At 30.9% G+C, this 131,200-nt stretch overlaps 12 protein-coding genes, 1 long non-coding RNA gene and 1 pseudogene across 18 annotated transcripts; 7 read left to right on the plus strand and 7 right to left on the minus strand.

Moving 5' to 3' along the window:
• Positions 1-346: 346 nt before the first annotated feature.
• LOC114181846 (serrate RNA effector molecule-like) lies at positions 347-9,854 on the plus strand. Its single transcript, XM_028068455.1, has 12 exons — positions 347-842; positions 1,600-1,724; positions 2,869-2,911; positions 6,787-6,861; positions 6,962-7,036; positions 7,151-7,198; positions 7,364-7,432; positions 7,527-8,327; positions 8,416-8,461; positions 8,741-8,982; positions 9,077-9,259; positions 9,552-9,854. The coding sequence occupies exons 1-12, from the start codon at positions 511-513 to the stop codon at positions 9,610-9,612; spliced, it is 2,100 nt and encodes a 699-aa protein (XP_027924256.1). The 5' UTR covers positions 347-510; the 3' UTR covers positions 9,613-9,854.
• A 2,982-nt stretch (positions 9,855-12,836) lies between these two features.
• On the minus strand, positions 12,837-14,117 carry LOC114181855 (50S ribosomal protein L7/L12-like). The gene is made up of 2 exons (XM_028068467.1): positions 13,908-14,117; positions 12,837-13,710 (listed from the first exon to the last, which is right to left on the minus strand). Exon 2 carries the CDS (start codon positions 13,616-13,618, stop codon positions 12,971-12,973), a length of 648 nt encoding a protein of 215 aa, XP_027924268.1. The 5' UTR covers positions 13,619-13,710; positions 13,908-14,117; the 3' UTR covers positions 12,837-12,970.
• Positions 14,118-15,152: 1,035 nt separating this feature from the next.
• Positions 15,153-20,848, minus strand: LOC114181680 (protein GAMETE EXPRESSED 3-like). The gene is made up of 9 exons (XM_028068203.1): positions 20,612-20,848; positions 19,756-20,085; positions 19,158-19,208; positions 18,824-19,070; positions 17,784-18,068; positions 17,593-17,679; positions 16,186-16,245; positions 15,957-16,099; positions 15,153-15,563 (listed from the first exon to the last, which is right to left on the minus strand). Exons 1-9 carry the CDS (start codon positions 20,846-20,848, stop codon positions 15,153-15,155), a joined length of 1,851 nt encoding a protein of 616 aa, XP_027924004.1.
• A 1,727-nt stretch (positions 20,849-22,575) lies between these two features.
• LOC114181750 (ribosomal RNA small subunit methyltransferase) lies at positions 22,576-24,407 on the minus strand. The gene is made up of 2 exons (XM_028068325.1): positions 23,924-24,407; positions 22,576-23,551 (listed from the first exon to the last, which is right to left on the minus strand). Exons 1-2 carry the CDS (start codon positions 24,230-24,232, stop codon positions 22,811-22,813), a joined length of 1,050 nt encoding a protein of 349 aa, XP_027924126.1. The 5' UTR covers positions 24,233-24,407; the 3' UTR covers positions 22,576-22,810.
• A 1,750-nt stretch (positions 24,408-26,157) lies between these two features.
• Positions 26,158-31,840, minus strand: LOC114162943 (histone acetyltransferase of the MYST family 1-like). 2 transcript variants are annotated; one of them, XM_028046965.1, is made up of 9 exons: positions 31,512-31,840; positions 30,354-30,442; positions 29,802-29,864; positions 28,631-28,840; positions 27,935-28,003; positions 27,268-27,429; positions 27,096-27,189; positions 26,655-26,997; positions 26,158-26,295 (listed from the first exon to the last, which is right to left on the minus strand). In XM_028046965.1, the coding sequence occupies exons 1-9, from the start codon at positions 31,780-31,782 to the stop codon at positions 26,292-26,294; spliced, it is 1,305 nt and encodes a 434-aa protein (XP_027902766.1). In that variant the 5' UTR covers positions 31,783-31,840; the 3' UTR covers positions 26,158-26,291. The 2 variants fall into 2 exon arrangements, with proteins under 2 accessions (XP_027902766.1, XP_027902763.1); XM_028046962.1 differs by lacking the exon at positions 26,158-26,295 and having other exon boundaries at positions 26,482-26,997.
• Positions 31,841-35,012: 3,172 nt separating this feature from the next.
• Positions 35,013-41,152, plus strand: LOC114181688 (annotated as a pseudogene).
• A 4,147-nt stretch (positions 41,153-45,299) lies between these two features.
• LOC114183092 (protein FAR-RED ELONGATED HYPOCOTYL 3) lies at positions 45,300-52,631 on the minus strand. Of its 3 annotated transcripts, XM_028069961.1 has the most exons (10): positions 52,390-52,626; positions 49,945-50,095; positions 46,733-48,938; positions 46,605-46,661; positions 46,302-46,373; positions 46,147-46,209; positions 45,997-46,065; positions 45,873-45,917; positions 45,710-45,791; positions 45,300-45,604 (listed from the first exon to the last, which is right to left on the minus strand). In XM_028069961.1, exons 2-9 carry the CDS (start codon positions 49,953-49,955, stop codon positions 45,735-45,737), a joined length of 2,580 nt encoding a protein of 859 aa, XP_027925762.1. In that variant the 5' UTR covers positions 49,956-50,095; positions 52,390-52,626; the 3' UTR covers positions 45,300-45,604; positions 45,710-45,734. The 3 variants fall into 3 exon arrangements, with proteins under 3 accessions (XP_027925762.1, XP_027925767.1, XP_027925777.1); XM_028069966.1 differs by lacking the exon at positions 49,945-50,095 and having other exon boundaries at positions 52,390-52,631; XM_028069976.1 differs by lacking the exons at positions 49,945-50,095; positions 52,390-52,626 and adding an exon at positions 49,211-49,339.
• Positions 52,632-53,253: 622 nt separating this feature from the next.
• On the plus strand, positions 53,254-55,109 carry LOC114164498. The gene is made up of 3 exons (XR_003599558.1): positions 53,254-53,405; positions 53,525-53,599; positions 54,877-55,109. It is a non-coding gene; the product is annotated as an uncharacterized LOC114164498 (long non-coding RNA).
• Positions 55,110-75,731: 20,622 nt separating this feature from the next.
• On the plus strand, positions 75,732-79,603 carry LOC114185662 (probable pectinesterase/pectinesterase inhibitor 47). The gene is made up of 3 exons (XM_028073528.1): positions 75,732-76,472; positions 78,130-78,484; positions 78,701-79,603. Exons 1-3 carry the CDS (start codon positions 75,747-75,749, stop codon positions 79,393-79,395), a joined length of 1,776 nt encoding a protein of 591 aa, XP_027929329.1. The 5' UTR covers positions 75,732-75,746; the 3' UTR covers positions 79,396-79,603.
• Positions 79,604-79,626: 23 nt separating this feature from the next.
• Positions 79,627-82,101, minus strand: LOC114185670 (putative pectinesterase/pectinesterase inhibitor 24). The gene is made up of 3 exons (XM_028073540.1): positions 81,349-82,101; positions 80,725-81,228; positions 79,627-80,602 (listed from the first exon to the last, which is right to left on the minus strand). The coding sequence occupies exons 1-3, from the start codon at positions 81,887-81,889 to the stop codon at positions 79,926-79,928; spliced, it is 1,722 nt and encodes a 573-aa protein (XP_027929341.1). The 5' UTR covers positions 81,890-82,101; the 3' UTR covers positions 79,627-79,925.
• A 3,559-nt stretch (positions 82,102-85,660) lies between these two features.
• LOC114181725 (protein ETHYLENE-INSENSITIVE 3-like 1a) lies at positions 85,661-88,001 on the plus strand. The gene is made up of 2 exons (XM_028068264.1): positions 85,661-86,094; positions 86,579-88,001. Exons 1-2 carry the CDS (start codon positions 85,661-85,663, stop codon positions 87,999-88,001), a joined length of 1,857 nt encoding a protein of 618 aa, XP_027924065.1.
• A 3,890-nt stretch (positions 88,002-91,891) lies between these two features.
• LOC114180237 lies at positions 91,892-93,872 on the minus strand. The gene has a single exon (XM_028066525.1). The coding sequence runs from the start codon at positions 93,226-93,228 to the stop codon at positions 92,272-92,274; it is 957 nt and encodes a 318-aa protein (XP_027922326.1). The 5' UTR covers positions 93,229-93,872; the 3' UTR covers positions 91,892-92,271.
• A 13,723-nt stretch (positions 93,873-107,595) lies between these two features.
• On the plus strand, positions 107,596-109,503 carry LOC114179530 (hexose carrier protein HEX6-like). Its single transcript, XM_028065903.1, has 2 exons — positions 107,596-108,100; positions 108,327-109,503. Exons 1-2 carry the CDS (start codon positions 107,651-107,653, stop codon positions 109,404-109,406), a joined length of 1,530 nt encoding a protein of 509 aa, XP_027921704.1. The 5' UTR covers positions 107,596-107,650; the 3' UTR covers positions 109,407-109,503.
• Positions 109,504-115,973: 6,470 nt separating this feature from the next.
• Positions 115,974-123,653, plus strand: LOC114175493 (protein ZINC INDUCED FACILITATOR 1-like). Of its 3 annotated transcripts, none has more exons than XM_028060256.1 (18): positions 115,974-116,084; positions 116,165-116,351; positions 116,743-116,783; positions 117,581-117,641; positions 117,727-117,829; positions 117,935-118,037; positions 118,113-118,166; positions 118,788-118,850; positions 118,996-119,045; positions 119,153-119,228; positions 120,033-120,209; positions 120,293-120,380; positions 120,483-120,568; positions 120,831-120,938; positions 121,086-121,130; positions 121,232-121,320; positions 123,075-123,118; positions 123,386-123,653. In XM_028060256.1, exons 2-18 carry the CDS (start codon positions 116,201-116,203, stop codon positions 123,493-123,495), a joined length of 1,449 nt encoding a protein of 482 aa, XP_027916057.1. In that variant the 5' UTR covers positions 115,974-116,084; positions 116,165-116,200; the 3' UTR covers positions 123,496-123,653. The 3 variants fall into 3 exon arrangements, with proteins under 3 accessions (XP_027916057.1, XP_027916052.1, XP_027916062.1); XM_028060251.1 differs by having other exon boundaries at positions 115,993-116,089; XM_028060261.1 differs by lacking the exon at positions 118,113-118,166 and having other exon boundaries at positions 115,993-116,089.
• Positions 123,654-131,200: the final 7,547 nt, after the last annotated feature.

Below are 131,200 nucleotides of genomic sequence, written 5' to 3' on the forward strand. Positions count from 1 at the left end.
AATTTTCATAAACTAATAACATATTTAACTATTATTATTATTATTATTATTATTATTATTATTATTATTATTATTATTATTATTATTATTATTATTCAAATAGTTGTGATAAAAAGTATTATCTCTCCTTTACTATCTAGTTTACATTAAACATTTGATATGATTAAAGTTTAAAGTTATTAATTTATCTCATTTTTGTTTAATCAAGCATTGCTATATTTTTAACTTTTGTAAATACAACCTAATATATATATATATATATATATATATATATATATATATATATATATATATATAAACCCTAATTAATTATCTCGTCCTAAATCCCTTTTGATATCCAATTTTTGATTTGTATGTGAACCACGAATTCACTTCATCTTTCACATTCTTTTCCCAACAACACACCACACTCGTCTTAATCTCTTTTGCAACCTAACCCAAAACAAAACATAAATCTTAAATTCAATTGGGATTAGGTTTTACCCTCCATCGATTCCTCTTCCCTCTGCAATGGCTGAAGTCATCAACATGCCCCCCGAATCTCTCGATCAATCTCCCTCTGCTTCCGCTCCTCCTCCACCCCCTCCACCAGCCACTTCCGCCGCCGAAGATGACCCCCCTCCCCCACGCCGCCGGGACCGCCGCGACGATCGGGAATTAGACCGTCACCCCAACCGTAGCCGCGATTACTACGACCGCGACAGGGACTTCAAGCGACGCCGTAGCCCCAGCCCCGGCTACCGCGACCGCCGCTACTCTCCACAGCCGCCATCGCGCCGCTCTCCTCCGCCGTATAAGCGGTCTCGGAGGGGCAGCCCCCGTGGTTATGGACCTGAGGACAGGTGATACCGGCTTTGCCCTAATTTTTGAAGTAGATGGAATTTTGGTTTGTTATATTTTGAATTAGGCCTTTCATTTACAAGCAAAAGATTTAATTAATAATGACGGAGTTTGGGTTGAGCACATGGTAAGTCCAACTCAAAACTGCCAACACTAAAATAACATTGGAATAAGGTCATGTATGTTAGTCTAGTTTATTTGAATTTTGGGGTTTTTGTGGTAAAATGTCGTATTTTTATTGTGGTGGAAACTGTTGGTTGAATTGATTGTTTATGTTGCTGTTAAAGTAGAAACCCTCATGGATGGAGTGTAGATGTTTTTTCTTCAATGACATTTAGTTGGATGGCAAATGAACTCTGTAATTCACAAGGGAGTTCAGGTTCCTTTGGCGGAACCCTGGACTTTATCTATTTCATGATTCTTTCAAATTTCACCCATTGTAGCATGACTACACAAAGATGAGTGGTTTTATGTTGACTGAATGATGTGATGATATATTCATGCTATCCTATTATTATTTAAATTGTTTATATTTATAGGACACACTATACTCAAATGAATTGTTATATGTTGACTGTGTGATGTGATTTCATGCTGTCATGAAATTTTTCAAATTGTTTATAGGTAATACATTAGAAATATTTTCTTTCACATTTGAATTTGTTGCTTTACATTCATTTCACCCTGGGCTACGTGTCACACCTTATGCTGATAATTTATTCATTAATTTACTTAATTTATTGAATGTGATTAAAGCAGATTTGGGTATGAGTATTTTGGTGGCTATGAACGGGGAGTGGGTGGAAGGACTGGTTATGCAGATGAGAAGTCTTACGGCAGGCTTGCCCATCGATCTGGCGCGGGATATCATAATGGGATGTCTGGTATGTTAATAATTTTTAATTTTTAATCCCCTTGGGTATTTTCTTTCATAGTGTAGATGACATTTATAATTTAAATTTAAATTTTATTTTCTAATTGAGCTATTTTAAACACATTTTCCCACTTTGCATACTGAAAAATAACTACACATAATATAATAGTTTTTTTTTCATGGTCTTCAATTTCATTTGTTTGTGTTGCTTATGATGGGAATTAAACTGATAATATCATGCTTTATGTAGACATTGTGTATGCTGTTTTGGAGACTATTCCATAGCTATAATATTGAATCAGCATGGTTAGTGCAGATAGAATGTTAAATATATATAATTCTTCCATTATAACAAAAATAAATATCTGTCCTATAAGTCATTACGTACCCTATGCTGCTCTGTTTATTCAGTGTCCTTTTTTGTGCTATTATCAAGTTTACATTTATAGAAGCTTACATTTATTTGTTTGTCAGACAACAAATTATCAGATTCTATGACTTCAATACATATTGTAGTTAACTGTTCTGTCTGCGAGTGAAAAATGCTGATATGAATTAATAACTTTTTTACCTGCATAATGACAGCACTCCTATTGACCTCAACATTTGAAGAAATATAATATCAGACATTTCAGTTTTATCCATGGGTATGAGTCAATATAAGTAATCAATCTCTTTCTCAATTACAACGTCCTTTGAAATTTTGTTCATTCATCATATTTAAAAAATTGTACTCAGAATTCCTTGTTCGCCTCAGTGGAAGGCTATTGTTTCTGTTAATTTCTTATATTAAATAAAAAGTTATTAATTGGGAATATCATGTTTGTATATTTCCCCTCATGCCATTCAAATTATTTTCATTTTTTTCTTTCTTATCAAGCATTTTCATTGTGCTTGTGATTGTGTTATTAAATGACTTCGAAATGACTGTTCAGATGTCAAGCAAAGAAACTTGGATTTTTCTTGTTATTTTGTTAGCTTAAAGGATACTCTTTCTCTTGTATGCCCTACTAACATTGGCGCATTTTTAACATGATAATTTTTGTTGTAGATCAACACTTTTATGCTATTAGGTACATACATTCCTTTGTTTTTTCCCCAGATGAAGTCAGCTTACTGTCAGTATGTTCCTGTATTGTGCATTTGTTTTGCAGATGTGGGTGGTTATGCAGATTTGTCAAGTGGAGGTGCACAAAGGTCAGTTTTTTTTCTTTAATTTAAACAATCCCGAATAAATGTATCTGCCTTGTTACATCTATTCCTTGTGCTAGATCTGCTAGAAATTCTATCAACATGATGGTAGTTGAGAAAGGAAATATGGTGAAGGAGCCAATATACTCTTTAAAACATTGCAGGATTGGAGCGTAAGCTTTATAGGTTATTGAGAGTTCATATCATCTGAGATGAAATGTTTACTTTACACCCTGAGTTGACACCACCAGTTCTCTGGTACTATTTGTTGAGCAATTTGGGAGATGTGATTATTAGAGGAATTTGAGATGTGTTACAAGGATGTGCATATTCTGCATCTCAGTTCTCCTTTATCCTTATATAGGCATCTGAAATACTGATTCAAATGCACTCTGCAATACTGATTCAAATGCACTCTGCAAAGACTGAAGTACTGCATTAAAATATCTGTGACTGAAATGGCATTCAAATGCAAAGATACCTTTTGACAAAGGAAAGTTTAGGAAGAAGCTATCCTGTCATGGCAAGTTAATTTCTGGAAAGTAACAGGGACAATTGTTGTCTGAGAACACTAAGGGTCTCTTTGGGAGAAGTGGTAAAGAGGGGAAATCATACAATAAGTATGGTTTCCCTCCCTTTTTCCTTTTCCACTTCTTTCAAACAGCCCCCGAGTCTTCTTCGATGGTTGGTGAAGATTGGTTTCTCCAGGACTGGTGCTTCTATATTCATCATGAACTTTATAAGCAAAACTATATTTAGACAAACAATCAGTCCAGACAGGATAATTGTTAAAAGAAAATCACTGAGTAAAAAAAATCAAAGAAAGTAGCCAAACCTTAACAAGAAAAAGAAATTCCTTCGTTGATTATATTTTCTGGATGTTTTGATCGCACTCACACATGGATATATATATATATATATGTATATATATATATATATATGTATGTATGTATGTATGAAGAGAGAGGGAGGAATGAAATTATACTACCATAAATTACTGTTTACATCAGCTTTCAAACCATCAATAAGTTTATATAGAATGTGATTTTTATTATTCCAACTACTGGGTATAACTATATATTGGCTTAATTATATCAATTTTTGTCAAAGTTGAATAATTATTAGAATATAGTCAAACAATTTTTGTTTTTATGTTTTAAAAGTATATATTACGTTTTGTTTGAAAGAGATATCAATAGAATATTAATTGTGGATTAATGTATAACATATTGTAGATATATTTATTTGATAAAACATTAATTCAATGATAAATTTTTGAGATAAAGTTATATTAGCTTTTATGGGAGTGCAGGAAGAAATGGCCCGTTTTTTAGCTCATCTCTTTCTATTTTTGATTTTCGGGCCTCACTTTAAGTCCAACATCTCTTTTACAAAAGTATATAAAATATGATCAACTGATAAAAATAATAAAATAAATTAAAGCATAGTATATTACTGGTAATTTAATAGAAACATTAAATTATTATATTATTCATAGGTATTTTCTATAGGAGGTCAGGGATTGTTGTATGTGGACAAAGGAAATACTCAAATTATATGCCCTTTTTATGAAATCTTGAAATGTGATTTTAATGTGAAGTTCTCTTTTAGAATACCTTTACTAAAATACATGTGTGTACCCTATCTAGTACAGTGGTACTCCTGCCTGATGTAATCTACAGAGCTTTAAAATTGAAGAATGTTTTAATCACTCCTTTGATTCCTGTATTACCTACACACTTGTTCCTTTAGTTTTTATACTTAAAATCATCTTTCTTTAGTTCATACATGTCATTTTTAATCCATTTTGGTGTAGTCTTTACTGTAGAAATTTAAATGATGTATAGGGACTAAAAGAGGAAAAATGGTATGTTCCTATACTAGATTAAAAAATGGTAGGGATTAAACTGATATTAGAGAATAAAAGATATGAAAAATGGTATGGTTAAGTACTAAAGTAGATAAACAATGTTTGTGTAGGGACTAAAAAGGGATGATTTTAAGTATAGTACCATGGTTATCAATATCACACAATTTGCCATATTATGAAACTAAGTATGATTTGATACAATTTAAGCAGTTGAGAATAGAAATTGGTGAATGAATGGTTTTGGTGATTGCTACGAATCAGGCTTAAATTTTGCATATATAGAGGCTGCAGTTGCATTCAACTAACCTAACTCTATTTCCTAACCTTAAATGACATTATGCTGTATGTTTTCACTCTAGTAACTTTTGTGTTGCAGTTGCAAGATGAAACATTTTTCAAATTTGGACCTTCAGCTTTAACTTTTAAGTTTGAGCCGATATTTAAGTATTTTCTGTTTAGTATCAACAGAAAACATTTACTTGATGATATATTTTTTTTTTAATTACTGTTTAATATCTTTTGATCATAAATAAAAACTATTATAAAACAGTAAAATCTGTTTTAGTTTTGCAAATAATAATTTTGGTTGCAGAATTTTTATTATGTTTAATAGATAATAATTTTAACAAATACTATTTATTAGAAATTTTAATATCATTCTATTATAATAAATTTGACCAAAACTTATGTATCTCATGCTCCAAGAGTATTATTTAGTTTTTAATCATGAATATATTCTTTAATATGCCTTTGTTAGTTGCATATACTTTGTTTATTATTGATCATGATTCTTAAAATTCAATTCATGATCTTGGCGTGTTTTGTATACCATGTACAAGAGTGCTGAAAGAGGGGGTGCTTTTCTAAATACAGCAGTTTGTCAAACAAGTTTGCAACAAAATCTTAATTTTTGAACCATTCATTTTACTTTAATTTCTTGTATTCAGTTCATATCCAACAATATTCTTTAAGATTTTGTAAATTACAAAATATTCTATTTCACGCCGTCATTACCTTTTGGTTTTATTTATACTCAATACTATTTCATTGATTTGGAGTTGTTTACTACCACCTATATTAGGGCATCTGTGTCCTTAGATAGGACATACTGAAACTGTCATAAATTATGTTCTTATTTGTGAGCTTATGTGCAATGATCAAATAAGAACATAATCCAAGTAAGTACAAACCTTACCTTAGAGGCCTATTTTGTGAGGTTGTATTAGGTTTAAATTTAATTTTCTAAAATGGTATCAAATGTTATCCTAACTAGGGTTATTGGGTTTAATATCCCATTCTATTTCCATGCTTGATATGTCTGGTTCTTAGTGTGAGGAGATGCGTTGGAGTGCAAATTTCATCTTACCAGCTAATTTTGTGAGAGAGAGTTAAAACTTAGTCTACTTTTTGAAATTGCAAAACAATTCAGTTTCATTTGATTGTTTGTCCTCATGTCATTGAGTTCTTACCCATTTATTTTGGTAGGAAAGGATGGCATTTTGTTATAATCAACAGAAGTTTCAGCATGCCACTATTTATTGATTCTGTGCTTATTACATTTTGACACAGAATGCAATAGAATTTCCTGATCTCTTTTATTCACCTTGTTTCCACCCTCTGTTGTGAAGTCAAATGTACTATTTTTAACCTCGTCTCCTGTTGTGCTATTATGCTACTAAATGGTAAAAAAAGGAAATTGTATGCTATACTTTATCTCATATTAGCACATGTACTGACCAGTATTATTTTCTCCGCTATGCCTTTGGCCCAACCTTGTGGGAAGTTGTGTTTTGTGCCTGTGCTTCGACTTTTTCAAAATTTATATACCTAATTGTATCTCCCAACTTTGAGTTTTTATCAGTAAATAGAGAAAGTAAAATTAAATTTATTATTTATTGAAATTCTATTTTTTTTTCTAGCTGTATTTATACCAGTTTCTATTTGAATTGTTGATTATGTTACTATTCATGGGAAAGTCTGTTTACAGTTTAGATGTTTTCAATTATTTCAGAGAGGGGTTGATGTCCTATAAACAATTCATTCAGGAGCTTGAAGATGATGTACTGCCAGCTGAAGCTGAGCGTAGGTAAGTGTTGGAATATGATATCCTTTTCATTGCACATAAGCTCACAAAATAACTTATTGGATTCTTGTTGACTAATTATATACTTAATTTATTTTCCTAGGTATCAAGAATACAAATCAGAGTATATTTCTACTCAAAAAAGAGCTTATTTTAATGCTCATAAGGATGAGGAGTGGTATGGATTTTCTTGGTCCACTTCTAAGATTTTTATTTTGATTCCTGGGTTATCATCCTGCTTCAATTACGTGCAATCATCTGATCTTTCCTTTTTTGATTCTTTTTTGTGTAGGTTAAAAGATAAATATCATCCAACAAATTTACTGACAGTAATTGAAAGGTGAGTTTTGCAGATATTCCTAATGCAAAACTGAGTGAAGCACCCTCTTTACGTTGATGGAACATATAACAGAATTTTGAGTTGGGTGGTTACTAGATAGGATGATGGTAAATTAATATTTTGAAATACTTTTTTACTAATCCTCTCTGCCACATCATCTTTTAGGAGGAACGAAAATGCTCGAAGACTTGCCAAAGATTTTTTGCTGGACTTGCAGAGTGGAACATTAGACCTGTATGTTCTTGCTCTTTCGCACGATCTGCTTTTGACTGCTCTTACTCATGTGATCAATATGTTTTCGTTTCATGATAATTTTCAATCAATGCAGAAATCCTGGTTTGAATTCCTCTTCGTCCAATAAGTCAGGGCATGTCAGTGAACCTAATTCAGAGGAAGAAACAGATGGTGGCATTAAGCGAAGAAGACATGGTAGGGGACCTAATAAAGACAATGATTTCTCAGCTGCACCAAAGGCTCACCCTATCAGTTCCGAACCTAGACGGATACAAGCAGATATTTTAAAAGCTCAGGCTGTTGTTCGTAAGCTTGACATGGAGAAGGGTATTGAAGATAACATCTTATGTACTAGTGACCACAACAGAAATGATGACAAGTCTCACAGTGGGTCTGTGGGCCCCATAATAATAATCCGAGGCTTAACATCTGTGAAGGGATTAGAGGGTGTTGAGCTTTTGGACACACTTATTACATATCTTTGGCGCATTCATGGTATTGATTATTATGGAATGGTTGAGATTAACGAGGCCAAGGGATTTAGACACGTGAGACCAGAAGGAACAGGGCATGAAGAAACAAGTAAATCAGGTTCCGAATGGGAGAACAAACTTGATTCATTTTGGCAGGACAGGTTGAATGGTCAGGATCCATTGGAGTTGATGACTGCCAAGGAGAAGATAGATGCTGCCGCAGCTGATGTGTTGGATCCATATGTTAGAAAAATTAGGGACGAGAAATATGGGTGGAAGTATGGTTGTGGAGCTAAGGGCTGCACAAAGCTTTTTCATGCGGCTGAATTTGTATACAAACATTTGAAACTAAAACATCCTGAGCTTGTAATGGAACTGACATCAAAATTACGTGAGGATCTTTATTTTCAAAATTACATGAAGTAAGTATTAATTAAGGCTTCTTTTATTTAGTGGTTAGCATTGCTGGTGTCGGCGGACACACTTACTGTGCTCTTTCTCCCATTGTAGTGATCCTGATGCTCCTGGTGGAACACCTGTCATGCAGCAACCTCAGGTAGTCTAGTTATTTTGTTTACCATGCACTTGTATACCTTGAAGAATAATATTACTCTATCTTTATTGTCCATTAAAGAATGTTATAGAAACGTTTTGAGGTCCCGGTTTTGGTGGTTGTTTTTCTGTATCGAAGCATTTTAGCATCATTACAGATGTGGTCTGTACTGTTTTCTGCATTTCTCTCTAAATATTTGCTGCTATGTGGGAAATTAGACTTATATATTTTTGTATTAGCAATGATTTTCAAATGCTGAGTCCCCTTTTGTTCTGCTTGTAGAAGGATAGGTCTATAAAGCGAAGATTAGGGGGTTTGGAGGGCCGATTAAAGGATGACCGTGGTAATCGGCGAGACCAGGACAGGAATGACAAAATGAATGGAGACAACAGTTCCCCATCAAATGAAAGGCAAATGGGCAACCATGATGAAGCAATGTATGAATACGGAGGGCCTGGTGTACCTCCATTTACCTCAGATATGCCCCCTCCTCCACCAGTTTTGATGCCTGTACCTGGTGCTGGGTTGGTTTCCCTTCCCAATTTTGTGATTCCAATCCACTCTATTTTTTTTTAATTGAGGATTTGTTGGTGCTTAAATAATTTTTCAATTCTACAGGCCTTTGGGACCCTTTGTTCCTGCTCCACCAGAAGTTGCAATGCAGATGTTAAGGGAGCAAGGAGGACCGTCGTACGATGGCTCAGGAAGGAAGATGCGATCTGGTCCTCATATGGGTGGACCAGCAGGGCCTATAATTGCTGTCCCTCCATCCTTTAGACCAGATCCTCGACGGATGCGAAGGTAATTATTATGCTGTCTTTTTACTCAGATATTCCCTTGCAGGTCTTAGAAATGGTTCACTATCTTAGAATGGTTACATATTTATTTTATTTATTTATCCCATTGTAAGAAAAGCTCATTACTCAAGATATTTCTTTATTAGCTACTATGTTCTGGGAAAAATTGATGGGAGTTCAAGCAAGGATTTCCATGTCACAATATAATATAACTCTGTGCACTTGACAGATATGGGCATTTACTTGTTTGTTGTTCTGGAAAAACATTTACTGATTCTCTATAAATGGTGGTGCAGCTATCAAGATCTGGATGCCCCTGAGGACGAAGTAACTGTGATAGACTATCGGAGCTTGTAGGAGTTGGTGGGATTCATCTAATTTAAGGGATCTTACACTTTCTTGATGAAAACTGCATTAGGGTTCATTTATTTCGTGCATTTGTCTGAGAATCTTATTTTCTGATGTGAAGAGCCGACGGATGTGACTTTGATGATGTTGTACTAGAGATAAGATATTTGTAGAATTCATTCACAAAATGTCATATCATGTGAAAGGATAATTTATAAATAATATTAGCTGATTTGTTATTTACTGGATAATGGTATGCTTAGCATCATGTGAGGGAAAAGTTACTTGGTAAATGAGAAGTTTCACTCTAATTTATTTCCAAGTATATTCTGAATTCTTTTGAGGGATTAACACTAAAGTTTACATCTTTTAAGAGAGATTGATTATTTATTTCGTTGGGTTGAGTTAAAGGGTAATCTGATGGATGGGTGTGGTTAACTGATGTTTAGGAATGGGGTTTTTCTTCTGTGGGTTGCGTATTTTAGAACAATTTTTTTCTTTTTGTCTTGTCCATTTGTTTTATGAACTGTCTCATCCAAAATATAAAATTTGAAAATGTATACCTCATACATTGACAGCGTGCCACTTCATATCTCATCACCAGGGGATGCTTCAGATCGCCTTTCCTCTGCATGAAGTGAAAATGGTGCTTAAGTGATCTGCATTGGGTATACAAAACTAGCAGATGATTTTTATAGACCATTTCATGTAATACTATTTTATCATTTTTCAAGTGGAAAAGAAACTAAACATTCATTTCAATCAAAAAAAGGTTTATTTTCAAATAAGTGGAAAGAAAGAAATTTCAAAGATGACTAAATGTTTGTAATCCCATAGAAAGCTTCAACACTAAAATCTATGCCATTTTTGCACAATCGTTGTAAAGTTGGTAATAGGAATTATTTTGGAGAACAAACTTTCCCCATAGTTTCAGTGCCTTAGTTTGTTTATAGAGCTATCTGCTAGTATTTATTCTTCGTTCAAAACACCAAAAGGATGGAAAATACAAAACAGAAATATAAAGTGAAAGGACTTTTCAGTCACAGCTCACGATAAGCCTCTGAAGCTGTTCTTTGTGCTTCATGAAATTGAGGCAAAACTCACAAAAGAACAGCTTCAAACAGTCATTGTATTCTGGAGAGAAGGGGGAGAGGTACCATGTCTCAATCTCATATCTTCCAAGCTCAATAGTAGCTATATTTTTCACTTTTGTAAATTCCACATGTCCCCATAATTTAATATATATACAAATTTGAAATACAATCACGACTATGACATAAGAAAGCAATGATCACTACTATGACATGATAGCTTCTTCCTAAACTTTCCTTTGGCAAAAGGTATCTTTGCATTTGAATGCCATTTCGGTCACAAATATTTTAATGCAGTACTTCAGTCTTTGCAGAGTGCATTTGAATCGGTATTTCAGATGCCTATTTAAGCATAAAGGAGAACTGAGGTGCAGAATATACACGTCCTTGTAACACACCTCAAATTCCTCTAATAATCACATCTCCCAAATGGCTCAACAAATAGTAGCAGAGAACTGGTGGTGTCAATGCAGGGTGTAAAGTAAACATTTCATCTCAGATGATATGAAAAACTCTCAATAACCTATAAAGCTTACGCTCCAATCCTGCAATGTTTTAAAGAGTATATTGGCTCCTTCACCATATTTCCTTTCTCAACTACCATCATGTTGATAGAATTTCTAGCAGATGTAGCACAAGGAATAGATGAAACAAGGCAGATACATTTATTCGTGCATTGTTTAAATTAAAGAAGAAAAAAAAGAAAAAACTGACCTTTGTGCACCTCCATTTGACAAATCTGCATAACCACAGTTAATATCCACATCTGCAAAATGAATACACAATATAGGAACATACTGACAGTAAACTGACTTCATCTGGGGAAAAGATTACCCTTTAAGCTAACAAAATAACAAGAAAAACTTCTTAAAAAATCTAAGTTTCTTTGCTTGACTTCTGAACCGTCATTTCGAAGTCATTGAATAACACAATCACAAGCTGAAGGAAACTGGTTAATAAGAAAGAAAAAATTGAAAATAATTTGAATGGCATGAGGGGGAAAATATACAAACAAGATAATCCCAATTAATAACTTTTTAACATAAGAAATTAACAGAAACAATAGCCTTCCACTGAGGCGAACAAGGAATTCTAAGTACAATTTTTTAAATATGATGGATGAACAAAATTTCAAAGGACGTTGTAATTGTGAAAGATACTGATTACTTATATTAACTCATACCCATGAATAAAACTGAAATGTCTGATTTTATATTTCCTCAAATATTGAGGTCAATAGGAGTGCTGTCATAAATTCTCACCAAGAACAAAGCATAATTAAACTTATGCAGGTAAAAACATTATTAATTTATTAATCCTTGGAATAAGTTTTGAAAATACCACCAATAATTTGTCAAATTGTAACGAAAGGACTGTAAATGTTACAACTTTACCACACACCAAAATAAAAAAATCTAGTTAGTTGACAAACAGTAAATTTACTAATGAAACCGGTTCATCAAAATAACCCATTCATACTAGTGACAGTATATTATCCAGACAATGATTAATGAATATGAAATAATCAAATCACAAACACATCTAATGGACCTTTTCAGTTGAATGAATTTTACGGACAAAACATTTTTACCTTTTAAAAAGGTTTACAAAATTTAGTTTCCTGGAGAAAAGTAAGAACTGCACAAAAAGGCGTTCTGATGCCTTTTTTAGAAGCCAAATGAGTTGCTTCTAAAAAAGTATTTTAAAAAAGGTTATATCAGAGAAGTTTTTTTCCTCAAAATTCATTGAATTCAAACACATCCTAAGTATTAAATATTCAACACTAGAAGTTGAAACTGATGGAAGAACTAAAATCAGAATAAAGGTTACTCATATATCCTACCTGGGATTGAACAACAAAAGTTGGTACTGAGATCATATTAGAGATATTGATGTAAAAGCATTCAGTTATTCAACTGGATGTTAGTTTTCTATTTCTGTTGCTTGAACAGAAGTCTTGAAAGCCTATATGTACTACCAACAAAGTAGAATGTGTTCTATTTGTCCTTAACTTTTCTTCATATGCAACAATATTCAATTGATACAAGAAAAGGTCTAGAGAACACTAATTTATTTGTAAGATGTTAATGAGTATCGTAAGTAGGAACACAATTATTCCATTAAGAGGGAACAGAAGAATAATGTTGCAAAGCTGCATAAAATTAAATTCCTGTTCATGCTAAAAAATTAGCACAGCACCAGCAAAATTTAGCTGGTGTCCTCGGTCCATTATGAAATTTTCTAAATTTCAGACAAGTAAAATGAAACAACATACATCATTCCATAACAACTTTTGCACCAAGAGCTTTGAGTTTCTCCATTATCTTCTCCCCTTCTTCTTTTGAAACACCTTTCTTTATAACAGAAGGTGTTTTCTCCACCAAATCCTTCGCCTCCTTCAAACCTAAATCGGTAAAGCCCCGGACCTCCTTGATGATTTTAATTTTGGAAGCCGCTTCGTAGGACTCCAGTTTCAATTCAAACACAGTTTTTTCCGGCTTTTGCTCCTCCTTGACCGCAGCTGGTGCTTTTGCTGCCATTCCAGCCAAATTTCCCGCTCCTGCTTTCATAAATCCCACATTAGGCATCTCCTTCACTCCCATTTTCTTCATCAGAACAAGACCCAATTCTGTGGCTTCAGCTACTGTAAGAGATGCTATTTCATCAACAAGCCTGAAAATCCTTTCTGATGGAGGAGCTGGATGATCATTGGGATCAAATGTAGCAGGATCAAAATCAGCAGGAAGAGTTCTTTGGTCAATTTCCACTTCCTCTACATCCTCCTCCTCTTTCCTTGCAGGCTGACCAAAATTTCTTGAAAACGCATTTATGTTACTATAGTTAAACCGCACTACTGTTGGCTGAAAAGTTTGTCTATACAAACCATGGGGTAAATAATGCCTTACTCTTGAAAGCAAGCTCATTCTCAAATGATTGTGATACAGTCTCTCAGAATGCAAAATCAATCTAGTCTAAACACCCATCGTGTTCGCCTAATCCCATACATAAATTGACCCTGAAAGCGGAGAAAAGATAGCTGAAACTTAAAGTTTGTAGAGATTTTTGAAACATTGTTCGACTCATTGGTCCTGTAACGTTACCACATCTTCAACCCTAGTTCACTCGCATTGTTGGACGATAGAAAAAAAAAAGCAACAAAAAAAACGACACTGGAATTGTTTGTGTCTAGATCAAGATGGAAGTAGAACGTACCTGGGAAACAATTCCGTGGGTTGTTGAGCGTTTCGAAGTTCTGCTTTTGATCAATCTCACTGCTCTCCCTTTTCCTTTCGCTGTTCTGTCTGTTTCATACAGAACTACAAATTAGTGGGTTTTGAGGGATTGGTTTGAAGAGAGAATTTGAAGGTCACTCTGGCGGTAAAGAATGGTGAAGAATCATTTAGGGGTAAATCATGTTTAGGAATAGGCTTTTTCTTATGTGACGTTCTAAGTTTAAAAAATTAGAATTAAATATGTTTTTTTTCTTAATTTATGGTTAATTTTAGAATTAGTCTGATGCAAAATTTTGGATTAATTTAGTTTTTTAATTTTGAGAATACGTGAATCTAGTCTTTTTAATCAAATTTTGTTAGATTGATTTGATGTTTTAAACGCATTTCAGAATTGAGGATTGTATTTGAGTTGTTTATACTTTTTGATACATTCTTGTTTTACTGTTGAATCAAATACTATTATGAAATGGACTTCAAATATCAAATAAATTTAACAAAATTTGATTAAAATGATCAAATCCATGTCTTTAAAAAAATGAATGACTAAATTGATTCAAAATTAAAAAAAAAAATTAATTTTAAACTTCTCTAAAAGTAAAGGGAACAAAAACTTAACCCTAAAAATTATAATTCTCCTTTGTTTTCCAAAGTTTCATTCTGGTTGCGTATTTTAGAACAATTTTTTTCTTTTGTCTTGTGTGGACATTTCAAAATGTATAATCTGAATAATAAGGCTTTTACTAAAATATAATGTGAAGAATCAAGATGAAAATTTAATCGAAAAAAAAAGGTTGTAGCTGAAATTTCATCTTATACGGTTGAACTCTTAGTTTTGGGCTTTTAAATACAATTTTGAAAATGTATCTGGCCAAAATGGAATTTAAGTGGATTTTTACTCAATTCTAACATTTTATTTTTATTTTCATTCAAGAATTTAAATGACTTTAGGTATTGAAAATAGTACTCATTATTTTTGGGATACATAATCAGTTGAATATAAAAAGTATTGACATAATTAAACTGATGTTTAGTATATCATGTATATTTTTTGAAGAGAAAATTAACATACAATCTTGAAAGAAACTTTTTATCTTCTTTTGTTTACACACTAGGTTTGATTGTTTAAATAATTGTTTTCTTTGTTTACACACTAGTTTTGATCATGGTTTAACAATCACAAATATTACTACAACACAAGACAACTAGTTTTCCTTTTCTGATGAAACTATTCACTGCTTGAAGTATCCAAATGCACCACAGGTGTTTGTGCTTTGGCCTCAGTTGATGACACCATGTCTTCAAGCATGGAAGTCTCTTCTTCAGTGCTGCTTTCACCAGAAGATGTATCAGTTAAAGTGTGCAACATTGTCACCTTTTTTTGCTTTGCATCTTCAAATGAGTAGCTTTTCCTTCTTCCCATTTGATGTACTGGAAGCATAGGTTTTGGTTGTGAACCAGTCCTGTCCCTTCCCAAACTGTAACTGGTTGAGAGCTTCCTCTCTATACACTCCCTTTCTCTTACTGTGTCACCCAACTTTTCAAAAACTTCACTGTTCATTGCTGTTTCTTCTACAGCTTTTTGCTCAAGCTCTGTGATTGTTTTGTCCAAAGCTTTCTTTTTCAGCTGAAGGGAGCACTAAAAGATACACAAACAATAACAATAAGTGAATTATGGTAGAAGGTACCATTCTTCTTTATTATAAGAAAAAGTACTGGTTCACTGTTTACTGGTTTAAGTTTAACAGTAGTTAAACCATGATTCAATAAGAAGCATTTAAGCTTATTATTTCTTAAGTAATAAAATGATATAAACTATAAAAAGTTCAATGTATATTAAATTCATGCCTAAATTGTATGTTTTATTAGCAAAAATGATAATACTAGTTCAAACTGTTTTCTACATGGGTGTTGAACTAGTTAGACCAATCAAACCAGGCTATTTGTTTAAGAAAAATAGCTGTTGTAAGAGACAAAAGAACAAAGGGAAAAGGAAGAAAAACAAGAACAAACAACACAATTTCAGACTAACTCTCTTGTCAAGGAAGCTTCCAAGGCCTTGGTCTTTGAGCTTCTTTTTTGCCCAAAATGTGCAGCAGAATCTTACAAGTCCAATTAGTACCAACATGAGAGCAGACTCAAAGAACAGAAACAATAATATGGCTCTTTCGTTGCCTGCAAAAAAAAAAAAAAAAACTTAAAACTAAGCTTAATTCCGGAAATGATGCCACATTCTCTTAATTTACAAAGTTGCACATTACCTGTGTATATGCTGACAAGCTTGGTTCTTTCTTGAGAGCAGCTTGATGCAAGCTTCTGACCTGTGAAGTTATGAGAGACATTACATGAACAGAAATTGTTATCACCTTTTACTGAAAGAAATCTGAAGTTGTACTTTGTTACACACTAAACTAAAAACAAGATACTGTAGTTTTGCCTTTTTAGAAACACTCAACCAAAACACTTTTTGTGTAACAACTTAAAAAAGTTGATACTATGGCCCTATTTATATGCAAAAAGAGAACCTACTTGTTCTATTAAATTTCCTTGATGTGTTGTCTTCCTGATATATTAGAAAAGCTCATGTTTTACATTTATATTAGAAAAGCTCATGTTTTACATTAAATCAGCATTTGAGGATTCATGTCTGATTTTTCCAAAAAATTCAACTAGGGCAAAATCCTCAATTTTTCACATACAGAAGCAATGTTGAGAAAACAGCAACAACATTCAGCTTTGTATGCTGTTTTTATTTTATTTTTAATGAACATTGAGAAAAGAAATTGATTTTCTTTTTTTTATCAAAATCAATGTTGTGGTTTATTACTAGCACTCCAACATTTACTTTATAAAAACAATTGTGTGGCACTCAAATGATACAGCCAGGGAATACTTACATACAGAAAAAAGAAACTGCCTAACATTATTTTCATGAGTAATAAGTAATAGATGTCATTTAAATGATTGATAATGTGATGAAACAATTGTATGGAAGATTCACAAGCATTGCAATGGATAAAGTGGCATATGAACAATTTAGTTTCTGAAATTGTGATTTATTGTTACTTTAGTCCTCTGAAATACAAAAAATGCAGTCTGTTACTCACTTTAATCCAAAGTTATATGTGTCAATGAGATTTAAATGATAATATTAACATGTTTAACGACTTTTTTTTGTATTTTGTTCAATCTAAAGAATAAAGTGATAATTAAATTGACCACTCATGAAGAAAATTGGATATTTATCTGAAGGTAGGTGAAGAACAGATAAGGAAGATCTGTACCTATAGTTCGGCATTGCAATGGGGTGCCAATCTCTGCTGTGAACATTAGGATACATCCATTAGTAGTTCATTCAAACAAGCTACTTCATATAAAAAATAAAATTCCCTAAGGTAAATACTCCATGGAAATTTTAGCTATCCAATTTGTACTATGATCAACATTCTGTAGAAAGTGTTCAATTTCTCATCTGTTGCTTTTATAGCAGCAACCTTAATGAAGTGGAAAAATTTATTTAGTACCCTTATTCAATCTCATCCAGCATTAACAAATTTTTCATGATTGATCCATGTTCACCATATTGATGAGTTTTAAGTTGGCTATCATTTCATTATTCAATACAATCAAAGAAAAAAAAATGATTATATAAGAGAGAGCACTCTTACTTGAGGCAGCAAGGAAGGCAAGAACAGTCTCCTCATTCATGACAAAATGACTTAGATCACTCTCAGAAAATAAGGGAGAAACATGACCTGATTGAATCAACCGCACAGAAAAATAGTTAATTTTTTGCTGCTATGGAAACTTAATTTTTAATGCCAAGTGTTATGAAGAATGAGAAGTGAAAAATATGTACCAGGATATCTTTCAGACCAATAGATTGATCCTGTGGCAGGAACCAACATAGTGAATAATGCCCCTTTTGGTCGAATTGCTGAAACAAGAGTGTATTCACCACTTGTGTGGCTAGCTTTTCCTTCCATCTCTATCTGTGAACTGTACACTGCAAATCCAGAGCAATCAAGAAAAGGTCCAACTTGAATCATAGAGTTCTCTGCATTCATTCTTGAGAATTTCTTGAGAACCCCATTTGGAGAAAATGAGTACAGAAATCCATCCAATGAACCAATAGATATCCATCCTGTTACATCAAGTCAGAAAAGACTATGTTTCTGAATCTGTTGATAGCATTTCTCTTGGTTGTACTGATTTTTCAGATTAATGCAGAAGTTTAAACACTTTAAATAATGGGGGCAAGTATGAGACAGTATGCATATATATAAAATTCTAACTTAGATATACATTTTTTGCATGTAAAGGTGATAAAGGTAGATCCCTCATGCAGTTCCATTGCACATAGTTCCTCACAGAAGAATTATTGTGAAAGGAGTGAGAACTAGGAAAGAAAAGGTAACTGGGAAAAAAGAAAAAGCATGAGGCAGTATGAATATATAAAAAATTCCAAGTTAGATATCAATTTTTGCATGTAAAGGTGATAAGGGTAGATCTTTCATGCAGTTCCATTGCACGTATTGCCTCACAAGGAGGGTTATTGTAAAAAGAGAACTAGGAAAGAAAAGGTTACTCGGAAAGAAGAAAATTAATCATAAGAAACATTATAGCTTCATACAAAGAAAGAGTTTAATGGTTATTCAGTGACACCATAAAACGGTTTTATAATGTCATGCAATATCAAAACCACTACATATTTGTTAACTTTAAATCCTAAACTGTTTTACACTTTCAATGCATAACCATAAACAGTTTAATTGCAACACATATATTATTACATTGATCATGCATTTACTAATCGGGAGACCCCATATAAAGGTTTAAATTAATGAAGTTTTATTTTCTAGGGTAAGGCTTCAAATAATCCAACAGCAAAAGACTTACCATTAGAGTCCACTATAGGAGCAGAGTCAACTTTGCTTAATGGCCCTATACTTCTCTGCCACAAAACATTACCTGAAAAGACATCTAGAGCCAGAACAAGAGTCTTGGTTGGAACTGTTACATACAGATGACCATTGTTTCCAGGAGTCGTAGTGAAATTTTTGTCTAGTGAACTGAAATCCTGAATCCATCTAAAGTAACGACTTCGAATCGACAAACAATAGAGTTCACCTTCTGTGTTTGAGATCTGCAAGTGCAAGAAACAAATATACTTTCAAAGAAGTCATATCAATCCTGGGAAATGAACATTTCTCAGCATGATAAAAGTACACACCTCACACACTATGACAGCACTAAAGGGCTCTTTTGTTTCAACTTTTGGAAACTGATTTAAGTTTTTAGAAATGAACCAAAGGTAGTTTGATATATGTACTTTTCAAAAACATTTGTCAAAAGTAGTACCTGTTTTTCAATTTTTAAAAGAAAATGAAAGATAGTCATCTTTTAAATTGTTTTGGTTTTCTACTTCCAATTTTCTGTTGTTCATATTCTTCCTTTTCAATCTTCTTCTCTCACTCTGACTGTCTAAAATTTAGTTTATGAAAACGGTTTAATACAACAGTTTTCAATAACTATTAATAAATAAGGAACAATAACTTCCACCCTTTCATCATTCCCCGAGACTACATATAACCAATACATACAAAAGTTTCGAGAGTCATCAACATCATAACTGTGGCAAAAACTATTGTTTTGGTTTGACTGTTGCAGTCTTAGATTCAAAGCTCATATGTAAAAGCAGCAGCTAGTCAAATTAGCTTCAGTTTCAATGTAAAAAATGGATCCAGATTTGACTGAATCCAATGTCACTGCTAAACTCAAAGTAGAGAATAAGTATGCATTACAATAAACCAAGGATGAGTAAAGCTTACATATATACTATCCTCACATTGATCAAGCACAGGAGGTGAATCAAAGTAACAATCTGTAATATTTTTCCTGCATCCTTGACGGTAGCCAAATTGGTAAAGCACAGGTCCAACACTCCAAAGCAAACTTCCATGTGAGTGATATGCAAAGAGTCCTCTATTCTTGACATTGATGTAAACAGTTGAACCTGATGTGCTCACTGAGAGACCAATAATCTCAGCCTCGGCTGGTTCACCTGGTCTTGGACCAAAGAAAACTTCTGCTTCTGCCTCAAAAGCTACAATGCTTCCATATTTAATCACCAATATTCTGTTATCAGCTATCAAATATACCTGCATTTGCCTTGCAAAAATCAACAATCAATCACCATCACCCCACCACAAACAAAAGCTTTCCCTTTCTCCCATCAAGCATGAAGGCTTACATTGATCAATAATGGCCTTTATATTGTTGTTATATATAGCAGTTACGTGTTTGTTTTTGTATCAGTTTTTTCTGTTTTACAGAGTTTTATATAAGTTCTGTTTTTTCTCTTTCTGTAATACTCTTTTCTCAGTTTCAATACAGTGAGAATTCTCACAAAACCTGAGAAAGAACTAAGATGGTGTCAGTTTTTCAATGATACTCATCAGTTTTTCATCATTTTATTTGAGTAAATAGTATATATACTAGCAAGTAAAAGATTGTATCACTTCACTTTTATTCACTCACAAAGTGTAATATATACCCTAGTAGTGCAGAAATCAAGAGAGTTCTCAATTTTCCAATAGACATTTATACGTGAAAAGAATGATAAATGTAAATTCAAAGCAATGCAACAACATGAAATAATTAATGAAACTGATGAATTTAGATGACCTTGCCATGACCTCCACGAACTGGGGCAGTACCAAGGTTGCATTTGTAGTCCAAATGCAAGGTCCATGCAATGGTTCCGTTGCTTTCAAATGCAAAAAAGTTGCTGTGAGAACAAGCATAGATCCTTCCATCATCATCTCCAAGAAGAGGTTTTGAAAGCCAGTGATATGAAGAGACAGAAAAAGAAGAGAATGTAGCAATCAAAACCAATACGAGAAAGAAAAGCAAAAGGGTCATTGCACATTGCAGAACCACGCAAGTTGTGGTTGTCACAATTATTTCTTCATGACAGTTACCATTTTAAACTCAGAATTCCAATCCTTCTTCCATGCAACCATATGAATGTAATGATGAATGAAAGTTGCAATGGCTACTGCTATTATCAAAACTTAAAACTGCAAGAAAACATTAGGCAGTGGTGAGAGAGATTTCCATGCACATGAATCAATGCCATCATGTTTGTGCACAAGTGATTTGCATGGGCAAGTTGTTTTAATCTGTCAAACATTCAGACTTAAAGATTCATTTCTTTAGATATTTATTTATATGCTCAGTGAATTTTCAGCCCATCTATTGATGGCCTACATTTTGTATTGCTGACTGAAAATACATTATTTTCTGTTATAATAAAAAATAAAAAATATAATTAAAAGATATCAGCATTTTGTAAGTATAATAAACTTTTAAAAATATATAATTTTGTAAGAATTAAAAAAAATAGTTTAAATATACATAATTTTGTAAACATACCATTAAAACAATATACGGTGGTTATTTTTAAGAAAAAGAAGTTATGTAGTTATTGTGTAGAAGAGGTAGGTTATTCAATGATTTACTTTATTGAATAGAAATGTTTTTTTTAATTATTAAAAGATAAATTGTTTAGTTAAAAAATGACAAAAAAAAATTATCAAAAGGTATATCCATTTTAGATAACAGTATAGATTTATAAGGGTGGAAATGACAAAAGACAGATATATGTATATATCGAGCTTCTAGTTATCGTCGTACCATGACGTAAACGTAGAACATTCACATCTAACGTAAGGTTGACTTATCAATTACTTTCAATATTATTGTAGTTTAGTGAACATTTTGTAAACCCAAGTTTAAATATGTTGCTTTTATATAAAATAAATCTTAAGAAGGAATGATTCATGTCTGTAAACTTTTCTCTCAAAAGAAAGCTTATGACTAGTATATAACTTTTGCCTGATGCAAAAAACAACAAATTTTTCCTTGTCAAAACATTTTTGACACATTAATACACCATTTTTGTGTAGATTAAGGTGAAAATATAAGGGGGTGGGGGGTAAGATGATAAGAAAAATTCATAAATAACAACACTATATATATATATATATATATATATATATATATATATATATAATCATGAAAAAAACAAAAAACTCCATTCGCATGACAAATGTAATAGTTGCTGTGGCTGAAATTCAAGTGGTAAGAAAGAGCTACAGAAAGGAATGGCTGGAGAGGATCCAAATCCTCTTTTCAAAAGCTGGAAAACTCCCCCAAACAGGCTAGTATAGTATAGTAGTTCTTGAGACTATCCTGGAATCATGCAATAAAAAAATACTCTTCAAATACCAAACTACTCATGATAAAGTCATCTAATAATGATGTGATTATACATGACTAATGAATATATTAAAAAGAGAGCTCCTACATTATACGTTGATCAAAATTAATTACATCCAAACATCTGCATTATTAAACACTATTCAACTAGAAGTTGATAAAATAGCTTGTCATTTTGTCATGACAGAGATGAACCACTACTCCAAAAAGAAATGTCATTGAATTGAACTGCTAAGGGCTTGTTTCTAATATAGTCATAATCAGTGATGATGCTATTCATCCTGAAAGAACCAAGAGCTAGCTATAGTCTTGCATAGCCATTGCAGCCATATATGCGGGTATCTTGAAAATTTAGCTTCCCAATCAGGTTGCATCAAAAAGAGAAAACGAGAATATTTGCCAAAAAAATAATCTGTATGACACAATAGATTATATGGAGTAGTACACATCCACGAAGGATCTCAACAAAATACAATGCTTAAGAAAAGTTTCTTCCATAGCACTGTTTCCTTGAAAAGTGTGAGCCTAATGATAAGACTAATAAGAAAAAAATATTGTAGATTTAAAACTGAAGAAGCTATCAAGAAAATTGACCATCTGAAATTAGGAGAAGTGTATGCCAGCTTTGTTAAAAAGAGAAAGCAGGTATAGGAATTCCTGCAACGTGAGCTTGGACGACCTCTTTTCTTCAAAATCTCCCTCTTTTAGAACCCCCAAAACCTTGTCCTTGAATTCGGATTGCACCTCATCAGGTTCCCCATCCTCAACTTCCATTTCATCATCATCTGCTCCCTCATCATCCATCTCCATACCTTGATCATCACCAAAACTAGCAAAGTCCATTTTGGTGTCTGTTTCCTTCAATGAATCTTCTTGCCCAATTTGCAGCGCCCGAACAGTTCTGTAGTTCTTTTCAAGCAAGGAGATCACACTCTTCTGCCTAAATATCGAACCAAGTGTTTTGTTCTTCCTGTTGAAACAAATTCGCAAAAACCCCTCCCATTCCTTCTGCTTTACTTCGATACGGGGTCTCCTTGGCTCAATTCGCACTACAGAGGAATCAACCTTGGGAGGGGGCCTGAAGTTGTTTCTTCCAACTTTGAGGAGGTGGAAGACTCGAGCATGGAGTTGAGTGTTCACCGTAAGACGACAATATAGTTTGTCACCAGGCTGAGCAACTAGTCTCATGGCAAATTCTCTCTGGAACATTATGATTGCAGCCCTAAATACAGGCTGGTGATTGAGTAACTTGAATGTGAGAGGAGAAGATATTTGGTAGGGAATGTTTGCAACACATATGTCAAAATAGGGAAGATCGGTTTTCAGCACATCACCTTGGATAACCTATAACCATGAAAAAAATAAATTAAAACATAGCACCCATGTTGTAAATTGTAAACAACCTTTTCCAAAGACTTACACAAGTATCCATGTTATAAAGATAAAATAAGTTGTAAATAAGTTCTTCCAAGCATAGTCTCTGTGGTCATCATGCACGATGCACTTAATTCATAACTCATTGAAATAAGGACATGAAATATAAGTTGAAAACCTAAGTTTCTGGTTATTTTCTATTTTTACAGAATCAAATATTTTGAATTGTTGACCATATTTGACTGAAAATTTGAGAATTCAGAGTGGAATTAATTTTCCTGAAAACAAGAGTGAGTAAAAACTGAAACAGAGAAAGTTAAATTTTGTATTTTGTTTTCATACCGTGAGGCGATTGGAGTGAGGAGTGCCCTGGAACCGTCGCTGGAGCTCGAGAACCATACGTGGATCGATCTCGACGGCGATGACTTTCTTCGCTACTTCTAGAAGCTTCTTGGTGAGGTTTCCGGTACCGGGACCGATCTCGAGGACGACGTCGGTGGGTTTGACGCCGGATTTTTGCACGATAGAGTCGACGAGCAAGGGGTTCTTGAGAATGTGCTGCCCCTTCGATTTGTGGAAGGAGATTCCTCCCTGGTACGGCATGTGCTGCTGCGCCTTCGCCTTCTCCTTCTTCGCTTTCCCTCCCGCCATTGAAACGCGCGTTTTCGCAAGGCGCTGTTTTTTATGTTCAAAATTGCTTTTAGAATGAAACAGTGTGCTGAATAAGGAAACCAGAGATTAAAAGAATGGTGTGGAATCCCGCGCAGAGAGTAGTGCTTTTGCAGCGGCAGAGTAAAGGAAATTAGACTAATATGCGAACGAATGGGAAGAAGGTGACTAGGGTTTTTCTTTCATGGACTCCATTGGGCCCGATCGCAGTGATGGCCCAAAGGCCCACAAGGGAATGCCGGATCTAGCACAATAAAGCCCATATAAATACCAGTGTTCTCTCTTTCTTTTTTTATCTTTCTCTCTTACTCGTGTGTGTCTTTATTATTGTAAAATGTCATTTTTAAAATTTTTAAATATTTTTAATATCAAGCAAAAATTACACTTATTTTTCTTCCGATCAGACAAACAGTTCTCTATAAATATAAAATAGATACTAATTTCTTTTATTTTAATAAAACACATTTTTGAATGAACACTCCTTGGCTTTATGTTTTAAATAATTGCATTGACCTTCTTCTATTTTAAATAATTTATTATATTTAAAATTGATGTCAACTAAAAAACATTTATAAAAAGTTGTGAAAATTAAAAATTAAATAAACCTTTATGATGATAATAATTTAAAATTTTTATATTAAAGAATATTTAATACATTTAATTTTAATTTTAATTCACATAAAAATAATCATATATTTTTCATATTTTTTAAGAAAATTATATACTTTTCAATATATATATATATATATATATATATATATATATATATATAAATGACGTGTCGTAATTTATTATTTTCAAAATTAACGTATCGGTGTATCAGATACGTTTATACACCAATCGTATTTATATATTATAGTTATGAGACGTTTTGTCTCTCAACTTTTAAATTATGTGTATTGAAATAATAGAAATCCAAGAGTGTTAGATTAGATAGAGTTTTATTTCTTTAATATTAATAAATAAAAATAAAAAAAAAAATTGAGTAAGATTTATTTATTTATTTATTTTTTCTCTCATGTTTAAGTTTTTTTTGTTGTTTGTATTCATCTTTCATTTACATCCATTTTTGTTTTTTAAGAAAATAAATTAAATACAAATTTATTATTTTTATTTCATTTTTTATTTTATTATTGAAGAAAAACATTTGTCCCATTTGATATAATATTTTTTTCTTAAAAATATAAGAAAAATGATTTTGTGTGTCTCTTCATAAAACGTGATTTAATTATGCTAGTTCCTCTTTTAGTAACTACTTCTCTTAATATTTAATTAGATTTTAATAATTTATTTTATAATCTTAAACTTTATTTTCTTAAAATAAGTATATAGATGAAGAAAAAAGAAATGAATTTACCTTTTTCAAAAAGATAAAAGAAAAATAACACAAACTTGATATTAAAAATTTAATGATAAGGGTGGCAATGCGGCCAACCCAGCCTGTTTAGGTTCGATCCTCACTTGACTCATAAAATGCAAACTGTGTTGGCTCTTTCTGCATTTTCAGCACGAGCTGAAAAAGTCTGGCCCATGTCATATAATTGTCAGCCCACCTATTTATTTATTTATTCATTTTTATAAAAGAAAATTCATAAAGTTTTCAATATTCAATAAATTAAAAAATTTTAACAACTTTGAAAAGTTGAATGATAAATTGATAATTTAAAATTTACATCATATTCATATTTGTACCTTGACAGATACAATGTATTCTTCAAATTTTAACACATTCAAAAATACATATAACATTTACTAAAGATAAAGCATAATATTCAATTTTCTCAATCATTGAAAATCAAACAAAATTAATAAATTTTGTTTTTTCTACTAAAAAAGAAATTTGTCATAATTCTTAAAAAGTTATATCAATAATTACTATTTATTTTGAATTTAATGTGTACACCTAGTATCTATGCAATCAGCAATCTCATTATAATTAAATAAATTTGTGGTTACATGCATGCATGTACCTACACTAGAGTTACAGTTACAACTATTCTGATTCTCACTATACACAAAGGTAGAATGTGTGATTGATGGATCAACTCTGTTTAAATAATTTATTTTTTCCAAAATGAAAAAGAGAAACAACACATATTCAACTTTGATATTAATAATTTAATTGTAAGAGGTATCCCTTGTGAGCAGATTTTATCTTTTAGATTACAGTGAACAAGAGTAAACTAATTTAAAATTTCAACTTCATTTTAAAGATTTTACTATCAGCAATCTCATTATAATAAAATAAAATTTTGCTTCTAGCATTGACGATTAGAAAGATAGGTGGAAAGAGATAGTAAAAGAGCAATAATACAAGCATGTACCTACACTAGAGTTACAGTTACAACTATTCTGATTGTGACTATACAGAATGTGATTGATGGATGAAATTGAAGTGAACTAACTCTGTTCTTTATAAGGAGTCCAGATCAATTTGGAAACATCAACATCGAGGCCACCCCTGCCAGCAGCTTTAAGATGGCGATCCAAGACTTTGGGATCAGCACAGATAACATGTTGACCTTTCCTGTATTGAATCAATTCAAGACTCTGAAGGGTGGTTAATATATCTTCAGCTTTAATGGCAGTCATATCACTGAGTTCCTTGATAGAAATGTTGCCCTTGTGCTTCTTCAGAATGTCCAACAGAACTCTCGTCCAATATCCTCTGTAGCTTAGCAGTCCAAGGTCTGATAGGGGTCTTTCAGGTGTCCCAACTTTCCCCTCCTTCTTCGACAGTTCATATGCTTTTCAATCATTCATTCAAATTTCAACCAATTTCAGTCACATTTACTCACTCTATGCACTGCTAAATTTTTTATACAAAAACAGATCTTACACTTACAGAAAGCAATTAGAAATTTTCCATAGCCTTTCCTTTGGTAAGGTGGAAGGGTCAGGATACATGCCAAATTGTAAGATTCCTCCGAATGTTTTTCCTTCACAAGTAAAAGGTTAACATCAAAAATATCAAACTCAACACATCAACAAATAATCACAGCATTGTAATATTTTACCTTGGAGAAATAGCCAACCATGTGACACCCTCGATCATCACATTCGCACAAAACATAGAACAGAAACAGATCTACATCATAATAGAGGGTCTTGTGATCAAGAAATAACTTCGCCAAATAGCAAAGATTCTGCCCATAAACCTTGTTCTTCTTTCCATCAACCTGTTTTCAGATATAAACTAATCAAAAATAATAATAATAAATTCAAACTTCCATAATAATCAAGGACTAATAATAAAAAATGTTCAGATAACTATTGCAACTTGCAACTGCCAGCAAAACAAAACAACTGTCATTTTCTAAATCGAAAGAATTTCCAATATTTGAGATTTTTTAACTTGCACTCATTTAACTATTTCAAAACAAAATCACCTATTTTCTTTTAATTAATTAAAAAAATATTGGAGAGCTGGTGCTCATCAGGTTAGGAAGCCGCAGAAACTTGGGCAACCATCAATGTTTTTGAAAAAGAACTCTACCCGAATCAAAGGAAGATAATGAATTTTTATAAACAAATTGTGAGTATTCATTGTAAAAAGATTTAAAGATAAGTGACAAAAAGAAAAAACTTAATTTTGAACTAAAAAAGTTGAAGATGATGGAATGGGTACTGATGAAAAAAAAAAAGGAGGAATTTGTGATATTGAAAACAGTGGCAAAAATGTACCTCAAACATTGACAGTGTGCCACTTCTGTATATCTCATCACCAGGGGGGTGCTTCAGATCGCACTTCCTCTGCATGAACAGGAAGCCAACGTTAGCAATGAAAATGGTGCTTAAGTGATCTGCATTGGGTATACAAAACTGGCATCTTTCTTCAAGTTTATGGGGGCCCAAGGGAGACCCAAGAATAATACTAGCAGATGAGTTTTATAGACTATTTCATGTAATACTATTTTATAAATTTTCAAGTGATAAAGAAACTAAAAACACTCATTTCAATCAAAAAGATTCATTTTCAAATAAGTGGAAAGAAGAAATTTTAAAGACGACTAAATGATTAAAAGTGCAATCATGAGTATGAGTAAATTTCAAATGGCAAACAATACAAAACCACAGAATGTTTGGAATCCCATAGAAAGCTACAACAAATAGAACTTTAATGAAGAATAAGCATAATAGATGCAGATTATGATCACCAAAAACTAAGCAATTTTTGTACCAATACTGCAATAAGGAGGATATGCGTAGGAAAATTGGTAACAGGAATTTTGCTTTTTGTATAACAAACTTTCCCCGTGGATAAGTTCAGTGCCTTAGTTTATTTATACATAGCTATCTGCTAGTATTTGTTCCTCGCTCAAAAAAAAATGATTGCATACACTAAACAAAGCTATCTGCTAGTATTTTCAGTCAGCTCACCATATGCCTCTGAAGCTGTTCTTTGCGCTTCATGAAATTGAGGCAAAACTCACAAAAGTACAGCCGCAAACAGTCATTGTATTCTGGTGGGAATGGGGAGAAGTACCATGTCTCGATCTCATATCTTCCAAGCTCAATAGTAGCTATATTTTTCACTTTTGTAAATTCCTCATGTTCTCGTAAACTGGCAGCATCAAGCTCCTCGTGTCCCTATAATTTAACAATACATGTATAAATTTAAAATGCAATGAACAAATTGATAGTTGAAGCAGGAACAAACTGATCAGCCAGTAGAATATACTTGATTCAACTTGAACACACAGGAAAACAATGATCAGCATCCAGCTCAAACATAATCATATCACAAATTCACAATTACATGTTTCATGCAACTTCAATCTTACCATTAAAGCTACTCATGCAAACAAAGATAGTGTTTTTGAAGCACCAACGCACGAGGTGTCTTAGTGTGTTTGCAACTTAGGGGGAGCTCTAAACTTTTTTGTCGAACAGCTTTTTTCATGAAGAAAAACTATTATAACTTACATCCATTATCCAATGCCCATATATCATATACATATTTGAAAATTGCTAGAAATTCAGCTTATGATGTTCAACATTTTTACAGAGGAAATTGCTTCTTCAAAATAAGAAAAAAAAAAAAAAAACTGGAGCTTATGATTAAAAACCTATATCAGCTTATTTTCTTGGCAGCAAATTTCTGTTTTCTCATTTTATCCCCAACATAGATAATCTCAAATACAACCGATTACAAATAATTCAATACCTTTTTTGTAATATTACTACAGAAAAAGTCATTCTTTTATACAATCAAAACAAAGTAGATTTTAAAATCATTGTTCACCTTACATATCCTCAAAAGAACTTATTCTATATAGTCAATCATAACAATAATTAATTCACGCTGCTGTACATCATTTTGAAGTAACACTCAAATATTGATAAGATATCAGGGCAGTATTAACAAAGAGTTGTGCCAGTGCAAAAATTAACAACTTATAGCATTCAATTTATTTAATGCCAAAATATCACCTAGACACTGTTGAAGTGTATGCATGAAAAGGAGTAAAAGTATAGCTTGCGTTTTGTAGTGTGTATTTGTGTCTAACAGCTTATGTTGAAGTTGTAACTGAAAATGTAATAACTCTACCTCTACATGTGTCTCATCAATCTTCCTCTTTTGGTGGCGTGTCATCTTCAAACCAGTCGCACCCTAAGAAACCATATTTGCAAGGTTTTAAATGAGTTCAGTCACAAGAGACCAAATTTTGAAATAAGAGGTAGACATAACCAAGAAAGTAAACAACATTCAAGATATTAAATTGAAGAATGGCCAGTACAAGTGACAACAAATTTGTATTAAATTCCAGACACCAAGATGAACACAGCAACAACTCGTTATGATACCAGATCTCTTCTGCTACCACCAGGTCCCACCAAAAGGAGATTCCATACAAAAGAAAATATGTCTGTTTTAAATATTATGAAACCATGGATTTAAATATAATCCAATGGCATCATCTGTTCCATGTAACCAATCCCATCTAATAGGAAAAGATGAAGTTGTGTTTGTATACAATAAACATATGTCTCCACTACATTATCACTTTTCCTCAGGAAATCCCCATAACCTTCTTCAAAAAAATAAACTGACGAAGTCTAACAAATGCTGCCTATACAATTTGGAGTAAATATTCATTACCTTCTCCTCCACTTTCTCATCGAGAACTGCCTCCACTGAATCAAGATCAAGCTGTTCAAGCTTAACCCACTCGTCAAGCCTTCTATTGACTGCCAAAGAAAAAAGCAAAAAACATTACAATAAGACTAACCAGTGAGCATCTTATCATCATCCCTGCCTAGCAGTGTTTTAAATTTCTGGAAGCAGCATATAGCAACCAGCCCCAAAAAACACTATAATAGGATAGCTGATATTTTGAAATTTTATATATAGCATGTATCTTTAATTAATAGAAATCAATCAAGTTAATGACATTCATAATTAACAATAAAAATCCATGTGTCCTAAACAAAAACAAACAAACAAATACCAACCAAAGTCAACTACAAGTTTCCTAGCTAGGAATCGTCAGTTATCAATCACTATCTAAATTCAAGGTTCCTTCTTTACCATTTTCACTACTATTACAGTAGTAGATTTCATTTGCATAATTGAAAACCCAAAATTATGATGCAAAATGTCTTAATGCCTCTCTTCATAGCATGTTTTAGGCATCAACACATCGTGCCACTTTTGCCACCATTCAGCCCGCAATTTTGTATGCTACATAAACCACACTAAACCGCTTCTTCGCTACGGAAAACCCTACAGTAGGTGTGGCCGCTCCACAACACTATGCTACTATGACAGAGCTATTAAGATCCTAATTTTTTTACACGTCTTCGTTTCCGAAAAACCAGTTATGGCTTCCTGCACACCCAAGATTGTGATAAAAACCACACGCGCACAAATGATTACTTTCTCTTCAACTCGCAACTTTTCGTTCTGTAAAACAAAACCTCAAATAACAAATAATCCTAACTCTGGCCACCAACAAATTCATAAATAATAATTTATAACAATCCAGGTTCTGTGAAAGCTTCACTAGTATTCACATCATATTCGCAACGAACCCTATAGGTAATAAAGATTTCAATTATAATCAAAGCCGCCAACACAATACTCACCGTTAAGTTAACCCAAAACAAAACGCGAAACCAAATCAAACTGCATCCAAACAAACCTTATATCAACACACGGCCCAACCAACCAATCAACCCTCGAAGCCGAAACCATAACAGTTCACTCTATTCATTCAAATGGAGAAAGAGAACAAGGTCGAAGGACGAAGGATCCTACACTCGGTGTAATGGACGTAATACTCGTAATCGCTGGGGATGGCGTGGTGAACCTTCCGGCGTTCGATGACCTTAACGGGATGGTACTTGCTGTCCCGCCACCGGCACATGACACGCGTGCCGACCTCCAGGGGGAGCACCGACGATCTCCGCCGCTTCGACATGTCGGGCTCCAGCGCCGCCTCCGCCCCAGCGACGTACATGGATTTGCCTTTGCCGGCGGAAGGAGCGGAACCGTTTTCCCCGCCGGTTGGGGTTTCAAGCGAACCCATGAAAGAGAGAGAGACGAGTCAAATTGCGTATCTGAACTTAACCAAAGGGCTTTGGACATCCATCATAACAAACTTTAGTACAGTCAAAATAGAGACTTAATTTTCAATTAGTTTTTTTTTTATAATACATTAATGTGCTAATTTTACTTACTCTTTTTTTCTATTTAATTTGGTCCTTCGATCTTTAAAAATATTTAATTTAATTTTTTATTATTTTTGATTAAATTTAGATTTTTTTTAAATGATCTAATCTTGTCTTTTATGTGATTTGTTGACATCAATTTAGTAATTATATTTTATTACAATTTATATATATATATTAAAATGATTTTTATAATTTATACATCAAATTACTTTAAATAAATACTAAAATTATTTTATTTTGTACATTTCACTTAACTACTCAAATTTTTTACATTTAAATCGAGTGATTTGACGTATAAATTTTATAAAAAAAAATTAATATATATATATGAGTTATAATCAAACTTAATTATTAATTTGATCTCAAGGTGAAAAGGACAAAATAAAATGATTTGTATAAAAAAAATGACTAAATTGAATAAAAAGATAATAAGAGGAGCTAATTGAACTTTTCTAAATAAATAAAAGAGTAAATTGAATCTAATAATAATAATAAAAGGATCAAAATGAATAGAGCAACAAATTAGAAGAATAAATCATCTATTTTTTTTTCTTTATTAGCCAAGTGATAGGAAGTTTTGAAGATTTTTAGAAGGATTTTAATTTCTAATAATACAAAAATAAAGAAACTTATATCTTTAAGTTATTTTAATTTTTTTTTTTAAAATATATAATGTAAAATATTGGAAATGAAAAACAAGAAGATAACTCCAAAAGTTTAATGGTTTGTTTGAATGAGGTAATTCAAGAGGGTAATTCATTTATTTGGAGAATTTGAAATTCTTTGTAATGAAATGTTTTGTTTGGATAGAAAAATTAAAAAGCATTTAAAATGCATGCATTTTTGTGAAGTATTTCAATTAGTTAAATTAGAAGAAATTCAAATATCCTAAAAAAAGGTGGGATTTGAAATTCTTCTCACTCAACCTCACACTTTGTACTCAACCCAAACGGACCCGGCAAACCCGACAACCATGACAAGTTGGGTTGGCCAGACGATCTAGACGAATCAGATCGACCTGACGACACAAACGGGTCGAGCAGGCCCGACGACCCAGACGGGTCGAGCGGGTCTGACGACCCAGATGGGTCAGGCGGGTCTGACGACCCAGAAAAGTCGGGTGGGTCCGGCGACCCAGACGAACATGGGTGACTTGATGACACATATGGGTCGGGCGGGCTTGACAACTCAAACAGGTCGGTCAAGCCCGACAACCCACACCACCCAGGTAGGCTCGACGACCAAGATGTGTCGGGCTAGCCCAACGGTCCAGACAGACCTCACTAGCCCTACGACATAAATGGGTCGGGTGGGCCTGACGACCCAATCGAGTCGGGTGGGCTTAAAGACAAAGACGGGATGAATCGACCAGACAACCAAGATGGGTCGGCGGGTCCGATGGCCCAAGCAGGACGGACGAGCCCGGCAACCCACACGGGTTTGGCGGGTTAGACAACCTAGAGGTGTCAGGCGGGCCTGACGACCCAGACATGTCGGGTAGGCCCAACGACCGACATGTTGACCCGACAAGTCTGACCGATCCGTTTCCAAATTTATCATGAACTCAAAGCATAATTAAGCCTAAAATAAATATTGGTAAAATGAAATTATTTCACAAGAAAATCAATTATTTTATCCAAACAAGAAATTGAAATGTAAAGTATTTTAATTTCTTTATCCAAACAAGAAATTGAAATGTAAAGTATTTTAATTTCTTTATCCAAACAAGTTATTTAGAAAATTAAGTGAATTTAATTGCAAGCAATTCAAATACAATGCATTTCAATTTCTCAGTATTGTTGAAATGCTTCATCCAAACATAAGGGATTTTCAGAATTAAATTAATGTTAAGTTTGAGGGAGACAAATTCAATAATATTGTTCTATTTTAATAATAATAATAATTTATTTGCAAGATATACGAGTATATTGAATATAGGTAATTTACTTTGTAACTGTAGGATTTAGTTGTATCACATCCCATTACAACTTTATCATTCAACTTGAAATTCATCCAGCGTAAAAACATTTTGTGACAATATCTATTATGTTGTCATTAGTTTTAATGTTAAAGACTCGAGCGAGAGATGTGTTAGCAATTAAAGATTTTATTTTTGCTGTAAAATATTGTATTAATTTCTTTATATAGATCGAAGGGAAGATGCATTACATTTTATTTTATTTTATTTTTTATTTAAAAATATATGATGTAAAATCTAGATAAGAAGGTAACTCCAAAAGTTAGCACTTGATTTTCAGAGTTTTCAAAGTTAACTTAAGGTTAACTTTGAGTCACACATGTTAGCAATTTGGGTAATTTGGGTCATGTATATATATAATAAATAATTAAATGTGTTGAGGTCCTTATATTTTATTAGTCAATTTAATAGAGTAATCTGGTTAATTATATCTATGGCTAAGAGTATATAATATTATCATGAGAATGTTAACTGTGTAGATACTCATGATATTCTAATTTGATGACAGAGACAAATTAAAATATTATCTTTAAAAAAGTAATTGTGAGGAGTTACATAAAAAGGTTATGATTTCTTCTGAGAACACGTTCAAAATATATATATATATATATATATATATATATAAATCAATACTTTTATTTCCAAATTAATATTAATTGGAATTGAAATTCCATTTATATAACCAACCAATCATGTAAATAATTGTTTATATATCAAAACCAAATTAAATTATAACTTTTTATTATAAATTAATTGGGATATATATCCAAAAACACGTAACAGGAACTTGACGTAGTAGATTGGCATGTGAATACCACTTTAATCCCAATTGAAACGTGAAACGTGAGACGTGTTTCTGTATCATCATCAAATCCTTCAATTTTCAATACCAGAACTCGTAATTTTGTTTGGTCGTGAGCCAATTTGGTACACCCTATCTTTGAGCCTGAAAAATTATCATTCTTTTTCTCCATACTTAGCCTTAGTTGAAAGAACCCAAAGATCAAATTTGTATAAAACAAATTCAGCAAAATCAGAAGAGAAAAGTAAACCCAAAAGCAACTGTGTGAAGGGGTCAAAACCACAAATGGCCCTGATGCAACCACCATGAAGTTGTCCCTGACCACACGCCATCACAACAGACCTGCAAGAACTAACGAAGGGGAAAACCCTCATTTGGAAGCAGATACATACTCAGGGGGTAAAATCAGGTTGGTCTTCTAACATGTTTGTAGGTATTGCTCTTATCGATTTGTACTACAAAATTTGTGGTGGGAGTGGTTGTAGAGTGGTGGTGGTGGTGATTGTAGGGTGGTAGTGGTGGTTTTAGTTTGGTGGTGGGGGTGGTGTTGGCAGCTATAGTGGTGGTGGTGGCAACGATAGTAGTGGTGGTGGTAGTGACATTGATGGTGGTGGTGGTGGTGGTGACGGCAGTGGTGAAGGGTCATGAAATGGAGGGTGTGACTAAATTGAACAAATTTAACTAAAATAGGGACTTATTTGAACAAAAAACAATCCGTCCTAATGTAAACAGTGCCACGTCATGCGAACAGTATCAACGAAAAGCACGAAATTGAACATAATTTAGCAAATCAAGGACCAAATTAAATGCAGAAAAAAAAAAGAATCAAATTGAACAAACTATACCAAAACAAGGACAAAAACAGTATTGAAACCTTTATTTTAAGAGTTAAATATTTTTAGTTCATAAACTTGGACACGCAATTGGAATTCGTGACTATCTCAAACTTTGATACATTTTGGTCGCAAACTTAAAAACAATGGATATAGTCATTTTAACCCAATGTCCTCAACTTTTTTTACGTGTCAAACGACATTTTAAGTTGATATTTGAGCGGTTTAAACATATTGATACATTCTAGCTCAAATGTCAATCTAGAACATTGTTTAACACGTAAAAAGAAGTTGGCATTAGGTTAAAATGACTATTTTAATTTATATTTTAAGTTTAGGACCAAATTTTTTCAAAATTTGAAATATGTACGAATTCCAATTTCGTATCCAAGTTTAGGAACTTAAAACATATTTAACCTTTATTTTAGTTTAGTTTGAAAATTCAATTTGGATATTTTCAATCAAGTTATAATTTAAAAAATATTTATAGATAATAAAGAAAAATATTAGAAAGATTTTCTCAATAAATACATATTTATAATTGAAAAGCTTTAATTGATCATGCAGTCTTATCTTATTTGTATAAGGAAATAAGAGCTTAAATCAAAAAATATTGTGTGCTCTTAATTTACTTGGTTCTTCTTAAATCCATATATTATTTCAATTGTTTCCTTTAATAAGACATGATAAAAAAATGCTCTATAAATTTGCCTTGAATATCACATCATATCTTTTCTTTTTGAGCATTTATCACGAAGAAGAAAATTCACATCTTAAAGATTATGCACAATTTATGCAAATCAAATGATGTCTATAATAGAACTTCAATAGCCATTTCCAATTGCTATAAAAGGAGCTTGTGTCGAAGATGAAGATACGAGTAAGAGAGAACAACAATAAAGAAAAACAAGTCTATTAGGTGCTTAATGAGTTTTAGTAGTTTAACATGTTTATTTCTAATCTTTTAGAGTGTTCTAGTTGAAAATGTGAAAGTCTTTGTAATATTCTTCATATTGTGAAAATTTCTCTTTGTGCTTGTTAACAATTGTTTGATATTTTTTGCATTTAGTAATAATTAAAATTTTATGCAAAAAAAAAAATATTCAAACTCATTAAATTTGAATAATTTGTAAATAGATCAAAAAATAAATTCAATATATTTAAATATTTTAAAAATTTAAATTGTCTAGTAGAAACAAACATTTGAAAAATGAAAAAAAAAATGTTTTCAAAAAATTATTAAAGTAGAGTGAACTTACTAGTGAAAGGAGTATGAGAGACAACTATAAAACTCATATTTTATAATTTCAATTCACTTTGATCAATAGAAGATATTATATTTAAAAGAGTAAAGTTATGGCTTTTTCTATATATTAATATCAATAAACCCAAAATTATGTAATATTTTTTATTAAGTAAAAATGAATTTGAATACAATAAATATATTTATTAAAGTAATCTTTAAGTTTTGTTTTCTTAATTTAAAATTACATGCGTATTTATTAGTATTAATAATACTATTAATTAGTACACGTATAATTTATATATATATATATAATTTATATATATATATATATATATATATATATATATATATTTTAACATATTTATTTGAAGACAGAAAATATGAGCTTGCGGTTTATCTATAACAATATATAAAGGGGATTCTCCTTTTTGTGTCCACTTTTCAAAATACCGATTTTACCCTTTAAATATAATAATTTATTAAATTTTTAAAAATTGATTGTTATTTTTACAAATTTTTTATAAAATCGGATGTCTATGCTTCTTTTCTTCTTCTTTATTTATCAATGGTTATTCTTTTATCTGTTCTGATATATTTCACTTTATTTTTATATGTTCTGATATATTTCTTCTTTATTTTTAACTTAATAACATTATAATATTATCACCTACTAATATAATATCACGCATATTTAAAAAGTACATACACACAGGCGCGATAGCGCCTGTGTTACGCTAGTTATAATATTAGATAATTATAATTTTAATAATTATTAGTGCAATTTGATTTTATTTAAAAGATAAAATTATTTACAAATATATATATATATATAATTGATAATTATTTAAAACATAAAAAAATTCTAAAATAATTAAAGAATAAAATAATTATATTTTAATATTATTAAAAATCAAAATACAATTAAACATAAAAGAAATTAATAAAAAATTAAAACATTGTATTTTTAATATAAACAATATTATGTTTATTAAAAAATAAATAATGTTTTATTTTTTGCTAATTAAATTATATTTTAATTTTTAATAATATTAAAATATATTTATTTTATTATTTAATTATTTTTTTATTTTTTTGTGTAGAATTAATAAATTATCAATTATAATTAAATAATATTTATGAATAATTTTATTTTTTAAATAAAATAAAATTACATTCATAATTATTAAAATTAAAATTTATACAATTTTACAATTAATTATAAATTTTTATTAAATTAAATAATCATTAATTATACCTTAAACTATATACTTTTCATTATTATAGTTCATAAAAGTTTATCAAACCTTATGAAGTTAAATAACTTTCCTTTTTCTTATTTCTTTTATATTGGAAATAGTAAGAAGTGTATTTCTGTTATTTTTTTATAATAACAAAATACATTATTGTTATAATAATTATCAGCAAAAATACTAGTTAGAAGAAGGTAGATGCATGAAATTTTGTGTCAGACAAAAAATATAAATAAAACCAGAAATTTTTTACGTGAAGTGTGCGAAAAGAAAAATTATTCTCTCTCTTCACTCACACCGAACTACTATTGTCGTTGTCCTTCTCCGACCACATTACAACATCAACAATGTTATATATAAATATAAGAATCCACTCACAACACACATTGTATTTCTCACCTTTGTGTTTTTGAGACACTCTCAAATCTCAATTTCATTCCTTTGTTCAGTCATCAGATCACTCTTATATACACAAGGTAAACTTTTCATTCCACCTTTGATTTTTCTTCCTTTTTTTGTCAAAACCAACACTAATATCTTTTCTCTTCTGACGTTAAAAATGAAGCTTATAACTAACAAATACCAAATTGGGTTGGGCTTGATCTTCTTTTGCCACTGAATTGGTTGCATGTAAATCATTCTTCTTTGTATGTTTTCATTTTTTTTTATTTTTTAACCCTTTCGTCTTTTGCTCGTTTGTTTTTTCTTTTTCAATCTTTCATTGTCTATATGTTCTTATTTGTTATCCATTTTTTTACTTTAAAATAAAATTGAGTGTATACTCTTAACTGAAGGGTTTTGGAGTGGAATTTCAATAGGACCTTTTATCGTTTTAATTGTGGGGTTTAGTGTTTGAATGAGAATTTGAGGTAAATGTATTTGATGCTTATAAAGAGAGATGCACAAAATTTTGTTTTTCATGCGAGAATTTTGATCAAGTTTCTAAGTGCTTATGTAAAATGCTAGTGTGATACAAAAGGAATAAGGTTTGAAAATGCATAATTTGTACTATATTAGAAAATGATGTCATCGTCCCAATTTTATTAGACTTTTTTAAGATAGTAATCGTTTTTATACCATATCAATGTTTTCATTTTTTAAATAAAATAATTGAAAATATTGTTAAATTATGGGTTTTGTTCTTCTTGGATTGGTCTGAATCCTTTAGATTTCAAAAACATTAGGATGAAACAACATTAGTGTTCAACATTTTCATGCTTATGGATTTCTTTCCTTTGGTCTCAATATAAAAATTAAGAGTTAAAACAATGAAAATTAAAGTCTTTTACCATTAGATGTATGATCTCATTATTTGTCAACATTTATTCTCAATAGGAATTTGTATATTTCTTAATACTTTTTACAGACGTCCATAAGAAATAGTCTTTTTGTAAACTTCGTAAAATTTCACAAAAAGAAGTCTCAAAATATACACAAATTTTAATTGTTAAGGAAATTTTTTGTATGATATGATGTGAAATTTTTAGTTGATCAATACAAAGATGTTGAATTCATATTTTTGTGTTTGTCAGGTTGAGTTATACGTGCTTATGATTGAAGATTTGTATTTGTTACTCCTACCCTTATAGTGGTAAAAGTTGTTAAATAAGGAGTGAATTATTAACTTAGACGATTGGCTTTTGGGATCCAAATTATGGGGCCTCAAGGTGGTGGTGATAACAATGAAAAACAATTACTACACCACCCTTTGGTGCAACAAAATTCCTTGTATGGTCTCACACTCAATGAAGTTCAGAATCAATTAGGTAACACAGGAAAACCTCTAAGTAGTATGAACCTTGATGAACTTCTAAAAAGTGTGTAAACTATTGAAGCAAACCATTCTACTATTGTAGATATAACTAAGGCTAGTTTATCCTTAACTAGTTCTCTATGTAAGAAAACTGTTGATGAGGTTTGGAGAGACGTACAAGAAAGCAAAGATAACAAGGAGAAGAAGTTTCAAGAGAGACAACTTACATTGGGAGATATAAAATTAGAGGATTTCTTGGTGAAAGCAGGAGTTGTTGTTGAACCATCTTCTACTGCAATTGTTGTTAATCCAAATGTAGCGACACCACAGTTTCCTCAACATAGTACCCTGATGAAATATCCACAAGCACAATACCAACTTCCACAACAAGGTTTAATGGGGATTTATATGACTAGTCAGAACATAACACAATCTTTAGGTAATGCTACATCAAACGGATATGGTAAAAAATGAGGAAAATCAGAATATATGGTAGATAAGACATTTGAGAGAAGACAAAAGAGGATGATTAAGAATAGAGAATCTGCTGCACGTTCTAGAGCAAGAAAACAAGTGAGCATTCTCTTTCTTTTAAATGCTAAGATATAGTATTTTAGTGAAATTCTTTAACATAAGTGATAATAATGAACAGGCTTACACAATTGAATTGGAGCACAAAGTCTCACGTTTGGAAGAAGAAAATGAAAAGTTGAGGAGACAAAAGGTTTGGTTCAAGTTATAGTTTTGTTTTCTTCACTTCTATTGATTCAAAATGATGAATATAACATGTAGTATATTGAGTATATTATCTCCTTTTAATTGAATTACAACATTTACCAAATAAATTTGGAGAATCTTAGTTGGAACAAAATTTTCTTTTGAAACATTGTTTACACTTACCTCTTCTAATTAAACTTCAATGGTTAATATCTTAAATATTGAATAAAACTTAATTGGGGTTGGATGCCATTATTATCTTAAAAATTGTTGTGTTAATGTTTTAATGGTGAAGATGAAGAAATCAAATATTGGATGTGTTTTGCCTTCACTTTGTTATTTTTAGTCTTGATCATGTTTAGGAAGAAACTATTTTGTGATGTTATGGATTTGGTCAAATTCTTTCTTTATTCATGAAGTAATTTTCTTTTCTTCTTTTAATTTTGAAGTTCCAGCAATTTCAAACACCATGTTACATATATTGTTTCAATGAATATTTAAATTTTTACTTAACCAAAAAGTTAGATTTTGTATTGGTTTAGTAATCTTTATCTTTGATTTGTAGGAGGTAGAAGACATATTGTCAACTGTGCCACCTCAAAAACCAAGATACCAAATTCGTCGAACTACATCAGCTTTATTTTGACATTTGTAGCTGTAAGGATAAATTTGTAGATATGCTCATCAATGGATGCTTCTCTAGGTTTTTGCGTCTTAGTAATATTAGTTATTTGATGCATTTGCATACAAGGAACCATTTTTTGTTATTAGAATTATCTAATTATAATACCTCAATGAAATATTTGTAGTAAAGACTTCTCCAGGAATATTATAGTTTTATGTTATTTGATGTACTTGCATACAAGGAACAAATTTTCTTGTTATTATGCTTCTCTATTATAATACCTCACTAAAATCTCTATAGTAAACCTTAAAATTATAGTTTTATGGCATTCATTATATATAACTTTTTCAATGTAGTTGAGTCTATTATGAAATCTTGATAAGGTGGCTTGAATCTTGGATGACATGCTTGTTGAGCATTTCAACTTTTCATGTTGTGAAAAAGGAAATGTTGCTACAAAGAGATAGCATCAATCATTATTAAAACTTTTTAAGCCTTTTTAGTTTTTTCTCCATTTATAGAAAAAATATGTTGTGGAGATTATACGAAAGAAGTCCTAAGAAGTTACGATGGAGTAGTTCAAAATTTAATGTATACTCATATATTATCAAGGGTGTGTTGGTTGAATTTCTCCATTATTACTTTTTCCATTGTTAGTTATGATATTTTATGAATTTGGAATGAAATAAGTTATAGTAGTTACTTTATAGAAGTATTAGAAAAATATCATTGCATACATCTTGCATAAAATGAATAACATAAAATAAATTATGACATGATTTTATTAAAGAAGATGAACTTTATTACATATTAAGTTAATAAAATAGTTTTAACAAATCTTAAAGATGTATCATACTCTTAGAGTAAATTTATTAAAATTTATCATTTCATCCTCCCTTTAAAAAAATTAACACAAAAGTATTCATATATAAAGTCATCATAAAAGAAAAAAAATGTATACAAAGATATTTCAAGAATGATTTTATATCATTTTTCTATGGAAGTATACTACAATCAAAATATGTGTTATGTGCATACAAGTAGAAGAAAGTACTAAATATTTAGTTTACAAGTGAAAACTTTCGGTACAAGTTTGGAATATGAGTAAGACTCTCGTTTTATTTCGATTCATCATAGGTTGAAATTATTATCCTAATTAAACATTTTAATCTTGGATGTGATACTCATATTCTTGCAAGAATTCATCACAAATGGATGAAGATTGAAATGAGATCTAATTTTAGTTATTTGTTCATTTAGTGTTGAAATGAGCCTAAAAACAATATGATATTGATTACTAATTTCACCACGAGATAAAATTGAATAATTCTCTCTTGTATTTTGTAATAAATGTTGTTGCATGCAAAGTTTTCAACATTCATGCAACAAGCACAATATACCTTTATATAGCACTACAAAGTGGTTATATGTTTGTTAAAAGTACATAACAATAACAACTAGAATGATAAAACATATATAAAAGATTATTGGTTCATCACATGACATAACATTTAATCATTAAATGAATACTATTTTACGACATCTACAAATGTTAAATGTCTTATCTAGTACACAATGTATACAACTATCAAACACTACATCATATAAATAATTCATTACTTCAAGATCTACAATAGTAAAATTAAGGACACTAATAAAAAATATGTTTTTTTTGTGTGTTAAGAATAAAGAAAATCATAACAACATTCAATGGACTATATAAGAATATGAAATTGATAAACTAAATCTTAATGGAATAAAATTAATTGTGTTTGCAAAAGTTAATTAGGTAGGTTGCAAAGAAGTTTTTGATGTGATCATAAGGGAGCCAAAATAAGCATGAATAATTAAAAGAAAGGAGCAAGGGAAAGTCTAAGGTAAGAGATAAAAGAGTCAAAGTTTTAAGGGAGACTTCAAGAGAAGTCATGACTCGAAGTAAAGCTAGAGAGTTGGAGGAAGAACTCAACAAGGCTAGACAATTGATTACAACTTATAATCATAACCTAGCTTGTAACCAAACCCTCATTGAAAAATGTTTTAGTTTAACATGGAGCTAAAATTCTTTGATTGGGTCTTGGTTAGGTTAAGTTTAGGATAACTAACCTTGTTTCGTGTGTATAATAAGCATGGACATACTTGGAACTCTCAACCAAATGTTATATAAATAGGAAATTTAAAATGAATGAAAAACTAAATGAGTTTTTGTTATGTGTGTGAACCTTCTTCTACTTAGACTTATCATATTGAGTGTGTTGTATCTCAAGTGGTCATCCTCCATCTCCATTTTTGTTTTTTCTTTGGCATCTTCAAGAGTTGTAGCACTAGTTTCAATGACCTCTTGTGCCTTTGCATCAACTTCAACTTTGGCTTTAGTTACAAATTTTTTAGGTATGCTTAAGACTTTTTATTTGCTTCGGTAAGATGGTTACCCTCAAGATGACTTCAAACTTAACCTAATTTTGTGCTCGTTCTTATTAGTTTGCATGAGCTATTTCAACCTTCTCATAAAGTTGAGGAATGAGAAGGATTATTAGGACATTAACAAGTTTATGGTAGCTATTAATGGTTAAATCTATGGACACATGGTCCTTTGCTAAATTATAGATGGAGAATTCTTAGTCGCGTAGAAATACAAGCTAGGGTCATCAAAGTGTATCACTTGGGGACAACCAGGAATATAAAATCCCTTTGCGTGAACCTTTGGAAGACTTCATTTAAATTAAATGACTTTGCACTAATTTTTAAGGTAAAGGTTGGTCATTTGTGTTTAGAGAAGAGTGAGTGTTTTAATAGATGACGAACTAACAATAAAGATAGGTGTCATATTAGGTTAGTTTAGAGAAGATAGAGTGTTTTAATAGATAACAAACTGACGATTATGGATGTCATATTAGGTTAGGAACTTGTGAAATGATCATCTCAAAAATCGATCCACTAGCCATAAGTAGACCTGTCAATTTGACCCAACCCCGTAATTTGATCCTAACTCACATGGATTGAGGCCACAAAAGCCCACAGGTTTAAAATTTACCAGGATTTATTTCAATTTTATTTAATCTATTCAATTACATAAAAAAACTCTATTTAGCAAACTTAACTTCAAAAAATATTTAAAATATATCATCTAAACATAAAATAACCATATTTTGAAAAGAAAAGAAAAACTAAATAGAATTTAAAAAAATATAAACTAAAATTTTATAATTTAAAAAAAATCATAAATTTTGAATTAATTACAGCAATAATTTTGCTTTATAAATATACAAAATAATAAAAGAAAAAGAAAAGGTGAGTACTTAAATTAATACTTAAAAAAAGGCTGAAATCCTTATTTAAATGATAATTCAATTTTAAGAAAAAAAAATACAAAATTCTCATGTGAATGACTATTTTTATAATTAAGTTGTTAACCTAATAACAACATATCTAAATCTCAATATTTCTTTAAACATCGTCAAATCTATAAATTAGCACAAAAATTAACACTATTTCCCAACCATTCACTTTCATGTTTTTTTCTTTTTCGTTAGTTGTCATATTCTCGTTACTCCTTTTTTTGTTTATTTATTTATTTATTTGTATGTTTTGCTTATTGTCGCTATGTGTGGAGACAACTAACTGAGGTGCCAATAAAAACACTTCACGTAATGAAGAATATCTAAACCAAAGAAAACACCAAGTGAAATCATTAAAAACTAAAATATTGATCTATATGAATTCCTTTGAAAATTTAGCAATATGTCTACATTGATACCAGCTACAAAGTTTTCATATTCACAAGTAAAATGAAAAGCTAATATTATTGTTTATATTGAAACAAACTTTGCATATCCTAGCTACAAACTTTTCATTTTTATTATATTGAAAATAAACTCAACAACAATTAAAGTTATATTTGGTTCAAATAACATTTTAATAAAAAAAACTGAACTAAATCGTAAACACCCCTCCCTATCATTATCAAAAAGTACAAATTGTTGTGTTATTGCCAACTGAACCTTCTCTGTTGTCAAAAGTAACAGAAGTATTGATCTATGAACATGCATTCAGGACTCATGCACAAGTATGTTTCCATGGGAAAAAAGTTATAATTTGACAGTTATAAATACAGAATATATCGACAAAAGGAGTAAATAAAATTATAAATGTAAGGGTATACCATTTGCACTAAAGGAAATAAGCATGCGAAATACTTCATTCCTAACAAATATTTCATAATTACAATTTCTCAAGCAGCCTAAAGAATAAGTATATAATACAACAATCTCCAAATGAGGTTGATCGCTAAGGCCTTACAATATCTATTAATATTTATAGTAGACGTTAATTGCAGTTATCCTATAGTATATTATTAATATAACAGTATTATATTACAAATACTGGATTTGGAGATTTTCCACTATAACCTCAAATGGTAAAGAGGTATCCATTCTCAACGCCAGAAAATCATCTAGTAGCTCTCACTTCATCAGCCTATAAATAGGAACAATTTCAAACACAACTTGAAACATTCGTCTTCTACGAAATTATTTATTTAATCACAACAAAATATTGGGGTTGGCTCAAAATATAAACTACCTTGTTCCAAAGGATAATATGACAATCACGCATGTCTTGATGGATCGTCATGCAACTGTGTTGCTCTCACGTTAGGATCATCCTGCCACAATGAAGCAATTTATAGAAGTGCTCTTCAGAAAAAAAAAAAAAATACTAAGAAGGTTTGAATTACCACACTAACCCGAATGCTATATGTGAAACCAGTTCGCAAAAAATCTAGTTGTGCCTGCACGTTTGGACCGTATAAGAATTCATCAAACATTATGAGGGAAAGAAAATTATCCCTAGCTTTTAGTAAACCATACCAGACCAGAAATGCCCTGATGTGCACCGTAATAACCATCGTGACTGGTTGGTATGGAACTTATTGGTCCCTACACATGTAAACACAGTTTGTATATTATTATACTGTAAAAAATATTTAACAAAAGATTATCACTAGTTCTTTTACGCACCAGCCCCTGAAGAGTCTGTTGATTCCCATAGTAATCATCACGAGTTGGTCCCATTAAGTTCAACTACACCATCATGAAATAAAAAAATGTTATAAAGTTTAACTCATTAAATATATATTATAAAATATTAGAACCTTAGTATGTCATATTCATACCATTCCTTGCACGCTCTGTTGTGTACCATAATAACCTTCAAGGGTTACTGCAGCTCTTGTGCTGAATTTTTCCTACAAAAGAAGGTTACTTTTAACTCAACTGCAGTGTAATTCAAGCAAGCATACACATGTATTCATTAAAATAAGTTGAAATTCACATGTATTGTTTCATAACTTTTCCCCTCTAGGTTCACATAAATACATACATTCTGACTTCAATTCTGAATTTCATCTACATGTTTTTATCCAAAAGACTAAAAGATCAAACATTTTTAAGCGTTAACGAATTGTAGGAGAACAAACCATTTGTTGCAAGTTGTCTAGGGCCCCAACTGTCATCACTTCTGCTTCAGAGTTCACCTGCAAGTCAAAGAGGAGGTCATATAGCAAAAAATGAAAGTGTAGAAGTCAAATTCTTATAAATAGCAAACCTTTTTCTTTTTAGTTGGGTTCTTCTTTTTGTTTGGTTTGCCTATATTTCTACTTTGTGTATCTTCTTCAGTGGAAAGCTGACCATGAGCCCCTGATGTACCAGCTTCTGTAGGACTCTTACTAGAATTGTTAACATTCACACAACTTTTGTGTGCTTCATGTAGAGCATGGAATGCAATACTATAACTCTCTTGGGACAATGATCCCTCTTCACTAAGCTTCAGTGCTCGCTGACATAAATCATTGTACCGTTGCACCCTAGTCAGCATGTGTTCAGATTCTTCTCCAATTATATTCCTGAGCTTTGCATCTTTTGTCCACCGTTTCAAAATATATTGAGACGGGAACACTGAATGTCCAGAATATTGAAGAACAATCAATGCATGTCTACAAAGATAACCTCTGTATTCAAATAACCTACATATACAAGACAACTCGAACTTCACTTGATTCACCACAACAAAAAAGTCTTTACTTGTTTCCATGTCATGAACCCTGTGAACTGTGGTTGTATCATCCTGCCTGTCAGCTTTAGGATGACAGGCAACTGCACCAACAACCTCAGCTTGAATTTTCTTGAATACAGCATGAGTGAAAGTCCCTGCAACACTCTTCTCCAAAGGTGAAGGAGTTTTTAATGTTGCCAATTTATTCCATGTATCAGAATCTGCTTTTGCTTCCTCTTCATACCTGTCTTGCAAGATTGATTCATACTGTTTGACAAAGTCTTGGACAGAGGTCTTCTTATGAACATATTTGTCAAAGAAGGAATTTACACTTTCGGATCGCTGGACGGTAGACATACCACCTAAGAAAACATCTTTCATGAATGTTGGTGCCCATAACTTTCGATCTTCATACAATGACTGCATGCATTCATCCTCACGAAGTTCACACTTATCAACAATTTTCCACCATCTCTTCTCAAAATCATCACTGGTCAAGGACCTATAAATGCATTTTTCAAATTTGGCCATAAAATTATCATGCTTTTTAATTACAGGAGCTAAATTTTCAGATACCTTTCCTAATACATGCCATAGGCAAACACAATGACTAGAATTAGGAAAGATGTCTGAAATAACTGACTTCAATGTCTTGTCATGGTCAGTAATGATCACTTTCGGAACTTGACCACCAACTCCTTTCAGCCATGTCCGAAATAGCCAAGAAAAAGTGGCAGCACTTTCATCTGATATCAAGGCACATCCAAGTAGTGTAAATTGGTAGTGCTGGTTCACTCCAACAAAAAGTGCAAGAGGCATTTTATATTTGTTTCTAACATATGTGGTGTCAAATGACACTACATCACAAAAGTTGATATAGTCATGCCTACTTTTAGCATCAATCCATAAAAGATTTTTCAGACGTTGATCTTCACCAAGATCTACTGCATAAAAGAAGTTGGAATTCATATTTTGCATCTGTATGAAAAAATCAAGCATGAGTTTAGCCTCCCCTGACTCCAGGCCCAAATTTCGACCTTTATCAAATGGATTCTTCTCATTCTTGAGACCAACCACAGTTTTGTATTCAGCAAACTGCCTAGCCATTGCAGCATACATTCTTCTTGTTTGTTCACTAACTGCTTGGGCTGGTAAAAGCTCATGATTATGCTCTTTCACAAAGCTATGTATAACCCACTTTCCATCTGATCTTCTTTTTACATGCATGCTTGCTTTACAATCAGTTTTAGAGCAAGATCTTCGACCTGTTGAATTTTCAGAATCTTGTTTGTTCTGTCGAGCACGTGGTCGATTAAATGATTTGTCATACTCTCGTTTTGTTCCATATCTGGAGCAAGCAAACTTCGCATCTATAAATTCTCTTGATGTCTTTGAACGACGACTATTTTGTATTGCAGTGTTGAATCCCATCGACCGAGCATATTCTTGGTAAAAAGAATAAGCTTCCCCATGAGACTCAAATTCCATGCCAGAAAGTGGCTCAAGATTTGTATCTTCCTTAAACATTACAATATCAACTGTGGGTGAATTCAAATCTCCACCATTTAGAGCATGTACCTCAATACCAGTATCAACTATATTTCTGCCATCTATACCTCCATTGTGCAATTTTTCTTCACTGTCCAGCATGTTATCAATTGTAGTTGTTTCTTCATCCTCCTTATCATGTTCACCCGAAGGTAACCGGAGATCTATATCCATGACGAAAAAAGCTTTCGGCTCAGTGTTTTCAAGGGTACTGAAAAATATAAAGGAAAGGCATGTCATACGATCAAGTTGTTCACCTCATTAACTGCCTCCCTATGTGATTATGCATTTTCTAGGAACAAAAGAAAGCAATATAGATCCTGACAAGGAATTTTAACTAAAAGGAAAACAATTTGTTAGTTTAAAGGCACAAGATAGTAAAATCATCTATACAAGAATTGACAGTATAACCTTATTATAGGCAGAAACAGTCACAGATAATAAGCATATGTACATATTTTGAAACATCAATTAGTAACCAACCAATGCTCCTAATTTAGGGGAGAGTTGCATGACAATTTATAGAGGGCCCAAATTCTCTACATGATCTTGAGAAGAGCAAATGAAGGCTGCCACGGAAATTAAGTCATTTTCTCCGCACAAATTCATATGCTGCACAAAGCAAAGACTAAATAAATAGCGACCTGATTTGAATATGAGAAATGCTAGGAGTACATTCTCTTTAATCGTGTGAAATTTATGTGTATCACACTAATTATGTGGACCACAACCCCCATTTGGTGGGTTCCATTCTCAAACCAAAGGCACCAACATCAGTTTTAAACATGGGGAGTATGTATTGAAAGAGTGTGTTTCTAGCACTCTTATTTAAGGATAAGAGGTTCTCCAAATAAAGAAATTGGGGAGGCGGAAGGGGAAAGTAGAAAATGATAGGAGAAGAACTACCCACTCTTTACAAACCATTTTGAAAATCCTTAAATCATTTTACTTTGTACCTGGAAAGAAGGTTTAGTTGTTGATATAGAACCCTTTACCTGGAGAAAAATTGAGGAAGGGCATACAATGTTCTCAAATCCCATCCAAATAGATAAACCAAATTACAACAATTGTTCTACTGTGTAAGTAGAGGTGAGACTAGCAAGAGAAGTGGCAGTGCCATGTCACCTAGATGTGCGAACAAGTGGTTTGACTGCCAATAAAGGGTTATAATGGGTATTTAGTGATCACATGATAAGAACTTGGGCATTATAGAGTACCTAAGTCCCATATCAAGTAATGAGATGTTCGATGGGGTATGTAAGTGTTTGTGTTCCCTCCTTGCTATATGTTGAGGGCGGATTCCTCCAGTGCTAGGGTGCTTATCAAATTTGTATCAGAATTGAATGTTGATGCTTCAGAAATGGCTACCTACAGAGGGTGTTGACAATTGATTAAGTTGAGTAGTGTCAATGGGTAAAGTGTCGTAGAGTGAAAGTTATCGAGACATCAGTTCTCAATGATGGTGCTATTGACTGAGACTAATGTTATGTTGCATTCTTTTGTCATCAAAGTCTAGGATTAAACTCTTTTAGAACTCACAAACAGCTAAGTTTCACAATGGAAAAATTTAATTTATGGGGTTTCTCTAGAAGAAGAACAAGAAATCCTCTTTAAAGGACAAGAATGAACTATAAAAAGCTCATCATAGAAGTGTAAAGTCATTAAACTATTTTTTTCATTTACCAAAAAAGCCCTCTAAAACCTCAAGTTGAATGCCATAAAGAGGTAAAGAAGACTGTTATATACCATACAACGGATTTATTATTGAAAATTTTGGGGTTTCTCTCCAACCAAGTTGATATTTGAAGCTTAGCCCTACTTACTCATATCAAAGCTTCAAAAATTAGTGGAACTAAAATGTTCCAAGCTATTCACCAAAAGCATAAATATCTACATTGAGATCTCATATCAACTAGAGATATGGTCAAATTATAGTCTATAAGTAAGTGCAAAACTTACCTTACAAGTTGTTTTTGTGATGTAGGCTTTAAATCCACTTTCTAAGATGATTCCAGAGCTTATCCTAATCCTAACGAGGTTTATTGTCCTATCATGTCACCCACTATGGGCCCCCCTTTATTCCCTTGCTCAAGATATCGAGTCCTTTGGCATTAGGAGTGTTGAAGAATAAGTGGGTTAAAAAAAAATCTTACAAGTTAGTTTTATGAGGTTGAATTAGACCTAAAACCCATTTTCTAAGAGTTACTATTGTTCTTCTTATACAAATAACTTACTAATTGCAATTCGAAAATATATATATATATATATATATATATATATATATTATTGTAAGTATGAAATTTCCCATATTAAAGGACCATATATATGAAATTTCCAATATATATATTTTTCCCATGATAGCAACTGACCGTTCAGAAAATTAATGAAGCAGCCATAATCAGGATCCTACAAAAAACCAAAACACCAACTGTTCAATGCAAGCAAAAAATTTCCTCCAACAAATCATTTTCCTAGCATACAAGAAAAACTATAATCATCCACCGCCTATTTTCTCTTCCATCTCATTTCCACCCAATTTTCTTCCCATCCCTATCTTTCTTTACCATTACATCACTTGTTACATCCTCTTCCTACCTTTTCGACTTTCTAGATATCTCTCCCATCTTTCCACCCCAATTCATTGAATTTCAGGGTGGAAGTTTATCGGGCTCATAAAACAACCTAGAGAACCATCAACATTAATAGAATGATATCAACCAAGAGATTAGGCTATCACAATTTAATTCAAATTGCAAATTATTCTTTCCACTGTAATTATGAAATAACCATTACACCATAATGCTATAAGATGGAATGATATCGACCAACCCACCATAAGCAATTTGTGGAGGTAGCACTGCTATGGCAGCACCAAAGGCTACAAAGGTGTTTTTATTACATAATTTTGGGATTCCGCACTCAGCAACTGATCAACTTGTTCCGGTGGCGAAACATCACTTCAGAGCCCTCCAGAGGGTTTAATTTAACCTCAAGAAACATCAATATTAATACAATGGTATACATCCAACAAAAAATTCCAGCACTGCTCACGCAACTCAATTCAAATAGTTAACATCCTTTTCAAAGGCTGACCATACTTTAGAAAACCTCAAGAAGGCTAAGTCTAACCTCCAAAACCACTTACAGTAACTAACAAATCTGGAATCATTTCAAATTCAACTTCATTCAACAAAATAAAAGAACTACAGTATCAACACGATTCAGCCAAGCAGGGTTTTTAAGTCTAACCTCCAAAACCACACAAGTCAAAAACACACAGAAAAACACAAGTCAACAAACTTGAAATGCCAAACCAAAAATGTTAACACTCCGACTCATTCTTTCATTCATCTACGTCACGACATTATTTCCTCCTTAATTTCACAGTTAAATTAATCAAACAGAGTAAGTCTCTAAGTCACACAGACAAACACTGGCACCTCGCCTAACAATTTTAGCACCTAACCATACAGCACCAAAAACACACAAAAACTTCGAATTCCAATCCAAATTCCACTTCCTTGTGCACAATACTATCTCTCCATCTCACGAGCGAGCACGCACACACACATAAGCACATAGTGTTTGATTAATGATCGCCAACGAATGAATGAATGAAGAAAAGAGAATAAAAAAGGGAGGAAATCATGGTGAAAGAGTACCTGAAAATAGAGATTGACGATGGTTTTGACGATGATCGATGTGTGTTGAGAGTGAAGAGGAGAGAGAGAGAGAGAGAGATGAAGAGAGAGAGAGAGAAGAAGAAGAAGATGGTCACGCGAGGAGCATGAGCGAGTGGAGGAAGGAGGTTCCCCAAATGCGTGAAGCTTAGGGTTTCCGAAGCCACTCTGTTCTCTTCGTTTCCCAATCCGACTCTCCCAGACCCGAGCACGTGTCGCGTACCTTCTACTTACCACACCCTCTTAATGAATATTATTAATTATTAATACCAAAATAAAATAGAAAATTAGCACTCCTGATAATGATTATTAAAATTAAAATTAATATATTCGTATTTATTGATGTTTTTTTCCCGCTCAAGGTTTATTTCTTTCAAAACACAAGTCAATAACAAGGCGCGTGCAAATTAAGCTCAGCTCACACTAATAAATAATATAATATTAAACAATTTTTAAAAAAATAATATGCATCATTAAAAAAAACAAATACTCAGAAGACTGAAAGGACAAAATAGAATTTGATTATTTTTTGTATAAAATAAATTGCAGTGTCTCATAAATTTTTTTCTCAAATTTTGTATTTTTGTTAAAAGCTTCTAAGAAAACTTCACTCACAAATTTGAAAACATTACACTAATACTTCTTGTATATTATATCAGTTATTTGTTTCATTACAAAATATCATAATGTGTGTTCTTATAAGAATTTATGTTATAAATGGTAAAAAAATAAAAAATTGTGTATAATTCAACCAAATATTTTGAGATGTGCGAGTTGTAAGCCCCATTTTAGTTTCTTTTTATTTGTTGTTTGGGCCTAGTCATTCGTGGGCCTAAGACCAGTCCATTAAGGGGGCCCCAAGACCCCCTTCTGCTTTCTCGTTTCTCTGGTCTCCGTTTCTGAAGTTGTCTCCTTATCCCCTCTTGTTCTTCTACTAGGAACTCTGCTAGGGCACGAAATTGTCCATCTCGGAGCTAGCAAGACTCGTACTTCTCCAGGTAAGCTGAGCTAATAGGCCTTCTGGTCCCTTCTTTTCATTCCTCCACTGTTGAAAAATGTTAGTCAAGTTAGAGTTAAAGTTTCCTAACTTTGTCTTTCGCAAATCCTTATGTTTCAGCTCACTGCCTTGGCCTTGGAACTGAAGTAACCCTTAGTTTCGAGTTTGTTTTCGTTTGGTTAGCCTCTGAGCAAGGTAAGGGAAGCTAGGGTAATCGTCTCCTTAAGTGTTTTTACCTATTCTGGATGAATCTTGTGTTTTGATGTTTGAATCTTGTGGCTTGATGTATGAAGTTGGTTGTTGAGTGTGTGTGTTCGATCAGATGAGAAAATGCATGTACTGGCAGGTGAGAAACCTGTTAATCTCGCCCAAGCGGGTAACCCTCGCCCAGGCGAGAATAGCAGGGACTCACCCCTGAATTTCATCTCGAATGGTCATCTAGGCGACAAGCAGGATTTTTGAGCGAGGCACAGTCTCGCCTAGGCGAGACGCTATCGCCTGAGCGAGAATTCGATGAAATTCTTGTAGAGGTCACTGTTGGACCCTCGCCTAGGCGAGAAGAGGTCGCCTGAGCGAAAACGCCTGGACGAGGATCTTCAGCTTAGGCGAGAATTCGTGACAAGGACTGCTGTGTTGGTTGATGCTACTCCATGCTTATGTTAATTACTTTCCTTATTTATAGTACGTTATCATGCTTAGTATGTGTGCTTGATTTGAACTGAAAAATAGTCATTGTTATGTATGATTTATGTTTTGAATGTTGGAAGATATATTGTTATGCATGTGATGAGCATGAGTACCGAAACATGATATTCTTGAGTGTCTGAATGCACTGAATTTGGGTGATGGATAGGCATGTGATATGTGTTGAGAGGGAGTTTCATGGGGAAAACTCCTAGTGATATATATATATATATATATATATATATATATATATATATATATATATATATATATATATATATATATATGTATGTATGTATGTATGCATGTATGTATAAGTGCATGCCTAGTGTATACCTTGATATAGGAGATGTCTAGATAAAGGAAGGTATCCTGAACTCTAATAGACCTTCACGCTCACGTAGAGCAGAATGGTTTATGTGGTGAGAGTGGCAGGAGGTCCTAGTCTTGGGACAGTTTGGGCCCAAGACATTAATGGATTAACCCTGTGTGTGGTTGGGTGATAACCCCTTGCGTCTAGACTCTGCAGAGTTTAGAAACCAGCACAGGTGCATACTTCCTTTAGAATTCTATATCAAGTGTATGATCCGGATATCGAGTCATAGGAACTTGCATTTGTCTGCCCTTTCACGATTGAAATGTTTATAAGTTCATTAATAATAATCTGCTTTGTCTTGTACATGTTTTTATAATATGTTAATGACGTTTGCACTAGCTCACCCCTTTGCATTTTATGTATGTTCCTGTACTGTCTTTTCTTTGCGATGATCACCTCTTGGTGGGAGCAGATGGGGCAAGTCCTGGTGGTAGATCCGATGGGGGCAGTGGTGCTGCATAGCTGGACCTGTTTCTTGTGGCTCCTAGGAATGACGTTTTGGCTCTAGGGTTGTTATAAAACCCTTGTCCTAGGACAATGTCTCTTTTGAAAATTATCTTTTCTTTTGGTTTTTAATTGTAGTTAAGGCACTGTGATTCTGCCTAAGACTTTTACATATTTATGGATGATTGTAACAGTGACTTCCCTAAGTACTTCTTTTGATTTTCCCTGTTTATATGTATATAGCTATGTTACGTGGTTATTCGGTAGAATTAAATCTACTTAAATGGGATGTCACACGAGTATAATTTACTCTATATTAAAGTTGATTGTTCTAAGAAAAAAAATCGAAGTTATACCGAGTTTTCTAACTTTTATCATAATTATCTCAAAATTTATTTTAGCATTTACAATTTTTAGTCACATACGTGAAAATGAATATATTCCTTAAAGAAACTAACAAATGTAATATTTAGTAAAATTATTAAAGTTGTCATATATTATATATAATAAAAACAACATTAATATAGTTTTAGCATATGTACTATCATAACTTTGGAAAATCTTAAAGTGCTAATTAAGGAATACTGGAATCATAGGATATTATTCGATCAAATCAAACAAATCAAATAAATAAGATAAAGCTCTCAGATAAATTAAATAAATTCTCTAAAATATAAGATATTAAAAAAATAATTCTGTTGTTAAAATTTTATTTGCAAAAGATAATTCTCCATGCATTTCAATTGTTTAGCATCGTGTTGAAATGTTAAATCCAAACATAAAGTTATGATTAATACGCATTGAAATTTATAGAAGTTATGATTGATTATAATATTTAATGAAATCTAATCTAATAACAAATAATGCAGTTTTATTTTATTTAAAACACAAGAATACGCATAAATATTGTAAATTTGTTATAATATTTTATTTAATGTTTATCAATAAAAATTAAAAAATAATTAAAATTAAAATATAATTAACCATAAAAGAGTTTAAATTAAAAAAAAAAGTCAACTAGTGTTAAACATTTAAAAAATTTATAAAAAAATAAAAATTAAAGTATCAATTTAATATTTAATTGAATTTTTAAAATTCTTATTTTTTATTGCTGAGAAATTTTAAAGGATATTTTTACCTTTATAAATTATATGCATTTATATTATTTTAATTAATAAAATTAATAATTTTATATTTTAATACAAAAATAATAAAATCAATACATATTTATTATTTCTTAATAAATATTCTTATGTTACTCGTTAACCTTCTCTTTACTTTAATCTTTATTATTGGTTGTGTTTATTAAATACAATATATAATCAATTTTTAGTAATATATTGTTTTATTATACACAATATAATTTTATGACTCATATGTTGATTAATTGTAAAATTATTATTGGAAGAAAATTTATTATTTATTACAGAATATAATATTCAGTATATAAATATATGTACTTTATTTGTAAAATAAATTTTAATTATTATTGGTTCGTAAAAATAGTTTATAACAAAAAAATTTAAATAAATACTAGTATAACATACCTAATATATACAATTATTAATAAGGACAATCTTTTCTATAATTGTGCTCTAACCATCATTTTTAGTGTACCCAATTCATTATTAATTTTATCTTTACCAATATATTTTATTTTATTATTTTATCCTTTTAATTTTGTAACTGTTTTTAAAACTTAAATAACTACATATAATAAAAATAGAAAAATTAGTCATTTTATAGTTACATTTATAAACACATTTCTTTTAAATTTGATAATATTTTTTATTCTAATAATTATAATTAAAACATATTATATATATATATATATATATATATATATATATATATATATATGTGTGTGTGTGTGTTTCTATACTAGTCTAAAGATAATTATATAATAATATATTTAGAAAATTGTTAGCTCTAAATTTAATATTTACTAAAAGTGGTTTGTAAAAAGATAATATTTTTTAAAATAATAAAATTTATTTAAAAAATATTTATATAATTTTTTTAATATTAAAATAATTCAGTCTCACTATTTTTAAATTAATATCACTTCTTTTTTAATTTAAAAAAGAAAAAAAAGTAATGTATGTCGCTATTTATTCCGTATAATCTACGTACGTATTTTAAAATAAGCCGTTCCTTTCTTTTAAGTGATAAATTCTTATTTTTAGTGAGTGGCTTTTTTAAAAAAAAAAAAAATCATTTTGAAATATGTATTCTGAATGCATGGAAATAAATCCATTGTTATAAAAAAAACATGTAATTAAAAATACATGGAAGCGTACTTGAAGGAATATAAATAACTCACATAAATATAAAAAAAAATGTATTAAGCAAATTATTTTTCGATTGAATAATTTCTGTACTCACTCATTCTTGGGCCCAAGTGTCCGAACACTTGAGAGACTAATTCCAAAGAAGTCCACCAACGAGAACAAAGCTCAACCAATACAATAATATATCAATCTTACAAAATTTCCTCAATCCCTTAAAAGGTAAAGATGTTAATACTCTTAATTTATTTAATATTTTATTTTAAAAGTTACACAAATATAATTCACTTTTTATTATTTGATCTTAAAAGAGAAAAAATATATATAAATCTTGTCATCATTAAATTATTCATAATATTTTTATGGATTTGTAGTGTTATTTTTGTGAATTTGCCATTTCTAATTCATTTAATTATTTTCATTAAATTTGTAGGAAGTGTGTAGATACTCGTTTGATTAGATGTTGTAACTTAAATACACGAAGATTGAAATAACTTGGCAGTTTAAAAACATTTTTACTTGTAGTTGTTGATGTACTACAAAAATAAATAATGAAAAATAAATTTAATTAAGTACATAAATAGAGTAAAAAAACACAAATTTAGTGTTTAGTCTATAAAGAATTTAATTCTTTCATTCCATGATATTGAATGAACGTAGATATTCACATTTTCATTGTTATGGCGGTGTTAAATTTTCAATTTGCAGGTTGTTTCATTTCCAAAAATAAGAAAAATATTCATTAATAATAAACAATAATATTAATAATAAACAATAATAAGGGCTAAAATATCAAAGGCACACATAATGTACCCTTGAATAAACATCATTATTGTGCATCGATGATTATTGTCTCTTCAACAACATATATGAAAGAATTTAATTATCTCTTCTGTTTCATTATTTAACAGATAAACTCTAAATTTTAATGGAATAAACAAAATAATCTATATTAATAACTTATGAAATGATTTTAATATGATTTCCTTCCGTGAAACGTTAAATTAATCTAACATTTTGAACTAAATTTACATATTTTTAAAAATAAATAATTAAATTAGTTTAAATATTTAAAGAAAACTAATTCTAATTTTTACTGGAAATTAGTGGATTAAAAACATATTTAACCCTTATGAAATTAATCACATTATCAATTTCAACATACTAGATGGTCACGTGAAAATTAAAATTAGTTTCTCAACTTCATAAATATATAAATTTAATTATTTTAACCAAATTTTGTTAAGTTCATTTATTATTTCAAACCCGTTTAATATATTTTCGTTTCAATGTTAATTCAAAAACACATTTAAAACGTGAAATTAACCTAACAAAATTTAGTTAAAAGAACTAAATTCACGTATTTTTAAAAATAAAGGATTAAATTAGTCTGAATTTTCAAAGAAAACTAATTCTAATTTTTATTGAAAGGTAATGGACCAAAAATATATTTAACCCTTATGAAATTAATCACGTTAATAATTTCAACATACCATATGGTCACATGACATATATTTTTAAAAATTGAAAATTCAATTAAACCTTAAAAGTTACATTATTCCAATTTTTTAAAAGAATTTAATAGAAAGACAAAATTAAAAATAATAATAAAATAAAATAAAACAAAAGAAAAAGTAAGTAAACCTTATTAAAAGCGACAAGAAGACAAATTTAAAACAACCTATATCAACCACAACACAAATTTTAGAGATGTGAAAAGGGTTGGAACCCGCGAGCCAATCCGGCTCACCATGGATTCGAATCGGATTGGATTGAAATTTTTTTACAAATTTCAATACGGGTTGATTTTTGATCCGGCTCATTTAGAACCCGGCTCATTCGGGTTGAACCCGTGGTGAGCCGGGTTGGCTCACCAACCTGCAGATAAAAGGGTCACACAAGTGTTTTTATTTTTTATTTTATTAAGTTGGACTTTATATTTGGATTATGTTAGGTTGTTTATTTATCCAACATATAAATAATTTATATATTTTTATTTTGTTTTGTATTTGGATTGTATTAAAGTTTATTTAGATTTTAATTACAAATACAATTTAGTTTTGACTAAAAAAAAATAATAATATTTTTTCTAATTAAGTGAACCCGTGAGCCAACCTGTTTAACCTGCCAACCCGTGGTGGGCCGGGCTGAGTTCGAATTTTTTTGACTCGCTGAAAAGTGAACCGGATTGGGTTGGCTAACTAAATCATCAATCCGTGATGGGTCGAGCCGGGTCGGGTTAACCATTTTGACAGTTCTAACAAATTTAGGCTTCAACCCTATGAATGAAAAAAAGAATTAGCTGAAATGAGAGACACAACTAAAGATTCATACTCAAAATTTACCACAAAAATTGGTGACTAACAAAATTGATGATACTTCATAGACTATGTAGAAATGGTTATTAAAAAACATTTTATGTTAAATTAAAACAAATATTCAATGTAAGGCCCCATTTTCTTTTTCCAGCCCAAAAGTTTAGTGGGCTGCCCCTAAGTGGGCCTAAGGGTTGGCCCAGGGTACATATGTCCTTAAGTCTGCCCTAAAACCCTAGGGTACCCTACACCTTTCAGAACCTTGGTCCTTGCTTTGAGCTGCAGCCGCCACACACCTCTGCTAGGGTTCCGCCCCACTGTTGTTGAGCCAGTTCGAAGTTTCCCCTACTCCAGTTCTCCCGTTCGTTCCTTGAAGCTGCGGTGCTCGTACGTTCGGTAGCGAGGGCTTGTCGGAGCGTTTTGCTAGCTTGAATCCCAGGTACGGGAAGTTAGGGTTCTAGTCTCGAGTCCCTTTTGAACTGTTTATGAGTTATTTGTTGTTTGTACGGTTGGATCTGTCGTTTGGATGTGTGAGAGTGCTTTACATGTGTGGTTTGGCCGGAAAACATGGCGGTACAGCGAAGAACAGTGGCGAGACCTGCTAATCTCGCCCAAGCGAGTCCATCTCGCCTAGGCGAGATGAAACAGGGAGCTCGCCTAAGTTTTTTGCACGAAAAGTCGCCCGGGCGGCTCGCTCAATTTTTGAGCGAGCAGGCAACTCGCCCAAGCGAGAGGGATCTCGCTTAAGCGAGATCCCGTGTTGCCATGCCCTTGTTTTTTTTGTACTCTCGCCTAGGCGAGGGGGAGGCTCGCCTGAGCGAGACCCCTCAGCCTGAGCGAGATGCTGGGCGAGACCGTGCTGTGTTTTGGATGTTTGATGTTTCCCGAGTGATCTATGTTGGTTGAATATGATTGTATGATGATGAACATGTATGTAATGGAGCATGAAGTATATGTTTGGCATGATTCATGAATTGTGGATGAATGGGTTGGTATGAGACTTAGCATGTGAAATGAGTATGCGGTTTGAAACTAAAGGAACATGATATTGATATGAGACTAGGCCCCAGACTCATTGGGGTGGTGATGACCAGAGGTATGGGTTTGAGATGTGATTGATATGAGGATTAGACTTCAAGGGTTGATATGGAATTGAAAAATATAATTTAATATTCTCTTATTGCTGATTTATGAATATTGGTCCGTGTCAGTGTGTAATTCCTTGGGGTCTCTAGGTGAGACCTCCGAGGTTGCGCTTCAGTGGTCGGGACGTAATCCCATGGCCCTGTTAGTGGGTGTTCATGGTGGTGCCCCATCTGTATAACTAGGTAAGGATTCAAGGTAAGGTTGCATCCTGACGCTCCGAGGAGTCAGTTAGTCTCACTTAGAGCGGACTGACTCTTGTGGTGGGAGTAGCAGGAGGCCTGAAACTCACTAAGGGCTAACCTTGTGGTGGGGGAGATTTGATTCATTATAACACTGGTATTACAAAGCTCAGGGATCGAGCAGCTCAGGTTCGAGCAGAGGTACCCACACAAGTGCAAGCATCCGCTGAATCCGACCAAGTTATACGTATCCGGATGAGTCGAGTCGAGTCGTAGTGTACTGAATGAAGAGTCATAACATGTTTGGTTGCTATGTGGATATGAGATGATGAGAATATGCTTGATTGCATGATACGTGTTGTTGGCTCTAGCTTACCCGTTTTGTTGTATGTTTGTGTTGTATGTGGCCGTTTTTCCTTGCGATGATCATCAACTTGGTTGATGGGAGCAGTTGGGCGAGGTTCTCAGGGTCAACACGTGGATGGTGATTCCGCTGCTTAGCCATCTGGGCTGGAGTTTTTCCTTGTGTTTATTTAGGGCCATGGCCCTATGTATTTTCTTTCCGTATTTCTACGCTACATTCTACGTTGTATTCGTATTCAGCTATCCTGCTTTTGTTGGCATCGTGGTGTGCCTAGTTTCGTAGGGGTTGTGTTAGGGACCCCAAGACTACTCTGCAGTACTATTATCGCGTGACGTTTCCTTTAATTTCGATTAATAATTAAATGGGACGTTACATTCAACCTTCCAAAATCATTTTCATGAATTTGTTTAACATTTGATAAAATATTTTATACTCACATCTAGAACTAACTCCCTTATTGCCTATTAACTAACATTTCTCACAAATTATGTCTTATCATATGCATATTTTCATATTTGCTAAATCCAACAAACATTTCACTAAATCTCTCACATGGTATGTCTTAGATTTTTTTTTCTTCTCTCACCATAAACAATTTGTTAAAAATTCAATAGTGTCTGAAGTATTATTCATTTTGGATTCCGACCCAAGTTCGTCCGGCAGCCATCATTAGGAACAACCACCGCATTTTTGAAGTATTGTTCGCTTTAGAGTATTTGAATTCCGTCACAATTTTGTCTTTAAAAGACATCTTAAAAAGTGGAGGAAGATAAAAATATTTAAATTTCGCTTAACTTCGATTCTTAAACGATATGAGACTTATTAAATATACCGGAACAAGAAGGATTTATAAGTTTATCATATTCAGATCTTTAGTAAACATGATGTCATATCATGAATTACTCATAACTCGTTAAGAGTACGAGTATTTTCATGAATCAGGAGTTTTGGCTCTCCATTTTTTTTATATAAATAAAATAATTTATTTTAAATTTTGTTATATTTTATGTATTTGCAAATGTTTGGACCGTATTCTTCCCTTAAAAGAACCAACATCATTAATGTATTGTAATAATAGATTAGGAAGGAACAAAGTTTGGATCCCCACTGCTCATGATTTCTAACCCTAATCCACAGACCCACATGCTTTTGCTTCCTCTTATTCTCTATATCTATATTATAACTCTTTAACCAACCATATACACATAACACACTAATTAAGTATAGTTTAGTTATAATCACACATTTAATATATATAATAATTGTGGATGGTGTTATATAAAATTACATGGCTAAGATAAGGTTTAAGTACTCTTCATGAGTATTTTGATAACATATGCATTTTTTTTTAATAGTGAGTTACTTTAAAAAAAAAGGATTTTGAAAATGTTATTTTTTGTAGACCAATTTTTATGTTACACAAAGGAGTTTCGATATAAATAGTAATGATTGGTCATCTTTATTATATATGGGAAAGGATAGAGGCAGTGGATTCGAATGAACATTATTGAATTGCTTCAAAGAAGAGAAAATTACGTGGCATGCATCGAGAAAAATATAAGATTTTTTACATAAAATAAATTTCAACAACTCCAGAAAGCTAATTGGATGGAGTTTCTTAGTATTATATGAATATAATTTCCTCCATACCAATGAGACTTATTTAGTCATAAGTTAGAGTAGTTTTAATTGTTATATTTTATATGATTTTATTATATAAAATTATTATTCTGTGTTATTATTATGGATTAGTATTAATAATAAATTAAGTTATTTATTAATATTAATTATTATATGGGTAATATATATAATTTTGAGTATTCTGATGAACGATCTATGATGGGGTTGAATTGTTTAATAAACGGTCTGTGATGAGCTTGAATAATCAGATACATTTTGAGAAGTCCCTGGTCTTTGCTGAGGGGATATAAAACTGATACCCACTAGTCAGTTTTTAAGTAACAACGTAAAACACTCTTACGTTTGAGAATATCCATCAGAAAGAGAACAGTAACATCTCATACTACGTGCTTCCATGGATCCTTCATTAGTTCCAGGCACACAATTTTTAACTCATACTTGAATATATTGTATTATTGTATCTTATACATATTTTATTTCTATCAATTGGTATCAAAGCCTATAAGATACAAAATATAATTATTCGTTTGGAAAGTGTGTCATAATTTTCATAATTGGTCATTCTTACGGGAGACCTTAACTTTTGATTGCATTCAAAATTTGATTAAGGAGTTTAATTATTTATTAATTATTGGTCTGATGTGGTTTAATTAATATTATAACAGCACCAAATTTGGAACCTAATTAGGGGTAAAACCCCCTTTCTGGAATTTCACGATCTGTGCTCGTGAGATTTTTATTGTTTTTCAAACCTAATATATCAATATCAATTGGTATTTGGATAAATCAATATTTGAAATCAAAGCCCCAAATTGTGCATCACGTTTCAAAGCCCCAAATCAAAGCTAGGTTTCTCCCGTTTGACCACCAACCATTCTCATTTTCTCTTTCACGAGAAATTTTTGACGCTGCATCACGATGGTGCTCGATCTGCGTGGTGGTAGTCGTCGTTATGCGCAGCAGTGGTTCGTTGTGGATGATGGTCACTTTTGGTGGCTTAAGTTTCGCACCCATATCCCACGTGCACCAGATTTATGTACATCTTTTTTGAATCTTTTAAAACAATGAACACTACATTGACTATAGGAAAAGAACCCTGTAACTATGGGAACAATTCAGAATGTAACTACGGGAATAATAATAACATTTAATAATATAATTATATTTAATAATAATAAATAAATAATTAATTAATTAAATTAATAATAATAATTATTATTATTATTTTTATTTCATGCATTATATAATTTATTATATTTTTGTTATTCATGATATAATTTTATATAATTGTTAGCTCACCTATCGTGGGTACAGTTGTATGAAATTTTGTGGGAATGATATAATTTAAATATTTTATTAATTAATTTGATATTATATTAATATTAATTATACCCTATCGGTATTTTATTATTAATATATTTTATTTTTCTTGATACAATGTATTTTTTTGAATTTTATTATGTCAATTATTTGTCTTGTACCCTCTCGGTATTAGATTTCTTTTGACATGAGATGTGCATTGTATTTTATTATATTTTATATTTTGTTATATTTTTTATTTATTATGATTCGGGACCCTTAGGCGGGATCATAGTGAATGAGAAATAATTTGATATCATAGGCATATTTTGCTGTGTATTCAGAAACATTTATTTTGTTTATTTACACAATAAGTGTGTATTAAATGTTTCTTTGTTATTTTGATACCAACTTCTTTGCCTATGCCATTGACTTCGGTCAAAACTTTAAATGGGACAAATTTTGAGGACTGGAAAGAATCTTTGGATTTGTATCTAGCAATTACCAACATGGATTTTTCCTTGAGAGAAGCAGAACCTTTAGCTCTTACACCTAAGTCCACTATTGTCCAGAGAGCTTCTCGTGAAAAATGGGAACACTCGAACAGGGTGTGCCTAATGGTGATGAGATATACCATGGAGAAGTCTATTCGACAGAGCATTCCGGATAATGACAATGCTAAGGATTTTATGAGATCAATTGGTGAGAAGTTTAAGACTTTTGATAAAGCTCAAAAGGGTCAATATCTGTCACTTCTTGAGAAGACCAAATATGATGGTGTCAGTGGTGTTCATGAGCATATGATGAAGCTTGTGCACTATTATAACAAACTCAAATCTCTAAAGGTAGATCTTGGTGATAGTTACTTGATTTGGCAGGTTATGGAATCTCTTCCTTCTCAGTTTGATGTGTTGAAGACTTCTTACAACACTCAAAAGGAGGAATGGACAATTGATGAAATGATAGCTATTATTTCTCAAGAGGAAGCATCGATTAAAAAGACCAAGTCTCATAGTGTGCAGTTTACAACTACTACTTCAAGCACTAAACCTGTGAAAAAGGGATTCAAAGGTAAATCTCGTCCTGAAAAAGGGAACACAGGAAAAGCACTAGTGGTTTTAGAGCCTAAGAAGAAGTACTTCAAGGGGAATTGTGCCTATTGTAAGAAATTTGGACACAAGCTAGCTGATTGTTATATTCTTAAGAAGAAGAATGCTGATAAGGAAGGTATACTCCTATATGCTCTAGCTTGTTTTGAATCTAATGTTATTGATGTTCCTCCCAATTCTTGGTGGTTAGACTCGGGTGCTACTATTCATGTTGTGAATTCTTTACAGGGGTTCACAAGTCTGAGAAAACCAAGTGATGTCGAGTCCAAGATTATCATGGGAGATGGAGCTAGAGCACTAGTTGAAGACATAGGAGTAGTTTCTTTAAATTTACCTTCTGGACATGTTTTGTTATTAAAAGACGTTGTTTATGTACCTTCTATGAGAAGAAATTTGATTTCAGTTTCAATTTTGGACAAATGTGGCTACACTTTTGAATTTGGCAATGGTAAACTTGTTGTTTATTTCAATTCAATTATTGTTGGCTCAGGAGTTTTATATGATGGGCTTTACATGCTGAATCTGAATGATATGTCTGTTAATTCTGTTATTGGACATAAGCGTAGTAGAGTTGATGAAAATTCCTCTATGTTGTGGCATAGACGTCTGGGACATATTTCTAGACCTCAGATTGAGAGGTTGATTAAAGAGGGTATTCTGCATGATCTGGATTTTTCTGATTTTGATACTTGTGTTGATTGTGTTAAGGACAAGCTTACCGCAAAAGTAAGAAATACAGGAGCAAACAGGAGTGATAATGTGTTGGAGCTTATTCATACTGATATATATGGACCAATCACACCCACTTCCATGGGCGAATATAGGTATTTTATTACGTTTATAGACGATTATTCCCGTTTTGGCTGAATAGATCTTCTACAGGAAAAATCAAGTTCCTTGGATGCTTTTAAGTCTTTTAAAGCTGCTATTGAGTTGAAAACAGGAAAGAAGATAAAATGTGTAAGGTCTGACAAAGGTGGAGAGTATTATGGCATATATGATGAGACTGGAAGAAATCCTGGACCTTTCGCTAGATTTCTTGATGAATGTGGTATTGAAGCTCAGTATACTATGCCTGGTACTCCTCAACAAAATGGAGTTGCAGAAAGGAGGAATCGCACTCTTTTAGAGATGGTGAGATGTATGTTGAGTCATTCCTCCTTACCGGATTTCCTTTGGGGAGATGCTTTAAGGATTGCTGTGTATATTCTTAATCAAGTACCTAGCAAGTCTGTTTCAAAGACTCCTTATGAACTCATGTCTGGGAAGAAGCCAAGTTTGAGACATTTCCATGTGTGGGGCTGTAAGGCGGAGGTGAGGCCTTATAATCCCCAGTTAAAAAAACTTGATCTCAAGACTGTCAGTGGGTTCTTTATTGGTTATTGTGTGGGTTCTCGTGGTAGCAGGTTTTATTGTCCTTCTCACTCTATGCGAGTTATTGAGTCTGACCGTGCAGTATTCTTTGAGGATGATTTGGACAGTGGGAGCAATACACCACAACCAGTCACTTTTAGAGAAGACCGTGTTGTTATTCCCGTGCCATCCATTTATCTTCCTGCAGATAATGTCGTTCCAGTGGTTCGTGATGAAAATGAATTTGTTCTAGATCTTGTGGATGCCACATCACCTGTAGTAGATGAACAAGTTCACGATGATGTTGTTGAAGAAATTTCTTTGAGGAGATCTCAAAGAGTACGCAAGTCTTCTATATCTGATGATTATCTAGTGTATCTTCAAGAGCATGAATATGATCTAAATAATGTTGATGATCCTACTACTTTTGAAGAGGCTATCTCTAGTTCTCATGGTGATGATTGGTTAAATGCTATGCATGACGAGTTAGCTTCTATGGCCCATAATGATGTTTGGGATCTTGTGGATTTGCCACTAGGTTGTAAACCAGTTGGGTGTAAATGGGTCTTCAAGACTAAGCGTAGTCCAGATGGAAAAGTTGAAAGGTATAAAGCCAGACTTGTAGCAAAAGGCTATAGTCAGAGGGATGGCATTGATTATAAGGAGACTTTCTCACCGGTCTCTACTAAGGATGCTTTTCGTGTTGTTATGGCTTTAGTAGCTCATTTTGATTTGGAGCTTCATCAAATGGATGTCAAAACAGCTTTTTTGAATGGAGATTTATTTGAAGAAGTGTATATGGTTCAACCTGATGGTTTTGCTAAAAAAGGTAAGGAGCATTTGGTTTGCAGGTTGAAGAAGTCTATTTATGGACTAAGACAAGCTTCTAGGCAATGGTATTTAAAATTTGATCAGGTGGTCACTTCTTTTGGCTTCAAGGAAAATGCCTCAGATCAATGCATTTACTTGAAGAAAAATGGGAGCCATTTCATCATTCTTGTTTTATATGTTGATGATATTCTTCTTGCTAGTAGTAGTGTTGAACTTTTGATTGAGACAAAATTTATACTAAATAGCCACTTTGATATGAAGGACCTTGGTGATGCTTATGTTGTTCTGGGCATTCAGATCTCTCGTGACAGGTCACGTGGCATTCTTGGTTTGTCTCAAAGAGGATACATAGATAAAGTCCTCAAGAGGTTTAACATGCATTCTTGCTCCTCATGTGCAACACCTGTTCAAAAAGGTGACAAACTCTCCAAATCTTAGTGTCCTCAAAATGATAATGACAGAGTTGAAATGAAAAAAAATCCCATATGCTTCCGCTGTTGGTAGTTTAATGTATGCTCAAGTTTGTACTCGTCCCGATATTACTTTTGCTGTTAATGCTTTAGGGAGATACTTGAGTGATCCAGGTTTGGATCATTGGAAAGCTGTTAAAAAGGTCTTTAAAATTTGCTGGTTGCCTTGACGACCGAAAGTCTACTTCTGGCTTTATTTTTATGATGGCAGGAGGAGCCATTTCTTGGAAGAGTGTTAAATAAACTCTTACAACTACTTCCACTATGGAGGCAGAGTATGTTGCTTGTTATGAAGCTACTTGTCAAGCTGTGTGGCTTAAAAATTTGATTTCTGGCTTTCAAATTGTTGAAAGTATTTATAGGCCACTTGTGATATATTGTGACAACACTGCTGCCGTCCATTTATCTCAAAACAACAGAAGTTCTACTCGCTCAAAGCATTTTGATATAAAATTTCTGTTTGTTAGAGAGAAAGTTTTGGACTATCAAACTCGGATTGAGCATACTGCTACAGAAAATATGTTAGCAGACCCACTAACTGAAGGCTTATCTGTTGGAGTTTTTCAAAATCATGTAACTCATATGGGTGTGGTTAAGTCTTTTGATGTATTGGGTTAGTGGGAGTCTGAAATTTACACTTTATATTATTATGATTTTCATGAAATGTAAATTTTTCAATGACGTCAGTTTCGTTACATCTTTTTCTCTTAGTACATAGAGGGTTTATGAACCATTTTGGGATCACATATTTATTATGTTTGTTTTATTCTATATATGTTATCCATTATTTAAGAAATCTAAGCATATGGTAAGTATCCCTATCGGATATTATCTTTGTTATTCATGTTTATATTTCTTAATTGGTATTTGTACTTATGTTGCAATTGATATAATTAATTTATTTATTAATGTTATCCAAGTGGGAGAATGTTATATTTTATATGATTTTATTATATAAAATTATTATTCTCTATGTGTTATTATTATGGATTAGCATTAATAATAAATTAAGTTATTTGTTAATATTAATTATTATATGGGTAATATATATAATTTTGGGTATTCTGATGAACGATCCGTGATGGGGTTGGATTGTTTAATAAACGGTCTGTGATGTGCTTGAATAATCAGATACATTTTGAGAGGTCCCTGGTCTCTGCTGAGGGGATATAAAACTGATACCCATTAGTCAGTTTTTAAGTAACAACGTAAAACACTCTTACGTTTGAGAATATCCATCAGAAAGAGAACAATAACATCTCATACTACGTGCTTCCATGGATCCTTCATTAGTTCCAGGTACACAATTTTTAACTCATACTTGAATATATTGTATTATTGTATCTTATACATATTTTATTTCTATCATTAATTTCCATATATATATATATATATATATATATATATATATATAGATTAGATAAATAATTAATAATAATAAGTGCATGTGACTTCGATGACCATGTTTATATTATATATTTGGATTCCCATATTTGATATTTGTGGATAACTATGAGTCATGTTTTGTGTAGAAACACGTTTGCTGGAATTGTCTAAACCATTTAGGATGTAATATGTAACACTATTAAAAAAAATTATATTTTTTGTCAATTTTATTTTGATCTTTTTTAGAAAATATTTATAAATTTTGTTATGAAAATTTTTTTTATAGAAAATTGTTGTCAATTCATTTACAAAATATTTTATATAAAACACTTTTTGTAACAAATTTTGTAGAAAATGCTTGCGAATTTTATAATTTTGTAGGAAATAATTATCCACGAAAGAATTACTTGTTAATTGAAACTCATAGAAAAAATAGTAGGAAAAAGTCTTTTCTTACAATTTTTTTAATAAATTTGCAAAAAAATTGTCATGTAATATGAAAATTTTTAGTAATGTAAGACTTCATTCTATATCTGACGATTTGGACATGGACAACTTTGAGGACATGACTCTCACATGGTAGGTGCACCTGAATCTTTTTCAAGAAGGATCGATGAATCTCTTTTAATTTTAGCAACATCAAATTTGATGATAAATATGTTAGGATCGAGTATTTACTACTAAATCAAAAAGTTATAATGGTATAATCACCGGAATTCGATTGTGATCTAACTTATTTAATATCTATCACACGAGAATTAATATCACCTGCGTCAAAATCTCATGTTTTCCTAAACTTAAAGAAAAATTGTATATAGGCGAATTCAGAATCATGGTCAAACTACAAAATAATAAGAATGTGGTGCGTAAAGTAACTTATAATCTAAAATAGTTAGGACTTAGGAGCCGAAACCGCGTTTGCAAATTGCAAGTTCAGAAAAAATAAAATCCTTTGAAAACCTCTATGAGCAGTGTTTTTCTTGTCGTGTGCGTCCAACAAAACGCAATAAAAAAAATATAACTTTTTGTCTCATGCCAAATAATAATGATCTTCTTCCTTCGATGTTGACAATAAATTAAAATTAAAAATGTCTTAATCAAATAGTAACTTTAATCTATTTTTCTTCTTGTTCTACTACATATTTTTAATGGGTGTTATTCAAATATATATGTTTATTTATTCATGATGTCGATTATAGAGAGCTCAAATCACAAAAAACACATTACAAGGTTGACTTTTTGGGAGATGGATTACAGCTAGCTTCTTGCTGAATCCAATCCAACTTGAACCTCTCTTTGAGCACCATGCAACTTTTGGATTTTTTTTTTCCTTTAAGTTCTTTAAAGTTTAGTTTGTCTTTTAACAAAATTCTCCATTTTCTTTATTTCTCTAACTTTAATAAGGTAATAGTTCAGTTTATGTGGTGTGGATTGCTTTAAACTCATTGGTATTCATGTGGTTCATACTAATAAAGAAATCCTAAGTTTAAATCACTTGCTTCAAAAATTTTCAAATCACAAATTTATAGATAATAATCGTGAATACAGATTTCATCTTAATATTGTTTAAAATTGAGTTAGATTTAATTTTACTACTTAAAATGACATCAAAGTCATTTCAAACTTATCATAATAAGATTTGTTGTTTAATCCGGACTGTTATTGAACAACTCACTAATGTATCTGGTCATACACTTGAGATGCATATATCTAAGTGTGAAATAAGTATATTCAAGATTTCACATCAACTAAAAATTAGACAAATTTATAGAAATAGATACAAATTTCATCTTATAAATTAGGTTTATATATAAGATTGAGTTAAACTTAAAATGAACTTTTTAAGATAACATTCGAAAAAAAAATGATTTAGACAGATCTTAATTAAATATTAAGTTTCTCATAAATATAAATATTTTTAATTTATGAAATATTTAAAAGATTTATATTTTTCAATTAAATCTTTATCATCAAACTTTATTGCTAACTAAATAATATAATTATTGTTTCGTTTCATTACCTTATTTACTCATCTTCATATTAAAAAATATAAAATATTATAATTAATATAAAACAAAATTAAAATTGAACATTGTAATAGTAATGTGAACATAGGAAGATTCTAAGTGTATAATATTACAATTGCAATATTCCTTTTCACTTAGAAAAAGTGAAGTACTATGCCCACAGACCCCACACAGACTTTTTGACTTCTTCAAAGTTTTATGATTGTTTGTTTGACCAGAATGGGGTTTGTGGAATTTGAGCTGGCACCACCACCTTACTATTTAACCATACTTACACAAATCTGTGCTAATAAATCTACTATTAATGCTTACTACATTTATACAAAATACTTATAAGTGTGGTTTTTTATCTTTCTAAGATCAATTTTTTTTTTGTTTTAATTTATATTACATAAACCAGAAATTAAATTCACTTTAATTAAGTGATGCAAGTAAGTGTCATTTTCTTCCATTCAAATTGGTACAATAAGAACTATTTCAATAACTATGACTTGGTGACATTGCAGTGTGTTTGCTTTTGTTCATTATTGTACTATACCATAGAAGAAGACATGTGGATGTGAGATGCATTATGTCTTTATCCAAAATAAAAATTAATATATATTTTTCTTTGATAATTATATATATATATATATATATATATATATATATATATATATATAATTCATTGTAGATAATTGGTACCCGTAGATAATAGATATTTGAAGATAACAAATAATTTAATACTTATGCGTCGGGTACAAATATCATATTACTTGTATCTAAGAATGTAAAAAAAATTCGTACTTATGAATATCCATGGATAAATCCCGTAATAGGTAGGGAATAAATATTGAAAATGGATACCTGCGGATAACGGGTACAGGTTATACCCGTATGTTAATGAGGTGGATACGAGTATCATAATATTCGTACTCGTGGATACTTGTATCCGCTATATTCTAATTTAAATTAAAAAACATAAAAAAATATTAAAATATTGATTTTGAATGGATTATTTTTTATCAATTGGTTTTAAAAAATCTTCATTTATTTGTAAACTGTCATTCAACACTATTTAAATGAGTTATTTTCACTTTGTTTGAAATTTATAAATGTTATGCATTGTATTTTGATTTGAATTTATGATTAAAATTTGTTATTAAATATTAAAATATACTTTTTGTAAATACTCGAGGGTATACGTGGATATCTGTAGATATTAAGAAATTATGAAATACTCATAGATATCTCTAATAATAATATTGGAGATGTTATTCTATCTACCACTTTTTGTAACAAAAGAAAAACAAATTACCTTCAGGGAAAGAAGTAATTTGTAAAATGAATTTACTCATAATTTGTCTCTCTATATATATATATGGTTTTAATTTTAATGTATTTTATGTATATGATACTTTCAAAATTTTTATATATTTATCTTTTCGTATAAAAGTTTTAATACATAATTAGAATTCGTTTCAAAATTTGTAATATATATTTGTCCCAAAATTTAAAAATAATGGATATAATCCTTTTAATCTAATTACGTCAATTTATTTTTAAAATGTCAAATGTGTTTCATGTTATAATTTGAATTAATTACATTGTCTAACACATTCCAACTTTAATATATGTTAGAAAAAACGTTTGACACATAAAAAAAATTAATATATTTTTGTCCTTAAATTTAAAAAATGAATTGATATAATTCTTTAACCTAATTACGTTAAATTTTCTTAAAGTATTAAATGGATTTTATGCTATTATTTGATTTCTTTACACGGTCTAATATGTTATGACTTTAATATGTGTTAGGAAAGCGTTTGATACATAAAAAAAATTTAACGCAATTGAGTTAAAATAACTATATCCATTCATTTGTAAATTTTGTGAATTAAAACATATTAAAATTTCAGACATGACAAATTTCAATTTGAACATCAAAATTTTGAGATTAAAAACATACTTCTTTATAATTTATTTTGACACTCTTAAATTACGTCTCAAAATCTGCCTCTTGATAATATGCTTATGCTTGAGCGAGTAAAAAAAAAGGTTTTTAAGATGATATTAAACTTTTCTTGCCGTTGAGCCTCTAATTTTACTTAGACTTGATATTTCAATAAAAGTATTTTTTACATTTTCTGTTATTTGCCTTGGAGTTTTCTATGTTTTTGTTTTATATTTTCTTTGTGGCGATGCATAAACGTACTTAAGATAGAACCAACAAGTGTTGTTTTCTCCTTAAAACAGAAGAAAATAAAAAAGTAATCTATATGATGGCAACTGAAGTAAAAAGCACTTAAGTTTGCCATAGAAAAGTTGATGAAGAAGCTGAACTATCACTGACGTCATATCTTGCTTCAACTTTTATAAATGATTGATGATAGATAAAGTATCTTGAATTTTTTAACTAACTCTATCTAATAAGCACTTTTTTCTCCTTCCAAAATCGCTTTTTAGTGCGCATGATTTAGCATCTTCCTATTTGGTTAGAGCTCTAGCACCTATATGTATACATATCCACGTAATGATTAATCACTAAATCATTCTTTAATTTAATCCGATCCTATCTCTTATTATCATGTTGTTAAATTGAGATTTGCAAAATTGAGCTATATATTTTAAATTTTACATGTTGGAATATGTTTTATTATCAGAAATTTAAGTATGAGTCTAAGTCCTATATTGATTAGAAATGAGAAAGTAGAGTGTTATACAAGGATGAAGACCCATAAATTTATTGTTTTAAGATTTTGAGTTAAGAGTGCTATCAATGCCTTATGTGGTTAGGTTGTTAGGAATCTAAATATGAGTTGATTTAACAAAAATATTAGTTTTTATTTAAATTTATTGGAACAATGGTTAATGCTTGTATAGAAATTAAAGTAAATGTATTTGAAGAAATTTCAATAACCTGTTATCATTGATGGTTAAGTATGTTTTTCCAGAATTTTGATCCAAAATTAGAATTCGTCTCTGTTTGAAACTTCGATATATTTTAGTCTCTAAACTTTAAAAACAAATGAATATAGTCTTCTAAACCCAAATATGTTAACTTTTTTTGAGGTATCAAATACAATAGATATTGAATCGGAAATGTGTCAAACAATGTAAACAACTTAAACACTGATATGAAACGCATTCGACATGTCATAAAAAGTTAACGTAGCTAGGTTAAAATGACTATATTTATTCATTTTCAAAGTTTAAGTACCAAAATGTATTGAGGTTTCGGACATGAACGAATTCTAATTTTGGATCAAAATTTAAAAACTAAAAAAATACTTAACCCAACATCTATTTAGCAACAAATTTATTTAGAAACAAAAGATGTCTTACCAAAATATCCTTCCTATTTTATTTTAATTTTTCTATAAACATTTCAATTTCAATATAATACGATGTATGAAAAAGAAAATGAAATTAACTCATCTATAAGTTAAAAAGTAAAAATTTGGAGCATTCATATGAGAAGATTTTTAATGGTTAGTTTATACATAAATTAATGTTAATTTAGAAGAAAAGAACAATTTTATTTTGTATTTTCTTTCCAAAGAGTGTTTGTAAAGAATTTGGTTGAAATATATATATTTTGTTGTTGTTGTACCAAATGGTAATAATTGAGAGTGCAGAAAATATCCTTATCTGCGGTTAGAAGTAGCAATTAACCTTAGCATTTGTTTGTTGAAGACTTTCCTTGCACGTTCCTTTCTTCTGCACAATGCATTCATTGTCTAACCATCACCGACACACCCCACACTTCTACTATCTCTCTCTCTCTCTGCCTTTAATAATTCCTAACGCGCATTCACGTTTCCTCTCTCTCTAACTCTTAAATATATCCTCACAAAACAAAACAAAACAAAACAAAAACCCCATACGTAATCTATCTTTATACAAAATTAGCTTGTAAGATAATAATTTTATATATCATAAATTCATTTAAAACAATCATTTTTTAATATAATATTATATTTGTTTTAACAAAATTTGTTAAATTAATTTAGTCACTTATTGCTAGACTTTTAAGAGAGGATTGAAAAATATTTATATATACACATCAAATATCCAATTCTACATCTTAACATAAATGAAACGTGTAAAAAATCTCACATTAATTATAAAAAATAATGGCAAACTTCATATTTCATGAAAGAAAATAATTTTTTAAGAACTAAATTTTAATAATTTTTTCTTATAATATTATGTAATATTTTTAAAGTGATTTTTTATTTTTTTCATTTCTTTATATTTTAAAATTATATAAAAAATGTCATCTCAAGTTATAAAAAATAATTATCAAAACCGAAATAAGCTAAACGAAAACAAAATGCATTAATGATAAAATGATGGGTAATAGTTTAAAGATTAATGGAGGAAGAGACACAATAGTTGCAACGACTCATTAATTTCACACTCCTCCTTCACTCCCATTGCCTATATAAATGCTCAAAACATATTCCGAGACAAAGCCACAAACTTCTCTGAAAGCCCCACATCGAACTTCAAGAAAGACAATGTCATCCCCACCATTTCTTCTTCTCTTTCTCTTCTTCCTCTCAGCCCCATTACTCTTAGCTCAATCTCCACCTTCTCCACCTTCTCCTTCCTCTTCTGTCGCCTGCAAAGCCACACTCTATCCAAAACTATGCCGTTCCATTCTCTCCGCCATTCGCGCCTCCCCTTCCGACCCTTATGGCTATGGCAAGTTCTCCATAAAGCAAAGCCTCAAACAGGCACGTAAACTCGCCAAGGTCTTTCAGGACTTCCTCCAACGCCACCAATCATCTTCTTCCCTCAACCATGCAGAAGTTGCGTCTCTCGGAGACTGCAGAGACCTCAACCAGCTCAACGTGGACTATTTATCGTCCATCTCTGAGGAGCTCAAATCAATGAGCTCCTCAGACGCCGAACTGGTTGAGAAAATCGAGAGCTATCTCAGTGCTGTGGCCACCAACCACTACACATGCTACGATGGGTTGGTGGTGACCAAAAGCAACATTGCCACTGCCCTTACCGTGCCACTCAAGGATGTGACCCAGTTGTACAGTGTCTCACTTGGGTTGGTCACTGAGGCTCTCGACAAGAACCTCAGAAGAAACAAGACACGCAAACATGGACTCCCCACCAAAACCTTCAAGGTTAGGCAACCACTGGAGAAGCTCATCAAGGTAATCATTGTTTCTCTTCACCAATGATCTTTCTTCGTACTTGGTTATTAATTAACTGAACTGAATAATGTAGAAATGAATCTAAATCTTGCTACATTAAAGAGGTTTTTGTTTGTGTACAATTTGTATCACCGACACATCAAAACTTCAAACATTAGGTATATGTTTTTGTCTTTTTTTTTTTTTTTACGATAGGTAAGTACATATTATATTAGTTATGACCTTTAGGTTTATTTTTATTTGCATGGAGACAAATTTATGATCTATGGATTCTAATTTTTGGTTCATTGAATCATCTGAACCGAGCACAGTAAAGCACACTATACCTGTCAAATCTTCACTGCTTTTTCACTTTTTGGTATTACTTGAAAAAGAAACAAATATGAATGCTTTTAATGTTTCTTCAAATATTTAAACTATGTTTAACATTACTTTTTGTACTATAAATTTCAATTGACTTACAAATTATCATAGTTTTATTAACTCATTGAATTAAACTCAACTTATATTTCTTCTTTCTTTTTTCTTCTGTAATGCTTATTTATTATTATATTTCTAACTTTCTAAGAACACGAAAACATACAACTTGTTAAATTTAAAATTCTTTATCATGTTCTCGTGGCTTATTGGCAGAGCCAGAAGCTTATTCTTTTCGTAAGGCTTTTGCTGACAAAAAAATATTCTTTTCTTAAGTAAGCCAAAATCTTACTCTTTACAAATTTAAATAGCTGTTGTAAACTTTTGTCGTTCTATACTAAAATAATTGTTCTATATTTTTTTTCAGGAGTCAATTTTATATATATTGATGCTAAGAAACATTTGGTAGATTAAAATATCGTTGATTTCATAATGAAATATTATACTTAATACTATTAGAATTTTTTTTTTATAATTACTATTGTAACAATTTCCACAAAGGGGTAATGAATCACTGCTCTAAGGATTGTTAATTAATAAAATTCTGGATTTGTAAAACATCAATACCTTAAAGTTTGTAATAATTAATTTTGTAAGTAAATTTTTGTGAAATTAATTTTAAGATAAACTCAAATCCTATCATAATATTAAAATTTATTTTATTTATTGTCGTTTCATTTTGAATTGGGTAATTTCAACTTCTAAGATAATAAAAAGCAGTGAAAGGTGGTGAAGTCAACCACATGCATAATGCTTTAATGGGTTGACTATAGGTCAAACAAATACGCTCTGTTTTCCTCTGCATTTTAATGTGAATGCTTTGCCATAATCTAAAAATTTCATGATAATTCACGTGAAGTCCTCCTAGTTTCCACCATTTGCACTGCTCCATGCACGTGAAATTTTCATTTTATTTGCTAACATGCCATTGTGCATACCATATATTAATGTCAAGTTGTCTACATTATGCAGATCAGTTCATGAGCAGAGACTCTTAGTTGTTACCAATTTTCATAAAAGAAAAACTCTTCACCCTAATCATAAAACATATAAGATTACTTTCATTTACTGTGCATCACTTTCTTCTACCAAATGTCTATGACAAAGATCTTACATAAACTTTCTCTTATGTCTGTCAAACAATTATGAATGCTGCATGAATTTTTGTCTACTTGATCAACCATGGTTCAATATATATTGAAAGCATAAAGTGTTAATTGAAAGGCTAAAATTGTTGCAGCTTCTTCGCACAAAGTATAGTTGCACCAAGTTATCCAATTGCAGCAGAGCTGGAAGGAACCTCAAAGAAAGTGGGAGCCAAGGAATTTTGTTACAGGATTTTGTGATTGTGAGTTCTTATGGAATAGACAACTACACTTCCATTGGAGAGGCTATTGCTGCTGCACCCAATGACACAAAGCCTGAAGATGGATATTTCCTGGTGTATGTTAGGGAGGGAATCTATGAGGAATATGTGGTAATTCCCAGAGAAAAGAAGAATATATTGCTTGTTGGAGATGGTATTAACAAGACTATCATCACAGGGAATCATAGTGTCATAGATGGTTGGACAACTTTCAATTCTTCCACATTTGGTATGTCCTTTATTCGTGAACTTTAAGTCTAGCTCAGCCTTACAAAACCAGTTTGTCAGATTAAGTTAGATTTAAATTCCACTTCTTAACATGATATCAGAGTTATGAGTTAGATCTATCATAGCGAAGTCTGTTGTTTTATTAGGTCTAATGTTTCTCATGTTATCTGGTCACTGTCAGATCATCCATTAATTTATGCTTCTGTGTTGAATGCAGCTGTATCTGGAGAAAGGTTTATAGCGGTGGATGTTACATTCAGAAACACAGCTGGACCAGAAAAACACCAAGCAGTGGCAGTGCGGAACAATGCTGACCTCTCTACATTCTACCGATGCAGTTTTGAAGGATATCAAGACACTCTTTATGTTCACTCTCTGAGGCAATTCTACAGAGAATGTGAAATCTACGGCACTGTGGACTTCATTTTTGGCAACGCAGCCGTGGTATTCCAACACAGTAAGATCTATGCCAGAAAACCATTGCCAAACCAGAAGAATGCTGTGACAGCACAAGGAAGAACTGATCCTAATCAGAACACTGGCATTTCAATCCAAAACTGCACCATTGATGCTGCACCAGACTTGGCTGCAGACTTGAATTCCACAGCAAGTTACTTAGGCCGGCCATGGAAGTTGTATTCAAGAACTGTGTACCTGCAATCATACATTGGAAATGTTATTCAACCTTCAGGGTGGTTAGAGTGGAATGGCACAGTTGGGTTAGACACCCTCTTTTATGGTGAGTTTAACAACTATGGTCCTGGTTCTAACACCAGCAATAGAGTACAATGGCCTGGTTACTTTCTGTTGAATGCTACTCAGGCTTGGAACTTCACAGTCCTGAACTTTACCTTGGGAAATACTTGGCTTCCTGACACAGATATACCTTACACTGAAGGACTGCTGAGATAGGTAGCTGAATGTTTATATTGCAAAGATAGTTTTGATTCATTGTTTGTTAGATGCAATGTAGCTATATGATCATCCAAAAGGGATGATCAGAGTCATTAATGTTCCTATGAAATTCTCAAGTATCAATAAAAATATATACAAGTTTGTAGAAACAATGCCCTTGAAAGCAATTAGGAAAAGTTGGTCCGCAATGATTATTATGTCTCAATGTGCCTTTATGCTTGTCTCCACCACTCTCCAACAACAACAGCAACAGTAATAGTCCTATTCCACTAAGTGAAGGTTATCACATCATTGGACCAAGTTAAAAAGAAAAATCTCAGAATATTGATGTCTTTCATAATCCATGCCTGTCTCCAAGTGAAACAAAATTGAGAGAAAGGGACAGAGATTGGTGCAAACTGTGTATGAATAAAAAGAATAGTGAAATGAAAAGAATCATTATTCACTTTCAAATTAATAATACAGATCAAGAAGATCAAGGGAAAGGGAAAATAATCCAAAAGTGCAAACAATTTTGACAAAGGGTGTCATAGATCTGACTCAAATGGAGCACCTGCTGCAGAAATCCATTTATCTCCTTGTAGAAAACCCTTGATAGTAAACTTTCTGGCTTGTTCACTAGTAATGGTTCTCAAACCCTTCCATTTCACCCTATTCTTTGTTGAAGAACCTGGTCCAACATTCTGAAATTCTGCATAGAAAATGGTGTCTGGAGCTGAGTTCCCTGTCCATGGTAACCAGCCTTTGGGGTTCACAAAACCTTCCATTCTGGATTTCATGTACACTGTGGTTGAGTAATTCTTCCAGGGTCTTCCAAGATATGTCTCCACAGAACTCAAGTTACCAAAGGGTGAAATGTTGCAGTTCTGAATGGAGATCCCAGTGTTCATGTTAGGGTCAGTTTTTCCCTGAGCTGTGATTGTGTTTTGCTGGCCATGCATTGGTAACTTTGGCCTAATATTACAGTTTTGGATCACAACTGCAGAATTACCAAAGATGAAATCAACTGTGCCATAGATGTTACATTCTCTGTAGAATTGACGGTTGGAATGAGCATAGAGAGTATCCTGATATGCATCAATGTGGCATCTATAGAAAACTGCTTGATCAGCACTTGTCATTAGTGCTACTGCTTGATGCTTCTGTGGACCAGCACTGTTCCTAAAACCCATATCTCTTGCCATGAAATTCCTTCCAAATACAGCTGATTGCACCCAGCAAACCACAAACAAAACAAAACAATGTAACAGAACTAACAAATAAAAAACATCTTAGGTAGCTTAGGTAGAACTTCTATAATAGTCATGTAAAAGTACCAAAACTTACCAAATGTTGCTGTTGAGAAAGTTGGTGTGCCATCCAAAAAGTTAAGGTTTGCAGATACAATAGTAGATGTCATTCCATCACCAATGATCATCACATTCCATTTGGTCTTCTCAACCCTCACATTTTCATAGTAAACCCCTTTTTTCACATAGATCACAGTCCTCTTGTTGCTCTTATCAGGAACATGTTTAAGTGCATCAGAAATTTTCTTATATTTCCCACTGCCATCTTTGGCCACAACAATGTCAGCTTTCTTCCTCAAATCCTCTGTGAGAAGGAGCCTCCTATCTTCTGAAGGAAGCCATGCTGGTGCTTCATTGTGATGAGGTAATAAACTCAGTAAGCGCCTAAGGTTCAGTGTGGTTGTAGCCTTGTTGATCCAGGTAACGATGGCAAGACTGTTACTGGTGAACTGTGTAGAATTTTTAAGATAGGTTTCTACACTTGTCTTAATTGCTTCTTTTTCATCTTCAAAGCCTTCAATACAAGTATTCAGATATGTACCTATGAAGAAAAACAATGTATATAGTTATTTTTATCTAGCCAAAGGGGTAGAAAAAACTTGATGTATGTCTATAACTTCTGACTATGCTAACATATGTATAATTATAATTAATACAGTACCTGCAGCACTTAACCATGTTTGAAGATCCTCAAAAACTTCAACAAGAGAAAAGTTTTCCCCTGATGTCAATGTCAAAGAGCTATTCAGATGATCAACCGCAAGACCCAAAAGCTCCCTGCAATTTTTCATAGCCTCCTTGGTCCTGCTGTTCTTCACCAGCACCCCTTTGAAAGCTCCATGATGATGATCACTGAAATATTCAAAAGCTTTGGACACTTCAGATAAGGCCACCTTCTTTGACAGCACGAACAACTCCTGAGGCTGAACCTGGTTCGAGTTCACAGCAGAACCAAGGCTGCTGTAGCAAGAATCCTTGTACAATGTCACATCACAAACAGCCTTCACTGAATCTGTCACAGTGTGAGCATCATTGCCACCTTCTGAAGAGTTGGTGCCAACAATGCCAAACACAGCTGCAAAAACAACAGCTGCTAAAACTACTGAGGACAATCCTATGATTGTGACTCTCTTTCTGGTTTTCTTCTTTGTCTCCAACACCATTTGCCCATGCTCATCAACTTTCCCGTAGGATTTTAACATGGTGAAGGTATCAAATTCTCCAACACCACTTCTATCTTAAGTACTCTATTGTTGATAGAAATTTGTTTGAATTTACAAGGTTGTTTAGCATAAGATGTGTGTAATATGTTAATGTAAGGAAGAGTGTAGTAGCACGCGACACTGTTAATACGTGGAAGCCACTAAAAACCTTATATTTTGTGTCTGCATGTTTAGATTGAGTGCATGCCATGTTAGTGCGTGTTACATCCTAATTGGTTGACCAGTCTAATTTATTTGTTGACTAATTATATATATATATATATGCACAATGATAATTTGACAAATTTTTTTATAACATGAGATGACATCTTTTAAGTGGTTTTGAAATAGAAAAATAATTTTTTGACTAATAAATTTTAGACTTAATTACTCGGATTATACCCTGTTTAACTCGAAAATTTTAAAATGGTAAGAAAATAATAAAAATAAATAAATAAGTAAAAGATTTGTTAACAGAATGAATAAAAATAAAGTGAAAAATTTCTCGACACTTACTTGATAAATGAAAACAAAATAAATAAATTATAAAAAATGCATATAAATTTACCTCTAAAGTAAAAGATGCTCTAAATCACTCAGCGATATTATGTGGTTCTTCTTGCACATAAGGGAAATTGTTAAATAATAGTATTTAATTAAGAATACATATTGTATGATGATAAAAATGGTAGGATAATAATAAATCAATAATTGCATTGGTAACTAAAAAATGAAGGAAATAAAATGAAAGAGCTGAATAATTTTCTTGCAAATTCTTAAAAAAAATATGTATCACAGTGGATTGATTTTGATATAACTGAAAAGTAAATTTTTGACAAAAATATATTTCCAGTTCTTATATTTATGAAATTTTATTTTAGTCGCTATATTTTTAAATTTTACAAAAATATTTAAAGTTAATCTTTCCTTAAGCATAACTTTAGTGTTTAGTGTGACAACCTTGGTCCACCACAAAATTTAGGAAAAACTAAATTTATATTATTTAAAAAAAATTAAATATTAATTCATTAATTTTAAAGTATATAGGAATTAAGTTTGAAAAAACATTATTCATTTGATAGGGGAGAAAATTAAAACATGCTCATTTTACAGGATTAAAATATATTTAAGCCTAACATTAGCTGTATATACATCCCCAATTTATTGTTTTTTTAATAAATACATTGATATTATAGAAAACAATTAATGCTAAAAAATATTGGCACTAGAAAAAGGAAATTAATGAATGGTAGTTGTTTATAAAAATAGTGTTGCTAATTGAACAAATATAGAAAGTATACACAATATTTCTATAGTTGTAAAAATGTAAACTAATTATGTTGAATTATGTTATTGTAAATGAAAGAATAACATGTAAAAGAAGAAAGTAATAAGTTTTTTTTTCCTAAGAGTAATGACACAATCATTTATTTAAATTTTGTTTTTTTTTTACCAAAATAGTACAATAATTAATCTTTTGTTTCACTTGGTTATATCATTTTACCGAAAAGACAACACGGTTCCACATGTTTACACATGAAAATTATTTTTAAAAAGTTGTTGTCTGTATTTAGTATAAAATTTGAACACTTTTTTTAGTGAAAAACACACGTTCTCATGGTAAAAATATTACTCATATATCCTAAATAATTGGTTAGCAAACATATATAATTTGTTGAGTTAAATATATTTTTGTCCCTTAAATTTCAGTGGATTTTGGAATTAGTCAATTTGAAAACTTTAAATCAATTTAGTCCTTCATCTTTCAAAATACGTAGATTTAGTTCTTTTAATCAAATTTGGTTAGGTTTATTTGATGTTTCATATGTATTTCAAAATTGTATTTGAGTTATTTATATTGTTTGACATATTTTTGCTTTAATGTTAATTCAAATACTAGTATGAAACGCGTCCGAAATGTCAAATAAACTTAACAAAATTTGATTAAAATGATTAAATCAACGTATTTCGAGAGATGAAGGACTAAATTGGTTCAAAGTTTCAAAATTCACTAATTCCAAAATTCACTAAAAATTAAGGACTAAAAACATATTTAACCCTAATTTGTTTTGTGGAAGCCTTTCATTATCCAAACGTTTTCATCAAATTTTTATAATAATAAAAATTTCCATATATATTGTTTTGCGTTCTCTATATAAGATTAAGAGTTATTGTGAGAATTTATCTATTTAAAGTAGATCCATTTTTCTTTTTCTTTCTCTTTCTCTCCTAATTATCTCACTTTCCTTTGTGACACTCTCTTGATTCCATTTTCAACTGAACCTTCAACCTTTGTCCTCCTTTTTGCCCTACAAGAACTTTTGGTATGATTCAATCTATATATGTTTTTCATTACTTTGCTTAATTTATTGCTTACTTCTTTTTTTTTATGTTTAGTGTTTTATTCCTTGATTAATCTCAAATTGAATGGGAAGAATCACAAAATTTTTAATTTCCCTCATTTTTCATTTATTTATTTTTGTATTTAAATTGTCTTTAGAGTGTGGATTATATATATTTTTTCCGGTAATTTTCTTTTCTTTTGTTTCATTTTGATGTGTTTTTTCAAAATCACCAAATACATTTCTTATTTTAATAACATCCAATTTTGCAAGTTTTGTTACTTAAAATAAAAATGAATTAAATATGTTTTTTCCCATAATTATTTTTAAAAGATATTTTACTTTTAACTAAACTTTTGACGTCAGTAAAACATTTTTTCCAATCGGGAATTGTTTTTCATATGACAAATAAAATCTTATAACTCCACGTATATTATTTGTTAGAAGGAATATGTTATACCTTACTTTCATAAAGTGCATTTATATAATTTAATTTAAAGATAAAACATACTTTTTGAAAATATTTTAAATACAAAAATGTATTTATTAGAAACAAAAAAATATACAAACACCTTTTAAAAAGATCTATCAAGTACTCGTGAAATTTTACCATCTTATCTACATAGATTTTTTTCAAAATTTGATCGTTTTATTTGTTTTTTATTTTCTTTCTATCCAGGCTAAATTTTGTTTTCTCGCTTCGTTTAAAAAAATATAAACAAGTCACTATATGTTGTATTGTCCAAAGAAATTAAAATGAATTTAGAGTCTAATTCTATACAAATACATTGTTTTACACACTCTATATTCATGTAATTATAGAACAACTTTAATAACATTGTTGTATATAACATTTTACCATTTTTTTTTCAACAATTACTCAAACAATCAGATTTCTTACCCTTTTTAATTAGATAATAAATTGTTTTTCAATGATAGCACATAAGTATTAAACTTTTAGCATAATTTTTTCTTCTAATAGATGAAAATTGCATACGAGACACACTACTTCCAAATTTTTAAAATTTTCAGTTTCATAATTCAAAAATCAAATAATTAAATCGTACAACTATACATAATTTTCACTTACATATATTTTTCAAAAATTAAAAGATCAATTCCACTAACTAAACCCTATCCAAACCCTAACCTCTTACGTCATCAACCAGGTATTATTATATCACAGTCGCTGACAGGTACAAGTTCTATATTTTACCATGATAAAATGAACTAAGAAAATCACATTTCCCAATAACTTAAACACATTTTTTCTTTGAATGATGATTTTCTGGGTTTAAATTTTTTTTTTTTTTTTGAATCTGTCTTGAAAACGAGCTTTCTGAATGCATGGTATGGTTGATGGTACATTGATAAGCTTTTTGTACTGTAATTGTTTCAGAGAACAGTGAAAGAAGAAAAGCTACAAGCAATGGATTCTACGGATGATGACAGAATGAGTGGTGCTAACTATGATGGTGATGATCCTTACGTTGAAGAAGAAACGATGAGGGTGGAAGAAGAAGCAGAAGAAGATGATGAAGAAGAAGAAGAAGTGGTGACATTGGAGGAACTGGAGACAAGGATGTGGAGAGATCGCATGATGTTGAGGAAGCTGAAGGAAGAGAAGAGGGAAAAGGAGAAAGGAGAAACAGTGGAGATGATGAAGAAGAAGACACTGATTCGTGCACAAGACACAGTGCTGAAGAACATGGTGAAGATGATGAAGATTTGTGGTGTTCGTGGCTTCGTTTATGGCATCATTCCTGAGAAGGGAAAACCAGTGAGTGGAGCTTCTGATAACCTCAGAGGTTGGTGGAAGGACAGGGTCAAGTTTGATCACAATGGTCCTGCTGCTATGCTCAGGTAAAAATAATAAATTTATAGAATATATTATATGATATGAAGAAAAATAAAAAAAGAAACATTTACCAGATATACATAAAAATGAAAGTATATAAGTATCGTTCCTGATATTAGTTATCATCTCGACCGGGATAAAATAATTTTATAGTACAAATCTCATTTTATAAATTAATTTTGTGGGATTGAGAGGTTCATTTTTAACATGATATCAGAACCAGGTTAGAGCTTATCCTAGCGAGATTTCTTGGACATTTTGTTCCATTCGCTATCGGACCGTTATTGGACCGCTAACGGACCACTCATTAATTTCTGGTCCCACGCACGAGATATTGGAAGTCACACATCAACATAAGGCAATTTCATAATGTAAATCTCATCTTATAAATTGGTTTTCTGGGATTGAGTTAGCTGAAAGCGTATTTCTAACGTCTTGAATAGTTATGTTATACTTTGACTTTGTATGTGTTTGATGAATCTGGAGCAGGTACGAGGAAGAAACTGGTTTTGAAGACATGGTTAGTGATGCATTCAACGGAGAGCCATCAACAACAGCACACAGTTTGAACGATCTCCCAGACACAACTCTTGGATCACTCTTGTCATGTCTCATGCAGAACTGTGACCCTCCGCAGAGAAGGTACCCTCTGGACAAGGGCATAGCCCCTCCCTGGTGGCCCACTGGGCAGGAATGGTGGTGGGCCCAGATGGGCTTTACCATGGACCCAGGCCCACCACCCTACAAGAAGCCCCATGACCTGAAGAAGGTGTGGAAGATGTGTGTGCTTACTGCAGTCATCAAGCACATATCCCCAGACATGGCAAAGATCAGAAACATCGTTCGTCACTCTAGGACCCTTCAGGACAAGCTCAATGCAAAAGAAACTGCCATTTGGAGCGCTATTGTGAAGCGTGAAGAGTCCTTTGCTAGGAGATCATACCCTAATAATTTCTTCCAAACCCTCCCTCTAAGAGCAGGACCTACTGTCCATTATGATAATAGGGGGCAACAAAGTAATAACCTTGGTGGTGCAATGAATCTTCTTGGGGGCCTCAATAACATACCACAACACAACAATGTTGGTAATGGTGGTTCTTGGAGCTTTCTCGGTGGCCAGAATAACCCTTCAACTTCCACCAGTGCTGCTAGAATTCTTCTTGGGAACCCTCCATCAACCACCGATTTGATCACTGATGATGGTGCTACTAGTTTTCCTGCACCACCCACCAATGGTGGAGCTAGAAATTTCTTCGATCCACCAACACCAACGAGCAATATTCTGGTTCATAGTGAACTCATGAGAGCTTTTTTGGATGGCCAATATAACCCACCCCCACCACTACCATCAACAACAGCAATAACAATGATGAACAATGGCATTGTTATGCCACTAGATCATGCTGGTGATAAGAGAAAGGGTGGTGATGATTTTCATGGTATTGTTACATTTCCTCAAGAGGCATATTCTTGCCACATCACAGAGTGCCCTTATCATCATGAGACTGGCTTTGGATTCAGTGACAGAAACGCGAGGAACAATCATCAGCTAACATGCCGATACAGAAGCAAAAATCAGAATTTTACTGTTGGGGACATGAATGCTCCTTCTCTTGCAGGCCAAAACCAGTATTTGCAAACTGTTCAGACTCAGGTGTGGAATGATAGTTTGTTTGATGGAAGGATTTGTTTGGACAAGGATGTCTTTGGCAACAACATGTATGTGTGTTCTCTAGAAAGCAAAAACCAGCAGCAGCAGGTGAAAAATGTTGGTAATGCTGAAGTGTCCAATGTTGTCCATGGGAATATGTCAGTGGATTCTTCCTTTGCATGGGATTCAAACAATTCCCAAGCTGAATTTTTGGACTCTCCTATGTTTGTAACACCAGACCAGGATCTCCTTTGGCCATAAGGAAAAAAAAAAGAAGGTAAAAATGTAAATATATATCCTCTTGTGGAGTTAAACTTCCATTATGTGTATAGTCCCCATGGTGTTAAATTTGGCAATTAAACCATCGGCTGAAAATGTAGAGCAAATTAATGCTTGAAATCGAACTGTTGAAAGGTTGTTGACAAAGGGTTCTGGTTAAAAGGGCTACTGTTGAAGCTGGTTTGTTCTTTAGAGGTCTGTGTTGAGGGAACACCTCTGATTTTGTTGAATTTAGAAAAGTAGGGTTGTTTTAAGGATGAAGAACACAGGTTATTGTGTAGTAGTGGTGTCTTCTTGGTCACTGTCAAAAACATGTGTTATGCTTAATTATGAAAACCAAGTCTGAATGTGATTGCCTCTTATTCTATAATGCATGGGTGTTATTTGTCTTAGTGGCTATCTCACATCACTGAAAAACAACACTCATATTGTAATTCAAAATAATAATATTTTAATTGTATATTTTATATTTTTTAATTTAAGATTTTAATATGTATTATTGTATTATTAAAGAGAATTGTCAAGTGAGTCATTTTTTTGCCAATCTCCAAGAGTAGGGGAGATTTATTTTATGGAATATGAATTCTTAATATCATATTTTGTTCACTTACAATTATGTAGGTTTTAATACTTATATTTAAATTGTTTTTACGAAATACTATTTTGTTAAAAATATACATTATAATTTTATGTTAAATCATTATATTTAAAGTTAAAATTAATTCTGTTCATATAACTTAGATTTTAATTATATATATTAATTTAGATTTATTTTTTATTCTTATCCATTGGACATGATTAAAAAATGATAAACATATATTTTCAGTACGAAAACATTGTAAATTAAAGTTAATATCAAGTTAGTTTATACAATTTTAATGACATACATCTCAAATTTAAGATATTAATGACCTATGTATGATAAACTGCAACGGAATGACTAGCCTCCACGACAAGATCAATACCACCAATAATAAAAAGACTCTTCAAATTATTCTTGCATGAAAAAAAAACATTCTTTATCATCCATTATATTTTTATAGATGTTACTTTTAAAATTGCTTTTTTTAAATTATGAATACTTGGACCTCACAATAATTTAATATGATTCCAATTATTATAAACAGTACAATGTGTTAAAGTTTTTGTGATTATTTTTGTCTGCTTTATATTGTTTCTTATGATTATTTATTATATATTACTTTTTATAACATCTTACGTAATATATGTATCATATACATTATAATTATGCATAGCATACTAAGTTACTTATTTAAAATCCTATTTTATAATAAGATTCTTTTTAAAATTATATATATATATATATATATATATATATATATATATATATATATATATATATATATATATATATGTTATAAGCGGGCGAGCCGGTCCACTCTGTCCCGCTTTTAGCTCGCGCGGATTGTGGGACAGGCTTGTGTGGGCTAGCAGGTTCTACATCCCAACCCGTCCCGTGTTTTTTATACGGACCTGTAGGCTAGCCTGCTTGGCTCGCCCCAAATTGCCATCCCTAATATCAATTGATAATTGAAGTTGAGAGTGAGTTTCTATATTAATTGTAGAACATAATTTGCTACAATGTGTCGTTTTTTATACTTTTAAATTTTCACTAAAGAGATAATCATGTTACGATGATTGCAACATCCTAAAAATAGCAGTCCAAAACTTATTATCTAGTAGAACTAACATGATTTTATCAAAGTAAAATTCACAAGATATAGTTCATAATATTAGATATATACAATCCTCTTTTGATAACCAAAAATTTAAACATTCGAAGAATATTCAAAAGAAAACTAGGAGTGCATATACATAATATCATAATTATAGGTATAGAACTCTAAAGTTGTTCCCATCATTTAGCATCCGATAACAACCCAACGCTCCTCCTCCTCACATCTTGTGTTATCTTCTGCTCTCGTCGAGTTAGTCAGTCTCGGTCGTCGGCCTGGTCCGGCCCATCTCAATCGTAGGCACAACTCGTCATGGTCGTGGGTTTGGGCTGACTCCTCTCAGACGTGGGCCTAGGATAACTGTTTCAGTGGTGTACCAGGTCGGCGTGTCTCAGTCGTTGGCTTGGGCTAGCTAGTCTCGAACATCACCCAGGGTTGACCCGTCCCGATCGTTGGTCTGGTCGACTCATCTTGACATGTCTCGGTCATGGGCTCAGGTCGGATTGCCTTGGTCATCAACATGTGCCAACCCGTCTCTACTGTGGGCTTGGGCTAACCCGTCTCGACTGTTTGTTTGGGTTGACCTGTTTCGGTCATGGGCCTGGACTGACTTGTCTAGACCGTGGGCCCGAGTTGGACTGTCTCGATTGTCGGCAAGGTTTGCGCATCTCAGTTGTCAGCCTAGGTCGTCGTCCTAGACCGTCTCAATCGTCAGCACGGGCTAACCCGTCGCGATCGTTAGTCAATGTTGGCTTGTCTTGACCTTTGGCTCAGGCCAACCTGTCTCAACTGTGGACTTAGGTTGGCTTGTCTTGTCTATCGGCCCAGACTCACTCGTCTCTTTCATCACCCCGACTGGTTTTCTCGATTTTTGTCCAAACCTTTCCTACTCGTCTCAGCCATTTCCTTGGAATGGCCAATTTCAGCCTTGGGCTCGTCCCGGTCTTTGGTCTGGCCTGGCTTGGTCATCCAGTCTCGAACTTCGGTCCAGATCAGCCCGAGACAGCTTAAGTTCATCTTTGACTCAAGCTCAAAATATTTTTTTAAGAATTTGTTAAAGTATTTTTGTACCCACCTTGACCTTGGTCCTTGAGAGGAGCTTTTAGAGATTCGAGTTTTATTTTGACTCTCTCATTTGTGCCCCCCTCAAAGGGAGCTTAGGAAGGAATGGGCTGGGACTTCCTCACGAGACATTGTCAAAATTGACGACTCTAACTATGGTAAAAAATTCGTTTTTATAAAATATAAAATTACAACTATTAAAAAATAAGTAAAGAGAAAATATTAAATAATTATTATAAATATAGGAAATACAATTGTTATTAAATACACTAACCACATTGAATAATTATTAAACCAAAATTAAAGATACATCAATCATTCAAAAAACTATTTAATTAAAAAAAAAACTGTACAGTTTATTTAAAAAGTGTAAATGTTACCATACTCACGATTGACGTTAAAATCATGATTATGGATGTTGAAAATCGTGTGTTGAATTTATTTTCCAAACATGCACTAGATCAATCTACTACTTCTTCTTTTCTTGTTTTGATTCATTCTTGAGGAAGAAATTTTCTTCACCAAGCATGCACATAAATTATATATTTTTATCAACTGTAGTCAAAACTCATTTGTAGTTGAATGGTCAAAACTGCACCGCAAACTTCACGTATAAGAAATGTTCATGCTGTTCTACCAAAGGAGCTAGGCTCATAGATTGGCTTCTTCTCACTTTCCAACAGCATAATAATTCTTCATGTCTCTGCCTTTAAGCAACTCTCATGCACACCTACTTCACACACTGTAAGGGACAAAAAGTTGCTCGCATTTATCATTACTTTTTCTTAACATTACTCGTCTTCCACTGTTGTTTTTTTTTCTGTCACTGCTATTTTCCAATGCAGTATATCATAAAGTGTTGATTCTGTGAGATTGATATGGATAATTCTCAATGGACACTTCAAAATTTGAACGTTTGTGCAAGACACTCAAGACCTTCCATCATGAATAGTCTCAGATACAGTTTACTGAAGAGATATAACACCAATGAAACATATGAAACATAAGTTCAATCCACATATAAGAAATTAACACCATTTTCATCCCAAAACATTAAGATAATAAATTTATAAATCTTTACCCTTATAAGATGCTCGACTTCTTTTACTTTTACTTGACATGAAACTTATACTCGTTGAAATTTATAACCGAAGACATATACTAAAATTTGTCAGAAGAATGAAGGAACAAAAAGTTCTCTGTTTACAAACTCGAAATCATAAACTAAAGGGAGGGAGCTGATATGGTTGACAAGTGCATGTAAATTTGATGTGAATCTTCTGATATCTCTGCTAAAATCCTATGAATTGAAAATACAGATATCAGAATGATTGTTGGGGGAACTAGAGAGAGATATTCAGTTGGGGATTGTCTGGCTAATGATAAATTGCACTAGATGGATTTTGATGTTACCAAAGGGATTGATGAGCAACAGAATGAAATTGATTTAATGTTACAAAATTGATTTGATGAGAGGAACAGAACGAAAGCATTCAACGAGGATGAGGTCTGTAGTGATGCTCAATGATGGGAGTGGTTCGAGTGCCATGTGCAGTAGGAGCTCTCACATGTCCAACCATCGAAACCTGAAGTGCTTCTTCTTCATAGGCCCTTCTCTCCATCTCCACCATTCTCGATCTCTTCTTCACCCTAACAAGCATTGCCACAAGAAGCAAACCTAAGAGAAAAGCACCCAAAGCAGCACCAATGGTGCTTCCAACAGCCACTTTCCACCTACTTATGGGCTTGTTCCTGAACTCATCTGGTGCTGAGGACTCCACAACCAAACCAAAATGGCCATGCCTCTTTGCAACACAAACAAGAGGTGCTGAAGGGTCACCTTTTGCAAGTGTCATTCTTCCATCACCTTCAAAGCTAGCACACAAGGGTTTGATCCTGATCCCATCTTCCTTGTTCAACTTTGTGGCATTGGTGAAGTCAATTGTCATTGGTCTTTCTCCAGCCACAATCCCAAGTTGGAAAGGGTTGCTTGAGTTTGCATTGTCATCAGCATCAACATCATCATCAGCATTGTAAGCTAGAAGCCCCACAATTGGAGACACAAGCTGGTACCCAGATAGATCATAGTTAGCATAATAGATAGAAGACCAATTGTGACCCATGTTTTGTCTGATCAACATGACCCTCTCAATACATGGATGCACAGTCACACCAGTACCCAGATGAAATTCCTTCAAGTGTGCACCATACCTTCTCAAACTGCCACATCTGAACCTCACAGCATCAACTCCAATGCCTGAAAGATTTGCTGGTAGCTCCACTGACTGTGGTATTGCTGTCCTCAAGTTCTTGTCCAGTGCCTTGAACGTGTGATCCCTTATGATGAGGTCAAGAACATGAGCTGATTTCACACTCTGACCATCAGATCCCGGAAATGTAAATGACACCCACGAAAATGTCATCAAAAACAGACCAAAAGCAGAGTCCATCACACGAATATATACAACCAATGCCTTTCAATTGTGACTACTTTTTGTTTCAATCCTTGCTACTGCTTGAAATTGCAGACAAAAATGTGGTAGTAGCTGCTATCAGAATTGTGACCAGATCCTAAAACCTTGACATGTCGCCAAAATCATTTGAAAAACACGCTATCAATGTGTCTAGGTGAACCCCTTTTGGGTGGCTACAACATCAAAAGTAAAAAAGCATTGATATTTGTTTTTCTTCTAAGGAAAGACCATGGCTTTTTTATTTTTCTTGTTGTATGGAATGAGTCCTAAAGAATGAAGATTGTAGAGTGGTAACAGATGACAAGGGTGATAAGTAGTACACACCAGATGAAGGAAATGGAAAAGGGTAAAGAAAGCATCAAAGAACTTGTTCTGGTTCTTGGAGATGGAGATGGAGATGTTCCCTCTTTGTAGTGATGTAAGTGAAACAATCCAATTCAGTGACCATAAGAAGAAGGGGGAAAAGAAGAACAAAAATGCACATATTTATTGAAGCAAAGCTGAAGGAGAATGAATGAGAGAAAACAGTAGCTGAGAATGTGGCATTGGCAAAAACAAAGAAAAGGGTAAGAAGAAATGATTCTTGGGCGTGGAATGATGATGACAGTTCATGGTGAAATAAGAAAAAATGGCAAAAGAATTGAAAGGGGTTGGGGGTGAGGGGTTTAAGCGTGCTGAAAAATGAAACTAAAGCATCCTTGTTGTGAATGGGGTCCAATAACACTGATTGTGTTGGGTGTAACATGCCATGTTCCCCACTTGTTGCACTCAAAGCCTCTAATGTTAGGCTTATCACACACATGAACATGACCTTTCCAAACTCAAAAAAATTCAAACCCCTTTTGCATTTTTTTTTCTGCTTAAACTTGGAAAAACCCAGATGAAAAAACCATATGGGTCAATGTTCCTCAAAAAATGTTGTATATGATTGGATGGTTAACTTAACTTAATTTAATCAAACCATGATTTGGAAGAGCAATTCAGCGATCGCAGATTCGTTAAAAGTATATTACTTTAGTGATTCCATCATTACAGACTCAGAACACTTGATTGGTATCAACAAGATCACATTTTTAAAAACGAAAGATGAGGTTTTTAAATCACTGATGAACATTTGCTTTTCGATAGAATTTTGGTTTAATATACTGATTTAAGGTGGTCTCAATTTTGTTCCATGGTTTTTAGAATTTTCAAGTAGATTTGTTTTGTACGTCAGATTGACTATGATGTCTGAGATGGATGTTTAAGAATGGCTCAAGAACCCACTTTTCAAATAAAGCTATTTTCAATTCCTGTCACTTTCGTAACCACTCCCCTGTGACCCCTTGTGTATGAACAATTTGTTGTTATATTATTTATTTAATAGAGAAAAGGAAGAAAGAAAGAAAAATAATAGAAAAAGAGACCGATTTAATTTTCAACTTTTTTAATTTTTATACTATACAATATTGCATCTTTGATGTTTATATCCTTGAAAAAAAAATGATGGAAAAGGTTATGATTTTTGGGTTATAAAATTGGAAGTTTTCTTTTCATTCTTGGATGTAAGAAAGTGTACACAAACAAAGTATAATGATCAAATCCCTAAAGGGGCAAGCAAGGCATATTTCCAATGGTCACGAGAGGAGGAATTACTAAAATAAAATAGGGTACTTTTTAACAAGAGTTCGAAGGAAATTCAAATGTAAAAATAATCAAACTTCAATCTCCCAAAAGTGATTTTGAGAATGAAAAAATAAATAAAATAAAAGGATATTTTGAATGAACACTTCAATAGATTCAATCTATTCTTGATAAAATTCTTATTAATTCTATTGAACAATTTTATTCACTGATTTATGATGCAGAATAAATTAAAGACTTGTCAATAATGTTATTTCACTACTAAAAACTTCATATTTTCTGTCAATTTTGTTTTGAATTTTTTTTTATAGGAAATACTTATAAAAAAAATTGTAGGAAATTGTTGCTAATGTTTTTATTAAATATTTTGTATAAAATATTTTTCGCAACAAATTTTGTAGGAAAAAATACTTGCAAATTTTATAATTTTGTAAGAAATAATTACCCACGAAAGAATTGCTTGTCAATTAAAATTCTTAGAAAAAATAGTAGGAAAAAGTTTTTTCTTACAAATTTTTTAACAAATTTGCAAGAAAATTCCTATGTAATATAAGAATTTTTAGTAGTGTCTAAGAATTCACTAAATCAATTACATCATAAAAGATTGTTATGTCGTGTTTGAAATCTAAATTCAATATTATCTAAAAAAACAAATCAAGAACTATTAGTGAGCATTTTGGAAATGTTATTAGATATAGTCAAGGAAGAGGAAGAAACTTACCTAGAAGAAGATGTTGAATGATGTTGAAGAAACTATTCAATATCAACACATCAAGTGGAACAATGTTGAATAATGCGTGGTTATTTTTTTGTTTAATGAATATTGAATGCTTAGTAAAGGTTTATCAAGAATATTGAATAGTATTTATGTGTTTTTATATTTATAATAGTTGAAGGATTATCATAGAGTTTCATTATATACATCTACTGCATAATGTAAACATAAGAAAAAAAAGAAAGAAATTATCATATCATGAATAATACATAAGACGAGTTTATAGTAGAAGTTTCAACATACACCCATACACCCATCATATCAAGATAAAAAGTAAATTTTAAACATAACTCAATTTTATAAGAAGATTTTTATTCATTTATATATATATATATATATATATATATATATATATATATATATATTTATTTATTTATTTATTTATTTATTTATTGTAAATTGATATTGTAAATTGGTATTGTGATTAATTAATGTGAGATTTCCAATATATATAATAGATGATATATTATTTTAACGGTTGTATGTTATTTTGTTTCCTTAGTTTTATATTGAGAGAACTCTAAATAATTTATTGTTTATTATTTATGTTAAGTGATGTTTTATTTATTTCTATTATTTATTTTCTTATTTTTATATACAGAGAATTCAAATATACTGGTTACATAATGAATATATTTTATGAAATCTTCCATAATAATACAATTGTTTTCTTTCATTATTGTTATTGTGTTTTTTTTTTCTTATTTAGCATATTCTACTTTTTGAAATACCACCAATACCTTGACACTTTCTTGCTCCACCATTTGGTGGGGGGCGAAGCTTTGTTGGTCTGTAAGGGGTTATAAAACTTTCACTTCTTTATAAAATATAATAATCTATACTCACTATTTTAAAATATAAGTATTCAAAAAATTAGTTTTCTTGCAGATAAAACTCAAACAATTATTAAATTTGAAACCATGAAAAAAGATGATAACATTTGTCATGGTTGTTTTACTTGCTCACTTGCTATCAATTTTTGTAACTAAGTTTCCAATATCATAATTAAAAGAAAGCTAGTTTGAAAATTTAACTTCACTATTGGATTTTAGAAGCTCTTAACTATCCAAATTTGAAAAAATTATCGATCATATTTAAATTATGTCATTGTTAAAAATAAAAAGTACATTTTGCTTATCATTTTTTTTGTAATAATTTATCAAAATAAGATTAAAAAATAAAATGGGAGATAAATTTCTTGTCCATAATATAATTATTTACACTGAAAAAAATAGTTAAGAACTTTAGATTTGATTAATTATTGAAAAGCTCAACTCAATAATTTGAAAAAATTATATGTGATTTCTTTTATAATTATAATTATATTAAATATTTATTTTTATTATATTAGTAATAATAATAAAATATGTAATATATTATTTTGATTCTCCGGTATTAGTTGTCAAAAGATTCATCATTACTACAATTGCTACCATCATAGATAGCTAAGATTTTGGTAGAAAAATTTGAACTCTCACAAAGAAAAAGAAAATGAAAAAGGTTTTAATAGAGAAGGAACACCAAATTTTACTAAATGTTGATAAATTTCACTCTAACAAATGGATAACAATTTAATTGAATGCGATAAAACAAAATGAATAGTGATCACCTTCTATTGACAATGTCTCAAACTTATAAATAACTCTTAAAAAAGTAGGAAAGAGAAGATTTTAAAGATATTTAAAAATTTGTTTTCTTTTAAATTTAATTCAATTTCATAAAGTTTATCAAGCTTTTTTATATTCATGTTTAATATATTCAATCTTCAGCATGATGAAATTTATTAAAAACTTAATATATGTCTATATTGTAATATAAGGAAATGTAAATACCACATTTCTAAATAATTTTATAAGTTAGACTTAGTCTAATTATGAACTCAAGATGCTTGTTACAAATTCCAACCTCATTTACCATATATTTTAATAATATTGATAATACAAATTATGAAAAACTTGTTTATTCTTCATTAAAAAAAGAAATTAACAATAAGTTAAAAATAAAATGTCCATTACTCCAAGTTTCAAACTTTGTTTGATTAATTAATTATTTCGCATATAAAATCATTTTAAATATATATATATATATATATATATTAATATTTACTGATGTCAAACATTATTAAAAGAAATCAACAACTTGTTAAATATTAAAATGCTAGAGCAACTGCAATGATCAAGATCTTAAATTTTTATCTTATTTTTAATGAAATGAATTGTATTAGAACACGTTGATGTCATACAGTAAAACTTTTACATATGATTTACGTCTTGAATATCCTTAAGCTATAAGCAAAGAAAAATTAAATTAATTAATTATAATAATAATAATAATAATTTTATTATTTAAATTGTAAAAAAAGTTAAAATGTAAGCAAGATATTTAAAAGCTAAAAATTTTTGGATTACAAGGTATAAGCCCCGTTCTGTTAGTCGAGAAGACCATGTGAATGACTGTGAGAACGGCCAAATTCTTCGACGGGACAAGTAAAGGCTCCACACGTGTCTCAGCCCCTCGGCCCAAAGGACACAAGACAAGCCCAAGCTCGAAGATACCCTTCACAGGGCCTGCATTTCTGCAGAATGGGCCCGGGGACTTTCCTGAGTCCAGCTGAACGCATGGACCCATTCACATCACCCCATAATCCTGATGTTTCCATTATTCGTGTCTAGCGTTATATAAACTTGTTTCAGTTCTTCTATTCTATCGATGTGGGACATCTTAATTTTAATTATCAGGTAGAAGATTTTTTTTTTCTTTTTATAAGTTATTAACAATCGTATAATATTTTAATTAAATAATAAACGTTGTTATATAACTCACAAATGAGTTTACCGGCTACATAACTAAAAAGAATAGTAAAAAAGAAAAGAAAAACAATATAAATTATTGCAACATGTGTAGTATGCTATAGTAACATCACTGTGTCACTAATAGTTGACTCAATTTACGATAGATTATTTTTCTTACATATCTTCGTTTTTGTCTCCATCTCATATGGATTTTTTACTTATACTTACTCTTGTGTTGTTCTAAATGTTAATTAAATTTTTTTTTATGAAAATTAAAAATTACAACAAACATTTCTTAAGAGGATATATATTTCTTTCATATAAATTATTATTAAGAAAGAAATTTACATAAATATTAAAACACGGTATGAGACTAGAATTGTATAAATGTTAAAGTAATTTAAAAAAGTAAATTACACACAATAAAAATTACACAACTACAATGTCTATTATTTGTGTTAATGTTGAGAGAGAAAGTACATTGAGAATTTAGGTGAATTAGGTGGATATTGAATGAGTAGACCTATTGAAAATGAAAAATTATGTAAAAAGTTCAAATAAAATGAAAATAAGAATCAAAGAGAAAATAAAAGATATTTTCTTTAGGTTATCTAATAAATCAAAGGTTTATGCAATTTAGTAAGACTCAAATGTTTTCATGTGACAAAAAATAAACAAGAAACAAAAAATATCAGGTGTATGCTCTAGAGATGATTTAATTCAATGAAATTGAGGTTTATATATTCTAGAATGCAATAAAATCATACAAAGGAAAAAATATACTATTGAAGTTGTGAAGAGAATAAAAAATGAACAAAATAATAACATTTGTCATGACTTTTTTACTTGTTCATTTGCTATAATTATTAATTTTATTATTAAGTTTTCAATATGATATTCAAAAGAAAACTAGTTTAAAAATTCAACTTCACTATTTTATTGCAGATGCTCTCAAACATTTAAATTTATAAAATTTATTGATCATTTGAATTATATCAATCTTTGGTAATTAGAAAATAAATAATAATCTTTGGTAATTAGAAAATAAATAATAGAAAGATTTTTTTTCTGTAATAATTATCAAAATAAGATTGTAAAATAAAATAGGAAATAAATTTCTTGCATATCATATGATTATTACATTGAAAAATAAATAGTTAAAAATTTTATATTTGATTTAATTATTGATAAACTCTATAATTTGAAAAAACAAAAAAAAAATCTATAATATATGTGTCACTACCAGAAAATTCTTAAATAATCATCAATTTTAGTGAAACAAAATATGTTTAAAGACCAATTTTTTGTGTAGCCAAAATCTTGGTAGTTAATATTAGTGACCAATTTTGTAAGGTCCACTTTTTCGTGCTGCCCTTTTTCTTGAGGATGCCCCTAATCTTTGGGCCTGAGGGCTGGCCCAAGAAGGAAAACTGACCTAAAACTGCCCAAAACCCTAATTCTGGTACTTTTGCGTAAAACAGATCTCCACACACCCTTGAGTTGCGGCTGCCGTCTCTGCTAGGGTTTGGACCTCCGTTCCGTTCGAGTTAGTTCAAGACTTGTCGCTCCTACACCTCTTCAATCTGCTCGTGGAGCTGCTGCATTGTTGGGCTTAGGTGTCAATCTTTGTGCTAGCTCATTCCAGGTAAGGGAAGCTAGAACCCTCGATTGTTGTGTTTCTTCTCCGCTGTTTTGTAGTCATTTCGTATTTGTATGGCTTGGTTGTTGTTCTGTCCGTTTGGGAATGAGTTAAAGCATGGTTTTGTTCTTGGTTGTGGTTGTTGCACGAGAAAACAGTGGCGGGTGTTGGTTTTCTCGCCCAAGCGAGCTAGTCTCGCCTAGGCGAGATTATCAGAGGCTCGCCTAGGCCTTTCTCACTCGAATTGTTGCCTAGGCGACTTGTGTTCATTTTGAGCGAGGAGTGTTCTCGCTTAGGCGAGAAGGGACTCGCTTGAGCGAGACCTCGCAGAGTCTCCTGTCCCTCGTCGCGCCCTCGCCTAGGCGAGATGGGGTTCGCCTGAGCGAGAGGGTTCCCCTCGCCTGAGCGAGGCAGAGGGCAGTTTTGATGTTGCTATCGAGTGGTTTATCGATGTGTGGCTTGTTTGTCTATCCCAAATACCCTACTAGAAGAACTGCGTGATGATAGTATGATTAATGAGTTATATTTGAAATGGAAATAGCATGTCATTTGATTGGGTATGAGTTTGAAAGCATGAGAGGTATGACTTGGTGACTACACATGATATTTATGTTATGGGAAATTCTTGATTGGTTGGTGGAACATGTTTAAAGTATGGGTAGGGCATAATTTCATGACTCTTGTAGTGAGAGATCTTGGTGGCGCCTCATCGGTTGGACGTAATTCCATGGACCCTCCAAAAGGGAGTCCCTGGTGGTGCCTCGACAAAAAGGACGTAATTCCACGGAGGGTTGTGGTGGTGCCTCAGGGCAGGGCATAATTCCACGAAGGCCACATGGTGGTGCTTCCTGTAAGGGTATAATTCCGTGAAGGCCTCACGGTGACGCCTCACTACTAGGACATAATTCCACTGCCACGTGGTGGTGCCTCGATATGCGTATCCGGATAGTCAAGTCTTGAAGTCCCATACATATTTTTGATATCTCTGATGTGATGCCTGTTATTTATGTTTGACCTGAGACTGCATGTTGACTGTGATGAAATAAGATCCTTTTTCTCTAGCTTACCCTATTGTGTGTGGTCTTCTCTATTGCGATGATCATAAACCTTGTTGATGTGAGCAGATGTGAGAACCCCTGGCAGTGGTGATGGTAATAGGAATGTTGTAGCTTGATGGATAGGACAGGTGTTGGGCCTACTGAGGGGCCCATTGCTGGAATATTCTTACTATTTATGTTTCCTTGTCCGAACATGACTTAAGGTCTTTAATTGTGTTCTTTCCTGTACTTTTCGGTTTGGGGCCGTGCGAGGCTCGTTCTTTGTATTTGGGTATATCCGACGTATGGAATACTCTTAAACTCTAATCTCCGTACTCTCCGAACGATTCATGTATGTGATGCTTTATTTTAATTTGAGGTTATCCAGTTTTGGGACGTTACAAATTTAAACACGGATTTATAATAGAAACTATTGTTGTCAATTTAGAGATTAATTATAAATTTTTATTCATAATATAAATTATTTTAGTTACCAATAATTTTTAGTTTCTAAATTAGTATTAAAATTGGTCACAATAATAATTACTTATTTTTAGTCATTAAAAATTGTCATTATTTAGGAATTTGCTTGTAGTGTGTGATTTCTTTTATAATTATATATTAAACTACATATTCAAATTTTTTATATTAGTGATAATGATAAAATATATAAATTTTTTAGTATATTATTTTGGCCCTCAAGATTAATGGTCAAGATCTGTCGTTGCTTCAAAATCAAACTAAACTAAAAACCAAAGAGAATTATGAAAATAAATTGTTTAGGATACACAACAATTAAGAAATGTTTTCAAGAAATTGAAAATTAAAAGAAATACAATCTAATTCCTTGTACCCTTATTTAAAAATTGACTATTATTCATACCTATATGTGTCTAACTATAGCAAATATTTCCCATCAAATTTGAGAAAAGTTTGACTAATAATCTTAAAAATCAAACATAAGTTGTAGTCATAACTAACTAATGCAAATATTTTTCATCAAAATCACAAGAAGTTCAAATAATATTAATGTTAGATGAGGATTTATTTATCAAACCTAAACAAATACATAATGAAATAAAAAAGATCAATAATTTCACGTATTAGTCATCTATAACATATATATATATATATATATATATATATATATATATATATATATATATATATATATATATATAAACATATAAACATGTTTAGACACTTGTTTTATACTATGAAATTTTTTCGTTCATTAAGATGTTCATTTATCCTACCATCTACACTTTATGTTTTATTTGGATTGGAATAGAAATTGAAGAAGAAAGAAAGAAAATAAAACATAATTTAAAAAATGAAGTACTTGTAATTTAAAGGAAAGAAAGTAATGAGTGGAAAAGAGTAGTTTAGATTGATGTGATTGAAATTTTTTAAAATAAAATGAATAATACTATTATGAATTATAAAAGAATACCCTTCATTTTATTTCAATAAGAATAAATGTGTTTTCAAATTGAAAACATATTAATTCTTGTGCAATCATTTTCAAAGATTACCAAAATGGTAATTTTAAAATAAAAATTATGAAAATGAACAAATCAAACAAAGGTAATAAAATTTAATTTAATTGTGAAAAAGTCATGTAACGGTGAAAAATATAAGTGTTAAGACGACTTCATTTGTTATATCATGTTCTGGTCAGCAATAAATAAAATAAAAAATTATATTTTTAATAATATATATCTATATATATATATATATAATGTTTTGAATATTTTAGAAAATTATATTCTTAATTGTTTCTAATATAGCTACGTATCCAAATCCATCCCCGTAAAAAAAATTCATCATCATCTCCATATCCAAACCCAACGGGTATCAAACTTTTGTCCCATCCCCATCTCCACCGGATAACGGGTATAATCTCGTACCCATACCCGTACCCGTTTTCTTACTACTTTAATATTAATTTTAACTAATTTTTATAAAATAATAAAAATTACGGTAAATGAAACATAATATTATCAAATATTCAATATTAGGAGTATGATTGTTTCTTTGATATCAAATACTTTGAAATAAATTATAATTGTTTACATTTTAGATTAGAATACCAAATAAAATTTAATGAGAACCAAAACATTTATTAAATTTGCAAACATTAATGAAACCTAGTTGATAAACTTTAAAAATATTTTTTAAAAAAACTATAAAAGGAAAAAATATTTTTAAAAAAATATAAAAGGAAAAAATATTTAAATTAAAATATATTTTAAATGTTTGTTTACTTCAATTTTTTAAATTATAATGAATCTATATTTTATGCACTAATAAAAGTTATAATACATCACTTGATCGTAAAGAACAAATAATAAACATAATAATAAAATTTTAACATAGATCTTGTATCTTTTGAACCACAATATATGTTGAATGGTTGTAAAAAAATATTCATGGCAATTACATTAAATTTTTATATTGTAGTAAATAAAAATTATTTATACAATTATAGTGAAAAAATTAAAGTAATATTGTAATGAGTTAAAAAATAAAAAATAATTAGATAAAATTTATCGAAATAGTATTCTACATGATGAAAATAAACAAAAAATAAAAACATTAAAAAATTATAAAATGTGTGTCTTATAAACAATTTGGAGACTATTGGAAGGAATCACACAAAAGGAAACAAATATATAATTAAGGGTATGATAAGATGAAAAATATCTTAGAGATCTAAGAAAACTTTTTAAATATCAACATATATACTCGATGGTTGATAAAAAAATGACGCAAAGAACAAATAATAAACATAATAAAATTTTATCATAGATCTTGTATCTTTTAAACTCCAATATATGTTGGATGGTGATAAAAAATATTCATGACAATTACATTAAATTTTTATATTGTAGTAAATAAAAATTATTTATACAATTATAGTGAAAAACTTAAAGTATGATTGTAATGAGTTAGAAAATAAAAAATAATTAGATAAAATTTATCGAAATAGTATTTTACATGATGAAAATAAACAAAAAAAATATTAAAAAATTAACAAATGTGTGTTTTATAAACAATTTGGAGACCATTGGAAGGAATCACACAAAAGAAAACAAATATATAATGAAGGGTATGATAAGATAAAAAATATCTTAAAGATCTAAGAAAACTTTTCAAATATCAACATATATACTCAATGGTTGATAAAAAAATGACGCAAAGAACAAATAATAAACATAATAAAATTTTATCATAGATCTTGTATCTTTTAAACTCCAATATATGTTGGATGGTGATAAAAAAATATTCATGACAATTACATTAAATTTTTATATTGTAGTAAATAAAAATTATTTATAAAATTATAGTGAAAAAATTAAAGTATGATTGTAATGAGTTAGAAAATAAAAAATAATTAGATAAAAATTATCGAAATAATATTCTACATGATGAAAATAAACAAAAATAAAAATATTAAAAAATTAACAAATGTGTGTCTTATAAACAATTTGGAGACTATTGGAAGGAGTTGCACAAAGAAAAACAAATGTATAATTAAGGGTATGATAAGACGAAAAATATCTTAGAGATTCAAGAAAACTTTTCAAATATCAACATATATACTCAATGGTTGAGAAATAACAAAAATTGTTTTAGCGAAATAAAAGAGTTTTTGAAATGAAATAAAAATTAATAATAATAAGTAAAGATTTTTTTTTTATATTACCAAGTAAATGAAATGTTTATGCTATTAAACACTTAAATTAAGAGTATTAAACATTCTCATGTGAAAGGAAAATATACAATAAATAAAAATATTAAAAAATAATAGAAATATTCAAATGTTAGACATAATTTTTTTTAATTGACATACATCATTGTAACATAATTACATAAAGATTATGATAAGATAAAAAATATATTGGAGATGCGAATGAGTTTCATGACAAACCAAATATTTAGAAGAAATAAAAAATAAAAAGAATATAATATATATATATATATATAAGGTTACTTAATTAATTGTGAATATTTTAATAATTTAAATGAGGATGGAGATATGGCGGAGACGAGTATTATGGCGGAGATATATTCATCCCCATACCCATACCCATACCCAATCAATGCGGAAATTCCCCGTCAAAACGGGAACGAGTTTATTTGCCATCTCTATTTACAATATGATATATTAAATACTGTATATTATAAAGAAAAAGATAATAAGCTTTTTTATTAATTATTGTGAGTCTTTATTCTAATAAACAGACGTCACAAATATTTAACACTAAATACATATTTAATTATATATATTTATATATATATATATATATATATATATATATATTAACCTTGATTTTTCAAGTTCTCCTCTTCATCTGATTATTAACCTTGATTTCTAACTGTCCATCTTCGACTGTTCCAATTTTTTATGTGTTCTTTTGAATGGATTTAAAGGTGATGATTATGTTGTTTATTTTTAAAAAGTTGAATGAATTTAAGAATAAATTTTGTGAAAGTATGTGAAAGATTAAAATAAAAAATAAAATTTAATTGATGAAAAATTTATATTACCAAATTGTCATTGTTATTAAAAGTAATATAAAATGATAATTAGATAAGTTGTAATTAATTTTGATTTTTTTCTGTGATAATTAAGAATATTAATGATATTTATTAATTGAAAAAATAAATATTATAATATATTTTATTTGAATTAAATATTTAAATTTTTGTTCACCAAAGAAAAAAAAATGAAACAAAGTTGTGGAGAAATTAGTGGAATCAAGTACACCCAAAATGGAACTGGTTAAACCGTTAAACATGAAAATCCTTTCATATTGGAATCAGATACAAGAAAAATGTAATTGGGTAAATTGAACAAAAGCTATTGAATTTGGAATCGGATTCAACTACGATGTATTCGATTTCATTACTTCTTCAAAAACAAAGTTGTTGCTCAGTGCTATCTCCGTGAATGAGCAACAATGGCAACAGCTATGGGCATATTGGTAAACTGAAAAAATCACTCTCAAATCTGTTCAAAATAGCGGGATGCAAAATATGGATGTATCTCGCAAATTATTACTTTTCATTTCTTTGTTTTCATAAAAAAAAAAAAACACAATAATTCTCCTATATTGTCTTTAACAGCGATTTCAGCACAAAAGAACATGCCCTTAAGATTCTTAGGTTGCTGACCTATATAAGGTACTAGACACTCAATAATAAGTGTTTGGTTTTAGAATGCAGGTAATAAAAAAAAAAGAGATAATAATGATGTCTGAGAGATGCATTATAGAGTATTCATAGTCATTGAATTCAAAAGCTAAAGGATCATTTCAAAATAGAAAGTAAAGATTATATTTCTGGATCAATTAAAAAAAATATACGTTATTCACTATATTCAACCATTTTAACATTTAAATCCACAATCCATAAAAACATGATCAATTTTATTTTGTGAAATCCTTTCCACTAAGAATGAAAACTTTTCTTTTCTATGCCACATCATTTATACGGTTGAGAGTTATTATTTAACTTAAGTGAAAGTTGTATTTCCTCTCTTTTTTTTTCTTGATCAGTTAGTGTGTTTTCAAGTTACATTTATTTTAATATTTTAAAATATATTAAAGAGATTTTTAATATATCAACATATGTGTAACTTAGAGATATAATAGAAGAATAATACAAAATTGAGGCTCGGTGTGGTCCAAACTAGTAAGTATACAATATGTGGACATTATAAAACAGCTTTATTTTTTAATAGAATTTAGAAAAAATTAAATACAGATCACCTTCTACTGTGCTATATCAGAATAGCAATCATAGTGATCGTACGTAGGTCTGTTATATAGATTATCTATAAAATATTATTTTATTTTAATTCCTATGATCTTTTTAAGTAATCTCTCTAAAAACTCATCAAATCCATTTTAAAATAACATTTTTCAGTATAAAAATGTTCAAGAAAACTAAATCAACCAGATGTTTATTAGTGTTTAAAACTTGATGTTCATATAAGAATCCATGGCAGTTATTTTCTAACAGATGGATTATTAACGGTGATGTTTTTTCAGTCAGAAATTTCACTCTAGTAGGTTATACAAATTCCGCAACATGTTCAATGTTCCATGCACATGTCAAATATATGTGTCAGCAGCTCCTCACGATGTTTTGGTCCCATGCATTTCTCCTCCACAAGCTCAACTTAGACAAATTAATTGCACAATTATTACAGACATAAATGCTTTAGGTGTTGTCTTTCATCACATCACATACAACATCGTATTCTGTCAGAGAAGCAAAGCAAATTCGACATTGCTAACTAGATATAAGTTACTTAGAGATAAGATCAACTTTAGACAATTTTAACCAACCAAAATTTATCAACGGTGACAGTTATCACAGTTACGGTGAAATTCAAACCTAAGGTTGAGTACACAAATCAAAAAGCACCACTTGCTTATAAATTATCATCACTAACCATATATGAAACCTGAATCAATAATCTCTCTAAGCCTCTTCCTGTGTTCTAAAGAAGAGGCTATCAATGGCTGTTGGGTTTTCCATAGAAAGTGAAAATGTCCAAAGCAATGGTAAGATAACCACTTATGTTGTGGTGTCTTGTACTATGGCTGCCATGGGAGGTCTTCTCTTCGGCTATGACATTGGAATAGCCGGAGGGGTGACCTCCATGGATTCATTTCTGAAGAAGTTCTTCCACACAGTGTATGTCAAGAAACAAGAAGCCAAAGTCAGCAACTACTGTGTATTTGATAGCCAACTCTTGACCTCTTTTACATCATCTCTCTATGTTGCTGGTCTCGTTACTTCCTTCTTTTCTTCTCATGTCACCAAAGCCTTTGGCCGCAAACCATCCATTCTGGCCGGCGGCGCCGCCTTCCTGGCCGGTACAGCTCTCGGAGCTGCAGCTTCCAATGTCTTCATGCTCATATTTGGTAGACTTTTGCTTGGAGTTGGGGTTGGTTTTGCAAACCAGGTAGCTATCTTTTCCCTCACTTTTCTACACTCTTACAAATACTTTAGACTTCGACTCTGAAACGATGTAAAATTATTAGGTGTGTAGTAACATACCGTTTAACATACCGAATAATTTACTTTCCTGAAATTTGGGATCTAGCTTCTTTTTTGTTGAGTTCATTACTGTTGAAGACAAAATGAAAATTGTTTCTTTTTTTTTTTGTATCTATCTGTAATTTCTGTAGGCTGTTCCTGTGTATCTATCTGAAATGGCACTGCCACGACTAAGAGGAGCAATTAGCAATGGCTTCCAATTTAGCGTTTGCATAGGTAGTGTGTTTGCTACCTTAATCAACTACGGAGCAGAGAAGATTAAAGGTGGGTGGGGTTGGCGTGTGTCGTTGGCCATGGCAGCAGTACCAGCCTCAGTCCTAACACTGGGTGCAATTTTCCTCCCCGAAACTCCCAACAGCTTAATCCAACGCAGCCATGACCATCAAAAGGCCAAGTTACTACTCCAGCGGATTCGAGGCGTAGAAGACGTGCAAGAAGAACTTGACAGTCTTATAAGAGCAAGTTCTACGAAAACAGATGAAAAACAAACGCTTAAGATAATCTTGAAACGAAGGTACAGGCCTCAGCTCGTGATGGCAATAGCTATGCCGTTTTTCCAGCAAATGACAGGGATAAACGTGATCGGTTGCTATGCCCCTTTACTTTACAGGACAATGGGGTTAGGAGAAAGTGCATCGCTGTTGTCAGCAGTGATAACGGGAATTATAGGTCTTGCCGCGACATTCATATCGATGTTCTTAGTTGATAGACTAGGAAGGAGAGCCTTGTTCATGATTGGGGGCATTCAGATGTTTGCATCACAGGTTATAATTGGTGCTATAATGGCCTTTCATCTGAAAGATCATGGTGGATTGAGCAAAGGGTATGCTTTTGTGGTTTTGGCTATGGTGTGCTTATATGTTGTTGGGTTTGGGTTGTCATGGGGGCCATTGGGTTGGTTAGTGCCGAGTGAAATTTTTCCTTTGGAAATTAGATCAGTGGGGCAAAGCATCACGGTGGCAGTGAACCTTATCTTCACTTTCACCGTTTCTCAGACTTTTCTCACCATGCTTTGCCACTTGAAGTCTGGGATTTTCTTCTTATTTGGAGGATGGATGGTGGTCATGACGCTATTTGTTCACTATTTTCTGCCGGAGACCAAAAGCGTGCCACTTGAAGAGATGGAGAAAGTGTGGCAAGAACATTGGTTTTGGAAGAGAATAGTAGGTGAAATGAGTGATAAAGAGCATAAACTTGAGATATCCATATGATTCTAAACCAAATGTTCTACCGATGTTAGCTTAATCATTTGTCTATATGTCATCTCAAATGTACTATAAAGCAATAAAATGATTTTCAGTTTGGAAAGTTGGATTCTAATTATTGAGTTTTTCGTTCATTATCAAATCAAACAATATAACTGACATTCATAGACTCATTTTAGATTAGGAAAATTATATTCTTACAATTTTGTTTTTACAAACTTTACAAAATTTCTAGAATTAAAATAGATTATTTTTTTTATTTTTTAACCAAAATAAAATGATAAAATAGTACTTTTTTACCTAACTAGTTTTTCAAAATTTATTAATTTTTTTTATTAAACTGTCATTTTTTATTTAGATTATTCATCTTAAAGCCTCGTTTGTCGATTATTACAAAATATGGCACAATAATGACCTTTAACAACAAAAATATAACACAATAAACTCGTAACTTTTGCTAGAAATGGAAACATAACACAACTACTTAAAGAAGTTACAGAAATTTGAATTTTGAAATGATAAGTTGAGAGGTGTAATTAAGATAATGTCATATGTTTGTTTTTGCTATTTGTATTTTTTGTACTGTATTTTTCATAAATAGTATAAAAAGACTAAAATTAAAATCAATATAACAAATATAAATACAAATTTTAATTTTAGTAATTTTGTTTAAATTATAATAAAAATATAACTTTAATATAATTTTTTTTACATAATTAACTTTGTTTAAATTCTGTTAATATTTAAAATAATTAATTGTATTGGTGAAATTAGTGGACATTATATTTCAGTACGGTTTCCATGGTTAGTCCTTCATCTTTCAAAATGAGCGAATTTAGTTCTTTTAACTAAATTTTGTTAAGTTTATCTTACGTTTCAAGTGCATTTCATGATAGTATTTAAATTATTTACATCGTTTGACACATTTTTACTTTAATGTTAACTTAAATATGCCCAGGTCCGAACAAATAGTATTTTCTTTTAGTATTTTCAAAGCTACTGCCGGTCTAAAATAATATAAACATATTGGGGGTTTCTTCCTGCACCCCCAATATTTCTACTACACTTCCAAATATTTATGCTCTTCCATTTATGCCCTTGAAAAATTAAAAAATAAAAAATTTTAATTAGGTAAACGTAATAATTAAACAATTATGAAGTGACAAAAGTAGTTGACTGCCTGAATTAATTGACACTAGTGTTTGTATATGTACTGTTGCACCTCCCTCTTCTTTCACTTTCACTTCCACTTGCAGTAAAAGAACTTTTGTTGTTGGAAGTGTGAAATTTATAGTTCAGGGTCCACTAGTATTTCACCACTTTGCTTCATTTCTTCCCAGAAAAATGGTACGCATAAGTTTATATTTGATAAATTTATGTTTGAGGTAAATGTTAGGTGAAAAAAAAAAAAAAAAAAACTGAGCTGGGTTTTTAATGTTCTATGCATGTTACGGAAGTCATTTTTCATCCATTAGCCATATACGGAAGTTGACTTCCGTAAGACAATAAAAAAATCCTACTTCCGAAAGTATCTCTGTAAAACGGAAGTGGACTTCCTTTATGGAAGTGAAGTTATTTTTTCTCCACATACGGATGTCGACTTTTGTAACACAGTGAAAAAATTCCAACTTCCAGGAGTGGACATCTGGTGTCCGTGTAAAACAGAAGTGGACATTCGGATATGAAATTTAATAGATGTCGACTTTCGGTGAGTAGATTTTTTTTCTTCCAAAAGTGGTAAGTTGCTTTTGTTTCTCGGGATGTGGTAGCATATGTTTTTTTCTTTCTTTCTTTTCCTTCGTGATGCGTAAAGCTAAGATAACATAAGATAACATTTTTTTTATTTTCTTTTTCACTTCCGTAGAAAGCCTGGTAATGTAAATAGATTAAGTGATTTTTTTTATTTTGTTTTATTTTTTAATTTTGTTAGGGTTTGAATAATAACTCATGCTTTATTTATTATTTATTTATATTATTTATTTAATTTTTATTTACATGAATATTTATTTTTTGTTTATATATTTTTATTGTTATGTTTTTGTGTGTTTTAATTATTATTTGTTTAAGTTTACTATTTATTTATTTATTGTTTGTTTTATATTTTTGAATGAATATTTTTTTTATTGATTTAATTTTATTTTTTTATGGTTTACTGTTTATGTATGTTTTATTTTTTTATATTTATTTTATTGTTGGAGGAATATTTTAATTTTGTTTTTATATATTTTTTTATTTTGAAAAAAAGTGGTATTGATTACTAATGTTAGATTATAGGTGGTTAAAGTTATCTAACATGAACGATCTCACTTTAACTTTCATGAAATCATAAGTAAATTCGAGTCTCATCAGATTTCTCTTCTTTTATATATGAGATGTGTGACGGAGACTGTACAAATAATTTTACGACGGATCAGATATTTACAACACGAGATGAGTTGATTTAGTGGGTTCGAGGGATAGCATTTCATCTTGGTTTTGTTGTTGTCACTATCAGATCTGACAAAGCTATTGGTCAACCTGGGAGAAAAATGTATGTATTGTTAGGCTGTGAAAGGGGTGGTAAGTATAGGAAATATAAATCTGATGTTCAGCTAGTGTCTATGGACAAGAAAATGTGATTGTTCATTTAAACTCAGAGGCAAACCAATTAGTAATGGAGATGGTTGTATGTTGAAGGTAATGTGTGGATATCATAACCATGATGTGTCTCAGACGCTAGTTGGTCACCCATTTGCTGAGAGGTTAAAATCTTCTGAACAGTCCTTACTTGTTGACATGTCTAAGAGTCAAGTCAAGCCAACAAATATTCTACTTACTTTGAAAGAAAATAGTGAGTGTAATGTCACAACAATAAAGCAAGTTTATAATACAAGATACACTTATAATGCAAGATACCCTTACCTCTTCTGCGAACAGATGCAGTAGGTCTCTGCCTAGGCTCCTGCTCAAAAGCCTCAGCATGTGAAGAACTTGAGCCACCACGACGTACAAATGCTCCTCTTGTCTTAGCCATGTCTCTAATTAACAAATTTAAAAACATATAAAAATTCTAATTAATTAAAAATAAAATTATTCAAACAGTATAAATAATTAAAATTATCCAAAATTATAAATAATTATAATTATAATTTTTCAAAATAATAATTAATTATAATTAATTATTATTATTATTCAAAATTATATTTAATTATAAATAAAATTAATCAATATTTTAATTAATTTAATTTTATTAATATTAAAATTAATTTAAAATAAATTTGTTCAAAATTAAAATTATTTAAAATTATAATTAAAATTAAAATTATTCAAAATCATAAATAATTAAAATTTTAATTATTCTAAATTATAATTAACTAAAATTTTAATTAATTAATATCAAAACTTATTCACATTAAAATTAAGTAAAAAAAAATTACAACGTAACCTAGAAAAATTACATAACAATAACGATAAAATAATAAATATTACAAAATTTTTATTGAAAGAAAAAGCAATCGGAAGTCGACATCCGGAATTCAATATCTCCGGAAGTCGACATCCGGAGTTAAGCCAACGTTACTTAATACCATTCACTGGAAGTCGTCACGTATTGACGGAAGTCGACTTCCGGTGATATTTTTTGCAGACCTACGAAAGTCCACTTCCGGGCACTACGAAATTCACGTCTCTTACGAAAGTCACTAAATCACTAATCTCTTCTTGTGAAAGTCACTTCCAATTACGGAAGTCATTTTCAACGGAAGTCAACAACTATAATCACGAAAGTCACACTTACGAAGTCATCACCATTACGGAAGTCAGTTTTAATTACAGAAGTCGACTTTCGATATTAATGGCTTATGGAAGTCGACTTCCGGTCGTGCCATTTTCATGCTATTCATAGTGATCTACAGAAGTTCACTTCCAAAACTTGTTTTTGTCTATGGAAGTCCACTTCCGTCATTTTATGGCTTACGGAAGTTGACTTCCGGAATTAAATCACTTGCGGAAGTCGACTACTAATTTGTGGTTTACGTTTCACTCACAGATTTATATTCCAATCAACACACAAAATGTTTATACCTATAGATGCATGGCAAACATGACAGCAACAACACAAAAAATGAAAAACTAGAAAGGGATATGATTACCTGTGAGGAATGGCGAAGGAAAGAACGAGACCAGAGAAAAAAAAAACAATTAGGAGTGTGGCTTGAGGGGCAACCTTAGAGAGCGAGGAGAGTGAGGCAAAGGATTTGGGGTGAGGTGAGAATGGTGGCTAGATTTAGGTTAAAAGAAAGTGAAGAATAATTTTCAGTAAATAAAAAAGAGAAATGAGAGAAGTGATTAATTTAAAAATTTTAAAATGGTCACATAACAATTTTGGATTTTAAGAAAATATTGGGGGTGCAGGAAGAAAATCCCAAACATATTTTAACTCCAAGGACTTGGCAATGCAAATCATATAACAAAAAGATCTTTTGACGCTTCGTTGGTAGCTCCTTCCTTTGGCGCTTATCTTCATTTTTGTCTCTCCACTACCGACTTGTTTTGTTCACTCATCCTCTGTTATGGTTCTTGTGTTTGTGTCTCTTCTACTCCATTCGCTGATTTTTTCATTTTTCTTATTCTATTTTATCGTAAAGTAAGTTATTATCTTAATCATGTATTTTCATTTTTGGTAAACTATTTGGTTTCATAAAAGTTACTTTAAAACATAATTTTTAATTGATCACAATATAGACTTTTATATTGGCTGAAACTTAAATTCGAAACATCATTCTACGGGAAATATAATTGACTTTTTCCTATCTTTTGTCGTCACATAAGTAGGTTAAAATTCGTTGATTACCTTGAGTAATATGTCATGGTTGGAATCACTTTTATGACGTGCTTTTAGCTTCATTACAGATGGAATGGAGCCAAGCCAAAGTCTTCGTTCATCTATTCATTATTTTGTCTATTTTCAGTAAAGTAGAAAGTGATGTTCAAAAAAAATTATAAATATGTAGATTTTGATGGCTCAGACACGTCAGCAACTTTTTTTTTTTGCAATATAGTTATGTGATATGAATAGGTTAAAAGAAATAATGAGTATTATTAGAATTATATGGTTTCTTGAGAAAGAGAACAAAGAAGAATTATTACATGGTAAAATGTGTTTTTCCTTAAAATTTTCGAAGTTATTGTCCTTCTAATTTTAAGATGCATTCATTATTTCTAACTAAAGAAAATATAAAAGCTGTTGCATTGTAGCTCACCCTTTTTTTTCTAAGTTTTGTTTTATACTTAAAATATAATGTTTATATTAATTTTAATTTCATATATATTTTAAAGTAAAGTATATGTATCACTATAATGTAAAAAATAAAGAGTAGAGTGTATAATTACTTTATTTAGATTAAATTCAATTTTTTTCGTTACTAATGTTCAACATAATATTTTATTTTATTTTATTTTATATTGGTAGTCATCCTTCATTATAAGAATATTAAGATTAATTACGGAAAATGTTTGGCTTTTGTTTACTTAGTTCATATAATTTAATTGGTTATGTTGGAGAGTGAAACATAGAGTTGGTTAGTAGAAAGAAAATGTTGTCATTTTTAAATATAATTAAAGTTGAAATAAAAGAAATTATTTGTATAAAGAAAATTATGAATAATGTATTTAAAAAAAATCAAATTTGATTACAAAAAAAAAAATTGTAGCACATCCATTTATATTATATAATTTATCTTTTGTATGTATCTACTATATTAGAGATCTTTAACCATTGAAATGATAATTCTAAAAGTTGGCAACATTGTTATTTATGAAAATTTGTCATTTTACACTCACTTTTTCTTCTTCCATCTTAGAACTCGTTTTAATAATAAAATATTATATTTAAGTGAACAAAAGTTTCAAATAAAATAATAATATTCATGATTGTTAAATAATAATATAAAAAAACAAATTAAAATCAATATAATAAATAAGGTTAAATATGTATTTGGTCCCTTAAGGTTCCAGTAAATTTTGGAATTAGTTCATCTTCGAAACTTTATACCAATCTAGTCCTTCATCTTTAGAAATGCGTGGATTTAGTCATTTTTATCAAATTTTGTTAAGTTTATTTGACATTTTAAACGTATATGATAATATTTGAATTTACATTGAAGCGAAAATGTGTCAAACGGTGTAAAAAATTCACAATTCAAATATTATCATGAAATACGCTTGAAACATCATATAAACATAACAAAATTTAATTAAAAATACCTAAATTAGTTAAAAGTTGTGAAAGAAAATAATTCCAAATTTTACTAAAATTTAAAGAACTAAAAATATATTTAACCCTAATAAATATTAACATATTTATTTTTAATATAATAAAAAAGTTATAATTCTAATATAAAATTTTAAATTTTATTAATTTTGTTTAAATTCTGTTAATATTTAAAATAATTATTTTTACTGATTATTTATAAAATAAAATATAATGTAAAACCATGATGCTCCATTATTTGTATAGGTGAAAATAATGATACTCAGCGTGGTTTGCATGGTGTAAAAAAATACTATAAAAAATGGTAGAGAAAAGATAGTTTCACACTCTTCAAGATTTATATTCCAATTTGACAATCTCCATTGTTTAGACTTGTTAAATATTTTGTAACAGAGAAAGAAGATGTCAAAATAGTTTTTTTCCAAGGTGGTAGGGTAAGGTAAAAACATAGAAATTTTACTCACTCTAGTGTTTGGCTTTAACTCCTCACACTCTAAATCATTGCCATTATCAGGATCTGTGAAAGAAGAAGTGAGATTGTATCACAAAGATGGAAGAGGAGAAACTTGAAACTTCACCATTGTTGAAGAAAAAGTATCATCAGAATTGTCCTGGTTGTAAGGTGGATCAAGCCAAGGAGCAGAAAAAGGATGTTTCCTTTGTAAATCTTTCTTTCATATGGTTGGCTGTGTTGAGTGGCAGTAAGAACTTCAATTCTCTTCCAAATTTCTCTTCTGGGGTGGTTGGTTTTTGTTTTTGTGACAACTTTTTGCTCATGCTGTATATCATACCATTTTTAAGTTTTTCTATAAAAATGGCTACAAAATTTGTCAAAACTCAATTTTTCTGCAACAAGTGAGATTTTTCAGCCTTTTTAGTTAAAGTTTAAACTATAGTTAGTGTTTTTCAAGCTGTATTCTATGTTTACAAGATGACAAAAACGATCTGAGTTAGTCATGATGAAACTGGTTGAACTCAATGATATGGTTTTTGATCTTTCTCTTGAACATCTGAAATTGTGTGCCTTAGTTTAAAAATAGAGTGGTTAATTATATTTCTCACTGATATCTCTCTTTTTTTCATCAATTACAGCGTTGCCTGTTGCATCACTCTTTCCCTTTGTTTATTTCATGGTGAGTTTAAATTTCTACAGTTGATCAATCTTAGTCTTTTAGTATATTAGTTTTTGTCGGTGGTGATTCGAATCCAAGACAGTGCTATTAGTATTACTGTTACCTCCTCCCATATGATGAAGATCTGAATTTTTATGATAGTGTTTATTTCATGGAAGTTGCTCTGATTATGCAGGATATGTTTCTGTTTTCAATTTCAGCCTCTTAATTATTTGAACTTTGACTAAAAATGCAGTAACATAAAGCTTATGCTTGAGCATCACTTTTGAAAATAATAGTTTTTTTTTTTAAATATGTTTTTGGTCCTTAACTTTGAATTTTAGAATTAGTCAATCTCAAAATTTTAGACCAATTTAATTTTTGTTAGGTTTATTTGATGTTTTATATGCATTTCAGGATTATATTTGAGTTGTTTATATTGTTTGACACATTTTTGCTTTAATGTTAAGTCAAATACTATTATGAATCGCGCTTAAAATGTCAAATAAACTTAACAAAATTTGATTAAAATGATTAAATCCACGTATTTCGAAAGATGAATAATTAAATTGGTCTAAAATTTCAAAATTGACTAATTCCAAAATTCACTAAAAGTTAAGAGACAAAAAGCATATTTAACTTTTTTTTTTTGTTTGATTTGCTATATTTAACTCAGGTTGATCTTTTTGACCATTTCAAGAATAAACTCTAACCCCATTTCACAGAAGAGTAATTTTTCATTATATATTTTGAGTAAAAGAATCAGAACATGTTCCTACATTGATCTGATATACATAACAAAGAATCTTTAATTTCAGGTGAAAGATTTTAACATTGCAGAAACAGAGGAAGATATAAGTACCTATGCTGGTTATGTGGGTAAGATTTGTGTTTGTAGTACAATGATGTGATGAATTATTTACATGTTCTTGGTGGTCATCATGTGATGGAGGAAACATTGTAGGATCATCAATGATGTTTGGTAGGGCTTTGACATCAATATTGTGGGGTATGATTTCTGATCGCTATGGTAGAAAACCTGTTATCATTATTGGGATCATCACTGTGTAAGTGTGCATTTCACTGAGGTTGATACTTTCTTTCATGAATCATGGTATTGTTGTACGATTATGTTTTTTTCTGCTAACTATTCTGATCCTTGTTCATTTCAGTGTCATTTTCAACACACTATTCGGTCTCAGCACCAGTTTTTGGATGGCTATTAGCATGAGATTTCTTCTTGGAAGTTTAAATGGTTTACTTGGACCAATAAAGGTGTTGTTTTCTATAGCTATATGCATATATATAGTAACTAGTATATATGATCTAACATAACATTTTCTATAACAGGCTTATGCTACTGAAATTTTCAGAGAAGAAGAACAAGCTCTAGGACTCTCAACAGTAATTAAGTCTCACCAATTTTTGTACAGTACTATTTTTGAACGATCATATTTTCAGGACTAAATTTTGATAATTTTTTTTAGGTTAAATATGTTTTCGTCCCTCAAGTTTCAATGAAATTTGGAATTAGTTCATCTTCAAAACTTTTGACCAATTTAGTCTTTCATCTTAAAAAATGTGTGAATTTAGTCCTTTTAACCAAATTTTGTTAAGTTTATCTGACATTTCAAACGTATTTCATAATAGTATTTGAATTGTTTACGTCGTTTGACACATTTTCGCTTCATTGTTAACTTAAATATTATCATAAAATGCGCTTAAAATATCAAATAAATTTAACAAAATTTGGTAAAAAATACTAAATTTACACATTTTTAAAGATGAAGGACTAAATTGGTATAAAGTTTTAAAAAAGAACTAATTCCAAAATTCACTGAAACTTGAGGAACCAAAAACATATTTAACCCTTTTTTTTATAAATTGAGATGAGGAAGCCACTTAAAAAGTGTCATCTCAAATTATATAAGAAAGTTGTTAAAATTTAGTTGTTAAAAAATTATTTTCTATTTTCAAAATTATTTGATTTTCAATGAGCAATTATTCACTGAAATCTGATTTCAGGTGGTTGCTGCCTGGGGTGTAGGGTTAGTGATTGGTCCAGCATTGGGAGGTTATTTAGCTCAGGTAACTTTGTCAACTTTTAACATATTTTAAAATATCCCAGTATTTATACTAATGATTTAATATTTTCTTTTTCAATTTTTGTATTAATATAATCTTAATATTTATTAAAAAGAGTTATATGTGTTTTTTTTTTGTTTTTTTACAGCCAGTGTTAAAATACCCACATGTATTTCCAGCGGATTCATTTTGGGATAGGTATGTTCATTTTTGTTATTTGATAATTTTGAAGAATATTTAATGTTTCAAATTTGTTTCTGTCCGTTCATTTTAGCTGTTTTGCAAACGTGATTCTCACTGTGCAGGTTTCCATACTTCTTGCCGTGCTTCATAATATCAGCTTTTGCGTTTGCTTCAGCAATTGCTTGCATTTGGCTGCCAGTAAGTATTGCAAATGATGCCATAAAACTTCATCAATCTCTTAAATATTTTGTGTTTATATATATAGTTAAATATGTTTTTGATCCCTCAAGTTTTAGTGAATTTTAGAATTAATTCATCTTCAAAATTTTATACCAATTTAGTCTTTATCTTTAGAAATGTATGAATTTAGTCATTCTTGCCAAATTTTATTAAGTTTATTTGACATTTTAAATATATTTAATGGAAATATTTGAGTTAACATTGAAGTTAAAATGTGTCAAACAGGTTAAACAATTCAAATACTATCATAAAATGCGCTTGAAACATTAGATAAACATAACAAAATTTGGTTAAAAGAACTAAATTCACACATTCTTAAAGATAAATGACTAAATTGGTCAAAAGTTTTGAAAATGGATTAATTTCAAATTTTACTGAAACTTGAGGGACAAAAACATATTTAACCTATATATATATATATATATATATATATATATATATATATATATATATATATATATATATATATTAGGCATAAATTTATTATTTATTGAAAAATTGTTGGAAGTCTCACATTGATTAGAGATAAGATAATTTCATAATATATAAATGAGAACGCAAAGCCCACTTACTAACATGATATCAAAGTCATTGTTTAAAAAGTCTATCCTAAGAAGATTTCTTAGACGTTCTGTTCTATCTGTTATCTTGTGTCGCTACCGAATCACCTATTTTTAGACTCACGCACGAGATGTATATACCTCACCATGAGAGATTGTGTTGAAAGTCCCACTTACTAAAAAAATGTTTGCATCATTGCAGGAGACCCTTCATAATCACAATGATAGCATTGAGTCCACCAACAATGTTGAAGTTTTGGAAATAGAAAGTTGTGGGACAGGCAAAGAGAAAGATAAAAGCATCTTTCAAAATTGGCCCTTCATGTCATCTATAATTGTATATTGTGTTTTTTCACTGCATGATGTTGCTTATCAAGAGGTAGTATTTCCACTAAAGGATTTTACCATTTTAACCTTCTCTCATGATACTACTAATCTACCTACCATTCATCACTACCCTAGGTTTTCTCATTGTGGGCACTAAGTCCTACAAGATTAGGTGGTTTAAACTTCACAAGTGATGATGTTGGTAATGTTCTCGCAATTTCAGGTACATTGTTCTTCTCATACATGCCTGTCACTAACATCTTTTAACTTGTGCATCACTTAACATACATTTTTCTTAATTACTAACATCTTTTAACTTGATTAGGTCTTGCTATTACAATCTACCAACTTAGCCTTTACCGATTAGTGCAGAAAGCTTGTGGACCTGTTACTCTGGTGCAGATAACAGGGGTAATTAGTTTTTTAACTTTTACCTGTAAAGTAATTTGAATTATTATTTGATGGTATTTTGAGTAGATTTACCCAGAAACATGATACTAATGAGATACGAGTTTAATTCGTATGAGACTGATATTACTTTCATCTCAAAATCTTAAAATAATATATTTAGGAATGTTTTTCCTTATATATTTTTCAACTTTCTCATTTTTATTTAATGTAAAACATTCACACTTAAATTCCGATTTCATTTGTAATTTTGCATTATATGTAGGTTTTATCCATACCTCTATTGCAATGTTATCCTTTCGTGACAAGGTTGTCTGGCTTCACACTACAACTAGTGATCAATGTTGTCTCCATTCTGAAGAATGTAATGATTGTAAGTGCAGCTCATTCTTCAGCGATATTGAGGATGCAAGTGAATCGCAATGGCTTCACCAAACCTCAAGAAATCATTTTGGTTTTAAAAAATAAAAAGGTTATTTCATTGCAAAGTTTTTTATAACATTGTTGTTACTGGATTTAGGAGACGATTGCAACTAGTTTGTTCCTTCTGCAAAATAAAGCAGTGGTAAATGTTTGACACCACCTTTGCTTTAAATTATTTCCGAAAGTTAAGATTGTTGTTTAAGGAGTTTTGGAACATATATGCTATGTTGATTTGGAAAACAGGAACAACATCAAAGAGGGACAGCTAATAGCATTGCCATGACTGGTATGTCAGCATTCAAAACAATTGGTCCTGCTAGTGCTGGTGCCTTGTGAGTGTCCATTTCATTTCTTCAACGTTTCAAATTTATTCATTGTTCACTAAAAGTTCTACAGATAAATCCTAATTCTCTTGCATATGAATTTTGATGTTATGTTTATGTGGACATGGTTCTGTCATCCATGTCCACATGAACTTGTAATTCTCTTGCATTACAAGTTTCTAATAGGAGTGGACATAGATTGGATTTTTAATAACTCAATCCATATCTATTTTAGATTCAAATAATTAGATTAGATTTTCAACTCAACTCCATTTTTTTAGCAAAACTAGTTTGGATTTTTTTAAAATCTAAATTCAAATATTTGGATAAAGATTTAAATCCAGTCCAAATATTTGGATCAAGTTCAAAATTCAGAATCCATTTTGAATAAAAGAAATTTAAATTGAATTTTCTAAAACTTGAGTCCTTAAGGCCAACATGACTCAGTCCGTACAAGTCGTCGGGCACGACCCGTTTGAGTCATCAGGCTGACCCATCCTACTCCATCTGAGTCTTCGGGCCCGCCATGCTTGTTCGGGTCATCAGGCCCGTCTGGCCCATTTGGGTCTTTGGACCCACCTGGCCCGTTCGGGTTTTCGGGCCCGCTTGGCCCTTTCGGGTCTTCGGGCATGCCTGGCCTGTTTGAGTCTTCATGCCTGCCTGACCCGTTTAGGTCTTCAGGCACGCCTGGCCCGTTCGGGTCTTCAAGCACTCCTGGCTCGTTCGGGTCTTCAGGCGCGCCTGGCCCGTTCGGGTCTCCAGGCGCGCCTAGGCCGTTCGATCTTCGGGCTCCCTTGGCCCGTTTCGATCTTCGGGCCTACCTAGCTCGTTCGGATCTTTGTGTTGGCTTGACCCGTTCTGGTCATCGGGCCCGCTTGGCTTGTTCCGGTCATCGGGCCCGTCAGGCCCGTTTGGGTCATCAGGTTCTACCGATTTTTCTGGGTCGTTGGGCCCGATCAACTCGTCTGGTTTGTCAGGCCCTCCTAGCCCGTTCATATCTTTAAGCCCGCCAACCTCTTATGGTCGTCGGGCCTGCTCGGTCCGTACAGGTCATCGACCAAGGCTCGTCCAAGTCTGAATTTAGCCTAGTCAATCTCAACCTTTAGTCTAATCCAACTAAAAATTTAAACTAAAATTTTGGATTGGATTTTTTGGATTATCCATATTTTAAAATCTTGATTTATAGAATGGATATTCAATCCATAAAATATATAAGATGTAGATTAGATTGAAATCCAGATCCATTAAGTGAATTTTAAATTGATTGGATTTTTAATAAAATGGATTTTAAATGGATTGGATCAAAGCAAAAGTGAATTTGATCAAAAAAAATAGATTTTTTGCCCACCCCTAATTTCTGAAATTAATATTTTTTTAGTTGCATATAGTTTTTTGTTGGGTTATGTTTCATATGCGGCATTTTGACATCACTTTTAACCCAAAAACTTAAGACAATGAGATTATGAGTCTTTACTTTAGGGTTGGTCATTGAGAGGTTGTGGTTATATATATATATATATATATATATATATATATATATATATATATATATATATATAACATTGGTCTTACACATATAAGACATTTGACACCACTTTTAACCAAAAATTTTAAGATAATAGAATGATGAGTCTTTATTTTTATATAGTGTTTAACTTTATCTTTTCTATCCAATGTAAAATTTTAACTCACACTTAGATTATTTTCAACAATTTTATGGACAAATCTATTAGATTTCTAATTTTTTATTTTCGTCCATGTAGATTATCTTGGTCACAAAAGCATGTTAATGGTTCTTTCCTTCCGGGTATGTTTATTATTTCAAATGTTAATTTTTATTTCATAATAATGTTTACTTTATTTAAAAAAAATTAGTTATTTTTGTTTTACTTATTTTTCTTTAACTAAACAAGAAAATAATTGTCATTTCCTTTTCCAACATAGAGTATTTCTTAGAAGCAAACCCTACTCTAATCTCTTCATATGTGCTTAGTATTTTTGGACTATGCTATAAAAACATGTTTTCTTCTTCTTGGTATATTGCTAGAAACTCACTTTGTACATTTAACTACAGGCACCCATATAGTATTCCTGGCCCTGAATGTTGTTGAAGGACTCGGGGTACTGTTAATGTTCAAACCATTCTTGAGAGTGAAGAATGAAGCACCACCATCAGAGCAGTAAGTAACCCTAATATTAATGAATTTTCTATAAGGATGAAAAATTTAGGGATAAATTGTATTAATTGAGTTTTGAGATCATAACTAAGCCATATGTACGATGAAATAATTATGATTGTTTGTGTTAACATCTATATTTGAACATTGATCATTGAGATTTTAGTATGGATGTGTTAATGTGCATTGAAAATAATTAATTAATTAATTAAAATGAGTATAATAGAGTTTTTATAAATTCTTTAATTGGACAAAGTAAACAAAACATTAGTGTCATACTGATTGAAAAGAAATAAAAAGTTAGTTAAAATGGGTTGAATCGAACAACTTTAGACTTGATTCTATTAAAAGATGGTTTTTTAGTAGGACATTTGTTAGGCCTTCGATACAGTATACTAAGACTGCTAGACAATTAGGTTAAAACTTGAAAAATCCTCCTTTGCATTACTTTCAAAATAACCCCAAATAGTTATGATGCACCGATATTTCAATTTGTATTACATATCTGTATCCGACACGTATCGTTTTCGATACTTTAGGATACTTTAACTATACTTATCAATGAAGTATCTAATTTATAAAGTAGTAGTACACTATAATAAAATCTTTGAATAATAATCAATTTTAGTGACAAAAAATAATTAGTCACTATATAGTGACCAAATTGACAACTAAAATAGTTTCAAAAAATTATAATCAGTTTCTAAATTGATAATTAAAATAGTTTCAATGATGAATTGATTTTTAAATTGGTCACTAACATTAGCTACAAAATTTTGACTACCAAAATAATTAGTTTCTAATTAGAAAATTTGGATTCACACATTAACAATAATTTATTTATTATATTTATAAGAATTGTTGTACATTTTTCATTATTCATATATCACGTATCTATCACATATCGTATCCTACTATTTTAAAAATAAACGTATCGACGTATCAGATACATATCGTATCCGATACACATATCATATTTGTGCATCATAGCCAAATAGTAAGAATTATTTAAATAAAGTTGTCTAGCCACTTAGACTTTCTATGTTCCCGCATGGACCCTATGAGAAGTGTTGGGCCCTGTTGTAACAATCTTAATAAGAAAGAACTATCATCATGACAAATGTTATGAGAATACACAAGATTAAATGAACTTATCGATCATTGAAAAAAAAAAATACATGTACGTACTTTTGTAAAAAAAAAAGAAAAATAGGAATGACAAACAAAAAATTAATACTTGTGTTAAGTTCTCGTTCACTACTTTTTTTTTTTTTCAATTCCATCAAAGTAATTGATGTTTCATTTTCAATGTTTTTTTTTTTTTTTTACTTTTACGTCTATTATTCAGTTTAAATTTCTCTTATATTGAGCATTTATTATGTTATTATATTTTTATGTTTTGTTTGAGTTTGAACTAAATCCTCTATATTAAAAATTCACTTAAAATGTGTCGAAGCTAATCCACTCTAATAATTTCTTCTCATATCAATTATATCAATTATGTCTTATATAAAATGAATATTTGAAGATTTTTTTTAATACGATATAAAAATTTTACATTCCCGTTTATTCAAAAAATTAAATTTCTTTCATAAATATTAATATAAAGAAAATACTATTAGAATGACTTTCTTTTATCAATATTTCCAGTTTTTAAGAAAATATTCAGTTTATTGTTTTACTCAATTTAAATAAAAACATTTAGTTCATGACCTATACCAAACTTATATGTATCTCATGTTCCCCATGCACTCTTCCACCTACTCTCAAGTCCATCCAAATATGTATGACAAACAACTTCACACGATCAGACACATTTAAAATAAATAGTATGTTATCAAATCTCATGACAAATTAGTATAAAATATTCCAAACCTTGAATTGAACATCATTATTCACACACATACCAGAAATAAAAAGGATGAAAATAATTTAACACAAAGTCTATTTATTTACGAATTCAAATTATATCATTTCTTTATTATTATTATATACTTTATATAAAAATAATTACTATACTAAAAGTTACAAATTACATTATTATCTATTATGAAAATAAGTTATAAATTTAAATCAATTTACATATTAGAGTGTCAAGATAAAGTGTGATCCACAAATATCCTGTCAATGTGGAAGAAAAAGACATATTGGCCATTAATTTATTTTGGTCCAGTTTCCCGTTTCAGTTCACTTATTCTTTTTATGAGAATCAACTGTAGTCCATTTTGTTTGTTTTATTTTTATGTTACAATTTAAATTATTAACAAATTTCAATAGTTAATTATAATAAACTAATTTAATATAATTATTTTAATTTATTTATTTAAATATTTTAATTAATCAATTAAAAATTAAAAAATATTTACATAAATAAATATATTTTAAATATTTATTTATAAATATACGTAGAAAAAAATTTTAAGAATTAAGTTAAAAAATTGAAAAGAATTTGAAAAATATATGGTTGGGAAATGCATTTTTCAAATTTAGTGATACCAACCCGTTCATGAAACAAACCTACATTATGTACACAGTATTTCTTTCTATATTAAAAGTTTACAAATTCAGAATATCAACTTTAAAAAATTTTAAATTACATCGTCTAATAAAACAAAAAATTAAACGATAATTTTGTATTATTTCATAACAAAATAAAAAAATTGAATTTCATTCTTTCCATAGTCATATTTCCATAGTCATATGTGTGCTATTTTGCATTTGTCAAACAGATTATAAGTTTGTTTCGGGACTTCGAACAGATATTTCACAACAAAATCATACCAGAATATTCAGAATTTAGAAGGGACTTCTCCTCGCACCCCAAAGCATTTAACCTGTAACTCCAAAACTTTCTTTATTTTCAATTTTATCTTTAAATAAAAAGAAAAAATAGTAAAAAAACCTGTCTCATTGGTACTTATACTTACTTACTCTTGTCTTGGTCAAAACGTTAATTCAATAATTTGTTTACGAAAATTAAAAATTACAACAAACATTTATTATTATTAAGAGGACATATATTTTTTTCATATCAATTATCAAGAAAGAAGTTTACATAAATATTAAAACACGGTATCAGACTATAATTGTTTAAATATTAAAGTAATTTAAAAAAAGTAAATTACACAATCAAAATTTGTACCACAACTACAACATCTATTATTTTTGTTAATGTTGAGAAAGAAAGTACATTGAGAATTTAGGTGAATTAAGTGGATATTGAATGAGCATACCTATTGAAAGATAATGAAAAATTATGTAAAAAGAAGAATTCTTCAAATAAAATGAAAATAAGAACCAAAGAGAAAATAAAAGATATTTTTTTTAAAATTATCTAATAAATCAGAAGTTTATACAATTGAACATTAAAAAAATACTAAAACTCGAATATTCTCATGTGACAAAAAATAAACAAGAAACAAGATAAAGAAAATATGAAGTATGCTGTAAAAATGATTTAATTCAATGAAATTGGGGTTTATATATTTTAGATTGCAATGAAATCGTACAAAGAAAACAAAAAATACAATTAAAGTTGTGAATCTAGTAGATATTGAAGGAGTTGGACAATTTAAACAGAATGAAAAAGAGTGTAGTGAGAAAATGTTCTTCAAAACTAAAGAGAATTATGAAAATAAATTGTTTAGAATAGCAATAAATTAAGAAATGTTTTCAAAATTAAATTGGGAATTAGTAAAATTAGTAGAAATACAAATCTAATTCCGTGTACCACATTTAAAAATTGATTATTATTCGTACTGCTAACTAAAGCGAATATTTCCCATCAAATTTGAGAAAAGTTTGACCAATAATATTAAAAATCAAGTATAAATTATAGTAATAACTAATGCGAATCTCATCAAAATCAAAAAAGTTCAAATAATAACAATGTTAGATGTGAATTTATTTATCATACCTAAAAAAATACATAATGAAATAAAAAAAAATCAATAATTTCAGGTAATAGTCATCTATAACATATATATATATATATATATATATATATATATATATATATATATATATATATATATATAAAAACATGTTTAGACACTTGTTTTATACTATGAAATTTTTTCGTTCATTTATCCTAATGAAGAAGATTTTTAGTTGGATTGGAATAAAAATTGAAAAAGAAAGAAAGAAAATAAAACATAATTTAAAAGATGATGTACTTGTAATTTAAAGGAAAGGAAGTAAAGAATGAGTGGAAAACAGTAGTTTAGATTGATGTGATCGAAATTTTTTAAAATAAAATGAATAATACTATTATGAATTATAAAAGAATACCATTCATTTTATTTCAATAAAAATAAATGTGTATTCAAATATAATTATGAATTATAAAAGAATACCCTTCATTTTATTTCAATAAGAATAAATGTGTATTCAAATTGAAAAACTTTCTTCTGCAATCTTTTTCAAATATTACCAAAATGGTAATTTAAAAAAAATTGAAAATAGATAAATTGTACTAAGGTAATACTTTTTAATTGTGAAAAAATCGTGTATAAATAAAAAATTTAAAAGCATCTTCATTTGTTATATCATGGTCCAGTAAACAATAAATAAAATAAAAAATTATAATTTTAATAATATATATTATTAAATATATATATATATATATATATATATAATATGTTTTGAATGTTTCTAAATAATAGAAAATTACATTCTTAATTTTTCTAATATAGCTAAATATCCAATTTTGTGATTGAGAGCAACACACTCCTGTATAAGATAGCTACATTCTTGTTCCTTATAATTCTATTTCCTCTACAATGGAGTTTATGCTTATAATTTTTTCTCATGAATATTTTTTTATTATCAAGTAAAATATATTAAATAAATACAAAAAAAGAATTACGTATAAGTTTTAAAAATAGAATAAATCTCAGTTTTACTTTATTTTATTATTTAACTGATTTATCTTATTTATTACTCGTCTTTATAACAAATTGTACAAATATTTTAAATTGGATAATATTTTAAACGTAGATATATATGTTAAACATACTGTCCAAAATTAACATTTAACATTTAGAATATGATATGTTAATTACTGTAGATTATAAAGAAAAAGATAATAAGCTTTTTTATTAATTATTGTGAGTCTTTATTATGATAAAAAGACGTCATAAATATTTAGCACCAAAATACCTATTCAATTTTATATATATATATATATATATATATATATATATATATATATATATATATATATATATATATATATATATATATATTAACCTTCATTTTTCAAGTTCTGTATCTCTGTTTCTAACTGTCCATCTTCAATTGCTCCTTTCCTTTAAGGTTCTTAGGTTGTTGAGTTACCTATGTAAGGTATTCCACAGGGATGCATATGGGTGGGTAAAAATATAAGTAGTGACTCTCTCGTATTTTACTCGTGGAATAAATATTTGTTTCGTCTCCATTTTTATATCTGTGTAGATATTTGTCATGTGAGTATTCACATATTTTTCTAATATTCATGAATATCTATGGACATTCACATATATTTGCAAAATAAAAATTTAATATTTAATAATATATTTTAACCATAAATTTAAATAAAAGTACAATGCATAATATTTATAAATTTCAAACAAAGTACAAATAACTCATCTAAATAGTGTTGAATGACAGTTTACAAAGAAATTGAGATTTTTTTAAACCAATTGATAAAAAATAACTCATTCAAAATCAATGTGTTAATGTTTTAATCATGTTTTTTTTTTTAATTTAAATTAGAGTATAGAGGGTACATATATCCACGGGTACGAATACTATGGAACATGTACCTGCCCCATTAACATACAGGTATACAAAATATTTGTACCAATTATCTGCGTGGATATCCACTTACAATTTCAATTTTCTATCTGTTACGGGTTTTATCCGCGGATACGGATATTTTTGACACCCCGTTGTACTTGACACTCAATGATAAATGTTTGGTTTTAGACAATCTAATAAATGCGGGGTAGATAATGTAAAAATACCAACAATCTTGTAACATTTTTTAATTTTTTATTGGCTTGGGAACTTTCAATTCAGTTCCTATTAAATTTTTGTGGTCCCCTGAGGTTTCCAAATTTCAAAATTTTTAATTGAGTATGTTAGATTTTTTTTTCATTTATCTATAATGTCAGTTATCTTGCATCGTCATTTAACTTAAATATTGCCACATAATACATCGTTGCAAACTCATATAATGACAAGGATCTCAGAACAAATACATCGTTGCAAACTCATATTATGGTAATTTGCAACGATGTATTATGTGACAATGTTTAAGTGGAGTGACCGTGTAAGATAATTATTGTCATATAGGTAATAGAAAAATTTAACTACAGACCTACTGAAAAGTTTTAAAATGTTAAGAACTCAATAGAACACAAATTTAATAGGATCCAATTAAAAGTTTTCAAATTTATGAGAAATCCAAAACATAATTAATCTTTTTCTATTTATAGTTTTTGTTCTTATGGGACCAAGTTGTACTCCGCAAGTTTGTTGAATTGCTCTAGTGCTCGGTTGCTGGCTTGATGTCTTCTTAGTCTGACAAAGCTCCAATGACGACGTAGGAGTGCCTGCAAAAGACACTCTGATGCTTAAATTAGCACTGGTGATGTCAGAGGTTCAGAGAATATTTTAATGCGTAATCAATGCATAAAACAATGTGCTATTTATATATTTTTTATCTGTGGGTCCTACCTGAAATGAGCTTTTGGGTCCAAAATACATCTTTTAACTATTTATGGATTCAGTGGTAGTAGGTGAAATTACAGGAAGAACCTTTGCTGGCAGACAACTTGTGAGTCAATAAGGACGAATATCACATACTTTATGGGGGATCCTAAGTATACAGTATCCGGTAAGTGGACATGCGGGTTTGGAGGGCTGAACACTCTTGGACCACCTAGTTATTTGAGTGGATAAGATTGGATTTTGAGATTGCCTACTGTGTGTACTAGTGCCTTCCTCAATGTAGGGTGAATATAAGTATTGATCGCTGCTTACTGTATATTAAAGAGTTTCTTAGTAGAGAAAATACCAACCTCATTCATCTTAAACTAGACAATACCAACCTTTTCTCATTGTCATTATTGGAAAGAAAAATCTAGATCTTCCTCTAGTTGAAGGAGACCAGAACCCCTCTCCTCTCTTAATCAACAAAGTTCTTAAATTCTTAGAGCTTCCCATAATCTAATGTTTTAACTACATAATAACTCTATTTTTCTAAAAGTTGGCAAAATAAATAAATATTAGCTATTTTTGGAAAAGTTGGCAAAATAAATAAATATTAGCCAGCTATAATACAAGGAATCAAGACTCATTACAAGGCAGCTTTTACAAAACAAACGTGTTGTACCAGAGGAAGAAAGAAAGAGATGGCTAGAAGAAATGTCATATATTTTGAACTAATGCAATTTGATTAAGATTAAGCTAGAAGAAAATAAATAGAAAGTAAATGTGTGAGTGTAGCTCAATTTTTTTTCTAAGAAAGTATAAATATTGATGCAAATGTAGCTCAATTCTTTTTTTCTAATTTTTGTTTTATAGTTAAAATATAATGTTTATATTAATTGTAATTTCACATATCTTTTAAAATAAAGTATAGGTATCACTATAACATATAAAAATATAAAGTTATAACTAATTTTTTTATATTATTTTTCATTTCTTTTTCATTACTAATGTTGAAA

The sequence above is a fragment of the Vigna unguiculata genome, chromosome 1, assembly GCF_004118075.2.
Source record: "Vigna unguiculata cultivar IT97K-499-35 chromosome 1, ASM411807v1, whole genome shotgun sequence".
NCBI lineage: Eukaryota > Viridiplantae > Streptophyta > Magnoliopsida > Fabales > Fabaceae > Vigna > Vigna unguiculata.

Coding starts and splice junctions, on each gene's coding strand:
- LOC114181846 (XM_028068455.1), top strand. CDS start 511: ATGGCTGAAGTCATCAACATGCCCCCCGAATCTCTCGATCAATCTCCC. Junction 6,862..6,961: donor CCAGCTGAAGCTGAGCGTAG/GTAAGTGTTGGA, acceptor TTATTTTCCTAG/GTATCAAGAATACAAATCAG. Junction 9,260..9,551: donor GATCCTCGACGGATGCGAAG/GTAATTATTATG, acceptor ATGGTGGTGCAG/CTATCAAGATCTGGATGCCC.
- LOC114181855 (XM_028068467.1), bottom strand. CDS start 13,618: ATGAGCTTGCTTTCAAGAGTAAGGCATTATTTACCCCATGGTTTGTAT.
- LOC114181680 (XM_028068203.1), bottom strand. CDS start 20,848: ATGACCCTTTTGCTTTTCTTTCTCGTATTGGTTTTGATTGCTACATTC. Junction 19,209..19,755: donor AATGTGAGGATAGTATATAT/GTAAGCTTTACT, acceptor AACTTAAATCAG/TTTCCAAAAGTTGAAACAAA. Junction 16,246..17,592: donor TGCCTTCCTTGCTGCCTCAA/GTAAGAGTGCTC, acceptor ATAACTTCACAG/GTCAGAAGCTTGCATCAAGC.
- LOC114181750 (XM_028068325.1), bottom strand. CDS start 24,232: ATGGCGGGAGGGAAAGCGAAGAAGGAGAAGGCGAAGGCGCAGCAGCAC. Junction 23,552..23,923: donor CTCACTCCAATCGCCTCACG/GTATGAAAACAA, acceptor TCATGGTTATAG/GTTATCCAAGGTGATGTGCT.
- LOC114162943 (XM_028046965.1), bottom strand. CDS start 31,782: ATGGGTTCGCTTGAAACCCCAACCGGCGGGGAAAACGGTTCCGCTCCT. Junction 28,004..28,630: donor AACAGCTTCAGAGGCATATG/GTGAGCTGACTG, acceptor CTGTTCATGCAG/AGGAAGTGCGATCTGAAGCA. Junction 27,190..27,267: donor TGGTTGGCTATTTCTCCAAG/GTAAAATATTAC, acceptor TTACTTGTGAAG/GAAAAACATTCGGAGGAATC.
- LOC114183092 (XM_028069961.1), bottom strand. Junction 46,662..46,732: donor ACCCAACTAAAAAGAAAAAG/GTTTGCTATTTA, acceptor TTTGACTTGCAG/GTGAACTCTGAAGCAGAAGT. Junction 45,792..45,872: donor GTTTCACATATAGCATTCGG/GTTAGTGTGGTA, acceptor TCATTGTGGCAG/GATGATCCTAACGTGAGAGC.
- LOC114185662 (XM_028073528.1), top strand. CDS start 75,747: ATGCTCAAAACATATTCCGAGACAAAGCCACAAACTTCTCTGAAAGCC. Junction 76,473..78,129: donor CACTGGAGAAGCTCATCAAG/GTAATCATTGTT, acceptor AAATTGTTGCAG/CTTCTTCGCACAAAGTATAG. Junction 78,485..78,700: donor TTTCAATTCTTCCACATTTG/GTATGTCCTTTA, acceptor TGTTGAATGCAG/CTGTATCTGGAGAAAGGTTT.
- LOC114185670 (XM_028073540.1), bottom strand. CDS start 81,889: ATGTTAAAATCCTACGGGAAAGTTGATGAGCATGGGCAAATGGTGTTG. Junction 81,229..81,348: donor AACATGGTTAAGTGCTGCAG/GTACTGTATTAA, acceptor TTTTCTTCATAG/GTACATATCTGAATACTTGT. Junction 80,603..80,724: donor TTTCTCAACAGCAACATTTG/GTAAGTTTTGGT, acceptor GGGTGCAATCAG/CTGTATTTGGAAGGAATTTC.
- LOC114181725 (XM_028068264.1), top strand. CDS start 85,661: ATGGATTCTACGGATGATGACAGAATGAGTGGTGCTAACTATGATGGT. Junction 86,095..86,578: donor GGTCCTGCTGCTATGCTCAG/GTAAAAATAATA, acceptor AATCTGGAGCAG/GTACGAGGAAGAAACTGGTT.
- LOC114180237 (XM_028066525.1), bottom strand. CDS start 93,228: ATGGACTCTGCTTTTGGTCTGTTTTTGATGACATTTTCGTGGGTGTCA.
- LOC114179530 (XM_028065903.1), top strand. CDS start 107,651: ATGGCTGTTGGGTTTTCCATAGAAAGTGAAAATGTCCAAAGCAATGGT. Junction 108,101..108,326: donor GGGTTGGTTTTGCAAACCAG/GTAGCTATCTTT, acceptor TAATTTCTGTAG/GCTGTTCCTGTGTATCTATC.
- LOC114175493 (XM_028060256.1), top strand. CDS start 116,201: ATGGAAGAGGAGAAACTTGAAACTTCACCATTGTTGAAGAAAAAGTAT. Junction 116,784..117,580: donor TTCCCTTTGTTTATTTCATG/GTGAGTTTAAAT, acceptor CTTTAATTTCAG/GTGAAAGATTTTAACATTGC. Junction 120,569..120,830: donor CTCTGGTGCAGATAACAGGG/GTAATTAGTTTT, acceptor CATTATATGTAG/GTTTTATCCATACCTCTATT.